Below are 131217 nucleotides of genomic sequence, written 5' to 3' on the forward strand. Positions count from 1 at the left end.
CATGGCCAAGCGTGTTAAGACGTGCGACTCGTAATCTGAGGGTCGCGGGTTCGCATCCCCTTCGCGCCAAACATGCTCGCCCTTTCAGCCGTGAAGGCGTTATAACGTGACGGTCAATCCTACTATTCGTTTGTAGAAGAGTAGCCCAAGAGTTGGCGGTGGGTGGTGATAACTAGCTGCCTTCCCGCTAGCCTTACACTGCTAAATTAGGGGCGGCTAGCACAGATAGCCGTCGAGTAGCTTTGTGCAAAATTCAAAAACAAACAGACAAACATAATAGACTCACCTGGTGGAAAGCGGAGTTTACTCCGAAACATAAGAACCACAGCAACAACTATAAATGTATTTAATCAATTTTTTTCGAGACTACACATTCCGGCATCAGTAGCCTGTAAAAATATACACTGGAGATAATTATATATAAAATGTGTACAAACACAATCTCAAGTAGATATATCTTTACAGATCACGAAGATAGAATTTCCAGATCCGAAACGTTTCATTGAATATGGTAGCAACTGTTATCTAGGTGTGTGTTTGTTTGTTTATTGTTATTTTTTATGAAAGCATCTTGTGACGATGATGACATCAAACTGCCAGGACATCGAACAAACAGGATATCATATTATCAGTGTCCGTGACCAAGTGTAAGCCCAAGAAAGTAAATAATACAAATAATAAATAAGTTACTATTCAGTGTAAAATCCGAATTTTGAACATTCATAAAAATCGTTTGATATCTCATTTAACTCCCTGTTATATATATTTTCTATTAAATTTTGTCTTCAGTTTATATATATATATATATATATATATCCTCTCCTCAGATTTAAAAATCCGAGACCTTTAGTACACCAGTCGAGTGCTCTACCAACTGAGCTGAAAGGCTAGCTAAACCCTTTCCCTAGAATTTGCTAGGTAAGGCAATTTTAACAATTCGTAAAACTTTGCGCACGTGAGGTAAACAGTCTGGCCAAAGACCCCAGGATTTAAATATAGTCGTCACTATTTCTGAATTTATTTTGAACTTCAAACCACATGGAGAACAGTCCGTCAGTAGAATCCATCACAAAGACATCATCCTATTATTCCTTCAGTCGAGTAACGGGATTGGCTCATTTTTATAACGTGCTCACAACTAAAAGTGAGGATCGTTTACAGCGGTATAGTAGCTCAATATTTGGATCTACGAATCCAAGTTTGTCCTCATTCAATATACACAGAATATTCTTGATAAAGGAACGCCTAAAATTAAGATTTTAATTTGTCGTAAAGTAATATTCTATTCTCTCTTTTTTCACTGTCCTTTCTTATTACCTAAAATACATATACAAGAGGGCGTTTAAGAAAAGAAAAAAATATTTAGTAATATACAGAAATATTAAATAAGGTAAGTGGTTAAGATAACTCCAGTTATGAAATTAAAATATGGTACTTTTTGTACACTAATATTTCTTAATTCAATAGATGTATTTCGTTTTATTTCGAATCAAGCATTTTCGAATTATATGATATCATGATATGTATACAATACGTATACACATCACAAGTTTTTTTAAATTTCTGTGTGTGTAAGCTGAAAATATCCTGTTTAGTGTCATTAAGTCGCCGTGAAGAACTGGTAGTATCTGGTTTGATGAAATTTTGAAGAGAAATTCAGGTGGACTTCCCCTCTCCCTTAAAGTTTAAATAAGCAATCGAACAAACCGAATGACTCGAATTTTGGCAACCATTTTCATTTTACTTCCTTAATTCTATAAATGATAACTCACACAGTGATGAAGTTGATAGCAAAATACATGATTCTGTCGGTAAATTAGAATATTTTTAATGTGTACCTCAGCAACAGAAGAACGGTTTGTACGCTACGGACACGATAGTGACAAATTGCAACCCACGCGTCCACTTACAGCATTAATTTAAAACCTGGCATTGCCGGATATCGATATCTTAGATGGCCTTCAATAAACTCAGTCTAGACAAAAACAGAAAATATTCAGTGATGTTTATAGTAAATATTTGATTATGATTAGTAACTTCGTACTTATTTATAAAAACAAAAGAACGGTTGACAAACGACTTGTTAATACACTTTTAGGCCTGGCATGGCCGAGCGCGTTAAGGCATGCGCTCGTAATCTGAGGGTCGCGGGTTCGCATCCGAGTTGCGCTAAACATGCTCGCCCTCCCAGCCGTGGGGGCGTTATAATGTTTCGATCAATCCCACTTTTCGTTGGTAAAAGAGTAGCCCAAGAGTGGGTGGTGATGACTAGCTGCCTTCCCTCTAGTCTTACACTACTAAATTAGGGACGGCTAGCACAGATAGCCCTCAAGTAGCTTTGTACGAATTTCAAAAACAAACAAATAATCCACTTTTTAATCAGTAAAACAGAAAAGGATTTGCTGATTTTACAATTACCACCTTATTGTTCTTTTTTTTTATGTATAAATCTAGACAGTGTTAGATATATAGAATAAATCGATAAATTTTTCGATAATTTAGATCGAAAATTTTACTTTAAAGTTATTTGGTTCGTTGAATTCTTTAAGGCTATTTTTATTAACTCACATCGTTTATTAATTAAAGTAATTGTAAAAAAAATTAGTAATATGTACTTAAAGATTATTTTACATAATTGGCTTAATATACGGTTTTTAAGAGCAGCGTAAATCTCAAAGTGGTCGAACTTTGTGAAATATGACATTCCAGTTAATACCAAATTCATTCAAAAACCAGGCACAAAATGAGGTCTATACTATGTAAAAACTACATTGACAAACACCACACCAACATTATTTATAAAATACAATGTGATAACTGCTACGACTTCTATATTGGAGAAACAAATAGAAAAATGGAAACTAGATTCAAAGAACATAAAAAAAGTCACCTTCACACGTTTTCGAACACTGCAAGTCAAATAAACACAACATAACTATAGAAAACACTCAAATACTAAATAAAGAAACAAACATAAACAAACGCAAAATTAAAGAAGCCTTACTTATACAACAACTTAAACCCAAAATAAACCAATATAAAGGAACGCCTTTATACCTATATTAATATAATAAATAAAATTATATATTCAAACATCTAATACCGCCCTCTACATTTCGACACACAGTTACACAACCCCTTTCAAACATGTGGTCAGCTTCCGGTCAGTTACCTCTTTCTTTGTGAACCTGACGATGACCGAAGAAGGTCGAAACGTTGTTCGCTCTTCTATGTAAAGTGTTTTCTCAGCCCAAACGAGCCGTTTTTGCATATAAATTTCTCAACAAGTGGGTTTCTCGTCATCACTGATTATTTGTGAAATATTATTGAAATTACGGTTGAACAAAACGTCAACAGTAATGTTACCAACTAATGGCTCATTCTAATCATTATAGGTTTTAACTACCGTTGTACTGATTTATGGCGCACTTTTAGTATACAAACTTGCCGTCGATAACTGATTTCAACTCTCTCGTACATAGTTAACTCGCTTTTGATCAAAATTTCTTCAAAATAATTGTGATTATGTTTCAAATCGATTTCGTTACAATCACTTACATTCGAACGTAAATGAAACCACTGTTCCTTCCTTTCTCGAAAAGTGAGTTTAAAAAGGAAGAGTTATTTTTGTATATTGTCAAACACATGTATTTATAGCTGTAAAGGTTATATTTATCACTGATGACTAACCCTAGTTGACAGATTAGTTACAAAAGTTGATGTACTGACGTACGTTTTCACTTCTTTTTCTATCCACTGTAAAGGTCGAAAGAACAGCTTAAATCTAACCCTAACGTATATTTATTTGTGTCTCTACGACGTCACTTCTCACCAAAACTACAGTTTTTCTTTGAAAATAAACCTTTCCTTTTTCTTTTTCTTTTTTACAGGCTTTGATGAAATTATTTAAGAGAAACCATGTTATAAATTAACGGGTGAACTTGTTTTCAAATGTATTAATATACATAAACATAGAGAAAATAAATACATATTGCATATGTCGTTTGTTTTTTTTCAGCAGTCTGGTTTTATACCAGCTTTCATTTCTCTCTGTACAAAAGTTTTAATAAGTGCGTCGACTTGTAAAGTTGTTGAATGTTACTAAATAAATGAAATAGGCCAAGATAAATTCGGCCTGGCATGATGTTGTGGTTAGGGCGCTCGATTTATAAACTTTTGATCATGGGTTCGAATCCCCGTTACCAAACATACTCGCCCTTTCAGCCGTGGCTAATCCCGTTATTCGGTGGTAAAAGGGTAGCCAATGAGTTGGCAGTGTCTGGTGTTGACTAGCTGCCTTTTCTGTAGTCTATCAGTGCTAAATTAGGGGTAGCTAGTGCAGATATCCTTCGAGTAGTTTTGCGCGAAATTCAAAACAAACAAACACACTACACTGCAAAATATAATAAAAAACAATAATACACTTTGAGGATAAAATTCTCCCAGGATGTAGTTAGCACACTTTTTAGACAAATTACTCCTAGGCTATGTTTCACCAGGATATAGTTAACACTTTTTGGAGTTAGTTACAAACCAAATCATGTTGAAGTAGAATTCAGCTTTTTGAGTGAGTCAACAGTGCACAACTAGTCACTACGTAAATGTTAGTACATAAGGTTGGCACTAATGCCAAACAGCCAATGGTGTGTGCGTTCCTCTAACCTATCGCCACAAAACAGTTTGTATTCACTTTTTTCAAGAACAATTGAACTGTTCAAATACATGCAAGCGAAATTCTTATCTCAAACGAATTACGTTTCATTTTTCAATCAAATGCGTGATCTGTACTCATTTGGAGAATGTCCGAGATCAAATCCAATTGTAATTTTAGGGGGAAAAGACACCAATATGAAGAAGTAACGTAATAGTTTGTACAAGGGTCAGTTTTGGTGGTCATTCTGACCTTTATGAACTTTATCGCAGTCATGTAGCAACGATATAGGAATCCAGCCTTAATGCAATATTTATAAGCAGTTCGTCAGAATTTCGTTTTTTGTGTAATAACAACACGGGATCCCAACATGCTCAACTGAAAGAAGATATTGTATGCATATACTCACCAGTATTTATATCTTGTCATAGTTATAACATAGAAAAGTTTTATTGTCTCTTCACTGTTTTAACGTTTGTTTGTTTTTGAATTTCACACAAAGCTACTCGAGGGTTATCTGTGCTAGCCATCCCTAATTTAGTAGTGTAAGACTAGAGGGAAGGCAGCTAGTCACACCACCCACCACCAACTCTTGGGCTACTTTCACACAACGAATAGTGTGATTGACTGTAACATTATAACGCCCCTACGGCTGAAAGGGCGAGCATATTTGGCGCGACAGGGATACGAACCCGCGACCCTCAGATTACGAGTCGCATGCCACTGTTTTAAGCAGAGTATATGAGATAAGATATTATCTGAAAAATATTTTATATGTATAGCGTTTTTAATAATATTTTCCTCATCAAATATCCCCCGCTCATTCAGAGGTAAGTTTGCGGACTTATGACACTAAAAATAGGATTTCGATACCTGTGGTTGGTAGAACATTGACAGCTCATTGTGCAACTTTGTGCTTAACTTCAAAAAATAAACAAACGACTTCTTTTAGCATTTTGCACGGTTTCTGGAAGATCTTATTATTTTACTATTCCTAGGATTCAATAAGCATAAAAAAATGTTGATTTAGTTTGTTTTGAATTTCGCGCAAAGCTACATTATAAAGTCCCCAAAGCTGAAAGGGCAAACATGTTTGGTGTGACGGAGATTCGTTCCTTATGTAGCTGTGACAAACTAGATAATGCTATGAATCGCAAACTCTTGGTCTACTCTTTTAACCAACGAATAATATGATAGACTGTAACTTTATAACACCCCTACAACTTAAATGGCATTCCAACCCGTGACCAAAAATTGCGAGTCAAGCACCCCAGCCATTAGGTCTACACTGTAAGTGATAACTACGTATTTAACTGAAAATGTTAGGGGTAAATACATACTTAAAGTACACATAAAAAATGTTTACTGATATTCCATCGATTAGGGTCAACTGATTAAATTAAAATCTTTAATGCATATATCTAAGACAAATATAAAGTCTATTTTATTTTTCTCATATTCCATTTTAACACAGCAGGTATTAATTTGCTTTCTGCCAATGAGTTTAAGTGTGTTGGAATAAAATAAGGTACCGAATTCCTAAAACAAATTGCCTTTACGCTTACAACTGATCAAAAACAGTTGCAAATATGAAAAACCATAAAGGATTTAGTACTGTAGACTTATAGCTACCTAAACATCAATAAATATTGTGACACTACGATGTTTTTTACAAGGCATCCAATCTTCTCTTTTTCATCGATAGATAAGGTTGAAAGTTATCTAAACACTTCACGTTAGAAGAAAATTCGTCTTATTGTTTCTTTATCTACACTTCAAGAAACGTGTACACAATTGTACTTGTCGCCCTGATGAAGATCAACACACACACTAAAGTATGGAACTTCAAGGCACATTCAGTTGTTAGAATGTGGAAGTTAAATTTTCTCGAGTATCATGTGTAACGTTGGCCTTCCACTTTACACCTCCTATACTGCACTTATTATAAGACGCATGAAAAACAAAACGGGTGCCAAGTTAAATGACCCTAGTATTATCCTTTCATATATCTCACATTTGCGACCTTTGTTCACTATCTTGTGTCACGCTCGATATACCAAATAGCTAGCTTCGCAATGAACAGCTTGAACGTTTTATTTATATATAAAGTAATAACTAACTCTGTCTGTTCGGTGATTTTTTAATTTCATTAATTATGTTACTAAAATATAAAATTAAGGCAATTTATGATAATATATGTTACCTAGTTAATAAATAAATAAGTTGCAGCCATTCTTCAGAAGGACAAACAAATGACGCAGTAATATACGAATGACCATCGTTCCATCCAAGGCCACAACTATATTCTGCACAGAAACAATAAGCATGTTAATAAGGGAAAATCGTCACCTCCTTTGCAGGTACTGCCATCCCTTTGTAATAACGTTTCTGAAGGTACTCTTTGACAGAATAACCAATTTTACCAGCCATTTTACTGCTGTGACAACCAGAACTACAAAAGCCGTCAATGTATTAAAATTTACAGCAAAATATAAAACTTTAAAACGCCAACTGCTTATGCTACGGCAAAGGCCTATCCTCTCTATTTTCTATTATGCACTACTGATGATCAGTTTGAGTGTTACACAGCTAGATAAGATTGACAAAATGCAAACCAACTCTTTAAGGTTGGCCTCAGGATGTATTTCAGCCATATCTCGCAAAGTTTTTAGCAGCATCACAGAGCACCAACAGTGCTTATAAGAAAAATTTTTACTGAGTCCTTGCAGTGTAAAAAATTACAATGCTAAAAACCGGGTTTCGATACCCGTGGTGGGCAGAACACAGATAGCCCATTGAGAAACTTTGTGATTAATTCAAAACAACAACTCTGGTGCTTCCTTCATGTCCTGGTCAAAATTCTGACAGGTGCCCACCTGACATGGTTGAGTTTTGTTTTTAATGTAAAAGTTAGTTTAGAATTTGATCTTAAATAGCCACGAAAGGCAATAATTAACTCAAGGTACCAAAATAGCAGAATAGGAACCTTAAACTCTACTTTCTAGTAAAATTCTAATGTGTGGAATATTTACTTAGGTGTATCCATGTAAATTACTTAGTATGAAATGATAGGTACTTATGCACGATATTAGAGAACACTTGTTAAAATACGACAATCTTGAAACCTACAACGCAGTAGTTTCTCTCTACAGTGGTAATGATGTTACTTATTTTAGGCTGCAGGCGTGAGTTCATGAGAGGGATAAGTTCCGTTTTACCAGTAAAAAAAAAGTAAATTTAAGAGGAATTGGCTGCAACATTCCCCCATCTGTAAGAAAGAGGGTGTGACGGATCTAAATTTGTACTTTAAGAGTACATTAATTGTTTTACTCATCAAAATGCAATTCCACTGGAATGTTTATTGAAAAGCTCAAACGAAATCGAATGCGCTCATTAAGAAGCGAGAAATAAAATGTTTCAATAAAAACAAAAAGATGTTTTGTGTAGAAGGTTAGAACAGAACAAAAAACTCATTGTATAGTTTGAGCTTAACATAACCAACACAAGGTTGGTAGTAAAAGACGTAAGAAAGGAAACAAGAAAAATATGGCCGCCAAAAAGTCCACGCTTGCAGTATTGAAGCTATGTCATCTCTTTCATCGTATTCCTCTAGTATTTGCTGCATTCCTCCATAGTGGGCCCGACATGGACAGGTAGTTAAGGCTTTCGGATGGCAATCTTAGGGTCGCAGGTTCAAGTCCCCGTTACACCAACCATGTTCTCCCTTTCAGACGTGGGAGCATTATAATATGACGATCAATCCCACTATTCGTTGGTAAAAGAATAGCCCAAATGTTAGCAGTGGGTTGTGAACCTGACGATGACCGAAGAAGGTCGAAACGTTGTTCGCTCCACATAAAAAAATTTCTCAACCCAAACCAGCCGTTTTTACATATAGGATAATTCCCGTTCGTGAAATAGGTGGGAAAGCATGATCTCCCTGTCTATTTCAATGACTAACGCCTATGTAATTTTTTTATAATTGTTTTTCAGACTTCCTTCATTAGTGAGACAACTTATAGACGAAGTATCTTACATATAGGTGGAACAGCCGGGACATCTGCCTCAACAAGTGAAAGACCCACTATGAAGAAGTGTAAAATGAATACTTCAGATGTCTAGGGGCTTATAATATCATCTTACATACCTGTTTGTATGATACATAAAATTAACCATTTCGGACTCAAACACAGATCTACTCGATACGTGTGAACAGGGTCAGCAAGCAATGTTACCTGTGAACATGACTAGTTTGCAACATTTGAGAGTGTTTAGTAGTTAACAACTAGAGGTTCCTCATAGCGGCCCCATTCCCACTGTCATATTATACGAAATAATTGATTGGTTTGCTTTGAATTTTGCGCAAAGCTACACGAGGGCTATCTGCACTAGTCATCCCTAACTTAATAGTGTAAGACTACAGGGACGCCAGCTAGTTATCACCACCCACCGCCAACTCTTTTACCAACGAATAGTGGGATTGACCATCACATTATAACGCCCTCACGATTGAAAGGGCGAGCAAGTTTAGTGTAAGGGTGATTCGAACCCACGACCCTCGAATTACGAGTCGAGTGCCTTAACCACCTGGCCATGCGAAACAATTGAAATTATGGGTCTATTTTACTAAAAAGTTAGTGCATTATTTTACTTACGTAACATTTGTATGGTTGAGGTGTGGGAAGACTGTTGGCCTTCACAGGCCTACGTTCGCCACTGATTACATCGGCTAATGAAACCCTTACCAACAGCAGTTGACAAACAGGAATATCTTTGGGGTCCACTACAATATATATATATATATATACATATGTATGTATAAACACAACACTTTTTAAAAAGTCATTTACACTTACTTATTAGCACTGAAACGTCGATAAATTTCTCAAATCGTCTTCTAACTGTAATTTTTAAACGTTTGGTGTGACCACCACCTGGCCATGCGAAACAATTGAAATTATGGGTCTATTTTACTAAAAAGTTAGTGCATTATTTTACTTACGTAACATTTGTATGGTTGAGGTGTGGGAAGACTGTTGGCCTTCACAGGCCTACGTTCGCCACTGATTACATCGGCTAATGAAACCCTTACCAACAGCAGTTGACAAACAGGAATATCTTTGGGGTCCACTACAATATATATATATATATACATATGTATGTATAAACACAACACTTTTTAAAAAGTCATTTACACTTACTTATTAGCACTGAAGCGTCGATAAATTTCTCAAATCACTTAACAACTATAAACGAGATCTTCTAACTGTAATTTTTAAACGTTTGGTGGGAAGGGAATTCGAACACGCAAGCTGCGGGTTGTGAGTTGAGCGCCCCAGATCACATAGCTATGCCAGACCATATAAAAGTAGATTGAGAAATTCCTATTTTATGGAAACATGATATTATGTTTAAGTAATTAAGTTCTGAGTTTTCATTACTAACGAGAAGTTTTGAATGGATGCCCACGAAAAATCTCACATTAGAGGAAATCATTTTTGTTAAGCCTCACAACTGGTTAGATCTGCCATGACCTGAAAGTTAAGGCACTCAACTCGCAATCCGCAAGTTCGAAACCGCGGTACACAAAACATAGTTGTTCTTTTAGCTTCTAGAGCATTATAATGTGACGGTCAATCTCACTATTCTTTGATTAAAGAGTGGGCGGTTGCTGGTATTGACCTTCCCTCTGGTCTATCACTAATAAATTAGGGACAACCAAAACAGGTATCCCTCGTATAGCCATGCGCAAAGTTCAAACAGAACCACAGCTATTTTTCTTCCATTTGTTTTTCTGTTCTTGATAGTTGGTCATATAATTTCTTTGTTATGATCACACCATAACTGACGTGTAAAATACAAAAAAAGAAATAATGTGTATATTTAGATATCATATATTAAAGCATACACTGTTGATAGGGGTGTCATGAGATGTTTTTATAAATGAATATTAAATCCTTCAATTGTTTGTTTGTAGTTAAGCACACCCCTACACAATGGGCTATCTGTGCTCTGCCCACCACGGGTATCGAAACCTGGTTTCTAGTGTTTTACGTTCGCAGACGTTCCACTTTGTCACCGTGATTGAAAAGATTTGGAAACATAATTTTTACCAGTTACAAATATAAAAATATTTGTTTTCTTCCGGAAATATATCAATGGCAATATAAAGATTGAAGGCAAAATCGTAAAATTATTCATGTTCACAAGGTTTAATTATTTAAAAGAACATTTTATTACCTATTTTAGTTGGATTTTGATGTTTTCCTAAAAAAAAAATAAGTAACATATGACTTAAAACATCTGGTTTAATATAAGTGTGTGTATCTTGAACGTCTCGACTCGTAATCCGAGGGTCACGGGTTCGAATCCCTGCCACACTAAACATGCTCGCCCTTTCAGCCGTGTGAGCGTTATATAGTGTCCGTCAATCCCACTATTCGTTGGGAAAAGGGTAGCCCAAGAGTTGTCGGTGAGTGGTGATGACTAGCTACCTTCCCTCTAGTTTTATACTACTAAATTAGGGACGGCTAGCGCAGATAGCCCTCATGTAGCTTTGCGCGAAATTCAAAACAAACCAAACCAATCGTGAAAGTATATGTATAAACATTGTGTGAAAAAGAAATCCCTCAAACGACTAAAGGAATTTGAAAATAAAATGCAATTTTAGAGCTAATGTTTTAACAGTTACGAATGTAACATTCATTTTTTCTCCTAAATATGCCAATGGTAACTGACAATGCATAGATCGATTGTTTAAAAGTGTTATTTGTAACAAATTTCCTAGCGTAACTCCGTACGCATCTTATATTGTGTTTGCAATTACAATTGTCTGGGATTTACTAGCATGCCCCCCGCTAGTGCAGCGGTAAGTCTATGGATTTACAACGTTGAAATCAGGGGTTCGATTCCCCTCGGTGGGCTCAGCAGATAGCCTTATGTGGCTTTGCTAAAAGAAAACACACACACACTTTACTGATATTGTTGACGTCACGTTACTCGAATCTAGAAAGTAGAGAAAAAGTCAAGTGCAGCTCATTAAAATAATTAATTAGAGAAATAAAACGTGAAATTAGTCGGCGTATGAGTGATTAGCCGTAACGGGCGATATTTTAAAGTAAGTTCACAGTCTAATCGAGATAAAGAGAATAATTTGTCCAGTTAAAGGGTTTTCTAAAGTAACTGAGCCTGCCTATGTGAACTTTGATGCAAAAGAGATAATTATATAAAGTGTTAACCCACTGGGTAACGTTAGTGAATTATTCACTGATTTTTATTGTGAGAAAAGAAGATATAGAAAAATAATATGTCTTGTCAATTGAATTCTAAAATAATTGAATCAGCTTACGTGGACTATTGACAAATAAAGAAAATGATTTAGAGTTCTAAATTAAAGTTTGATATTTTATAGTGTAAATACTTTTTCTACACGTGTTTCACTTCTTTTGTGTGTGTGTATATATATATATGTATATTATTTTAAAATAAATGGATTGTGTGCTATCTGTTTATTGTTGACATTTATCGCTAGTAACTCACAAGCACCTACAGTAGAAAAGTACTCAGCCCACTCATATTTAAAAACCTGAAACTTTTTAGTACATGAAATACAGCTTTATATGCTTTGCAATATTTTTGTTTTAGTTTATTACTTTTTTGAAAAGGGTAGAAAAATGACTTTCATCAGAGATGGTTTACTTACATGCGTAAGGTAGCCCGGCATGGCCAGGTAGGTAACGCACTCGACTCGCAATTCGAGGGTCTCGGGTTCGAATCCCCGTCACACCAAACATGCTCGCCCTTTCAGCCGAGGGGGTGTTATAAAGTTACGGTCAATCCTTCTATTCGTTGGTAAAAGAGTAGCCCAAGAGTTGGCGGTGGGTGGTGATGACTAGCTACCTTCCCTCTAGTCTTACACTGTAAAATTAGAGACGACTAGCGCAGATAGTCCTCGTGTAGCTTTGCGCAAATTTCAAAACAAACCAAACCGTTAATACATGCGTAAGGAAAAACACAACGTGAACAAACAGGTGCAAAAAAGGAGTAGGAAAACTAATAAAATAGTTTACCTTTGGTATCATGCCACAGTTAAGGAAAGTCAGTAACAAAATGATATGAAGGTTAAAACAGATGTCATCCAATCCAGGAAATCGTCAAATTAAACATACTGCTTTACTTATTTCTTAACATTTAATGATAGTTGAGAAGGAAAACATATTATATTAATATAAAAAATAAGTTGGCAAACAATGATTTATAAGCATAATAAAGTGAGTTATTTTTGGGGCAACATACTGCCTGTTTAGAAAGGACATTCTTCATATCAATATTCCGTCGATAAATAAAACTTAATCACTTCAGTATGCTTATAAATCGTTGTTTACCACTTATTATAATGATATTTCATATATGCTAAACTACTATAAATTTTAAAATGTGTTTTAAAGAGAATTTAAATTGTTGAAAATAAAATCATATACATTCTTTGACCATGAACAAGCATCTAACATGGGATGTTCTAATGACATTAGTTTGTTTATTTGTTCTTCAAGTATAGAACCACAAAACGTGTCACTATGGCAAACTACCGCGTTAGTACGGTGACAGACTTACCCCATTGGAAACCTCTGGCCCCCAGCAACCTCTTTACCCCCATCTGAGATACCAAGATTTAGTCTCCTAAGACATATATCCTCTCTACACTGTAGATCCCATTGTTGTAAAAGCGTTAATTATTTTTATGTTAGCGGGATAATCATACTGTGTAACTAAAACTAAAATAACATCTTTAATTACATAAGGCCCAGGTAGTTGGAAAAAAACCTCATTCTCAAAGCAGTGCAATAAGGACCTAAAGTAATTTCGGATTTTTAATAATTAAAAACGAATAAGTACGTGTCTTAAAGGTTAAAAAATGGCTATTTCTTTTGTAGTTGATACCACTTGACTAATTCTTCCCTCAACTAACTCTTTGCCCCCTGTACACAAAATCGTATATGTATAAAAAAACTGTAAACGCCGTTTTGGAACAAAAAAAAATCATATACATCTCTCCCCTTCCCTGTATTAACGATAAGACTGTTGGCTTACGACGCTAACAATTTGGCTTCGATACCCATCATGGACGAGCACAGATAACTGATTATGAAGCTCTGCGCTTAACAAAATCAAACCAAATTTATTAACCGCGATACGTAAGAAATAAATTGTGGGTGAACTGCCGTAACTACAAAAGATAATGTCCCCTCCTCACGTAAATATTAGTTAAGCCTCCTACGTACGGCCTAAGCTAGTAGCAAAGGGAAATTTAATATCTGTCACAATTACAGACGTATCACAAATGTGCAGCGTTTCACAAGTGGAGTTAAAATGCTAACTTACAATGTTTTTTTCTGGCATGATAACTTGATTGGACGAAGGCTCCAAAAGTTCTACCAACATTACAGATCACACCACCTGACATTATATTAATTGTGATGAAAAAATCACCGCCCTATTTTGTTATATTTATTATGTTATTCGGTGACATTTGGAAATATTGCATATGCGTCTGTGGACACCCTTGTGTCAGTGTTAATATATACAACAGGATTGTATAGGAAACAGTTATACATGTTTGATAAATAACGTGAAATATAAATAAGACTAAGAAATCCGAAATGTTTATCTAGTTGCATTAGAAACCGTTTTTAAACTATCAAAGCATTCTCAAATGCTTGCTACAAATATTCTGTACATACATTTATCAACAACAGAGACGGAGAGGGACAATCGATGATACTAAGCAAGATGTTGGACCTCATTTACCCCCCAGGATTGACAGAGAGACAAATTATTTATACAACAACAACAACTTTCTATAGCCCGCAGGTATAATAGCTACTTAACTGTTTACATACTAAGAAATGTAATGAGTGGAGATGAAACATCTGTATTGCAGTTTGCATAGAAATTTTTCAATGAAGTGATTAGCGTCGCCCTAAACGGGTAATTGATGGTTTCTGAAGAAGTTAAAATCAATAGTAGCCACCAGACTGGTACAGGAATGTCATCAGTTATGTGAATAATTATCACGTTGGCCAGAGTTCACCGAGATTCGTTGTTACTATGCGCTTGTCAAACGTATCTCTAACCGTATTAATGTAAGTAGCTTATTAATGTTATGTTTTATGTTAACCTTTTGTAAGACTTGAACCCATGTCTTTCTCTCTCTGTTTACTTATAATCAAGTGTCTAGCTGACATAATATTAGCTATTTAGCTTTTTTTCTTTCTTCCGTTTCATTTCACGAGTACGCTAAATCTAAAAACGTATGCGATGTTAATAACCTTATAAACATTACGGTTGTCTCAAAATACTGATGAACAGGCAATGATGACACTATTTAAGCCTAAAGTGTCAGGTCGATGATCCTGTAATACATTTATACTGCCAGTTGAAAGAGGTCTGAATAAGTTATTAGATAATTGCTAATTGACTCTGTATATTATGCATAGCACCGAAGTTATTGAGTTAATACGAGAGCATATCATACGTACGGTTTCGCTTGAATTACGTTTATCACATTCAAGTAAGCACGTTACAAAGAAGTGTTTGAAAGTAAAGCCAACGGCAAACTAACATACATATCTATATAGTATGTGTGTGTATAAAATAATTAAAGTTGTTTGATCATGAACGTGCGGTAAGTAACTTAAGCCTTCTTTTCGCCATTTAAAACAAAACGGGTGAACAATTGTACATAACAATTATGCAAATAAAAGGACTTGAACAGTGATATAATTCTGCTTATTCATCTCATTTTACACAAAAATGTTTGGTATCAAAATACATACTATATTTCCACACAACTAAAAATTGGATTTTCATACCCCTGGTGGGCAAACCATAGATGGTCCATTTTGTAGCTTTGGGCTTAATTCCAAATAAACAAGCTATGATAAAACTATTTGTGTTTTTCCGCGTTTTCTGAATAGACTTAACTTGAGTTCCAAATATCCTATTTTCAAGACATTTTAAGAACTAACAATATGACATTCTTGTTAACCTCATTCATATCTTTTTCAACTTCCTACTATACGATCCGGCCCGGCCAGGTGATTAAGACACTCGACCCGATCGCGGGCTCGAATCCCGGTCACACCAAACATGCTCGCCCTTTCAGCCGTGGAGGGTTATAATGCTACAATCAATCTCACTATTCGTTGGTAAGAGTAGCCTAAGAGTTGGCGGTGGGTGGTGATGACTAGCTGCCTTCCCTCTAGTCTTACACTGCTAAATTAGGGACGGCTAGCGCAGATAGCCCTCGAGTAGCTTTGCGCGAAATTCAAAAACAAACAAGAAACCCTACTATACAAAACCTTTCAAGCACAATCAAAATTTCTTAGATTATAGCTATTAGAAGATAAAACTACTGTAATAAATTAGTCGTAATCACTATCTCAATTCATTTTTATTCAAGTTTTTCGTTTTATTTTGAGTCATTTAATTTGAAATGTAAATGAATGTTCATTCAGTCTGTGCTATACATAATGTTCTCACAGAATCTTATCTCAGTCTCACTGCACAGAAACCCACAGGGATTATATGCTCCAAATTGTTCACGAGCCAAGGTTAAATGTCGAAGAAGACAATTTTCAGTTTTTTGGAGATCCATCGGATGAATGAAAGCAGGATAATTAAAGAAGCTTTGGCAATTTGGTTACAAGTGTCCCAAAATATCGTTAGAAAAACATGGAATTGCCTCCAGAACAAATGATGCAGTTACTCTGATATGTGGATAAGGTACCCTATAATTTACAAAAGAAACAAGCGACTGATTTCTGTCAATTCTGATTCGCTGAAATTGTGAGAGACCAGGTGTAAGTTTGGATCAGATGTTTGCATTGGCAACTAGACGTTGTTTTAGTATTTGGATGACAGATTTCATAAAGCTTACCTGTATTTTTTTTTTTTAGAATTTATGACTGAAAGCAATAAAGAATACTTTATCATATTTCAACCACACCAAGTCTGTCATATCCAGTGCCGACGACGCCTTTCACTCAAAATCAGACACCCAATGAGATGCGTTAAGCTCTCAGTTAGGCTAGCTCTAAAACAAGTCCAACAACAAAGGCGTTTGGGCCTGTATTAGCTTTACAGATGTTCTGCACTTTATCCTGCAGTCAGAGAACAGGGTAAACTAGTTTGAAAAAAACAAAACAAAACGGAATAAGATTGAACCTCGCGTTTAAACAAGAATATGATACACAAATTCCGATATCACAAGTAAAGTCAGCATTAGTCATTAGTGGCAGCAGAATGGCGCCACTACTTCCACACATTACAGATGCTACAATCAACTACCCTTTCTAACTCATGCTGTGGCAAATGGCCTTGACTTTACTCTCATGGATGGCAACTTTCGTTTCCACCATGTTAAACTGGTCAACACATTATTTAAACGGGAGAGAACTGACCAAAAAGGGTAATCTGCATGCTCAACGGATTTTAATCCCATCGAGGGTGTGTGAGATGTCCTTTCGGGAACGCGTCACATCCTGTTAAGTGCAGTCATACTAACTCTATACTCTTATTAATGTTCGCGATGACCATACGCCATTTGGAAACGGAATACTATGAACTGAAAAGAAGTAAACTGGTCTTTACTAAATGTCCATTTACAGCGAAGGTTAAATGGCCAACTATTTACACTTTAGATCACGAGCTGCAGGACTTTCATAAAAATTAAGTGATGCTGGTGATTGGGATTATTTTATGAGATTGTTTTTTTTTTCATTTGTGACAGCAAAGAACATTTTAAATTCCAATTAAAATATTGTAATTTATCTGCAAAATATCGTGATTTTCGGGAAAATGCTGCTAAATCCAATCAGTTTAACATACTTGTTAATCTTACTTTTAATTATTATTAGATTAAGTTTTTATTGTTGCTTTATAAACACAAAGCTACGCCACTGGTTATCCGGTTAACTGTTCACAGCGGGAGATCGAAATCGCCTTTTAAGTCTGTAAACTTGTCGCTGACGCACGGAGAGACCGTTAAGTAACTCTGAGCTATCTCGAATTTTCTCAGAACAACTGACGTAAGATAGTTATAATTTCAATTTCTTTGTCCATGTCAGATAAAATTATTCCAAACTATCTCACCTGTGTTTATTTGTCTTCAAAATACCTCAAATTTTCTGACATATGCCAAAAAAACAACAAAAAACGACGGCAACAAAAAAGAAAAAACAAAGTAAATTATTTGTCAGTTCCTAGACTCAACTAGAATTTTCCCCTTGGCTATGCTAAGCATTAAACAGTCATTACAATGGGTATCATGGCGGTAAGTTCAATTTTACCATTCGCAAATGTTTTGTTTGTTTTTTTAAATAAGCACTATTGCTACAGAGTTGTGATAAATATAAATATGTTTGAAGCCAATAGAGATAGAGATAGGTAAGTTCGTATTGAGAACGTTCTGTTTTGATTTTCAAAGCCGAAAAAAATGTGAGAAAATCCAGTTTTAATAAGGTTTATTCATCAGTATTTCTTTACACTAAACTACACAATCGTAAGTTAAATCTTTTTCTCAATAGACAAATACTAATATTGTTGTAGTAACAGTAAAAAAAATGACATTTTTAGAGTGAAAGATAATGTTTTTATTAGTTGTTTTACCTGACTAGTTCAGTGGCGGATTTAAGGCTGTGTGGGCCCTACATCCCATGTAATTTTACATCAAATAAAATTATCAATGGGCCCTGGGGCTGAGTCCTTTCTAGCCCCTACCTCTATACGCCAATGGACTTGTTTCTGTAGCACAGATATGATCATTAGGACTTGTGTTACCGAGTCAAGTTGGCTGAAAGAACTAAAGAAGGCTATATTCCTTTAATGTGCCGAAGAACGTTTTTGTTCTATAATTTGAACATACTGTTGTATAACGTACCTGATAATAAATAACCGATGATGGTTGTTACCACATGAATAAGTCCTTCCTTTATTTCAGTCACTAAAAATACCGTTTGAAGTGTTTGTGATACATTTTACTCTTAATGGTATGTTTTTTTACTTCTTTTTTATTATAAACTGTTAACTATCACAGGGTATGACAGAGGAGTGAAAAAGGAAAATTTAGTTATGTAGGCTTAATCGTAATACTGTAATGCATGTTGTTTTGCCATAAAATAAATCAAGAACCACTTTGTTTAATATTTTGCAAAAGTACGAGATAAATACTCAAACTACAACCCCCTATGTTTGTTCCACGCTGTAAGCTAGAACTACGTTTTGTGGAGTCAAAACAGAGATTTGAATTGAGTGAATAATGTCTACAGTATTTATTTCTAGTCTTGTTTACTTACTGTTTTCGACAATCCCTATTTGTAGGTTTTTAAATTAGAGTTGTTATTCATCTTCCTTGCTGACTTTCTTAATGCTCAATTATAGGCAAAGGATTACTTCATATGGCAGCTAACTTTATACGTTGTAATGATAATAAACATAGCTAGTAACTAGCTGATACGGTTCATGATGATTTACTATAGCTATTGACTATTTTATCGCATCAGTTTTAGATGTAAAATGTTAATATGCAATTGGAGATTGTCATGGAGATTTGTTTGAGAATATAGCGAGCACTTATAATTTCTGGGTAATTACGTTTTCTGTATATGATGCATAGCAACAGGCGAAGATTACGACACAACCCCCACTAAGTGCATATAAAACTTTATCTGCACAAAATAAGCCTTTACAAATAAAACATACACGTCTAAAATATCACTTTAAATAAACATTTATATCTTTAAAAGTACTAATTTATGATACAGCCATCTAATGTATTATTAATTGATAATGTCTTTCCTTTCACCCTGTACTTAAGTTTTTTTAAAAGAACACCGAGTATGTGTACAAAAGCCAACTTCAAGGGATAGAGATAACATCACATTAGAATTATGATGTTTTCAACTTATAACAAATACAGAAGAAAGACATCTTTTCAATACCCCTACGACTTTTGCAGTACCTTATCTAGTATTCTACAAAAGTTTGTGTACAATATAACAAACTGTTTTTGTTGTAGGCTGGCAAGATAATAATTATAATAATAATATGAATTACAAACGGGTCGATTTGAGCGAATTTTCCTTTGCTTGTGAGTATAACATTCGTGATTTTTGTGTATTTGTGTATGTTTACAGCCTTAGCAGTCAACAGCAAAGGTTTTAAAGTGAAGTTTTAATTGACTCTTTTCCTTTTAAGGTGTTTCTTGCCCGAACTTCTGTTGCGGGTTTTCATTTCAATTCTCCTTGCAATCCATAGTATGAACCACTAAGTGAATCATGATAATTTGAGAAACCGGATATTTGTTAGTTGGTATTGCACGAAGTTGAACCAGTTGTTTCTAATGGTCATCTCTGCATAGCTCCCTCCAGGTTATGGTCATGTGGTCAGTTAGAAATTTAAGTCCCTGAAGATACATGTATTGAAAAGAATGTTGTAAATAATTTTTCCACTGTGAAGCAGACAGTCCTTTGTTATAGACCGTTATTTTAAATACTTGTATGTTTTGTTAAACTTCAATACGTTCTACTAGTAACGAATAAATTTTAATTTTTTTGAATATTTTTGTTTATACTATCTCAAAACTTTAGAGATAGTATAAAGTACACTAACTTTCATACGCCCATGTAAGCACCTTTCCCTTCCGTATTGGATTAAAACAAATTCTCACTCAACAGAAAAACCTGTGTGGTAATAAAAAGGACTGTTTACTTTGTTTGTTTTATTTGTTTTCAAGTGCAAACTACACATTGAGCTACCTGTGATGCACCCACGACGGGTATTGAAATCCGGTTTCAAGCTGTGTAGGAACTTTAGACTGACCGCTGAGGGCCTGGCATGGCCAAGCGCGTAAGGCGTGCGACTCGTAATCGCGGGTTCGAGCCCGCGTCGCGTTAAACATGCTCGCCCTCCCAGCCGTGGGGGCGTTATAATGTTACGGTCAATCCCACTATTCGTTGGTACAAGAGTAGCCCAAGAGTTGGCGGTGGGTGGTGATGACTAGCTGCCTTCCCTCTAGTCTTACACTGCTAAATTAGGGACGGCTAGCACAGATAGCCCTCGAGTAGCTTTGTGCGAAATTCCAAAAAACAAACAAACTGATCGCTGAACTACTTGGGAAGGAACATTTGGTTCATATAAGGACCAACAATTCCATTCAATGCCTGAATAATTTGCTTGCAATCATTCCCACATGAAAGATATATTTTGACACTGTTGTACAATTTTCATAAGTACAACTTGTAAAACTGAAAAGAAATGCTTGTATAATCCTAGTTTTAAAGCGCATGCTCTATATTTAAACATGTAAACCTATCAAAAAGAGAAGTCAAACATCATGGTTGTTATATTTCACAAACCCTTCAGCTCAGAGCTGATACTATCAGAAGATTCAAACTAATCTCTTCCTATGGTGAGACACATCGTATAAAAAAAGAGAAGTTATTCTTGTAGGTTTATCACCCTCTCGCTCTACCTCTTTTTTTCTTAACCCTCCACAGTCTGCGTTAGTAAACGCACGTACCTGATATGAAACAACGTACGCCTGAAATGTCGCACAGAACTTAGGTAAACCGCACCATGTGAAATCTTCGTACACAAACCACAGTTTTCCATCTTCTTTTACGGTTGAGTTTCTTGGCAATGATAATAAAAAAAAATAGTTCAGACCAAAATTAAATAACCAGGATGGTGAAAATAGTAGGGTGAACATAATGATGTTCACTCTCCGAAGAGCTCGCTTCTCGAATTAACTTTAAAATATGTCTTGACGCGAATAACAGGTGTTGTTCTCGTACAAACCCAGTCATCTGCTTGAAAAAGAGACTCATAATGTATAAAGACATTTTTATGACTCTTCTAATGATGTGCAGTGCAGGTTCAGAAGCTTTTCACCTAATAAATGGTAGCATAATGTTACATGTCCTCCCACTTAACACATTCAGGGTTTCTTAGTTGATCACACTTTCAGATGATAAGGTTATGGAATTTTAGAAAATATAACTAAAAATCTTTCATCTTTATATTCAATAGTCACATGACTTGGAATTGCAACTCAATTGAACTGATTTCTTGTTAATTAAACTTGTAAGAGAAAACCCCGAGAGTTGGCATCATTTAAGTAGTAATTCTACCAAGATTTGCAAAGTGAAGCACGCGTGATGTCAGACTCTACACAACCTTTATCTTTGCATAATTAACGAAAACCTCATATCCTGATATAAGAGATGACGTGGTGTAGTTCTCTGGTGTTTGTCTGCTTTTGAATTTTGCATAAAACTACACGAGAGATATCCGTCCCTAATTTAGCAGTGTAAGACTAGAGGGAAGGCAGCTAGTCATCATCACACCCCTCCAACTTTTGAGCTTCTCTTGTACCAGTTGACAGTGGGATTGACAGTAACATTATAACGTTCCCACTACTAAAAAAAGCGAGCGAACATGTTTGGTGTGACGGGGATTTGAACCTGCGACCCTCAAATTGCGAGCCAAGAGCCCTGACCACGTAGCCATACTGAACGGTTCCTGGTGAGTTAACTGTAAATTTACATAGTTATAATGTTAAAATCCAAATTTCGATTTTTCGCAGTAGAAACAGCAGATAACCGAATGTAGCTTCACTTTAGAAAATAAACAAGCAAACAAACAACATAATGTGTTTATCAACAAGGCTAAAGAATACAATTTATGAACAAGCTGATATCAAAACTAATTCAGAACTTCGTTCCAACTATATTCTTGACTAGAATTTTCAAAGGCAAACTTTACTCTGAATTGTAACTATATTTACTTGTTTTACTTTCTATTAGAAACATGTAGATTTAATATGCCATCTTATAAATGTTTTGAGCTGTGTATTCAATAGCGAATGATAGGTCAAAGGTTTGAATACCTCAGTTTTTAATATAGGTAGAATAACTGTATGAAAGTACGAGTTATGAATCACCTGTAAACGAATAGATCAGCAGTCTGAGAGCTTGTCGTGTTTAATTTCTCAGAGTGGGTATAGTGGTAGTCTGAAATTATCATTCATATAGTCATGTTAGATTATTACGTCATGGAGGTTAAAAACTGTAAATGTAAAAACCGTATGAAGTTTTGGCTTCGAAAGCTAACACACGTGACTATATCCTGACGTCAAACACGTGAGCATATCGTGATATCAAATATGTGACTGTATTCTGACGTTAAAAATATAACGTACATGAATTTGGTACAAAATATAGATTATATAGACAGTCTTCAGATAAAAGCAACCTGGATACCTGTCCCTCGCTACTACAGCGAGGATTTATAACGGATTTATAACGCTAAAATCATGGGTTCGATTTCCTTCGGTGGACTCAGCAAATAGGTCTGATGTGGCTTTGCTATAAGAAAACACACACAAATATTCCCCTTTAATTCATAAGAAGCTAAAATAAATGTCTCCTTCACTTTAAGTACTTTTAATTACAAACAGAGAATCTCCCACATTTTAGTCATTGTGAACTACAAAAACAATATCTTATTATTAATTGACATTAATCACTAAAAAAAGGCCAATCTTATTTTTAAATAATTACAAAAGTGTCTCCTTTATTTTGAAATTCTCGAGACGACAGACAAGTTTGTAACCCCAAACAGAGGAAGTTTTATCAATCTAAACATCTGCGTCATGTAATCGCCGAGGGTTGAACAATTATTCTTCGAAGAGGGACAACTTAGTAAAATTTATATCCCTGATTGGGAATCAGTTCAGATATACTTGGATGTCACCGTACAAAGCGGTTGACTGGATGTATGCGTAAGCAGTGTTTTAGTGGTTTGAGAACTTTAATGAATTGCAACTTCGATCGATCCATTTAAGAGGAAGACATTTTGGCTTTATACTGAGGCCTTCCTCTGAAGACTATCTTAGCACAGCAACCAAAACATTGTCCTCTTTTCATTCAACGAGTAGTTGCAGTCCTTAAAGTTTAAAAATATATTATGTCTACCCTGATTAAAGTTCTAGTGAAACAAATGTATTTACAGTTTTATCTGATTTTTATAAAGAAAACACCTGAAAGATAATTGTCACCCTTCAGTGAATACAGTTGTCCTGCCAAAACTGAAAAGAACTAGAAATCTTTCCCGGCGAACATTGCCAAGAATTATTTCAGTGTAGCGTTAGAAAATGTCTCTACTGTCGTTATACCACACTTAGATTGTCCGAAACAATACACATTTAACTTTCACTTATAAACCCTTCAACCCCGTGGCACAGCGGAATGTCTGCGGACTTACAACTCTAAAAAGAGAGTTTTGATATCCGTTGTGGGTATTCGTGCATATGTGTTTTCTTACAGCAAAGTCACATTGGGCTATCTGCTATGTTCACCGATGGGAATCGAACCCCCTGATTTTAGCGTTGCAACTCCAAAGACTTACCGCTGTCCCAGCGGGAAACATCCGTGGTGGGCAGAAAACAAATAGTTCATTGTTGTGCTTTGTGCTTAACTTCAAACAAAAAACAAAATGTTTTCCTTACAAAAAATGTGCTTTATGGAAACTTCTGATCGCAGTGCCTCAATTTAATCGCTTGACCATACCCGACTAACTAATGAACCAACTCAATTGCATAAGACTGATCATGCAATTTTATACAAACTTTATAAACTCATAAAAATACTAACGACAAATAAAATTGTCAAACCAGCTACAAATAGACAAATTACAACGGACCTTCACATGCAAGTAACGATTAGGGAGCATATATATAAATATATACCCAAGAATATCACATAAATCTTATGTCGAAGACTTTGTACATTCGTTAATCAGCTGTGAATATTATCGACTTTGTAAACTTTTTCTCCCTATAAATCCTATTTCTTGACTGCTAAAAATCGCAATTTTTAAAGAAAACATTCTCAGCCTATACAAGAGTGACTTAAGAAATTAGCAATGTTTCAATCGTAAATGAAAATAAGAATTTTTGCGATAGATCTTAGTAATTCAGAAATCGTTCATTATATATGTGTATGTCTGAATCATATTTATGTACACTGTTAGGCTCGAGGGTGAGGGTGGGTGAACTTTGTCCATCCATTATTTTGAAATACCGTTTCTCTTCAGTTATTGCCCGGCATAGCCAAGTGGTTAGGGCGCTTGACACGTAATATAAGGGTCGAGGGTTCGAATCTCTGTCACACCAGACATGTTCGGCCTTTCATCCGTTGGGGTTATAATGTGACGGTCTATCCCACTATTCGTTGGTAATAGTAGCCTAAGAATTGGCGATGGGTGGTGATGACAAGCTGCCTTCCCTGTAGTCTTACACTGCTAAATTAGGGACGGCTATTGTAGATAGCCCGCACGTGGCTTTGCGTGAATTTCAAAAACAAACAAGAACACACAGTTATACTCCTATCCGCACTGTTATTCGTCTTAAAGGTTGCTATTTTACTTCCACGTTAAGTAACCCTACACGGTCCACTCAGTATTTTCTGAAGAAATGTATAACCTTTCACGTGCTCTTTTGTAAAATTATTATACGTAAAAGGATATACAAATATATAAATAGATTGGTGAATATATCTCATATTACGTCACTGATAATGACATATGTTGCCAATTTGGTTCTTGTACGAACAGATCACGTAGTTGTCTAACTGGTCTGCACAAAACGTCGTATGTGTTTACATAAGTATTCAGACACCCACTTACAACTTCATCATATTTCACGCACCTGGTGATTCTCTGGCGTCTGTGAAGTCACAGCTTACGGTTGATATGTTGAAATCAGCCATTAGATCAATATTTTCAGTATCTTCACTGTGAACACCTCATGGTAAGAATAAGATGACCAAGCAAAAATATGTATTAATATAAAATAAGCACATGCCAATGCCCATGATCCATCAGTACTTAACCCGACTTTGGTTTATTTCCATAATGTAGATTTTCAAACATATCAACCTACATTTTCCCTTTCAACTACGTTCCACACTTTTGTGTGGCTATAGCTAGCAAAGTCACAAATCCTTTGTCTAAAGTGTGTTTAAAAAACAAATTATTCATCATAAACGAAGCAAACACAAGTCTGTCATATGTTCAACTAACTGCACGTATAGAGAGCTTCTAATACACTTTCATAGTATTCCATCTCTTGTATTTGTCTCTAAAACATCAGTGGACGAAGTTAATCCCGTAAGTTTCATATACTCCTGAAACCGTTTTTTAATTTCAGATTTTAAAGTTCAGTGAACAAATTCGAATATGTTTGTCATTTGCATAAAAAAAGCGATTAATAAAATTAAAGCATAAAAACGTTAAGATTTATAAAATAACTTACTTTAATGATGTTGTATTTAAACCTTTACACAAATAGTTTATTTGTTTCTTTGAGAATTTTCCGTGGGCTATCTGCTCATAGTACTACCTAATTTTGAACTGTTAGACTAAAGGGAAGGCAGGAACTAAGAATGCCACCTGTCCACTGCTCTGACCAACCAATGGAATCTCGCCATTTTTACTGTGGTGGGACGCAAACTCTGAACCTTTTAATTCACGATCCAGGCACGATAAATATTAGATCATGCCCATGCTCGGCATGGCCAGGAGTTTAAGGCGCTCGACTGTGTGTGTGTCACATCCACGTTTTTAACCACGTTACGAAATTGCTTAGTCGTGTAATAGCTTTTAATTTCGCAATATGAATGGTATTAATAATCCTATAGATAGTTAATTTTTTCTAATAATCATAAAAATTTTATTTGATTTGATTTTATTAAGCTAGTTCGTAAATAATTACAACTTGTTTTTCACAAACAAAACACACACACACACGTGTGTGTAAAGAAGTAATATAGAATGAATAGGTAATAAGAATGAACTTGGATATTTGATCACTTTAATCAATATTTCTACTTTCTGCCTCAAGTTAACTTAGCTGTTTGTACTTCGGTACAGCGATCGACTGACTGAGTTTCATCCACAAAAGGTTACTTCTCTCAGATGATCGTGGAAGAGTCTTTGTGTGTTAATATATAATATTTTTCGTGTCTAATAATACTCGCGTATTTCTTACTTGTCTCTCTATGTATTACTTGCGTATTGGATAACTTACAAGAAAGTGAGAGTACATACTTTTAAATAGAGACACTAAAAGTGGTGTCATTGTCACAAGATGAGTTCGTAGGGCAATTATTGAAACACGAGCGTAGATCACCTTGAGCTAAAGGAATACAAGTACTGATATTCTATCTTAATCAAATCTGAGGAGTACAAAGGTATAGATGTTTCATACAACTGTACCATGAATAAACAACTAACGGAATGACTAGAAAATAAACAAAAATTGGGAATTTCAAAACCTACAAATAAGAATCGTGAAACAATAAAAAAACAAGGTTCGATATACTGTAAACATTATTTACTCAAATTACAAACCACTATTTTGGCTCCAAGCCGTTACTAGAATTACATTTGATGGATTGGTTTAGTTTTGTTTTGAATTTCGCGCAAAGCTACACGAGCGCTATCTGCGCTAGCCGTCCCTTTTTTTGAAGTGTAAGACTAGAAGGAAGGCAACTAGTCATCGCCACCTACCGCCAACTCTTGAGTTACTATTTTACTAACGAATAGTGAGATTGACCGTCACATTATAACGCCCTCACGGCGGAAAGGGCGAGCATGTTTGGTGTGACGGGGATTCGATCCCGCGACCCTCAGATTACGAATCATTTGATGGAGTCAAAATAGGGATTTATAGTTTGAGTAACTAATGTCTATAGTACCTTCTGTCCACTTCTAAGTGGCACAGCAGAATGTCTGTGGACTTACAACTCTGAAATCTGGGCACAGCACAGATAGCTCTTTGTGTAGTTTTGTGCTTGATTGCAAACAAACAATATCTCCGGTATTGTTTGCTTACATTTTGACAGTCCCTGTTTTCAGGTTTTTGAATACCCATTTTTTTATTTATCTGGTTTGCTGGCGTTTTGTGTTTGTTTGTTCAGTTGCACATTGCTAAGTGTAAAGGATAACTCGATATGGTAGCTAACTTTATACACTGTGATGATAATAAACGTAATCAGTAGCTACCAGATACTGATTATGATCATTTATTGTCGCTATTGACCACTTGATCGCATTATTTCGAAACATAAAGCGTTACGCTGCAGCTAGAAATTGTTACGTAGATTTATTTGAAAATAAAATGAACCTTTATAGTTTCTGTTTAAGTAAATTATCAATATATAATGCATAGCAATGGACAAATATATTATTTGACTAAGGAACAATCTCCACCATGTATAAAAGTTTACCAGTAGAAAGAAGCCTATTGAAATGAAATACATGCGTCTAAAACATTGCTAAATAAACCTTCGTGTATTTAAAAGTAATTATTCTACGAATGTGTGCAAAAGAATTAGATATTATGAATATTGATTTATTTTCCTCCTTCTTCATACATAATATAGGAGTTGGCTTCCTAAAAACACCCATTGTATAGTGTACAAATCATTGAGTATTTATATTATAGCCATGTAATGTTTATCTGTTATTGGTTGGTAATTCTTATTTCGCCTTGTATTTAAGCTCTTTAAAGAAACAACAAATAGTTGTACAAAAGCCAACTTCAAGAGGTAATGATAATGGTGTCCACACTAGAATTATGATATTTTCAGCTTATGTCAAATACAAAAGAAAGACATATTTTCAATATCCCTACCTTATCTAGTATTCTACAAAAGGTTTGTGTACAATATAACAAACTGTTTTTGTTGTAGGGTGGCAAGATAATAATTATAATAATAATAAGAATTATAAACAGGTCGTTTTGACCGAATTTTCCTTTGTTTGTAAGTCTAACATGCATGATTTTAGTGTATTTTCATATGTATACAGCCTTAGTAGTTAATAGTAAAGGTTTTAGAGTGAAGTTTTAATTGAATCTTTTCATTTTAAGTAAGTTTTTCTCACTTCCTTGCAATCCCCTTATGAATTACCATCGTGGTTCATGATAAATGTTTTGTGAGCGAATTTAATTTGTCAGTATGGTACTCTGTTTACACTGTTAGTACGGAAGTACTACAGACTTGTGTTACTTTGAAGTCACCAAAACGGATCAAGTTCAGGTCTATTTACAAAAGTAATTATAATTTGTTGATTTTAAGTGTTTTTCATGTCCAAAGTAAACCTGTGAATCACCACTAGAATTCAAGCAAAACTTCACAGAGAAATATATATATATTTATAGATGTTGTACACAGAATTATTTGTTTGTTTTTTAATTTCGAGCTAAGCTACATAAGGGCTATCTGCGCTAGCCGTCCCTGATTTAGCAATGTAAGGCTAGTTGGAAGAAGTTAGTCATCACAGCCCACTGCTAACTCTTGGGCTACCTTTATTGCAACGAAATAGTGGGATTGACTGCACATTATAACGCACCCACGGCTGAAAGAGCGAGCATGTTTGGTGTGAGAGAGATTCGAACCCGTGACACTCGGATTAGGAGTTGAGCGCCCAAACCACCTGATCATGCCGGGCCTACGGGATAATTGACTTTGAATATAGTTGATATGACAAGAGTCTACTGCAACTAAAACCTGATGCATAGTATTTTCATTCCTAAGGTTGATAATATTCTACATAAACAAAGAGTATTTCATTTTAAACAGTTTTATAAGTTGAAAGAGAGAAATAAAATAAGTTAAATTACTAAATGGAAAACCCATGGAGTTCACTCTGTGAATTATACATATCAATTGTTTTCACCCCTAAGATTTAAAAAGTCCTTCATTAGGTTTCGGTTTCATGATAGGTGACGCTATTCATATAAGTTTTTGTTCTAATAAATCTGTTCGAATGTTCCCATCTGTTAGATCTACCTATAGGACAAATTTAAACAAGTTTTGTCATAGTTAAAGCATAGGAGCAGAACATACATGTATACATATATAGATAGATCGTTATATTTAGCTGGTTAATAATTTATGTAAACTAAATTGCCAGTGAACCGAATTTTGGAATGTCATTGAAATTGTAACAAAGTTATAAATTCTGAGAATGATTGGCAATAGGTTATACATGATAAATAAAGGAAGAATTGTAAGGTTTGTAAGCAAAGGGGAATAGAATAAGTCCACACGTAAAATTAAAACAATTAAGATTTAATGGCGTTTTATAATTTCCTAGAAAAACATTATAAATACGCTTCTTTGGTTTAAGGCTTGTTTTTGTTTGTTGTTTTTCAGACTAATACACTCTATACCAAATGCACTGTGTTGTTCATGCTCTAATTTCTACTTGACCTTTAACTCCAGCTGCCCTTTGTCTTGAGTCAACTCTTATAAAGTACAACAAGCGCACTAACTACAGTTGAAAGACACATATACGAATGTCAGTTTGTTCGAAAATTTAAATAATATATATAGAAAAGATAATAAGAAAATTGTTGTTTGAATTAAGCACTAAGCTACACAATGAGCTGTGCCCATTAGGGTATCTAAACCCGGTTTTTAGCGTTATATAGTCCGTAGACATACCGCCGAGCCACTGGAGGGCTAATTATGAAATAAATACATGTAGTCACAGTTCTTTACAATAATTAAAAGAAACATGAAACACAAAATGAAATATGAGGATATTTACAAAATATCTGTTAACTAAATGCTGAAACCTTCTTTTCAGTATTTTATGCAACACTTGACTACAGGGTCGAGTCGCAGTCTCCAAGGCTCAAGTTGGTCAGGTGGATAGTAAGAGTGCAAGAGAAAACCGATGTTTCATTTTTATCTCTTTAAATTAGCCTTATTAAAATTAATTAAATTCGAAAATTTTAATTCTATAACACATTTTTTTTTATAAATACATATACGTATATATATTTATACATATATCATTTTTATATAATTTCATCTCGAGACGGCAATAGAGTAGAAAATCTTCCCACAACACAAAACGTTACCAAATAAGCCAAAGCTACAGCTAATGACAACTGAAGTTTTACTTGGTAGCAATTGAATACAGAGAAGTAACTCTGATTCCAACTGGAATGTGGACCAAATTACTGCAAAACAAATTTATTGGTACTGAAAACATAAAAAGATACTTACCAAAGGAAAAAAGCAAACAGAACTTGGTGCTAAAGTAAGCTAACTTTACTGTAATGGTCACTTGGTTTTCAAGGGAAAAAAATTATAATGCAGAATCGCCTTAATGTTAATGATGTGCACCTCGAAAAACGATAAAGGGGGTATATATTTTTACTTTGAGAACAACTGAAGCATGTTTGAAAATATAATGAAAGGAATCGTGACGTTTTAGCTACTGTTCCTTGTTTCTGGGTGTCATCAGGCTATACTAGACGAGCAGTCTTAAACAAAGACCACTTGTAGTGCTTAAGTAGACGTGCTTTATGCAGAAAAAATATCCCATAAAACTACGCCAACTTCAGGATGATTAACACAACAATTCAAGTAGATGGCCAAAACTGATTATGTTTTTAATATAACATGAGAATCATTGTAATATAGTTTGTTTGTTGTTTTCCAGTTACAAATAATCTCAAGAAAAACGAGATAAGAAAGAGTACCAGAACATTCCTTGTAGTTCACCAACAGAATCATCCATGATGATTTGTTTCTCTGTTTGTTTTGAATTTCGCGCAAAAATATACGAGGGCTATTCGTGCTAGCCGTCCCTAGTTTAGCAATGCAAGACAAGAGGGAAGGCAGCTAGTTATCACTACCCACCGCCAACTCTTGGACTATTCTTTTATCAACGAATAGTGGGATCGACCGTGACATTATACGTCCTCGCGGCTGAAGGGGCGAGCATATTTTGTGTGACGGGGATTCGAACTCGCCACCTTCATATTACGGGTTAAGAGCTTTAAACCATTTGACCATGGCGGATTAAAAAATCCTATCTGTGCTCTGCCCACCACGAGTATCGAAACTCGATTTCTAGCATTAGAAGTCCGTAGGCATACCACTGTGCTACTAGGGACTCTCAAGGTTGAAGTCGTACTATATTTAGACTGTGAAATACGCTCAACACCTTAGGACAAACGATAAAATATACGTTGGAAAATAATGCCTGGTATATATTGTTAGTTTTTCTAGTATTTAAAAAAAAATATTCGGGTTATCAAAGCCTCACAATAGACTAGCTGCGCTGTCTCAACAGCTAGAATCGAACCTCGAATTCTAGCTTTATAAGCCCTGAAGCTTACCATTTAATCAATATAATATATATATATATAAAATGGAGCTATGAATAACTTCTCGAAAACCCTAGAAAACTCTTTTAGAAATATAAATCAAGTGATATAACTAGGAAATCTAAAAGAAAAAAAAATCAGATAAAAATGAAGTTCATGAGTAATCGTGAATCGGGAGAAGAAACAAAGCCAATAATAAAACTAATGAAACTAAACTAACATCAACCAAACAAAGACAAGAAGACACTTTCAATTTACTTCCTAATGCTTTTGATTTAATTTTGGAGCAGTTGTCTCGTCACTGAATTTTTAACTAGAATAGAAAACCACTTATTTTGAAATACTGACTGCAAACACCTTTTCCCATTTTTGAAGAACTTACTAATCGAAAAAAACAAGTCTTCATGTATATAAAATTAGACTGCCAATTTTTTAACATCCATATAAAAACCAGTGACATAAGTTTCAGACTACTAAAGAAACTGTGACTATGTATGTTAGAAAGTCTCAACACAATAGGTTGTAACTACAGTAAAAACTTGTGCCAGAGGGGGAACCTTCGGGTTTACAACACTAAAATCAATGGTTCGATTCCCCTCAGTGGACTCAGCAGATAGCCCGATGTAGTTTTGCTATAAGAAAACACATACACTTTTTGAAGGTAAGGAAGAATATTATCCCAGTACAAGCACTGACAGAAAATAGATAAAACTAAGCACATAAATGGCCAGATGGTTAAGACACCCAACTCGTAATCTGAAGGTCTTGGATTCGAATCCCCGTTACCTCAAACGTGCTCACCCTTTAAGACATGGGGGTTTCAATGTTACGGTCAATTCCACTATTTGTTGGTAAAAGAGTAGCCCAAGAGTTGGCGGTGGGTCGTGATAACTAATTGCCTTCCCTCTACTCATACACAACAAAATTAGGGACGGCTAGCGCAGAGAGCCCTCGTGTAGCTTTGCGAGAAATTCAAAACAAACCAAGCTCAGCACCTAAATATCACAAATGGAAAATTGTCATAAACTTATTTACAGGGAAAAAAGTTTGAATTCTTTATCTCCACATTTTTAATGAGTTCTTCGTTGTTCCCTTTTAATGCAATTTTTTTGGCAAAACATACAGACTTAAGATCTTTCTGTTGTACAACTGCAGGCACAGTTGGGTTGATTTCGTTTATATCAGGGTTGTTTTTTTGTTTGTTTCAACTTGGATCATAAATCTCAGTTCATCTTGAGCTATCTGGTCATTTGGTTCTATAAAACGAATGACTGCAGTGTTATAATTGTGGTCTTTTAGTCAATTTAGTATAAAAGATTGTAACTGCTATGTTACAACGTGGCAAAATACAGATTTTGACGATTCGTATGAAAATTCTTCATCTAAATTGAAACCGGAAGAAAAAGATATAATAAAGAGCAAGATCAACAATACCAATATTATTTATTGTACTTTAGCAAAATATAACCTAGTTTATCATAAATCTGTCAAATGAATATTCATCTTTTACTTCACAAGTAGGCTTACCTGCAAGTAACTATCGCCGCGTGATTTGCCGTTTAGTGTTTGGTTTGGTTCCGAGATTATCAACGCCTTGAGAGATTATCACCTCAGTGAACACGAAACCACAGTCAGAAGAGTACTCAAATCACACAATCCAGTAATAGGAACAGCGATAGCGGGGGGTTTAGAAGAACTTATAACCCGCACAGATTTTATGTTTTAAGTTAAGACTCAAAATAAGCACCTATTTGTTATTTTAAGGAATTAATCAGCTACTAAAAATTGTTTTTCTGTTGGTTGAAGTAGTGTTTATAGTACATGATATGTGCTAGGCCTAATTCTGTCCCTTGAAATTCACAGCTGTATATACATATATAGCCAATAAGAGTTTTAAATATAGTTTATAGACGTCGCTGGTTGTGACTCTTATGGTGGGAAACTGTTCACAAAAGTACAACCAACAATACTAATATTCTCCTCAAGAATGGATGAATGACAATAAGTAATCATATCAACTAATATTTTCTCTCCCATACTGAGATATTCAATGTTTCTATCTGCCAGTTGGCAACCACGTTTACAGAAGTGCACGTTCATTTCCCTCCATGCTTTTGTTTTGCTGTTGTTTTATTGTACGTGTGGGTAAAGAACTTTCTCTGAGTCATAATTGTCCTGACCTGGGGGTCTTTCTGTAAATAATATTTATCTCTTTTTTTTTAATATTTATGTCTTACTATCTCACTAGGATATTTGTCCAGCACAAATAAAGTAGTACTCCCTGCAGGTTTGTTTATAAGTTAAGTATATAGATATAAATGTGAGTTGCGTATACCATTACCATTAATCTTTGTTACTTTTTGTTATAGGCAAATAAGTCATGGTTTCTGATAGTATTAATTCTCGAGTTGCTAAAGAGAGAAAAAATAAAACAACCAAGTAATTGTGTATCAATAAACTGTAATGAACTTTGTTTGAAACATTCCTATTAATCATACACAATCAGTCAAACTAGAGTACAATTGCAAACAGTACTCTACTTAAGTGTATAAAACAGTTATAAACACTTTTATTTGATGTAAACATATCCTAGCACGAGGGGCATCAATATCATTTGAACCATTTCATTCTTTTGTGCAGTGTAGCAGTAATTTTGTACATGACTTCCAAGCCTACAAAGTAATAACAGTCGATGATCTATAAGTCTAAATATTATAGATACAGATTTGACATTATCTGAATATAGTTTTATCTCTATCTCTCTTTTTCTTTCTTATCTTTTTGTAATTTCTCTTTCAACTGCATAAGCTACTAGAGCGTGTAGAATCATTGCTTTTATCTATTCTACATTTCAAAATTTGCGAACTACGGCTACATCAGTATGCATGAACCAGTTAACCTTACTTTACTGTTCATTCTACCTTATGACGACAGAAAAGCACGTGAATACTGAAACATAAAATGATAGATTCCTTCCCCACTGTTAGTAGTTATAATTTATATTTGTATGACTAAATTCATCATCTCACTATGATAAATTTTTAGCCTTTCGATTTAAGGAAGATACGTTAGGTATACAGTAATTATGTAGTCTCAGTGGAAAAGGCACAAAATGCCAACAATTTTGATCTGTTTCTATTTGAATAAAGTGGTTATCAGTAAAATAATAAAATTAATGTTTCTTAACTTCAAAAAATCAAAAAAGGTAAACAAGTGTTTCATGTGTACACGCATACAAAACCGTGCTAAAACTGTCAAGTTATACAATAAAAAAGTACAGGAGACGCAAAAATGCTTCACTTTTGGAACGCTCGAAATGTAATTGAATCGCCAGGCTTCATTAATAACAACGTACCAACAAGTTTTGTTTTAGCCACCAATCTGGAGTTATTGACTGACCTTTAAGAAACCTGTTCATAAACTCTTTCTCCTTTTTAATGTCCTTGTAGATTTGGTTCATCTATTACCATCAAATCACCACGTGGCAGAGATGATACGGCGAAACTTCAAGTAGCGTCATTCAAACGCAAGACTAATGCCCTGTTTGGTCGACGCATAACCACAGGAAGCCCATTTAGTTAACTCTGATATTAATTGGGTGTTTTTAGACCCTAAACAAATAGTTGAAGCTTTGTTTCCTTGCAAAAGTACATTAAACGTTGGACTCCATCGGCGTCCAGGATTGCGGAGGTGGCTAAAAGTACTCTATTATCATTTGCCAAGCTGGCACAGAGATCGGTTAGAGCTGTAATTGGTAGTTTTCTAAACCTATGATGTAGGAAACCCAACAAAGCTTCACAACACCGAGACTCTTACAGAATTAAAAAAAAATCTCTCATTTCAATCTGAGTGGAAACATGATACTATTGGGCATGAAGATGTCACAATCACAAAGGTGACATAAATGTCGTACAATGTATATAGTCGAAAAGAAATTTCATGCCAAAGTAAATTGAAGCAGAAATAAATTGCCTCACTTAATAACGAATGTGTGATAGCTTTGGACTTGATGATATCATTTCTCATAATAAAGCAAAATGATTGACGCGTGCTGAAAAGAAAAAGCCAACATCTTTTCTTCCATCCCACACAATCGAAAGCATGTCCTCCATCTTATAAGAAAGTAAAATTATTGAATGAAACATCGTTGCATTATAGCGACCTCACATATTTTCATTTAGTTAAGATCACAGTGCAGGAAACAAAGGGATATTAGAACGTGGTGAATAAAATGGTTTTCTTCAAAAATAATGAGCATAGATTTGGTACACTCATTGCCCAAGGGCCTGTTAATTCAAGATTGATTTAATTTGACTGGTATACTGTACGATAATAAGAGCCATTACTTACACTTGGCAAGGACTACTAATGAGCATTTGATTTGACTTAAGAGTTTTTAGTCATTAGATCTGCCAAAACAACACTGATTTAATGAAAACCACGTGCCTCGGAACCAGTTGAAGAAAGTAGTACCAGTATCGATGATTCAAATAAATTATACATTAGCCTTGAAGTCTCTGATTCAGAAGATGAAGATTGGGTCTTCCTGAAAGTAACCGACAAGGAGGAAGACTAACGAAGATACAAAAAACTTGGCATACATTTCACAGAATGTAGGAGCTATCAACCAAATATAGCTGGGATAGAGCACAGAAGAAGAGTGGGAATTAGGATGGCATTATTATTAGAAACTAAGTGTGAGTTGCAAGTTTTGCTTTCCAAGCTAAAACATCAAATAGTTTTTTGTTATTTTTTTCCTAAGAACTGGCAAACGAGTTCATGCTCATGATGTGCTCATGTTCTACTGTTCTGCATTCAGCAAAAACAAAATTAACATAAAAAATACGCATCTTTTTCATATCTTCTTCTTTATGACTAAACACAAAGCTACACAGTAGATTATCCTCAGACTCACCGCTGTGCCTTTAGGGTGTCAGCAAGAAAGCAAAAAAACATCGACATACTACAATATATATATATTTAAATATATGGTGTAATACGTTATTATTATTACATATTTGAATTATATGTGTATATATTTATTATACCTGCCCAATAAATAGAATGCATTACTTGAGATTCAGAACATTTGGTATACGTATGTATAGTTGTAGGAAATTTATTTATCCATCCATTTTTGTATGTTTGTGACATTACACAGTTCTGCCTTGATATAAAATATATTTTTTCTGTACTTAAACACTTCCAGTTTATCTCTATTTAACAATATTCACATCAGCATGTTTCCCAAAGAGGCATCCTCCTTGGTAGACACCACAGATAGCCCGAAATGGCTTTGCTATAAAAAAAACATACAAACATCCTCATAAAAAACTACCAGGAAAGCATTATTTTGCCGTATTTTGTGGTAATCCGAGAATCGCGGTTTCAATTCCCCGTCGTACTAAACATGCTCGCTCTTTCAGCCGTGGAAGCGTTATAATATGATGGTCAATCCAACTATTCGTTGGTAAAAGAGTAACACAAGAGTTGGCGGTGGATGGTGATGACTAGCTGCCTTCCTTCTAGTCTTACACTGCTAAATTAGAGACGGCTAGCGCTGATAGCCCTCGTGTAGCTTTGCGTGAAATTCAAAACAAACCAAACTGTACTTTTGTGATATCATTGAATTTTCATCCACCAGTGGAGTTCCAGTACTTTCATTTTATGCTGATACACTAAGATAAGTTAATCGTTCGTTTTCTCTTCAGGATTAATGCATCAATTTTATATTGGTAGAATGCGCTAGCATCCAGAGTTGGGCATTTCTACTTTATCATGATAACTACAATAATATGAGGTTTTCGGTGAAACTGACGTTTTAACAATGTGTACCTGTTAAAATTTCTGCACTCCTTCCCGACTTCATTATGAATGTCTCTACTCTAATTATAATCTAAGTTGCCAGCATTTCGACCCTAATAAACATCACGATCGCAAATCAGAATAAACAGACTGAGACCAGTCTTTTTTATGTTCTTAAATTATGGAACGAAAGATGGTATTGCAAGTCTGATATACAGAATATCCAAAACTCGTCACTTCATGAGAAGCATCAGGAGGTTCATGCTACCAAAACATCAAATCACCCCCCAAAATAAGCAAGCCTATACATAAATTTTGTTGAATATGCACGTCATTTATTTGTCAAAGTTAATTTGTTGTTATTATTTTTATATTTTATTATAGTCCTCTTGATTTTTTAATGTATTTGTTTCTATGACAAAGTTACTGGCTCTGCTAGTACTGCGGTAATTCTCTTGATTTACAACGCTAAAATCATGGGGTCGATTCCCTTCGGTTGGCTAAGCAGGTAGCTTTATGTGACTTTGCTGTAAGAAAGCACACACACACACATGACAAAGTTACTAAGGTCTTAAAAAAGTGTTAAACGTGAAATTATCAGGTCATCCCTTAAGTAATGTCCGATTTTAGGTTTAGAGAAAGAATATCAAACACTTTTAATGTTATTTAATCAATAATGTATGTTCCATTATTATTAATTACTTCCTGCCGACGATTCACAACTTTCTGAATGCCACTTCAATAAAATTCTTGTGGTTTGAAGGAAAAGAATGTAGAGAGGGTAGTTTTGATATCTTCATGTGTTCCAAGATCTTTTCCATTAAGATAGTTACCAAATTTCGGATCAGATGGGGCAAGGTCTGGAGAATGGGGAGGGGTGTGAAAGTTCTACCCAGTCTTGCTCTTCAATCTTTGCAGATGCGATCCTTGCTGTATGGGGTCGTGCATTATGCTGGTGTAAAACAACACCTTTACGATTGATCAAAGCAGGCCTTTTTTCTTTCAATGCAACATTCAAGCGCTCTAACTGTTGGCAATAGAAATATAATGTAATCGTTACATTGAGTGACAGTAACTCAAAAAAAGTGGATCACACCAACAATATCCCAATAATATCTTAACAAGAGGCCCGGCATGGCCAGGTGGTTAAGGCACTCAACTCGTAATCCAAAGGTCGCGGGTTCGAATCCCCATCACACCAAACATACTCGCCCTTTCAGCCGTAGGGGTGTTATAATATTTCGGTCATCGTGCTGTTTGTTGGTAAAAGAGTAGCCCAAGAGTTGGCGGTGGATGGCAATGACTAGCTGCCTTCCCTCTAGTCGTACACTGCTAAATTAGGGGCAGATAGCCCTCGTGTAGCTTTGCGCGATATTAAAAAACAAAACAAAATCTTAAGATTTTCGTCAGGTGGAGGTCCATTTCTGGCTGTGCTATAGCCAGCTTACCTGTACTGAGCCATTATCTGCGATGCTTAACGTTTTTATAAAAAATTTTCCATTTTTTCATCTCCAGTCACTAACCTGTCCAAAAAAGGGCGAGTTCGTTCACGAGAATGCAAAGTGCAAATGTTTACTCTTGTTCTTAGGTTGGCTTCTGTCAAATCATGGGGTACACATTTTCCAAGTTTTGACGTCTTTCCAAGCTGTTGCAAATGACAGTGAACTGTTGAATTAAATTTCTGTGCTAATTCTTGAACTGTTACAGCACAGTCTTCATCAAGTGCAGCCAGCAGCACTGCCTAATTATTTGATATAATCAGCTTCTATATAAATTAGTCTAACGTTCGAAAAATGCCTTCATCTGCAACCTAGAGCTTAAGAAGATATGGGAAAGTTTGATCATTGTTTGGGATTACTATAGGATCTCTCATTGTATTCACTCTAAGTCATCAATTTTTGAGTTATCCAATAGCTTTACTTTTTTGTCAATTCTAGGTATGTCAAACAATCATTTTCCTTATCTTATGACCATAAATTACTGATAAGGCATGTAAATTAAATGTTATTAAATTTTGGAAGATAGCTTGGAAGTTCTTAGAGATGAAAATTCTCAAATAAAGCTGTCAACATCTGTCTCTCGATTTTCAAAAGAGCTCTCATTATCTGTACCAACTTGAATTATTGGTAACTGACCATTGAATTATGTCTCGTATATCCATCTAAGCTCATCTTATACATTGATACTTGAAATTATCTCCAAGTTCAAACTGTCAAATAATTCTAAATTGTTTTTTCGTTATGCAATTACAAAATAATTAGAATTTCCATATTCTTCTATCTTTTCAAACATTATAATTACCATAATCTATTTCCTCATTAAAGGAATTTACTAATTTGATTGGTTAACAAACCATAAGTTTATTTGTCACAAGCTCTCCAATGGCACAATGCTAGCTATGTCTGCGGATTCACATCGTTAGAAACCGTATTTCGATACACAATGGGATATCTGTTCTCTGGAAACTACGGGTATCGAAACACGGTTTCTAACATCAAGCAATAAAAAATTGTTACACTAACTTTCATCATTTTTTAGTGAAATATAAAACTTTTGTCTGTCTCCCAGCAGTACCTGAAGGCGTTTATTGGTCCTTATCCAAAAATAGGATTGTTTTTTCCACCCGAAATAATATTATTTGTTAATTTACTAAACACGTCTTGCATTCTATTAAAGCTATAAGAACTGTCGTTGTATATATATGTGTGTGTGTGTGTTGCTGTATGTCACGTAACGTCACGTTTGATTTCTTGAAATAGAAGTCATAAAAGCTAAAATGAATTTATCCAACTAGAATAATTCGATTATTGTCCTCTCATTATGATATTAGTGGCAGGGATGTAAGGGAACTGATGTAAGAGTCCGTGAAACATTATAAGTGTAGTGAGTGTTGGAATCACCTAATCTGGAGTCAAGTGCAACAAATGTTTAATGAAAGTAAATAATCTCTTTAAATCGTTTATGAACTAAGTTATTTTCCGTTATATCACTGATGTTTTAAATGTTTCAACCAACGCAGATTCTAAATCAAGAAATCAACGAATATTTTTCTAGTTTTGTTGTCTTTACATTTCATTTTATATTTTCAGTGCATATAGAAACAACAATATTAGGTTATACTTATGTTGCTAAGCAACATAACATAAAAACTATTGTTGATACATTATATTTACAAAACGAACTGGCTTTTTTTCTATACATCACATAAGCTGCAGCCACCTGATCTGAACTTCGGAAACCACCTTCGACATTTTCTTTCACTGAGAGGTTCTAAGATAACAGTTGTTCAAACTCGCAAACAAAAAGACGTGATGAACCAGAGAGACAAATACGTCTTGTGTGCCAACAAAACCAATTTACTTTTTGTAGCTCTGTTCGGAAATATAAAAAAGTGACAGACACCAACTTACATATAACTCAGTTAGAGGTAAGCTTATGGACTTATAGTGCTAAAATTCTGGGTTCGATCTTCATGATAGGCAGAGCACCAGTGGCCCATTGTACAACTTTGCGTTAAAGCAAACAAACAAACATACACAGTTTTCTGTCAGACATTCCCTTTAACCATCATATAATCGATAAACCTGAAACATTTTAGTACATGTAAATTATGTGACCGCTAACAGTTATTATTACTTCTTTCTTTCAATGTGTTCATTCAATAAGTAAAGTTATTCTGAATACATTTTCATAACAGCGTACTCCTTTTTTCCAGTTACAAAATCCTGCTTAACAGCCGTTTTGACGTAATCTATCAAAAACTAGTTTGACCCCATTTTATGAGCTCAGATGTTATACAAATTTTGCATCAACATTGTGTCTTAAAGAACTGTTACTTAACCCACGTGAAACACTAACTTAGAAATACTTTTAACTCGGTTAATGAACAAAAATAATCACATGCTTTTATGGAATTAAATCAATACTCATATACAGAATTAAAAATGGCTGAAACGGCGCAGACGTGCGGTAAAAAATAAAAAAAAATCTTTATTTAGAAAGTCATGGTGCTGAGGTGCTATTTTCTTCTAAATTAATCGTCATTTCTTTTTAACCTCAATTTATTTATTTAGATAAGTTAGAATTAAAACAAAGTAAAAATAACGTAGTTTACACGTATTAAGCACCTCCCATTTTGGTTCCGTATACAGTAAAATGCTTAAAAGTTCTATAGTTGTAGTCAACGTGCCTCCTACTTAAACTTTTCCTATTTAGGCTACTTTTGTTGCAGACCTACTTTGAACACATGTCAGGGATTTTATTACGTACTCTTTTTATTTTAATGAACTACTGTAGATATTTTAACATTATTACTTATTACCGTTTCAAAATATGAAAATACACTATTAGCTTATGTTTTGATTTCAAGAACTTTTTTACAAAAAGTAGTATAGTATTAAACAATACATATGTATATATACAATGAAAATTTGTTAATTTTCTAATTTTATTTAATTTTTCATTAAGTAAATCTTTTAGATAGGTATGAGACATCATTTTTTTTGAGTAACTTTGTGAATGTATAAAACGAATTTCGGATTTTCTCGCATAGAGCTTACTATTAACAAAAGCGTTAAAACATGTAAATAGTGAACAACTCTTCTTAATGGACTCTTCCATTCGTTGCGCCTGCGCATCTTGTCTAAGGTACGTAAGATTGTAATGGTATCCTTGAAAGGACGCTAAGCTGTCGAGTCGAAGAGAGAAGTTGTGAAATTGTCTGTGGTTTTATTTCAGAGAAGTTTAAAATTTTCTTGTCTTAGGGTTAGTGTGCACTTGTTAAAAAATGGGTGAATATTCCAATAATAATACTCAGAACATAGCGGATTATTTAGCACAGTTATTTAAAGATAAAACCAAACTTGCTGCGTTCCCTAATGTGTTTGTTCATCTAGAAAGGCTTCTTGATGAAGGTAAGTTTTTTAAACTGTTTAGAAACTGCGCTGAGAAGTAATACTGATACAGTAATAAGATCGAGTTAGTTAGGGTTGGCGTGGCACAGTTGCCGGTTGTGTGAGAGTTTTGCTGGCAGTTGCATTGGTTAAGGAAGTGATAAGACGGCATATAAATTATAACTTCTAACAATTACTCTTGCCTTAATCTTTTAGTTTTGCTATCAGTATCGCAAGTGTAATATTACTGCTTTTAATATTAATTATTGTCAAAATGGGCTTTGGAAGAATTAGTACAAAGGATGAAAAAACGAATTTCAAAATGTCAAGTGCTTTATAACGGATAATAATTAGCTTTTCAAATTATCAAAGTCGCCATAGTTTGTGTGATTTTAATAGTTCGAATACTTTACTATTATTCTGTTAGAAAACGTTCGAATTTCTGGGTCTTTTAAAATTTACTTAAGTTGAAATGTTAAGAAATAATATGCAATGTAAGACTTCTGAAGTAAAATTTTAAAAATCGTAATAATTATGTATACTGAGTCAATAAAGGTGAAAGACTAGTTTAGCTTTTGTAAAAACAAAAGCTCTATTAATTATTATTGCATGTTAATTCTTTATTGATAATGAATAGTTAAGCAAAATTTTATATAACTTGACGTAAGAATGAGTATAATGTTAACGTACTAATGGTCAGGTTATTATACTGGCAAATTCACAACAGTCTAACCAATAACTTAACTAGGTTAGAATGAATAATTTTACTTTTTAGTGTTAGAAATATTGTCAAACAATAATAATTGTATTTATAATTTCTATTATGCTTGTTAAAGTGTCTGAAGGTCTTTTTTTAAATCTATTTTATAAGGTTATTTTCAAATTCAAGTTTGAGAAATGTAACCTCTTTTTTCAAATTTGTATTATAACATTAATTATATTTTACCACATTCAAACTCTTGTCTAAATCTTGTCTTTTAGATGTTGAAATTATTTTTCTGTTCATACTAAAATTTTCAAAATTCAATACATTTGTTTAGAGGGTGTAAGGTATGGATTTCTTACACACACACACACACACACACACACACACAGTTAATATCTCATAAAACAGTATTTTATGCCAATCAGTTGTGGCTCTTGTATGTTTCCTCTTTCATAATTTTTTCTTACTATCCTCTTCCTTATCTCTCTCACATTGGTGTCAAGAACTATGCTAAGACTGCTTCTGATATTTCATCAGCTGAAGGATATGATACAGCAGAGTTGAATGATCAGATAAATTTGCTAAATGATGAATCATTGAGCTTTTTAATTAATTACATTTGATTCATCAATTATTAAATAATAGTAATGGTTGAGCCAAAAGCAATTAGACTGAACAATTTTGAATTATTGGAAAATAATATTGACAAATTATTAGTACAGTACCTCAATTAGTAGAATATTGGGAGTAATTGGAAACACTGATTTTGATTGGTTAATATTTTTGTGATAACTGTTTGCATTTGACTGGCTCAAAGAATGTATGTCATACATAACCTCTTACAGTTTTACATTTAAAATTGAACTAAATTAACTTTGTTATAAATGTTAATAAACATGGCATTAAACTGTAGTTTATAATTTTTTATATCATTTGTTTTAATTCTTAATTTCAAAAAGAAATAAAAGAAGCTTTGAAGTGCATTTTTCTGTCATTTGACATGTCTGAGCTCTGAAATCTTCACTTCAGACTTTTCTTTGTTCTGAGATAGTCTGTTGCAGATTCCAACCAATTAGATTTAAAGTGTAATTATAAGAAAATCAAACTAAAATGTCAACCTTGTACCTTTTATGTTCTGAAATAAAACATTTGTCAAACCCATCAGACAATTCTACCCTCTCTCTCCTATAGCTTTTAAGATTGTTTGCAAATTGACTCTACATGACTAAGGAACATGGTTATAACAAATAGAAAGAACAATTATATATATATATATATCAAACTTATAATCAGTCTTTGAAATTAGCAGGAAAGGGTTGTCATTTGATTAAATTTTTTCATGTGGTCATGGCTTTAAAGCTCTGAACAGCTAATGAAACTTTAACATATTTATAACTTCCTTGTAAGACCAGCTAAATTATAGTTGTTTTGACATTCTTAGTGTCTGATGTATTTTTGTTCTAAACTGTGTATTTGAAAACTACTTGTTTTCTTTGGATACCCAAATTTATAGTCAATAAAACTTGTGGGGAGAACATCAGATATTTTTGAGTGCATACAGCTCAAACGTACAGTAAGTACAAGAAATCCTTTTTTATGTTAATTGTTTGTTGATTGTATATTTTTAAAATAAAATAACTGATATGTAAAACAAAAACAGACTTAACCTAATAAAAGTTCAGTGAAATGGCTAAAGTTACATGAGCAATGTTGGAAGCATGACTTCTATGTCTCTATATTAGCCTTGATCAAATGGCTGATGGGCTCCTGATTTTCTACACAAGGATTACTATTTCAAGGATACAAAGTACAACAATAAACACCATAAAATTAAAACAAATGTGAAAAGGTTAAGTCAAAAGTATTAAGTAATTTTCAACTTTATGGTTTCTTGATTTCTCTACAGTTGGTATTAGGGTGAAAAAACACACTTAGTTTTACCAATAAAAATACTAAGAAGCTGTAGAAATTATGCAAATAAAATACAAATGAGGGATACCTAGCATGAAAAATCATCCTTCATTCAGATTCACTCAGTAAAGTTTTCAAAAATTCAGAGAAATCTTTAACAGGAATACTTTTTATAAGATATTTGTGTGTTGTAAACTCTGAGTTATAGTATGTATAGTTTCAAAATTCTTAGTTTTGTCAAGTCAACAAACTTCATTTTTATGGCTTAACCACCATAATTGTAATTTTGAATATTCTCTTATTGTACTCTGTTCTAATTAGTGTAAACAATGATCTTATAGGTAATTGAATTAATTGCTCAAGTCTAATGCACAATAGCTATTTTCCCTTTTGTGAACATCTTGAGTTTCCACTTGTGGGTAGAGGGCATAAAAGATTTCCATTTAGCATATTCTGTGGTCTAAGTTAAAACAGACATGTTAGTCACAGTAGTTGCAGAAATGGCACGTTTTCCAGTATGTTAATGGAGAGAAATTAATATAGATTACACCACAAGGATAAAATCCACATGTTTGGAATTAAACAAAACTTTTTATTTTAAAATTAACTTGTTTGTTATGATATATGAAATTGGCCATGAAAAGAAAAGGTCTGTTGCTTTTGTTCAAGTTGCTTAATGATCTGATCCTGCCCTTCATAGTATGGATTAGACAGATTCTCTGTTTTGTGGGTTGGAATGATAAATTGCAGGTTTTGCTTTTGGATGCTATCTTTTGTTCTCTCTTGATGACTCAGCCTTTTTCTGCTTTCTCTTGTTTGTTTTGTATAGTGAGAAATTCTTGCCTGGCATCAGACAAAATAGTTGCCTGTTTCTTTCAACTGATTGTATCAATGAATGAATTTTGAGTTTTGTATCCAGAATGTCTGTATCAAGAATACTAGTTTTGATCTTCCTGGGAGAGAAACTGTAAATAACTACTTATTCAACTTAGCTGATTGCAGCACCTTTTTGATGGTTTGACAAAACCTATCTAACCACACAGTGTATTAAATGTTGATGGAAGTTATTATTAGTATAGTTGGAATTTATTCATTTTTAATAAACTTAATTTCTTTGTGCAGATATGGTAAATTTCTAAAGTTCTCTTATGGACAGCTGCATTGTGTGATATAGTGATAACCTCATTCTTCAATATTTTCTGTTCCACTAAAATGTTTTGTAGTCATTTGATGACCATAACGCTAATAGCAGTTTGAAATTGGTCCGTATCATAATTCACAACTTATCAAGATTCATTTCTGTAGGTGAAATACTAAAACTATTTTTAAAGGAGTTACTATGAAAATTATTCCTCACTTCAAATCAATTATCACAAACACATGTAATTAATTAGTATTGTGATCTTCTGCTGGACTTTCAGTTTTAGAAAGTTTTTACTAGCTGGTTTTAGAGGTTTGGAAAAAAATTATAAGAACAGAAAGATATTAATCTAGGTGATTTATTCAACAATGTTTTAAACCTAAACCTTTCATTAGGTGTATTTAACTACTTTCTTAAATGTTTGCAGATGAAACAGCCTACAAATTAAGTCTTATGCAAAGGATATTCTTTATTAGTGCAAAAAGGACATAGCATAAATAGCATTACAGACAGGCAAGTTCTCACTTTGGTCAAGTAACATTTATGTTGAATTGGAAATTTTCTTGAAGTAGAAAGTAATGAAATACTTTATTTTTTACTTTAAAAATGAGCTTAGTCCTCATTCAATTCAGTAGATGTCCTGAAACAATCTGAATCCAGTATGTTTACTTTGTTAGTTTTGAACACTTGTGTAACCACTGAGCATGTGGAGCAAGGGTATTTTAAGTGTTACATCATACAGTTAAAATGTCATGTACTGAGTTGATAAGTATCTGCAGCTTATTTTATATCATTTTGGTGAATAGGAAGCTCTCAAACAAATGGACTAGTCATAATGATCAGATGTTATTATAAATGTAAACCATTTATCTTTTTTAGAAGCTCTAAAAGCGTGCAGTAATGACTAATGTGAAAGTTTGTGAATAAGTTTAATTTTTACTTATGTTTAGACTTCAGCATTTAAAAATGTAGTAGCATGCTAAATTGGCCTTACTAAAATTCAAGCAATAAATAATTTTAGCAGATTAACTGACATTAAGCTACACATATTCGAGCTCGTGCAGAATAATAGTACTTTCAGAAGTTGCAAGAATAATTTACTTCAGTAAACTACAATGTAAAAGTTTTTTTTTTTTTTATGCATTAGAATCCTAACTCTGGAAAAAAGAAAGATGAAACAATACTAGACACCATTGATAGTGTTTATAATATGATTAAGCCATGCTTTTATTTATATTAAATGATTAAAAATAAATGCTTATTGGCATGAGATGGCCATTATATTCAACGTATTTCTCAGAACTAGAGTATGGTAGAGAAATAACCTACAGCAAGTGACAAGCATGGCCCTCCAAGGCTATCTCTGAACGTTTACCTTTGAGAAAAGTAAATTTAAACCCATTGTTTATTTCTTAGGGAATCTTCAGTTTCACTCTTAAAATCCAGTAAAGTACCAGCTTTCATCTTCCATTGCTACCAGCAGAAGATCATTCCATAAAAAAAGGAACCACCTCATTAGTTAAAAAAAAAAAAGTGTAATCTCTTTTCAAATCTTCTCATTTTCTTTTGTGTTACCTTTAGAATATGGTAGAGAAATCAGATGCCTCTATTTTACTGGTTTACCAAATAAACTGATAACCTTTAATAACATCACCTGTTACCCTGAAGAGAAAATAAGAGATTGAATCTCCTCTGTACTTAGAAGAAAAAAAATTCTTCCAGTCATGCTCAAAATCATCAGATAATTCAGTTTGAGCCAGAATCACTATCATCTTTTTAACAAATTCAATTGCCTCTTGAAGTTTGAAAGCACGAATGATTTGATGTTACTTTGGATCCATTTTCTAATAAAAAAAATTAAACAGTTTTAAACTACAAATATTTCTAATGCTTTGAAGAGCAATGTACACCATGGTAAGTATGAATCATCATGTCAGCAGATTACACTGTCTATTGATTTTTTCCCACTGGATTCACATTTCTAATGAATTCAAATCGCATCATGTGATTGATTACCACTATATGGTGATGGGGGTACCTAAAGGGTTAATCCCTAAAATCATTCTAGTAGCCTCTGAACCATTTTAAAATTGAATCTGTATTCCAGATGCTGTTATTCCACTAGAGGCACTGCTAGTGATTCTTTTATAGTTAGCAGCTACAGAATTTTGACACCTTTACTACCAGCAACAGAGCATTGTGTTATTGGCCTGAGTTACCTGTTACTATGCCAAGAACCTTGTCTGTAACCATACTATTAAATGGATTCAAACCTATAATAAACCTAATTGAAATTATGATAACCTGAATGCATTTCCTTGCACTCACTGTTATTATAGGCTAGTTTTCCAAATATTGTATGCACCTTTTACAAGCTGGTGAAGAGCAATTACACTTGTCATAAGACATTAGTGTTGGGTGTATTACATTTTAAATGTTTAAAATGTAATAAGCTTAAGACTAATGCTGTATGGAAAGTACCACAAAAGCTCAGCACAGGTAAAAATACCAAAGATTTTAATGTCATCAAGAAACTTTACTAATGTCTCTATTGGTAATTTTGTGCAATATTATCTGTATATTCTGGTGTTGTTAAAAAGTTTACCATTGTACTATTTTGTATCAGTATTGTGAACTGTCATTCTCAATATTTTTGTTTAAGCTAGCTTAGAGTACTTGCTAAGGAAGCAAAAACTATATAAAATACAATATTAGATAATGTTTTATTGTTTCTTTTGTTATTAAACTCTAATGACCTCACTGGAGGTTAATTCCGTACCCTGCTTTGTGGAAAGTAATAACTGACTCATTTAACTGATTAAGTATTTGGCTTTAAATTCAATATGAAAAATCTCTAGAAGTAGGTATGTGTTTAATTTCATTTTTTTACATGTTTCCATATAGAAATCCTAAACAGAATAAGTCTATGTACATAGTTTTCAGTTACCATAAATAAAATTATGGTAATCAAGCTGGCCAACTGAGTGATAGATGGTAAAACACATAAATAACAGGTCATTTTTATACTAAGATGGCATGGGACTTTTTTCCTTTAATTCTTATGCATTATGCAAATTTGCCACTTAGGATTGTTGTGATATATTCATTTATGATGATTATCAACTAAAAATGTCCATCTTTGAAATGTTAGGTTGTATGCAAAATAGCAGGTGAGAATAGAACTTACTTGAAGTTCTGTATTGTTATGCAAATTTCAAGTCATCAATGAAAGATAATCATTTTTCCAATTTATTTTTATTAACTTTTACTGGCTCTGGATAAAATACGTGGCCCACCACCATCTCTGCTCATCAAGGGCATGTAGTTGTTCTCTTTGTCATTCACTGATAATAATTCAAGTTAGTCTGTATAAATAACTTATTAAATGAAGTGTTGCACAAAATCAACATTCATGCTTCTTAGACTAAGTTGATAGTAAGTATTCTTGTTTGTGTTTTTTATTGTAATTTTGACTCCTGCTCAGCATCAAATTGGCATGTTTAAAGAATATATTAAGCTTTTATTTGTTGTTGCACTAATGAAAAGAAAAATGAATTAGTGTAAGTGCTCTTTATTTGTTCATTTGCTGCTGATGTACAGATATTGTTCATGTAACAAAGTATTTGAATGCTCTGATATATACAGGAATTTATGCACATGCAAACAGTTGTTAATGAACGGGAATTGACCAAAATGAGTTAAATCTTAGGTAATTTAATTCCTCATTTCTGTATTTTAATTCAACCTTGTATCACAAGCAAATAAGTAATTGCAGAAAATTGCAAATATAAAACATTCTGACCATATTGTGTAAATCCTCTTGCAGATTAGGAGTATGTGAACACAATTCCTTTCCTTTGTAACCCATTTAATTTCAGTCTCTTGACTATCATTTTTATCAGTTGCAACAGATTCTAGTTCCTCCTTTATCTAAAAAGCCACTTCATCCCCTATTTTAAGAAGTATGTTAAATAACTGGTAATCTCAGAATTTCTACTATCATTGTTCTCTTAATCTAAGTTTCATAATTAAAAATTAGTCTTTCATTTCATTAAGAGCACTGAACTCATCTATTTTGTCCTTATGCTCCTAACATTGTAGTAATAGCAATCAAGATGATTGAATTTAAGATTTTGATTTTTAACTGACTTGTATCTTTAAAACTATTTGCAATTTCCAGTCTCCTTACCCTAGGCATCCTATCAGTTTACTTCTATGTTTCCTCACCATTTTGCATGTTTAGTTAACTTTTCTAGTACAAGTGAGTGGATTCCACCTAGCCCTTATATTTGTAAGTAACCATAAAGTGTTATACTGTTGCTTTAAAATTAGCATGTATCTTGACACAGATAATCAGTAAACTTAGGCATTTGTAAACAAAATATCACATTTTTAAATTATTTGTTCATACATCTTTTTTATTTTCAGATACTGACTTGATCATGTGATGCAATTTTGGTTTTATGATTATAGTTTAATGCATAAGAAAATAGTGAAGTTTCATATATGAAATCTCCATAACCTTATAAAAACCCTGAGATAATTATGAAATTTGTATTTTTAGGAAAAACTGTTTTCTCTTTTTTTCTCTATTGTATCCTTATACAATAAAGATAATTATTGAGATAATTATGAAATTTGTATTTTTAGGAAAAACTGTTGTTGTTTTTTTTCTCTCGTATCTTTATAGGTTCAGTTATACTGAACTGGTGATTGCACATGCACAAAAGTAATTAGATACAAATTAAGCTTTTTTCATTCTAGAATTACTACTACAAATCATAATGCAAAACCATGCTAGATTTAGTCTAAATAACATAAATCTCTACAATTTATTAAAAAAAAATTATTAACCTTTCAATAAGGTCTGACTAATGTCGCAGAAGATAAATGATGCAGCACACTTACTCTCACGTACTGTATCCAGTAATGTAAGATTGGCCTTTACAAAGTGACCTGTCATGTCTGTTATACTGGATTAATATTTTGCAAAATACAATTACATCTTGGTTACAACACTATATATATACATTATTATATTTACAAACAAGTTCTTATTTTTTGCTTCATAAAATATAAAACAGTAAATACAGAAGTATATAAAACAATTATTTCATGTATTTATGGACTTTGTACTTGTTTACTGTTTGCTATAATTTTCTAAGCCTTATCAAATCTTGTGCCTGGAGAATGTAAAACAAAATGTTTTATATATGCATTTTGAAATAAATAAATCATGAACTATCATATAAATACCAGAAACTTCCACTATATTTTATAAAGCACAGTAACTAAGCTGTATTTTGGGTCTAAAAAATGATTTATCAAGCTCAGTAATGTCTAACCTTACCACTTGTGGTTTGCCATGAAAAGAAAGGATTTCCCATATGAATACTTTGCAAAGGTTCAGAGAAACAAGTTGGAGACATTTTGAGTTTTCTATGGGTTATTCTCATGTCAGAGAGAAATAGTCGTTCAAAAGTTTCCAAAATTGGAAAGATGTGTGGGAAACCACTTTGTTTGATTCACTAAATGTGGAGAAATCTCATCAAAAATTAAAAGATAAAGTTATTTCTTATTCTAACTTGTCAGTACTGATAATTTGAGTTCCTAGTTTATGACAAACTATAAACATCTGTATTTGGACATTGTAAATATCTAATCTGAAACAATGCTGTTTAACATACCACTTGACTCGCTCACAAAAATTGATATTTAGATATTTTTTTATTTCTTTTTAATAAATTTATAATGTATAACACCAAGATTGAATTATATTCTGCTGTTTTATACCAACTTATTATACATTCATAAAATAATAGTTCAATAAAATTTGAATGCAAGTCTAAAAACATGATGGCATGGCATTTGACAACTGTAGAAGACCCATCAGAACATCTTGGTATAGTTAAACTTTTAATAGCTAAAGAGCTCTTCCAAAGAATTTTGTTACTGCATGTAGCTTGCTTAGTTGTAGTCTACTTCTCTAGTGTACAGTTGATTTTTCATTCAAACTCCTCCACAGGTGGTCCAACTGGACCATCTGTTATGCTAAACATATTTGTTAATCTTTCTGAAGTGGTTTAGAATGGTTTATTTACCAAATAGCCTTGAATCATGCTAATTCATTCTACTCCTGCATCTAGCATTAGGGAGATCCCCAAAAAGAGCCAAGCATTGATTTCTGTACTTAAACATATGAGTGAGTACTTTTCAATCAAATATTAAGATTTGTTATTTCCTGCATTATTTTTACAAGCATTATAAAATGCTTATTAGCACTGGCATCTACTGTAAACTCTCAACATGATCTGCAATGTCTTGTATCGAGTATCTGGTAAACAATTTCTAGTCCCATCCTCTACTTCCCACTAAAAAAAAACAAAATCCTTGTCAGTGCATTTAATGAGTCACCCTCCAGTTATGTGAACTTGTTGGTCATAAATTGCAAGCAGCCAAAAGTTTGTATCTATACCTAATATGAAACATGAGCCCTTTTAGAACAGTTCAGTGTCACTTTATTGGTTGTAAGCAGATGAATGTGAATGTGTTGTGACAACAGATCATTTGTGTGTACTGTTTCATGTGAGACATTCAGTTGGTAGTTTTTATAATAAATTATCTTTAAGCCTAAGGCTGAAATGACATAAAATAGCATCAGAAGATACTCGTATTTGAATTTTGTCTAGTGTGTAAGCGTATGTAATCGTATCTAGTGATTCTTGTGACATTTGCACACATTTTCCAAAATTTATTTCTACATTTGTCAAAGGAATTAAAAATCTGTTTGGTTAGTCAGCTAACCACTTTGCCAATGTATGTCCAACCTTTTTAACAAGTTTTCGAACTTGAATCAAATCTTTTGTTCTTTTAAGGTGTAAAAGAAATACCAATAAAAATTTAAACAAGTACCTGCAGAAGTGTTAAAATTATTTTCCGTTACATAAAGCACCTGCTTACCAACAAATTGGAAGTAAGATACATTGAATACTTTGAATTTTTTTAATAATCTTAAGTTTCTACTTTTGAATGGAATTTGAACTTCACATCTGCTAAATTAATCTCTTTATTGTAATGATAATGTTTACTCCCTATGCAAAACATTTCTTCTGATTTTATTATCTCATAATTTGGTGGTTTTTGCTATTTATGTTAAAAACCACTAAATCAGGTTTAAGATTTCTTAATGGAATCCTAGGAGGGAATCACTCCTCTTGTACAAATGAAAACAGTTTATCCTTTGTGTTGAACTTTGCTATATATATATATATAATTTGCTATAAACAAAAACAAGCCCAAACAAAAAAAAAAAAAAAAAAATGCACTAATTGAAAGGATCCCTGGGTTACAGGCTGTAATATGATATAAAATGTACCCTAGGTTTGGAGGTAGCTGAAAGTAGGACCAACATTACAGTAGGGATACACCATCTATCAGTCGTAACCTTCATTTGCCAGTGTCACGTGAATATTAAATAATCAAAAAATTGAGAGCAGCATTGTTTTCCTCTCTTTGGGCTTGTTTTTGTTTATATGAAGTGTGTGTGTGTGTGTATTTCTTTTTTAGTGAAATTAAATACATTTGAATGAAGTAAAGTAAACAAAATCATGAGGAAGGACTGCATTAGAAACAGCAGAACCCAACCTGATTAATTGTTATAACCATAATTTTTAAGCCAAAATTAAACAATACACTGCATTTTATATATATATGTTTAACTTGTACAAGAGGATATATTCATTCCCAGTTGTTAAATAATCAAAACGGCAAGTACTAACAATGCTGTAATAAAATTGATGTATGTGTACTTGTTTAGCAAGAGAACAAGTGATATTCAGATCTTTGGGTTCCATAGTGTATGTACCAGATGTAATTTCCCTCACCTTACAAATGCTACCTGATTGAAACCCACTTGAAATAAATTCATGACAAAGCTGTTGTATCTGATTTTACTAAACACCAAGCAGAAACAGGATAAATATTTCATTTATAAGCATCATTTGTCATCTAATAACATTTCACTTTTCTCTCCAAAAATAAGGTGATCAGTAGATGAATTCTAGTTCTTAAAATTCAATTTTGAGTAATATTGATATGTGTTAATGAAGGTAAAGAACTAGATGTTTGTTATTATGTAAGTAGAATATCTTTTTCTGTGTCTGAAAAAATTTCTTTATTTTCAGATGTAGATATAAAGATCTGTTAAAACTGGCACTGACTTTTTATTGCTTAAGTATAAGCACATGATAGGAGAAACCTGCTCTGCTGCAGTTCAGTATCAATGTGAAAAGATATTATTTCCAGGTCATTGATTACACTAATCTGAGGATCTGGTTACTTTTATAGAAGAGCAGTATAATATATAAGGGATTATATGAGTAATTTTGTCCATTTATCTGGAGATATGAGAACATAGATAATACAAATCTTTATATCAAAATTTCTGCTTTTGAAATTGCACCTTGTAGGTTGTGAACAATTTTTTAAATCATTTATTTGAAATGATTGTCTATGCTCAAGTAATTAAGGAACCCACTATGCTAATTAATTTCTGCTTGATATAGATGAACCAACATTTTAGTTTTTCTAAAACATCTTGCTTGTAAAATTTAACAAAGTGAGTTCTTTCTTTGTACATAATAGCTGTAGTTCAAAGAAGTCCATAAGATAATTGACTACAAATACCAGCTACAAACAGGTAGTTAATAGTTGACTTCTGTCGTTACGTAGTGTAGTGTTTAACAGAAGTTTCATCTAATATTAAACCCAAACTATCATTCCTTAACTTCATAGTTAATACTGCTATTTACCTGCACTTGATTGATTTTCCTTATTTTGAAAATTTGGTTTTTATTGTTCCTTTTCTTCCACCAGAATTTACTATACTAGTACACATTTCTCTGGTATTTCAGAGCTGAGAGGATAATATAATACAAACAAAACTAACAAATCATTTGTATATGGCCAAATCAGACAACTTGCAGGTAGAAGGGTGTATTAAATATGTTTGAATAGTTTTTTTTGGTTTGTGTTTATGAATGAATAGTATACCATATGGTATGCTGTTTGTAGACTAAAAACAATGTATAATAGTCTTATTTTATCTACAAAATTGTTATATATGCACATAAGTTATTTTAATTTAAGTTTTTAGTTTTAATCAGTCATTGTTTCCCTGATTATGTATTGGCTGTATATGCTGTATATGTATAAATATGGATATTTATTTCTATTCATTTAGTGTGAAGCAGATTATAATTAACCCTAGTTTTGTCAAACTACTGATTTTTTTAAAAGAATTTTTAAATGCCCTGACTGTTAAGTCTCCTTTGACATAAGGTGTGTGTGTCTATATATAATACTTACATGTTTATTTCCATGCAGCTAATGTACACACACTTTTACAAAAAGTTTGTTACATTTTGTTTCTACATGATAAAAAAAAAAAAAACTCCATTGGACAAGAGAAACATTGCTGTAATGTCAATCTGTGAAGTATTCCTAGCTTAAATTTCACAGTTTAGGTTCTATGTAAATACAGCATAGCTTTGTTAATTACAAGTGGCCTGTTAAGGCTACAGGCATACATTTTTTGATGCTGCATGTACAAGTGATCTGTATTGTACATCACTTTTGAGTACCAAAATACGTTTCTTCAAGAATTGTGGAACTTTTGAATTTTGTAGCATGCAAAACCATTTTCTCTAAAGCAAAGAAGTGATCAGTTAGTAAATAGCCTCTACAAACAAATTTTTGTTTTAGAAATAGAAAACTATAATATAAATAGCTCATCTATGATGAATCATAACAGTACCATTAATCAGTTATAACTGCTAGAGATAAAGGCTTAATTTTTGGTTTATCTGCATTATTTATATTCAAATCAATTTATTCAACATATTTAGTGACAGTCTTGAAGTTAACACATTTCATATATTTTAACAACTTTTTCTCAGTTTCTAAAAATCTGTTGGTCAAATTTTTCTTCTCAGTGGTTTATGGTGTTAGTTTCTAGTGGCCATGAAATTATATACTGGATTAGAGACAAGCAATGGCAAGTTTTAAACATGGCTAAAACTTTATGTTGAGTTTACGAGGAAATGAATAAAGGAAACAAGGCAAATTTGTAAAAGACTTGCCAGGTTGTAAATGTTTTTGGTTTACCAAAATATCCTGCTAGATTGAAAAATAATTGTAAAGGTGACTTCACATGATAGATGAATAATTATATGGTAACTAGATTCCTATCATGTTTGAAAATAATACTGTTACAATGGGATTGAAATAATTACTAGTAGAATACAAGAACAATAAAGTTTTCCTGTGTCGGTCACTTTCCCACAATTATCCAGTCACTGATACTATCTGTAATTTAGCAATGGTATTTTGAATAAATGCATTTTTGTGTAGGAAAGGCATTGTTAAAACTACTGACATACCCAACAGAGCCTATATCTTCATTGATCTGTATAGTAAATCACTATATGCAACACTTAAATACACATGGTGATCTTAATCTATAAAATGTGTAACACTTCCATATAAAATGTTTCAGATAGCTTTGTTTCATTCACGTACATGTTAAGTCTTTCGTCACCTGTAAAACAAGCATGCTCCATAAAGGTGTTTTTGAGTTGCTAACAAAGGTGTTAAGTTTGAGGCTCTCATTATACAGTTATGCCTGATACTGGTTGCATGACATAAAATTTCCTACATGTTACTCACACAAAGAGACATTTGTTGGATAAGGTGGAAAGTTTTAAGAAAACCTGTTTTCAATTACTTAATGTAGTATAACATGCCTGTTTAACGGTATGCAGCCTGAGTTGCTATATATCTATTTACGCACGCACGCACGCACAGTGTACTGTCTTGTTAGTGTTGTAGATTGAAGTAAAATCCATCATGATCAATACATTTAACTTGATTATTGTCATTGCAAAATATTTTCCACAAATAACTTGAACAAAAGTAATGGTGGCAGTGTACATCTCATAATACATCTCACACACACACACACACACACACACACACACACACACACACACACACACACGCACATGCACACTTGTACTTTACTGTAATTGGATAACAATATATAGTTAACATCACTCTTATTTTCTTTTCTATCCTTTAAGCACACATAATTGGATTTTTTAATGTGTTGCTTCTCGGTACTTGTTGGTAGTAAACTCTTCTTTCTATAATTCATCTTTAATTTTTATCCCCTTTCAGATTGAAATGATAAATACTTTGAAAATATAGTCATACAGGTTTACTGTATTACATGTTCACAATGTTTTAATTTTTTGTTTGAAAAGATAATTTTGTCAATCAGATGGAACAAGTCATTTTCAGACATTTCTTTCTTAAGCTAGATAAACATGTACTTTTGCTGAATGGTTTTGCATCCAGCTATGGCTTCTGTACATAAATCCTACATTTTTATATTCTTAAGAATTATAAGATTATGAACAGATAAGTAAAGGAGAAAATAAAGTGACAGTTTTTAAAACATCTGTTTTTGCATTTTAATTGTAATATTTACAAATGGACGTACAAAAGTGTTGCACACGGAATTTCACACATGCACTTATAAACGTATGCATACTGTATGTATTAATTTGTTACGAGCAGTTAAGTAACCCATTTCTCAGATTTCTTATTGAAATTCTATAGGTTATTACTATCTGAAGTAAAAGTAAAATGGTTAGTTTCTTTTGTGAATCACTTAAATTTCTGATTATTTGGCATTATTTTAGTGGTTAATTATAACTAGCTTTTGACATCTTCAATTAAAAATTATAAATTGTCTTGTGTGGATTTTATTCATAGTTCCAGTTTTTAAGTTTACTTTTGTTCAAAGGTAATTTGTTCGTGATGCTACACATTAGTTTTGAATGGATGGAAATTGCATGTTTTTGTTATGAGTTGTTAGGTGTGTATTCACTCTAACTCTACAAACATAATCCTATGAACTGTAAAGATATATAGATAGTTAGTGTCTGCTGTATAAAATATAAACTTTTATTTTCATGAAAGGAAAATTGGCAATAAACTTGCAAACACAAGTTTAGGATTTGTAACATTAATAATGTTTGCCAAAACATTTTCATGCTCTTACATCTAACAAGTTTTATATAAAAGTCTACTTAAACAACAAACCAAAATGAAGGAAATGGTCAATGTTAGTATATCATTGACTCTTTACTGTAACCTGTGAGCTCCCATTTGTCTACTCGTGATATCTCGATAAAGTTGAAGCTCTGTATTTTAACTACATAAAATGTTTAAAAATGCAAGTTTTGAGAGAAGTTGAACATTGTTTCTTACAATAATTTTATTTTTACTTTACATTTTTTACTGGCTTTTTCTAATGCATTTGACACTTCATTCATCCATCCATCTGTATGTATGTCTAGAAATTTATCAAAATCAGCAAATGTTATTTTAATCTGTTTATTCTTATCTGGATAAATACAACTTGGCATGAAGTGTGTGTTAACAGCAGCCAGCAGTAGGTAAAAAGTTTTTGAAGGATATGTATTTAAATGATTTATATATGCATAAACATGAGTTTTCGATGTGTTGTTGGCAAAGTCCTACTACCTGATTAGACCTAAATAATACTGTTTTTTAGCAGTTTATTTCAGATGTCAGGCTTCTAAACTGTTACAACTGTTTTCATACATGGGAAGCCATTGTTAATGAGACAAAAAATCTTTCCTGTGTGTGATTGTAAATGTTCAACAAACATTAAATCTCCTGACAGCTAGTGTTTGTTTTTTGTAAAGTTGTAAGTTATTTCTTTAATGTTACTTTCATTAATAACATTGATTAGAATCTTTAGTGTAGTTTTATTATTATTATTATTATTAATTTAGTTATTGAGAAAGCTTTATTAGCTTGTTGTATAGACTTTGAATATCCTAAATTCCTTAAGCTGGCTAAACTTTGATATAATTCTGTTAACAGTGAGAGTGCCCAACTTATGAAACAATACATTCTAAATGTTATAAGCAAAAATGTAAAAGTATATATGATTAGTTATACTTATGACAAGTTACAACATTATGCTTTATTGTATAATCTAAAGATAGCATTTGTTTTTTATAAATATATCAATAAATTATTTTATCTTACACTGTTTATAGAAATATCCAAAGTCAGAAGCTCCTTACTTCAGAGGAATGGAGCCAAAAAAGAGCCATTGGTGTTGCCTCATCCAGAAGGAGAGCCCATCACTCTTCAAGAAAAAGTCTTTGTTCCAGTTAAAGACTACCCAGATGTGAGTACATTCATATAAATATTATTTGAGTAAATTATGCCCAATAATTAAATTCCAAAGTATAAATTGAGGTATAACAAAACTAGTACTTAAAGTATTTGTTATAACCTACGAGCAAATTTTGATACCTATTTTCCCAATTTGAAAAGATGGTTACCAGATATTAATATTCTCAGCTTGTTTGTGAAATATGAGTGTTATAGGTATGCATTTGATTTGTTATTTATAAAGGTTAATTGCCATATAATTTCTCATACATGTTAGTGTTTTTATTACTATTGCTTGTTGACAAGGTGACAATTCCAGTAGTTGCACCTACAAGTATTTACCTCTCATGGATACAAGTTGCCTTGCAGGAAGTAGAAGACAGCTTCTATGTTACCATTAGCTTTCAAGCTGCATTCTGTCTGGTATTTTTCTTTGATACCTTACCACACTTAGTTTTCCAGCAACATTGTTCCTTCTAAATGTCAGTGAAGAACTTCCATGGTTGCCATTTTCTCCTTTCTAGTACACAGAAGATTAATCTCTTGCTAGTAGGGTTCTGCCATATTTGCTGTACATGTTTATCTTGCAAGTTTGTTGTCTTCCTCATTTTGTTTTACCTGTGTGTAGCCTGACATGTGCATCCAAGTTTTACCATGCAGTTGCTTTGCTTTCTGCTGATAATCTTATGATCAACCATTCTGAATCTTATGAGGTACACATTGCAAATCAATCACAAATATGTTCATGACACTTTGTTTTTGGTTCACTTACTATCCATTTGTCTTTGATATTCTGTTTTAAATTTCATGCTAGAGAATGTTTATATTAGCAAACCTCCAGTTATTTATGTATGATATTTAAGAGTATTATATTGTATTGCTTTTTACTTACTGTTAGCACCAACATAAGTGATCAACTTTTTCAGTTACTGAGTACAACATTTGTTTTTATGGTGGTAATATTACATAAGAGATAGCTTTGTAAACTGAAATTTAAAAGTTTTCTATATTTAGAAGAAAAAGTTTTAACAATTTATGCTTGTTTAGTTAACACAGGGTCCTTTCCTCAACTAAAGATGTAGTTTTGAGTAGTAGTCCATAGAATGAGAAATTCTGTTAAATATTTCCTGGAGGTGTGACATACCGTTGGAAAGTCTGAAACTTGCTTTATCTAACAATGCAATCTGTATGATGGTAAAATATTTCAGTCAGGAGTTAAGGGCAGTCAAACACAAGGTAGAGGAGTGGCTGTAATATTACTAACAGTGGTCTCTCTCTCTCTCTCTCTCTCTCTCTCTCACACACACACACACACACACACACACACACACACACACACACACACACACACACACACACACGCACGCACGCACACACACTAATTATCTGTGTTTTTTATATTTACTTAACTGATCCAACCTTTCTTCATTGTATGTTTGAAGTTAAACACTTTTGTTCTTTAGTAAACTCTTGTGATTACTTTCTTGTTAGGACTAAACCTGTTTTTAAATGCCATCAAAGCAACTAAGCTAAGAGTTGAACACTAGAACGTTGCATATGCAGGTAATCAAGTGATTAATAATGATTGATAGTATGCCAAAGAATAGCAGTTCCAGTCAATCATTGGGACTTTAAGCAGTCTGTTGGACCTTAGTCTGAAAAAATAGATGGAAGAATACATGAAGGTTTATGTAGCAAACTCATTGCTATGCAACAAAAATCAGTCATTAAGTATGGGGTTTCTACTGCTGAAGTGGCCAGGCATACCTCAATCAATTTTCAGATCTGTAAATTTTAAATTATCGTACCTTGTCCTGCATTGCATCTTTTTTCAGTTTCACTAAAACTGAATAAATTCTGGAGTTTTTACATCTGTATTTTATATTGTCATCAATATGCTTGTTTTTATTTGAAATAGGGGTTTAAATATTTGTTAATAAACTGCTCTTTCTGAAAATTAACATTTTAAATTTCTAAGAAAACTTTCTTTACTACTGTTTGAGAACATTCAAGGACAGATGTTGCTTCAGGTTGATTTTAAAAAAATATTGTTACAGTAAACTTAGAACATGCTTATTTTTTGTGTTGTGTGTCTTTTGAATTCTGTGATAATGTTTTACATACAATTGCTATATACTTTAAAATATATTTTCGTTTTTATAAATTGTAGTCATTCAATATGTATCCATTCAAAATTATTAGCATTCTTATTTGCTTTTTCAAAAATATCATTTAGATAATTTTTCCTTTTGGGGAAAATTAAATATTAGTGAAATCACAAGAAATAGAATGAGTTAATTATCAGTTAGCCCTATATGTAATTTTAATCAGCTTTAATTTATGAACTGGTTTTGGTTTACTAAGAGTTTTTGTGCAGGAATATGGGCTCAAACAAGTTATATTTATATTTCTAATCTGGTAATATTTATAATCATGTTACTTAGTGCAAAAGCATAACCATAAATTGAGTGTATAATTTTGAAGGAGGAACCAGTTTGTTTTGGCACTTGCTCTTTTAAACATTTAGCTAGAATATGGTGCCAAAACCCAACGTTAATGAGTAATACCTCTATATTTAAGTAATTATTTAAAGCATTATCTGTGGTTTGAAGTGTAAGGTATGCTAACGAAATGTTTCACAACAGGTAGTCTTTCAAATACTCAATATGATGTTTTCAATTTGCTGCTGGTACTTTAACCAGAGGACTCCATTAAAGAAACCTCGGTAATTTTGAACTAAAGTAAACAAGTACGTTAGAATGCAAATAATTCAGAATGTTCATGGTAATTCAATGTTTGTGTATAACAGGCAACTACAGCAAACAAATATAAGAATCAATTTAACAGTAAAACTTGAAACATGCGCAGCAAATTTCACCACTTAGCGTTTTTATAACCCAATCACATTATACTATGGAATACCGAAATGTTGTACAGTTCTCGTGATTTTTCTTAAACGGTCTGAACCTTTACATTAGTTTTTCTTTTCTTCAAAAAATTCATTCTTAAATGATCAAATTCGTGAACACTACAGCGAATGAAGTGAGACTGAATTTGCTAGTGAGCATGAAGCAGTTTCATTGTTAGTGTATTGTTTGCGCTGTCTCTTCGTGATTGGTTAGAAGGAAGCTAAAAATGAAAACGTGAGTGTTGGTTTCGGCAAGAGTAGCGCTACCGAAATATTCGTTTTAACTAGTGAGAGTCGGAGTAGACTATCGTGTATGCCTGAGAATTCTATTTTGGACCGCGACTGTTTCCCACATCAGACCATTTCCTTCAGCTGTTTTAAAAGCCTTATATAAGCAGTTTTGTTCATTGACTCCAGATGTGACAGAAAGGCAAAACGTATGACGTATAAAATATCCTCCTTCTTACGCCGGAAATAGTAGTGTATTTATTTTGAGACTGAGCTGTAATATATAGGCCGCTTGAGGTATGACCAGTACCAAAATGTCACTACTTCTTTACTCAGATGCACAAATTAGATGAACAGAGAAACTTGCATTCTCAAATTAAACAAATATGTTACCGTGCAAAGACGTAAGCTACAAACGTAATACCTCGTGAAAAAAGTGCGCGTGTTTGGTAATATCCCTAAAAGTGAGTCTTACGTTTTGAGATTGTATGAACTGATGAAATTAAGTTGGTACATTGTATCGGTTAGAGTTGTGGTGCAACAGTACGTCATTTTGAGCTTATTTTACGTTTCGACTTACCAAAACGGGTTTACCTATAATGTTATATTTTTGCAGAACAACAAACTGCAATTTAAGTTTTTACTTAAAATATTTCTAATCAAACTTATGGACACTTGTTTCTATTACCTCCAGTAAACCTTAGTATTAAAAATGTTTAACTTCGGTTCTTGTACGTTAAGAGTGGTTTCAGTAAAATGTGTAGACCATACTGCTACGGTGTCGGTTGGAAATTTAAATGTTACGCTCCAACAGCAATAATAATATGCATTAAGTAAATTGTTGCAAAGTGATTTTTTTGCAGTGTTTTACTGCGTAGGGTGAGTGGCTGTTTCCATTTGTCCTGTTGCTGTCAAACGATAAATTTAATATTCTTTTTTATTTAAAAGCAGCATAAATGTGCTTTACGTCGTTATTTAGTTTGACTTTATATCGAGTGTCTTCATTTGCGAAGCCTAAACTACTTGTGTTAATTATTAACAATTGCTTGAAATATAATTCACTATGATTGAAGATGAAGGAAGTTATTTTATTGGGTCTTCTGATAGGTCAATAGTAAGTTGTAACCCAAAAATCCGAGGCTCAATTCCCGCAAAGTATGAAGTGCAGATAAACAATTACGCAGCTTTGTACTTTGGAAAACTATCATTACTTGGCTGGTACGTTCACCATCAAAATTCGTTAAAATTGTAGCATAGTAAACTAATTACTGCGTAATGAAAATGAAAAATAGTGTATTCGTGCGTTTTATTTTTTGACGTTCACGTGTGTATGTGGGTGTATACTAGAAAATCTGGAACAAGATGCCCGCTGTGAAAGATAGTCGGAAATCTAGATCGAGTTCGTGTAGTAAGCGAAATAATAGTATAAAAGTAATTCTTAATGTTTAAATTTTAGAAATGTAAAATAACTAAACGTCGTATGTTTCCTTTTCCTGTCAGTAGACATGATTAGTTCTGAAAACGACGAAATAATGTACGTGAATCAGCGGTAGGCTTACAAACTCACAATGCTAAAATCCTAACCCCGACTCCTTGCGGTGTATACAGCAGTTAACCCAACGTACTTTGCACTAAAAACAAAAAATTTAGATTGAATAATGTTAAAACGTTACGTGCTGTGGGGTTTTAAACGTCATCTACCATTCTTATTTCATTTTATGGGTATTAATTAATACAAAAACTAAGAAAAACTCTCGGGTTGGTATTTCAGATTTTCGAGTACTCATGCGCTCCAGTTTGTGTACATATGAAATAAATATGCGTTATGTATATATGGTTATAGGGTTTTGTGTGCACCCTGAAGTTTGTGTTGCAGGATTTCTTTCAACAAATAAACTGGTTGATAAAAGCGTAAACTTGTTTGTCTGGTCGCTAGAACGTTTTATGTGTTCAAATTTCGACTTTGAAAGGTCTTTTGTTTTTATTGCTTTGACTGACGGGCAGGATCAAATACTTTAAGTTGGAAAGCATATCTTTGGCAACATTTATTATATTTAATAAAACTCTTAGCTAGGGGTGATCAGTTTATCGTGTTTTGTCCGAGCATTTCTTAATGTTATAATTTTGTTATTTCAATTTGGATAAAAAAAACTTGTATGTCGTTGAGTAACAAGTTTGTAGCAAGGTTACATTTAGAACGTTTTCTTCTTATTTTCTGTAATGGTGAGGATCGTAAACATGACTCCATGTAACAGTCTTAATATTCCTGAATGTTATTGATTAGATGTTAAATAAGACACGAAGCTTATGTCGAATAAGTTTTAAGTTCGAAATCTGCTGTTACACGTTAAGAATAAATATGTAATTGAATGCACCTGATGGAATGTATAACAATGTTCATTCGTTTACTTCGAGTCGGGCACTTTATTTTACACTAAACATGCTTCAGAAACCATGTTTTCATCGGGTTCACTTCCTTGATACCTCGAAATGTGTATAAAGTTGTGTGACGCTCATTGTATAAAAATGTCGTAACGCAGCATGGTTAGGTAGGGCAGTTGTCCTTGAATGTTAATCAGCTGACCTAACAGTGTAGCCATGGGGCCATTTTGACGGTGTTATTACTATAGTTAGACATACGGGTCACTGCAAATTATGTAAGAACTGCAGGGGCTGTAAAGAATGTTAATTAAATGAAAACTATGTGTTAACCCTAATTCTCATTAGAATACTTGTATTTAGAAAAACAGGAAGAGGACACTAGTTTCTCCAAAATAAACTTTTATAATTTATTCTATTTACTTTGGATTTTCACTGTTTATATAGTGATCTTATGTTTCTGTTACTTTGTAATGCTTGATTTTGGTCTACCAAATAATTTTGATACTCGGTAAACTATGCATTACGTAAAAACTAACACAGAAAGATAGTGTTTTAGGTATATGAATACTACCATCCTTTTGGTTCCCACAAATACATCACTCCTTTTACTTTTAAGAGTGCCACATCACTCTTATGTAACCTGTAATCTGTAAACATCAGCATAAGTTTGTGGCTGCAATATTTTATTTTTTTATGAATATACAGTTTTCATATTGCCTGAATTTTGAGTAATTTCTCAGACAAACAATATTTCTGGCAGTTTAAAAGAAGTTTCAAATAAAGAACAAAGATAGTTGGTGGCTATCACTTGTCTTTAGGATTAACAAGAGACCATACAGACCCTCAAGTCTGTCCCTTGTTTTTCAGAAAATTATGGTTCTCCTCTTAAACTCTTAAGTTATTGCAGTGATTTGTACATCTACGGATGGCAATTTATCCCATGAGATAATCACCTAATCAGGAAATTAAAACTATCTTTATTGGCAGCTAGCTTGTCATTTTACAAACTTAAACTTTGTGTTGTTTCAACTTTTCAAATTGCAGCAAGAAAGAATTGGAGACTTTTATCCTGTTGATTCATCATATAATCTTTTAAACTTCAATATCTTTTATCTTAAAAAAAAAAAATTAACCTATTCTTGTAAGTTAATCCTTCTGATTTGTGTGTGTGTATATAGATATAGATCTACCTTCTTTGAACTGTAATTGGTATGTTTATTCAATACACCTTAAAATTGTATTGGCAATGGCATTACTACTAGTAACAGAGCATTGCCTCAGTGACTTAAGTAACATGTTTACTACCATTTCTCAGTCGCACTATTTATCAGGTTGTTTTCAATATTAATTGTATAACCCAAAGTATAATAACTGAAATCCATTATCTTGTACTTACAAAAATTAAAGGTCATTTCCCAAGTTACTTTAGAGCATCTTAATACAGGTAGACATACCTAAAAGTTTAATATTAACAGCAAACTTTACTAGTGTATCATTAGTTAATACCATTAATATGAACAATATAAAATAGGGAGCCTCCTATAGCAACAAATGTCCAGTTTGATTGGACCTTAGTAATAATAACTCTTAGTCTTCTCTCGACCAGCCTTTATTCCAATTACTCATTTTTACCTAATCCTCTAAGTATGATTTTGTCACATAATATGCTATAGTGCCTTACCATAACTTGAGAGAAGTATGGTTGTCCTCTAACTCTTAGACTCGTTTGGAGTTATGAAATATGGTTTATCTCAAGAATTTTGGATGTTGAGATATTTTTCTTTTAAAATACTTTAGTTTCATAGCTGTAGTGCTGGCTGGCTAAATATAAATCAGTTAGTGGGGGTGACCACTAGTGGTATTCATGGAATTTCTACAGTTTTCTTTTTTATGGGGGGGTATACATATACAGTCCATGTTCTTTCAGAAATTACAGGCATAATGAGGACAATAATGTAAATATTGCATTAAAAATTGTTAAAACATTTTTGTACAATTGCATTTCATTTTAACTCCCATCAGTCATTTAAGTTTTTTTGCACATTGTTTATAAATGCTTTTAAGATAACACTTTAATGTTGAATGAGATGTTTTTGCTTTTTATATAACTCAGTTGTTATTTAAAATAAAAACTCTAGTGTGTAATAAAATATTATATAAAGTTTAATGCACACAAGTAATTTTTACGTACTTCTAAACTATGTATGTTACCATTAGCGTACTTCAGAATAGAAATTTCTTAAACCTATCACTGCAATGTTCAGACCATCTTCTGATCTTGTCAAAAGCTTTTAAAAATCATCTATGTAAAATATAGTTTCCTTAAAGGTGATTTGTTAGTTAGGTAAAAATCTATTGTCTTTTACATTACCATTTTGCACTCAGTGTTGCAAAGTTTTTTGTTTTTTTTTATTGTCAGACATTTCTCCTTTAAGTGAGACTGCTGTCCCATAATTTTCAGATAAACTTATTTCCATAGATGTATAAGTAACTAGCTTTTGAATGTCCTGACATGGGCCTACTGTCTATTGACATACAAAGTGTCTGATGCAAGTAAATTATTGCAGAAATATTGGTACTTAAACAAAAGCTGTTGTATTACACATACACATGCTTCCACCATTGCCGTTACATGTAGTAACTCCTCTAAAACACAGGAGTTATGTTACAATATATGTTAACACAGTTTTTGTGGCACAAATTTTCTACTTTGGTAAGTATGATACATAATTACTGTTCCACACAACATATTCTTAATATACTTCATTCATATGGATTACCTGTAAAATAAAAAGGTGTGCAGTTAAATAAAAACCTGTAGCTATGGTGCATAATTAGTGAATTATAGACATTTGTACTATTAAATGTTTTAAACCTTAATGTAATAATGTTTCAAACTTTGAAGGTCTAAATCTACCCTTCATTATGGCACTATATAACTAATACATTCTTTCAGTTTTTAGTTTTACTTGTAGAATGAACAAAGGCGAGTGCTTAGCCAGAATTTAAACAGAAAAAACTAAACTACTAATTGGATGTAAAACTTGTGCATAAGTTTCACTTTCCTCTTTCATGGCCTAGTTTGATGACCAAAGTAGATAACAAGACCATTAAAGTACTAAAAACTAACCCTTTTTTTTTATTTGGAATATATGTCAACCAGTTATCTTGATTCACATTTTTGTTGTCTTTAATGAAACCTATCAACTAATTGATCACAAAACAAAATTCAATAATGATTAAGCTTCTTTCATCCAATCTTGAATTTGACTTTGAGTCCCTTGCTTATACATATGTATAGAGAATATTGACTTAAAAATAATTTCAGTTCTGGAAGAGAGAGTTTTTTTGCATTTATTCATGTAATTCTCTTCATCAAACACATTCTAGATTAAAATTTAAACTGCACCCGTTTGTTTTAAATTCCCCTCGGTGTGGATTCCTGTACGTGGTGAGGGGACCTCCCAGGGAAGGTTCTGTTCTATCTGGTTACCTTCTCTGGAATCTAAACATCCACCCACGTGTTTGCCGTGCGTGGCGACCCGTGAAGGGGAGGAGAGGATCCTGGTGGTTGAGGGGTCCAACTCAATACACCACTTTGGCCTCAAATTCCTGTAGACGGGCGGCCTTTGGGTGGCCCCCCTTGGGTCATTCGGCTGGTCCACTTGGGCTAGAGTCAACCAAGTACCAGTGTTGGAAGTTCTCAACGGGTGTTGTGGACATTGTGCCTGATGCTGGTGTTTGGGTATAGTACTCACAAAACCCTGGCATTGCTGCAGTGTCATTGTTTGACATTGTAGTGCATCCCCTTGTAGGGTTCCATGGTGGGTGGGATCAGTGGGCATTGAAATATTCCTTTTTTAATTATGTATCCTCCAAATAAAAACTTAAATAAAATAGTGAAAAAAACAGTCCCATAGGTAAACGACCACATCTTGAAGATTCTGAGCAGCAATCTTCAACATCTGTAACACCTGTTGTACCTCATTTTCTTATACTACATTCTCTTTCAGACAAACCTTAAGGGCAAATGTCCCCTTTTTTTTTATTCAAAAGGGACTAGAGGGACTTGCTGGCTCTCCAAAATCAGTAAAGAAACTTCGATCTGGTGACATATTGGTTGAAACATCCACATCCCAACACAGTGAACTCCTCTTGAATTCAAAGGCAATTGGGGATATACCTATTGAGGTTACACCCCATGCTACCTTGAATTCTTCACGAGGAGTTATTGTTGAAAGGGATTTGAAGAACATTCCCGGAGTCGGAGATTCTCGCTGGTCTCTCCACTCAAGGAGTTTCTGCAGTGAGGCGTATCTCCACTCGCAAAGATGGAGTTACACTGCCAACAAATACCCTCGTTTTAACATTTACTTCACCACATCAAGGCAGGTTATCTCATTTGCAGGGTTCGGCCATACATACCAAACCCTCTTCGATGTTTCCAATGTCAGAGATTCGGCCACTCTGGATCTGGCAGGAGAATGTTTTTTCTGATGCCTGGTGCCAGGCTATTATTTTACCTTTCTCTAAGCCAGGAAAAGATCCCAAGATTCCTTCAAACTACCGTCCAATTGCTCTGACGAGCTGTCTCTGTTAAACATTAGAAAGGATGGTTAATGCTCGTCTTGTTTGGTTCCTTGAATCAAACAACCTCCTCTCGCCCACCCAGTGTGAGTTCCACAGCACTCCACCACAGACCACCTAATTCGTCTTGAAACATCTATCAGAGAAGCCTTTCTCAACTGCCAACATCTTGTATCAATATTCTTTGACATAGAGAAGGCTTACGACACAACATGGAGGTATGGCATTTTGCGAGACCTCCATACATATGGGTTACGTGGCCATCTACCCATGTTTATTAAAAATTTTTTAATGGACAGGAGATTCCAAGTTTGTGTGGGTTCGACACTTTCCCATTCTTTTGTTCAGGATCTTGGAGTCCGTTGCGAATGGGCTGTATGTCGACGACTTTCACATCTCATGTCAGTCGTCAAACATGAGATATATTGAGTGGCAACTACAAACCGCCCTCAATTGTGTATGGAAGTGGACTCTGGCGAACGGCTTTAATTTCTCTCTCTCCAAAACTGTATGCATGCACTTTTGCCGTAGATGGGGTATTCACCCTGATCCTGAACTTCATATCGGTGAAGTTTTGCTGCCAGTGGTCCCAGAGACCAAGTTCTTGGGGCTTATCTTTGACCATAAGCTGACCTTTATACCACACTTAAAGCAGCTTCAGGTCAAATGCACAAGAGCACTGAACATCCTCCGTGTTCTCTCTTCTACCAGTTGGGGGGCAGATCGCTGTTCAATGTTAAAGGTATATCGTGCTCTTATTAGATCGAAACTCAATTATAGATCAATGGTCTATGGCTCTGCCAGACCCTCGGCCTTAAAGATGCTGGACCCCATTCATCACCAAGGACTTCCGACTCTACACTGGGGCTTTCCGTACCTCTCCAGTTCAAAGTATATACATTGAATCTCATGAACCTTCTCTACACCTTCGCCGTTTGCAACTATCTTTACAATATACTTTGAAACTTCATTCCTTACCAAAGCATCCCACCTGGAAATGTTTTCCTTCCTCGGTGGGCAGTACTTTTTCAGAACAGACGATCTGTCATTGCTCCATTTGGCCTTCGCATCCGGGCGCAATTGGATGAATTGGTTCTGTCCTTGGATAACATTGCAGATTCCACAGGTCGGTCCATTCCACCATGGCTTATTACAGCCCCCAAATGTGACCTTTCTTTCAGTCATTTGAAAAAGGCAGATACTCCGGATTGGAAGTACCGTCTTTTATTCAATGAATATCTTTCAAACAATCATTCAGTTCCCATTTATACAGATGGTTCCAAATCGGGTAATTCAGTGGGCTCTGCTATGGTTTGCTATGGGTCAGTAGTTGCGCGCAGAATCCCTTCTACAGCTTCTGTGTTCACTGCTGAACTGTATGCTATATCTCTTGCCCTGGATCATATTGCAGCTGAGCAGTACTCCAACTGCACTATTTATACTGATTCGCTTAGTTCTATACTTGCCTTGGTATCACTACACGTTAGCTCACATCCTATTCTCGCTGATATTCTTAACCGACTGGCCCATTTCTCATTAGCAACTACTTCAATCCAGTTTTTCTGGATATCAGGCCATGTTGGTATTCGTGGGAACGAGCTTGCAGACATGGCAGCTAACTATGTCTGCTTCAGCACCATCACTCCTATGCCTATTCCGTACATGGACTATGGTGTTGTCTTCAAGGCTCGGCTCCATGCCAGTTGGCAGTCCACTTGGAGTGAGCAACGTGACAACAAACTTTTTCAAATCAAACCCAAAATTGGACTTTGGCCATCTAGCTTCCGTAAAGTTCGGAAGGAGGAAGTTGTTCTCACTAGGCTACGCATTGGTCACAGTTTTTTAACTCATCATTTTCTTTTATTTGGAACTGATGCACCAATGTGTAGTTTGTGTAACACTCAAATCACTATCAGCCACGTTTTACTTTCTTGCCATCGTTACAATTCTCAACGACGGCAATATTTTAAACATATTTTTCCCAGGGTCAGTCTGTAACATTGGACAGAATTATTGGTGATGGTGACTCTGTCCACCTTGATAATGTTTTTAATTTTTTAATGGCCATTAATCTTTTTAATCTCATTTAAGTGTTGCATATTTATTCATTACACCTTTTTAATTGTGGTTCCTTTTTTACAGTTTTAATCTCTCTCCTTCAATTTGACATTGGACAATGGCTAGAACATTAAATAGCTCGACACCAGGACTGGAAAGGCCAACTTCAGGTGACTAATGCTCCTGTTTGAACTACTTGTTAGTCGTCCTGGCGAGTTGTTATTATACTTTTGCTGCATATCATTTCACACTTTTACTACTTTACTTTTTAGTACTGGCCATATTAACTCATAACCCGGAACCAGGACTGGAAAGACCAACTTCAGGTGACTGACGGTGGTTTTTATACTTACCTGTTAGTCTTCCTGGCAGGTTATGATCATTACCATTCTGCTACAGGTAGTTCTTTACAACTTTGAAGACTGGATGTCACCATTGGTTTTTACACCATTTTCTGTTTTAATTGCTGTTTTGTTTTTACCTTCATTTACTTTTACAAATTTTACTCCATTTACTTGACTTTATCTTTTTACTGGACATTTGGCTACTCATTGTTACAATTTTGCTATGTATCTTTTAAAACTTCTATTCTTTTACATTTTGATACTGGTTGCTATGACACATAACCCGGAACCAGGACTGGAAAGACCAACTTCAGGTGATTGACGGTGGTTCTTGAACTTACCTGTTAGTCTTCCTGGCGAGTTATGATCATTACCTTTTTGCTAGAGTAAATACCTTACAACTTATACTCTGCCTTCTATCTTAACATTGTAGACTAGGTGTCAACATTGGTTTTATACATTTTGTTTTACCTTCATTTCCATTTATGTCTATTACTACATTTATTTATTTTTTACATTTTTACCGAATGTCTGGTGCAGATAGCCTCGCTGCTTTGTGCTATAAAACACTAAATCAATCAATCAATCAATCATTGTTTTAAATTAGTTAAATAGTAACTCCATGATTGTAACATTGAGGACATGTACACATATTCCATTACTAAGGAATTTGTTCCATTGGCCAGCTCAGCCTTGTATTAACTAAGTATCAACCAGTAATTGTTCTTTTATTCTAGTCATGCAGTGCTTACCTATAAGGCTGTTAGTAAATACATAGTGCTTGCTGTTTAAAGTATAACTTTTGGTGTGTATAGTGATAGATGTCAAACTGCCTGCTAGATATCTGAACAAGATTACTGTGCGATCACATAGGATCAACACTTAACTAGCTGGAAAAGAAATTGGATTCTATTTAATAAAAGTATTGGTATGGTTCATTTTAATCAGTTACTTGTTCTAGAAAGTATGCTGTAGTAAAGTTGGTGTTAAACTTGTAACTTACTGAACAGTGAAACACTTTGTAAATCAGTATTTTTGTAACAAGTTGATTTGACAGCCACTCCAGGGAAAGCTATTTCTGTTGAGCATTCCTTTGACCTTTATAGAGTAGTATGTTATGTTTTAGAGAAGCTGGCACTGTAGTGTTTTTTGTTGTTTTTTTATCATACATGCATCATTTATATGTTGTGTCAAGTCATCATTGCTCAACTTAGTTGTCTATCTGGTTGCATAAACACATTAGCATATTTGACCAACAAATCTCTAGGCTACTTTTAGTGTGGTAGGTTTAAATAGTTTTATAGTCCTCAACTGACCACTTTTGAGTAGTTAGTAGCCAAAAACTTGTAGTGTGATAAACCCAACTGTATCATTGTATGTAGTGCTGATTATTTCAACTTCACATACCAAACCTATAGCCATTCCAGTGTAGAGCGAGATAACAATTGCCTATAATTACAAAATAACACCAAACTTCATTTCTGATGTTACCTGATTTCTAGACAGGAAATGGTTTATTTCATATGTAGCTTCTATAATTGTTACATAGTACTGACACATGAGTGTAAGACTTTGGAACATCAACTGTATATACATAAAGTACTCTTATTCCCTCTTCTACCTACACTAGGGCATTTTACTGGACCTGAGTTTTGTCTGACCAATGTCAGAACTCTAGTAGAATGTCACTTTACATTGTGTTGCCCAAGCAACATAGAATGATAATTTGCACAGTAATTTCATACTGAGGATGCCAATGCTAAATCTGAAGTTGGAGCAAAGTCCCTTCATTTCAGAGTGGCATCTTTTACCTCTCGAACAATTAGTCTTGCTATTTTCAGAACAGTTAATATCCACTAGCCATGGTGATTGTCTCATTTGAAAGGCTTGATATATAATAAAGCCTTTTGAAGAGTGCTTGGTTCACTCTTATAGTGATTGTAATAAAGAAGTAAATTATGTCATAGCTGTGTTTTTTTTTTTGTTTTTTTTTTTTAATGGGTAGGTTTGACAACTTGCATTAGTGCCTTTGCCACAAACAAATGAAAGTCTGAGTTAGAAGATTCTATTTTGTTCATCACTTTGAATCTGTCAAGCTAGGCTGGATGATGAGAGCAGACTTAAAAAGAAACTTTTATCACAAAAGATGGGTTATTCCAATTTCTTGATACCATTAGGTCTGTGTGAATATGCCTGCAACTTTAGTAGGCTGAGTTTTACAATGAAGATACTTAGCTTACATCAATAGTGTTGTGTTGTTGGTTTATTCGTTCAAGTCTGTGGCTGAGAACATGAGAATGATATAACAAGAGATAAATAAAGTAGGCTTGAAATTCAAATCTAGAAAGTACTTGCTTGTGGGAGGAGAAATGGAGTTTCTTGGTCACATTATAGGGAGAGATTGGATACTGTAGACCCATCTAAGACGGCCATGATGAGAGCTTGGCCTTATCTTGTAATTAAGCAAGACACATCCATAATTTATTTGCTTATTTTTTCTTTGTAATATTAGTTGTGGACAACTCTTTCCAGATAACAAAACCATGTTGCCCTAAAGGAGAAACATTTTTGAATGAAGCAAGGAATGTGACCAGACATTCCAGTTGCCAAAGCTTTAGTGGATGCTTCAATATTGACATATCCCTGAAAGCACTTAATCTGACAGTTTACCTTGATGCCAACAGTTACTTCTCACTTGATATAGATGGGACTGATTGATCATTAAATGTCTAAAATAATCATTAGGACAAGTGACCAATGAATGAAAGAGTGATGCAGTCTCTACTTTCTGAGCTGTCATTGTGTCATGTCTGATTTTAAGAGAATCACTTCTATGATCCAGCTGAGTGATAACTCTTCAGAGTATACTGTACTTGCTAGATTCTCACTTGCGTATCTGGTAAGTATGAAGATTCCATGGTCAGTGAGGGAATTGTGTTCTTCCAAGTATATATTGAGATATAGATGTGAAAGCACTAATCAATCTTGACAATGACTTTTTACAAAAAGAAAAAAAGTCAGTGTGGCCAAATGTTACTAGTGATTATTTATTGATACCTGAAATGAAAAATTAGTTTGACTGCTACCTGACTATATCACTTAGTGAAATACTGTTTTAGAAAGTAACCTGAGGTTATTAAAGTAGTTCATTTGGCAGCCTCTGTAGAAAATGTTATATAATTTACATTAAACTGAAAAGCATTACATGTATCTAGAAATATAAATATGTATCTTGAAGTATAAGTGACAGACATAAAAGCAGATGTGACTGATTCTTGTATTTTCAGACCTTTTAAATGTTTCTGTGGTAATGAACATTGTGGATCAAGCATATCCTAAACAGTCTGTTAGTGTAGTGAGCACCAATATACTTTGAAAACATCAATTTTGTTTGGATTTAAGGCAGTATTATTGAAATACATTTATAATATGAGCAAGAAAATATTATACATTATAATTACAGTTTAGCTCTGCAGGCTCAGTGAACACAAGAATTTGGACAAACTTCACTTACTCTGAGCTTTAAGTATCATATGCATGTTATGTTTCTACTGAAATTTCCAAAACTAAAGAAAATTGTGTGATATACTATGTTTGCTTGAAATGTTCAGGATGCTGCAAGTATGTTTAAAATTTAACCTCTAATATTATAACAGTATAACTTAATGTTTCTACTGTATAGTTAATAGTAAATTGTTTAAAAACATTAGTAGAGAAGATAGTGAATTATACCTTTCTTCACAAGTTAGGTGCAGAATCAGTCTCTTTATTATGTGTGATCTCGTGTAAAATTTTTTTTTTGTGGATTGATATTTAAACAAGTGACATGATGCATTATATTACTTTTACTTCCATACTACGTTGTTAAGTAACTTAAGTGCTGGTAAAGCCAAATTAAGTTCAATCTCCATTTTCTTCATTTAAAATCATGTAGGATTTAGTTAAGTGAAATAAATCATTATGCAGTGTACAGAAACTTAAAAAATTAGGTCCACACGAATATATAAAAGTTGAACTCCAGAGCGTTACGAAATAAATTTGTAAACATATGTTTATGCTCTATCAGTTATTGCCTACAATGGTTTACAAAAGAAAGCCAGTAGTAGCATGGTATTACCAAATATTAAAACTCCAGAGGATTGTTTAAGAAAAACAAGAAAAATGAGGAGTGTTTCATTAAATCTTGTTCCTTAGGGGGCTTTTGTCTCAGTCTTAAATGTGTTCAAACAAATATCACTCTGGTACACTTCTCATAGGAAGCCACATGAAACTTGAACCTCCAAACATTTATTAAAAAAGGTACAAACACAGTACTTTGATAAAGGTAATTTCCATTTTTTTTTCTTTAAGTTTCATAAAGTCTTGTATTGATGTTTGAAACTCACTTTGTTGTGTTTCTTAAGCATTTTTAATATGGTATCTGTATAATAAACTCAAGTAACTAAGTGTAACTGCAGCTGTACTGAACTGCACAGATATTTTTACTGTCTATGTTCGACTGGACTGTATTAATAAGAACATTTTGATGTCATATTTGTAGTACATTCTACAATTTCATTTGAGAACAGGTAAGCTTGAATCTTGCTAAACTTTATTTTGTGCTTTAGAAACAACTTTAACTGTGGTACTTTAGATTGGAAACTCAATTTTTATGGAAAGTTTTATCTGTTTCACTGTACCTGTACTTTGCAGTATAACTTTGTTGGACGTATCCTTGGTCCTAAAGGACTGACAACCAAGATGTTGGAGCAAGAAACTGGGTGTAGAATAATGGTGAGAGGCAAAGGGTCTATGCGGGATAAAAAGAAGGTGTGTATTTAAGTTGTTTAATTTTAAATGTTAGAACTTTTGTGTGAACGATTTTAGTTTGTCACATAGTAATTTATTAGAAAGTTATACTAGCTATATTGTACTGTCCCATTGGTGTCCTTATCCAAGGAATTAAACATACTAGTCCTTTTTAAAAATATACTTATACTCTCTCCATCCCACAAAGAACTCAGTGTAGCCTATTACTATATCCATAGGTCTTTTTTAGTTAAAATCTTCCAAATTCATCAACATAATTCCATTGGCAGCTTATTTTTGTCAGGGATATGGCATACACTGTTTTATAATGTAGTTCATATATATTCCCTGATGTAGTTTACAGTTTCTAACATTGTGTTTATATAAATAACATGCTATTGCAAAAAAAATTAAGTTTATTTTGATACTTCAAAGTTTATTTTTAGAATGAAACAATCCTGGTAGTATAAAACTAAATATTTTGTAATGTTTTCACCATTTTCAGTGCCAAAGTAGTGTTAGCATGTTAGCTATGTATCTAAAATAGTTTTTGCAGCAAAGTAGAAGTATCTGAATGGAATTTTTTAAAATGCAAATATTTGTACTGTACATGTAAGTATCTTTGTCACCTAACAGAACTTTTTTTTTCTCATTTTGAAGTATATTTTTTCACTAAAACATGGCTCATGAAACTTTCTAGTTATAGTTGGGCTTAATATTCATATATAAATTACTTTTGGCAAGCCTGTAGCTAATAAATTAATTACTAATTGTTGGTTATTAAAATCTTAAATGTAATTTGTAAAATATTAACCCTACATGTATGATGGAGGGAGGGATCAAAATGTGTCAACTTTTATCAATGTATATCAATAAACTTGGCATCAACAAAATTATTTAAATTTTAAATTCTGACTTCACTTTTCTGTAGAATGTGATGTTTTTCACTTAAAATTGCACAATTTAGATTTTCTTTCTACTTCTATGTTGACTGAGTTTGACAACAATTACACACACTTATAGATATTAAGTCAAAATGTAGATGTAGCTTTTGTTTACTGATATAAGTAATATTCAAACCCACAGGCAAATGCCCATTCTAACTTGTGTGTTTCAATAATTGCTAATAATTCTCTAACATTTGATACTGGATTATTTGCAACCAATAGAAAGATCATATTTGCTTTTCAGGATCCATTACAAGGCTAGTTCACTTAGATGCCAATTTAGGAAATTAACTTTGTGATATTTGACTCGAATGACTAACATAATATATTACCCTATTTATAGCTTAGTTGCAAAATTAGTTAAATTGCCCCAATATTAGGATATACTGTTTTTTTGCAAGTGATTTTGTTTGAAATTGTAATTTGAAATGTATATTTTTAAACCCCCAACATCATTACAAAAAGTAGGCTTAAGTGCTTCTCTGTCAGTGACAAAAGAACCAAACTCCAGGTATAAAAACTTAATATAAAAGTAACTGAAATTGGAAATTTAGAAAATAAAAAATTAGGTAAGAAAAATAACTTTTGTGAAAAAATTTTATACATTTGCACAGTATTATGTGATTAATTTGGTTGTGAGGTACTTGTAACTCACCTGTATCCTAACATGGTAAAACACTCAACCCTTAACTAACACTAATATTTTTCAATCCAGCGTTTTTTCAACAGAACCACTAGGGTTTGTCATGCAACAGCTCTCATTCTTACCAATTCTTATGATGTATATCTGTTTAAATGATAAATACTTTCATGACTTCATTTTTTTAGTTTTATTTGAATTACATAACTAAAACTTTAATTTTGATTTATTTTTCCAAACTTTTAACAGTGGCTTAGTTCATGTCAGTAGTTCTAGTTACATTTCAAGTTCTGAATATATGGGACTAAACAAAATCTAAAGTTATGATTGATTTTTGGTATTTAAAGTAAAATCATCAACTCATTACATTTTATTTTATATGAATCTAGATTTGTATGGTAACTTTAGCTTCACAACTCATTTGTATGATCAACATGGTTTTTATCACTTATTAAATTCCATTGTCTTATCTTTAAAAATCTTATAAAATGCAAAACTGTCTGGTACCAGCAAAGGACTTCTAATATGAAGCCTGAAAATCCATTGCACATTAAGTAGACATGCTTTTATGTATTTAAGTTACTATGAGAAGTTTGATATACAACGATAGTCATTAGATTGATTCTATACATGTAGCAGCTTGACATGGCCAGGTGGTTAAGGCACAACTCATAATCTAAAGGTTGGAGGTTCAAATCCCCGTCACACCAAAATATGCTCACCATTTCAGCCATGGGAGCATTATAAAGTGACAGTCAATCCCACTATTTCTTGGTAAATGTAGCCCAAGAGTTGGCAGTGGTTGGTGATGACTAGCTGCCTTTCCTCTCATCTTACACTGTTAAATTAGGGATGGCTAGCACAGCTAGCCCTTGTAAAGCTTTGTGCGAAATTCTAACCAAACCAAACTGTATGTACATGTAGTAGTCCCACTTGATTTATTTATTTATCTTCCTTTCGTTTTTTAACTTGCTTTCTTCTTATTGAGACCCCATGGCCAGGTGGTTAAGGCACTACTCATAATCTGAGGGTCACGGGTTCAAATTCCCTTCACACCAAACATGCTTGCCTTTTCATCCATGGGGACATTATAATTTGATGGTCAATCCTAGTATTCGTTGGTAAAAGAGTAGCCCAAGAGTTGGTGGTGGGTGGTGATGACTAGCTGCCTTTCTTCTAGTCTCACACTGCTAAATTAGGGACAGCTAGTGCAGATAGTCCTTGGGTAGCTTTGTGTGAAATTTAGAAACAATCTTCTTATTGAAGACACAAAAATTGAATTTGTTTAACTGAAGTGATCTACTTTCTTTTACTACTGATTTACTACTGAAGTAAATAGTATGATTTCAGTTGAGATGGTACTTGGTACTTTAGTAATTTTACTCTAAAGACCAGCTATACTGTGTAAATGCTATAAACATACAAAATTTAGGTAAAATAAAATTTCTGAAAGAAGGAACTGCACCAAAATGTCACATTAGTTTAATAGTTGTTGAATATAATTCAATGGAAATGATCAGTAATAATACTTCACTAATTTGACAAAGTATTTTAATGTTATTAACTGTATTAACCCATTTAGTTGTTTTCTTTCACCCTCTGCCTTCAGGAGGACTAACAGTCCAGTAAGTAAGTAGAATGTGTTATTTTACTTTTGAAACTTAAGTCAACCATAGTAAAAGATGGATATTTATTTTTCTATAATTTCTGATGGTTAATTATTTTAGTCATGGAAACTGTGGTTTTGATTTTTCTTTCCAGACTTGATGTGATTTTATATGAATTATAAAACTAAGAGTGACTGTCTGAGGGGTGAAAAGTGAGAATTTTAGCCTAAATAAAAGATCTTGGCTGTCCAGGAACAGGAACTTGACATGTACAAGATCATTAAAAATTAACCATCCTATTATAGTGATAATTTAGATATTTTAAATATTATACTGATGTAATGCTGCTTCAAACAAGTTGAAATAGGTTTGAATAGGCAAAAGATTTATACAGTTGGTACACTGTTAAATTTAAATTAGAAATGAATGTTTACTCAAAGATGCATTTAACCCTCTGGATGCTCTAGTTGGATTTATCCAACTTCACATTCACAGCCATTTGGTATAACAAGCAGATGTATCTCTTGGTGCCACAAACCTTTCCTCAGAGTATGACAATTGGGAGACTCGCATGTCCATGAATTTCCCATCTTGGTGCTGCACATGTACATCACCAAGCAAAAGTGCAACTAGTTGATTTTGTTATTCAAAAAGGACTAGAAAAAAAAATCTTAAGTTTCATTTTTATAGTGGATAATTAACACTTTTTTCAAGAATCCATCTGTAATTTAATTATGCACTCAACGAGCTAATTTCATCATATTATGTAAACTGATGCTAGGGTTAAGATACCTGAAACATGGTAGAAGGGTTTTCAGTACTCTGTTGAAAACTACTACTTGAGAAATGGTATATTGTGCACTGAGTATGTGATTAGGAGGGGGAAACCAGTCAATTATAAAACAAATGAAGTTTCTGATATCTTAGCTATAACAAAGCATAATCACTTGAACTGTAATGTCAGTTCCTCCACCATTCATTTTGTGGTAAATTCATATATGTTGATGCATCATGTTTTCAGTAGTTCAAAAATGTTGTTCAATAAACATACTCATTAATGAATATTTGTATTGTTTGATCTTTCATTTAGATATGGAGTGTAATCACCATAAACAGCAAACACAATGTTGCATTATAGATTATAATATTTTGAGTAATTTAAGAATATGTAATGCATTTTCAGGCTGTAGTGTTTAGGTTGAAGCTCCTTCTTTTGAAGGAATTGACTAGTTAGTGTGGTTGGAACAAGCATTATCATCCATCATGCTTAAATTGGAGCTAATTACACAGCAGCACAAAGGGTCATAATCTGTAGTTTTTATAACATGATTCATTATTCTGAATAATAGAAGTCTGTCCCAACTAATGATTATCCCTGCTTACATCATACTTTTATCTCACTGCTGCATATGTTTTGTTTTTCTGAAAATATGTTAATTCTGGTTTCAAGCTTTCTTTAAAGAAGTATATATTTGCTACAAGTTGAAGTGCACCTCACCTGAACAACAACAAAAAAACTATTCTTTTTGGTCTAGTGGATGTATAAAAAAAATACACCATTGTAAGTGAGCTGTTTTATGCTTTACTTTGAGTGAAACTCTGTATCTCATTGTCTATATAGTAAATGGGCCAGACTTTTAAAGTCTGTTTTTAACCTAAGTGTACCCTAACATTGTTCAGTTGCAGCTGTAAGCATTTTTAATTTCAAGATTTCTAGTGGTCATGATGAGCTATCGGTTGTGTTGTTGATAACATCTTGTCTTCGGGTGTCCAAGTAAATGTCACATTGATTTGGAAATAGTTTCTTTTTATTAAAAATAAGACTTGTATTCAAATTATCAGTGTACTGTGGTTCACAAATAGTTTTGATCACTTTACATTTTGTAATACGCTTTCTGTAACTTAGTCTGATCAATCATTTGCATTTCAGGGTACATGACTGATAATTCCTTGCTACATTCACAAACTGGTAAATTGTACGGATGATTAACATTATTGTACAACAGTTTTTTTTGCATTGTTACAGCTATAGTTTGTTCATTTATTTCCAATGTGTGTGCATGCATGCACATTTATTGATTATACTCAAATTCTTCAGACATTGAGAAAATGTGTAATAATAGTCACTTCCAAGCTTTAAAGATCATAGATAATAAATGGTTGTCTTTTTCTTTTCTATAATTCATTTTATCTTCTCAGCGAGAAACAGATTTAATCTGTATTAGTTAGGTTTTAACTATCTGAATATTTAAGTGATTTAAGTACCAAATTGATATTTTACTGACCAGTAGTCAGTCATTGATATTTGAATGCTCAAAAAGTCAAATTAAACTGAATGCCAGTATATGCACACAAGCTGATACAATATTTAAAATAATTTTCTGAGCTTGAATATTTTATGATTTGAACAGGAAGAGCAATACAAAGGAAAGCCTAACTATGAGCATCTTGCTGAAGAACTTCATGTTCTTATACAAGTTGAAGACACCCCAAACCGTGCCACTTTAAAAATGGAACATGCTGTAAAGGAAGTAAAGAAACTTTTGGTTCCAGTGGTTGGTGTCTCATTTCTTTTACGGTTTTATTTTTGAATTACTTTAGAATACAAAAACTAAAATTTATTTATATTTAAAATAGAAGATCAATTTATCTAATAAATTAGAAGACAGTTTTATTTTTTGTGGGAACATTCTTTAAAAGTTATTAGCTCTTTTTAAAATTGTTATCAAATGTGTGAAGAATTTTTTAAAATTTATTTGACAGTAAAGTGTTGTATGAAAAAAACATGTTAATTCCCATTGAATTTACTAAAAAGTTCATATATTTCAAGATAATTCACTTTTATGTTTGTTGTTAATTGGGCTTTTAAAATATTTCAATGAATGTTTTTAGACTGAAGGAGAGGATGAACTGAAGAAGAGACAACTGATGGAGCTGGCCATCATCAGAGGCACATACAGGGAAAGTGGAACAAAACTTAACAGTAAAGTTCATTCAACTTTTTATATTATGAATTTTTTGTTTTTATTAATTCTGTTATTTGAGCATTATACATAGTGTTCTTTCTGAAGTAGCATCTATTAAAAATAACTAATTTTGAAGTTTTTATACCAGTATGGACTTGTTTAGAGCATTACTTTAATATAGGGTTTCTGGTATGCAGCTACTGTTGACTGCTTCGTAGAGGGAAATTGCACGTCATATTTTTGTGCAATGAACATTGCAGAAATTATCTTCCTTTCTGTATTTCAGGACTCACAATAGCCCCAAAATTTCTTGTGTTGTTCAATACATTAAACATATTCTAACTTTTAACCCTTGATGTGGATTCCTGTATGTGGTGGGGGGACCTCCCAGGGAAGGTTCTGTTCTTTCAGTTTACCCCCTCTGGGATCTAAACATCCACTCACGTGTTTGTCATGCGTGGCAACCTGTGAAGGGGAGGAGAGAGGATCATGGTGGTTGAGGGGTCCAACCATCATGCATCACTTTGACCTTGAATTCCTGTAAACAGGTAGCCTTGGGGTGGCCTCCCCTTTGGGGTGGGTTCAGTTGGCTGGTCCACTTAAGCTTGAGTCAACCAAGTACCAGTGTTGGATGTTCTCAGTGGGTGTTGTGGACATTATATCTGATGTTGGTGTTTGGGTATAGTACTCACAAAACCCTGGCATTGCTGCATTCCATGGTGGGTGGGATCAGTGGGCATTGAAATATTCCTTTTTTAATTATGTATCCTTCAAATAAAAACTTAAATAAAATAGTGAAAAAAAGTCCCATAGGTAAACGACCACATATTGAAGATTCTGAGCAGCAATCTTCAACATCTGTAACACCTGTACCTCATTTTCTTATACTACATTCTCTTTCAGACAAACCTTAAGGGCAAATGTCTCCCTTTTTAATTCAGAAAGGACTAGAGGGACTTGCTGGCTCTCAAATCAGTAAAGAAGCTTCAGTCTGGTGACATATTGGTAGAAACATCCATATGAACACAGTGAACTCTTGCATTCAAAGGTGATTGGGGATATATCTATTGAGGTTACACATCATGCTAATTTGAATTCATCACAAGGAGTTATTGTTGAGAGGGATTTGAAAGAACATCCCATAGTTGGAGATTCTCACTAGTTTCTCCACTAAATAAATGGTTTTCAATAAAGACAGTAAAGAAAAATGATGTGGTCATAAACAGAAGAGTTTTCCACCAAATTCACTTACACAGATAAAAATGGCCACCTTTTATACAGTGGAACTGTTGAGGTTTACATTCTAATCTGGATGACGTTAAAGCACTGATTGCTTTCTATCATCCTGTATGTCTTTTCTTACAGGAAACATTTTTAAAACCTGCTGATACAGTCACTATTTGGCAGCTGGCATTTGACTTGGAGTGAGTAATGTGAAAACAAGCTTTTCCAAATAAAACCCTATATTAGACTTTGGCCATCTTGCTTCCGTAAGGATCGGAAAGAGGAGGTTGTTCTAACTAGACTATGCATTGGTCACAGTTTTTTAATTCATCATTTTCTTTTATCTGGAACTAATGCACCAATGTGTAATCTGTGTAACACCGGGTTACTATAAGCCACATTTTATATTCTTGCCATCGTTATGACTCTCAACAGTGGTACCCTTTTAACCATCTTCCGACCCAAGGTTTGTTCATAATGTCAGTGTTATTGGTGATGGTGACACTGTCTACATTGGAAATGTTTTTAGTTTTTTAAAGGCCATTAATATTTTTAATGCTATTTAAGTTTTTTAATTTATACATTAGACCTTTTTAATGTGATTCCCTTTTAAGAATCACAGTCCATCTAGTTTGATTTGAAGTTAGAAAATGATCATGTCAAAATACTCAGCCAGGACTGGAAAGGCCAACTTCAGGTGAGTACCACTGCTATTCGAACTTCTGTTCCTGTTAGTCATCCTGGCAAGTTATTAAAATTTTTATAGAAGTCTTTTAAAACTTTTATTGCTTGCCATTTTCAAAAAGTGCATAACATCAAGTAACTCAGAACCAGGACTGGAAAAGCCAACTTGAGGTGACTGACAGTTTTCGTACTTACCTGTTAGTCTTCATGGCGAGTTATAATAATTACAATTATATTACAGAAAGTCCTTTACAACTTGTTACTGTAGTTTTTCTCTTGACATTGTAGACTAATGTAAACATTGGTTTTATACTATTTATTTTTTTCTAAACTTTGTTTTATTTTAATTTCCTTTTATGAATTTTGCAAAATTTACTTTAATTTTAACTTCTTACCAGATGTTAGGTGCAGATAGCTTAGTTGCTTTGTGCTGTAAAATACCAGATCAACCAACCAACCAACTAACTCTTTTACCTAGTAAACATGACATTTCATGGATTTTCTCATGTAATATGCAACAGGTTTCAGGATGGTGTTGATCTTGCAAATTAAGTATTAGTGTAATACATTTGCATTTCATGCAGTTGTTCATCAAGTATACTTGAAAGCTCTATCATATGTTTATTTAATGTATTTTAACACATTTCAGTATGTTATTGTTAAAGTAAACAGATTTAAATGGGTAATGTATTACACATAACATATTTAGTGCAGTTATTCAAGTTCATGTGGAAAATTTTAGGCAGTTGTGTATTTAGTACATTTAACATTCAAGGTGTTGTATATCTGGAACACTTGACAAATTTAAGGGGTTGTTCTTGTAATGCACTTCACACCTTCCATATCATTGTTTACTTGGTTGACAGATTTCATGGTGCATATTGCTTCCTTCCTGACTTGTAGTTTGTGGTTATTCGATGTAAGAAATTAAATACTTTTATTCACAAAATGTCAGTAATTATTATATATCAAGGAATGCTAAATGTAAAAACAAGATTTTGTTATTTTTGATATCAAAATGCATAGCTTGGGTAGTAGAGCTGTACTTTAAAGTGGGCACAGTAATTAGATTTATGAAGGTAATTTAATTTACACACACATGCATGGAACTTCATTTTGTTGCTTAATCTCCAGCTATTTAAGTAGGAGTGGAAACTTTACCCAATTTTTTTAAGTGTCAATTTTTATATTTTGATCTAAAAATACTAATATTAAATCTTTCATATTTTTAATTATTGCACTTCTATTTGATGTAAAGAGATCGTTTCTCCATGGTGGACAGAATTCAGATAGCCTATTATTTAACTTTATACTAAGAATAAAACAAAAAAATAACCTGGTGTGATAACTTTGTTTCAGGACCAGAGACTCCACGGTTAATGACCCCACAAATGACTTTGGGAAACCATCTCCGTATGCCGACCCCACTTGGAGCACCTTTGATCCTTTCTCCTCGGCTTTCAGTACCAACATCTAATTCTCTGATCAATGGAAGCGTACCTCCACCATTAATCAATCCTGCAGATGCAGGTCTAATCTACTCTCCATACACAGATTATCAATATGCCACACTTGCATCACCACTGTTGGCAGAGTATCCAGGGCTTGACCCTTCCACTGCTGGTGGGTTTTTTGGTCGATAAGGCTTGTATTTGGTGTAATTCATTCCTGTGGTTGATTATGTTATTTCTTGTTTGTTTGTTTTTATAAAATTGTAAAATGCAATGACATCATAAAGACTAGTTACTCACCTTAAGCAGCAGATTATACTTTGATGGTAATAGTCCTGCTTTCTGAGTCTAAACAATTGTTATTTTTTGTTGTTGCTGTAATGTTAAAAAGACATTATTCTTTTTTTAAAGAAATGTTTAAGTTAACCTCTTGATTTGATATTTTTATTTCTGTATTTGTGAACTATAGGTGACAGTTTTCATTGCCTTTTTAAGTGAATGTTTTTATTTTGCATGAGGGTTGGGTGTGACCTAATTATTAAATGAGCTGAACTATTGGTCCAAGGGTCATGGTTTGTATCATTGTCTCCAAAAAAAACAACAAAAAAAAACTCACTCTGCACTCTAGGGTCCATGGGTGCATAAGAGTAATGGTTAAATCCCACTATACGATTAAAGTAGCCACAAAGTTGGCAGTGGGTGCTGTTGACTAGCTGACTTCTGTCTAGTCTATCAATTAAATTAGAAAAAGACTAGTGCAGATATCTATTTTATTGTTTTGTGAAGTATGGAAAAAAAATTGCATGATTTTCTTTACTTGTTGTTAGCTCATTTCTTTTATATTTATATCAAGATTGGCTTTGCTTGCTTGAAATTTGGAGGAAAAAATGGGTATTTATTTGTTTTTATTATTAGGTTAAATAGTGTATATTATTTTTGAATTTTTTTATATTTTATATTTCAAGTTATTAAAATTCATAAGAGACTGATTTGAACAATTGTTATTTGCTTGTATATAATGTATAACAAAATTATATGGTTTTCGAAACATCTTTGTATGACAGTGAAAAGTTGCTATAGAAGAAAAAAGAACTAGCAGAAATTTCAATTTAGTAATGTCTCATGAGATGAGTCTAAGGAAAGTAATGTTGTGTAGTTTTTCATTATTCTTAAAAACTCATTACAGAAAGAATAGAATTTTGTATTTTATTAGAGTTATATATAATCACCCATGTTCTTTTGACAATTTTGGTTATTCTCAGGGATAAAAATCATTACATTTCAGATGCAGATAGTAAATAGCAGTCAGTCATAGTCATAAATAATCTTATTAGACTTGGATGTAAGTTTTCAATTCTTTGTTGCCTGCTTGTTCTAGCAACTGTAATGCAGGGATTAGGAATGCTGAACATGCATAGTTATCAAGGAAATCAAGGCACATTGGGTAAGCATAAGTGTACTGTATAACAAACCATGCTGAATATTTGTTTAGGAACTACATGTATATGCCTAAAACTGTTGGGCTATTTCATACATTTTATAAATTTCAAGGATTGTTCTCTCACCCAGCTAGTGTCTTTATTGTTTTTTCTTTCAACGACAGTTGCTCTTTTATAAGATGTTAAGGGCTCATGTATTAACCACTTCTTAATTTGTTGATGTGCTAGAGGTTTTAAATTCTTGCATTGGTGATGAGGAATTTGATGGTAGGCTTGTTTAAAAGTCTTGATTTGGCTTATTTCATTGTTGGTGGTAATGGGTGATATTATCCAAGCTTGTACAAGCCAGAGAACTTAAAAATATGAGAGTGAATAGGCATTTTAACTTTTGTTTCATCAAGCTTTCATATTTGTTTGTGAAAGAATAAGTCCTCGATACAGTGCTGGCATACACAGTAGGTTTAGGTAGCTCTCTCTTGACATATTGACAATTATGTGTTTCAGGGTTGTTTTTAAAAACAGTCAAGACTTCAGCATCTACTTCAAGTGATGTGTGATGAGAATTGTTCTTGCCTACTGTATGGCTTGCATTATGTCTAGGGCTATGAAACTTTATTTTTTATACATATGAAATGTTTACAAGATTTGTTTCAATGTGCATAATAATATTTTCATATGTGAGGCTTGCCATGGCCTGGAAGTTAAGGAACTCATTTTGGTATGTTTGTTTTGGGATCAAAACCTGTTGTTGAACATGCTTGCTCTTTCTACATATCAATCCCATTATTGATAAAGAGGTAGCTTAAGAGTTTGCAATGGATGATATTGACTAGTGCTTTCTATCTAGTTTGTCATATCTAAATTATGAACAATTAGCACACACTTTCGGTAGTTTTATGTGAAATTAAAGTGTGAATCAACACTTTTCTTGTTTTATTTATTTGAAGAACTTAATCTTGATGATGCCCAATTATTTGTTTTTAAGGTTTATATATTAATTTGAGTAATAGTGTTATGGAAAATGTTTAAAGTTAAATTCAGTTCACAGAAGATTTTAAACAATGGAGAAGTTCTTCCATTTTAATAATGTTAATTACTGTAAAGTGATTTGGATTGCAAAGATGCAATTTCAACTGAAAATGTTATTCAGCTAGATAAAACTTTGTTAGATAATGAAGATTCCTCCCAGTGATATTAGCTTACAAATGGATAAAATTGTAATTGGTGTGTTAATACAACAATTTTATCAGTATAACTTTATTAGAGAATTATAAAAGATTGTGCATATAGATGTTAACTGAAATACTTTGGTATCAATTATAAGTTTAAGGGAATAAATTGTGGCTATTGTGATGTGGAAAGTGCACAGGTAACTTGATTTTGTTTTAACATTCTGTGCAAGTTTAATGAGTGTTTATTGTCTGTTAAGCCTGTTGTTTTGGGTTAGGGGTCAAAAATATCTGCAAAGGTTAATCTGCATGTGTAGCATAAAAGAGAATGAACTCTAAGTTTAAATATGTGAAGAAAAAACTACTCCCCCCCCCTTCCTCTCTTTGTATCATTAAGTAATACATATTGCAATAAGGTGCATATGCAACATATTGTAGTGCAAAATACAAGTTTATGTAATTAGTCTGTGCTATGTGTGACTTTTAATGTGGTCATTTCAATTTATCTTATAACCATGAAATTATAAATGCCATAACTAAATGTACTGAGCTTGTTCTTATGAAGCTTGCAAGTTATTAGTAAACATTACAAGTCTAATACACAAAAATATATTTTTAATAAATTGTTTACTTAAATTTGGGAATGCAAGGTGATCTTAATATTAGGAATAAAAAACATTATCTTATGTTCATATTTAATTTGCATAACATTATGTAGAACTTTCTGAATACAAAATTTTTCAGTAAAACTATTTCCTGTTTTATCTATCTTAACCTTAACTCTGTAGTGAAGTGAGCAGAATGATAAAATGAAAGTTGAAAAATATGAAATAACTCTAAATTATCCTTTATTTCAATAGTCACTGCATATTGCAACAGACATATACTGTTCATCCTTACTGCCAAAGCTAATACTTTTCTGGATATATCTGGTTTTATTGCTTAACTTGGACCCTCAGATTACACTGAAAATTATGATGTAGAATCATAATTAAATTGTTAATATTTTCACTTAGGTGTTTTTACCTAACCTAATAAGTTTATTTTTTTTACATTTTAATTGTTTTTATAACAAGTAAAAAATACAAAGTAAAAAAAACATATCATACTTGCATCTAGATTTCTCCCTCCATTGGAAGACAAAGCACTATAAACCTACATTTTTGTAACAGTGTTGGTGTTTCAATACTTTATTTTTACTGTGCAGTTTAAAATATAAAATTCTTTCACATAAAAAAAAAACGTCTTTTAAAGTATTGACTTCTAAACCAAGCTATATAAATAGATTATAAAAATTCCATTAGCTGGTCGAACCAAACAAGATGAAACCAAGGCAACAATGAAACTGAACTAGCCTCAAAAGAAATTTAGTAAAGAAAAATACATTCTTTCTATTGGTTATGACAAAAAGTTAGTGTTAAATGTCAGAATTAATGACACATTTTGAGAAACAGGATGTGATAAGAAGGCTTTGGCATGCAAGTATGACTTTCTCATTTGTCTTGGTAAATCAAGAAACTTGGATGCTGTTAAGTTACTCAATGATTAACAATATTTATACTAAAAATGTGTAATATGTGCCAAACCCAGAAGATCATACAGGGATAGTCAAAATTTAAAATGTAATGCGATAGAGGAGTGAAAATTGAGAATTTGCATATAGTTTTTTGAAATTGAAATTTGTATATTATTAAAATATAAATTACACACTATTTTAATACTAAGTTTATTGATAATAAAGCTGTTTATTAAATTTTGAATGTAACTGTTAAATTGTAACATGCTCATTTTGACCCTAGTCTAAAGCATAGGGTTAAATTAAAATTAGCCTGACTTGTAAGGATGTGGCCACTGATGGCTATTGTTGGAGTGTATTGGTATAAATATTCAGCTTACAGTAACAACAGGAAGAGTTATGTAAGGTTTTAGAGTAACACCTGCTCTTCTGTTAAAACTATTATTAAATAGGTGTATCAATAATAAACTTTGCTGATTTCTCAGGTTTATTTTGGTTTTAGTTGAGGTCTGAGTGTGGCACAGAAGTTTTGTTTTGTTTCTAGTTAATACTGTAGGAAGTTTAACTTGGAAAAAACTCTCCTGTCTAAAAAGCTAATAAACTTAGCAAGCTATGTAATAGTCATTCTCTGGATGCAAGCACATTTTAACTGTTAGTATAGGTTACTGACATGATTTATCAATATTTCTATTTATACTTGTGTGTGTGTGTGTGTGTGTGTGTGTGTGTGTACACGCATATATGTATATATGCACAAACAGTTAGAAGTGGGAGTGTTTGTTTATTAAAGTTAAAAAGCCAATAAAACTATACTTTGTTTTGCTAGTACTAGACTCTTACATAATTCCAATTTATATAATGGATTGAGGGCATTTCTATATATATAAAGCTTTTTTCGTGACAATTCGTGCTCAAAAGGTCACAATTATGCTTATTATTGCCAATCAACATGAGTATACATGAATGTGTGGATCAGTTTTTGTAAACATAGAAATGTCTAGATTATTTATCAATGTTATATATTTGTGGTTTGGGTTTTGGGGCCAATAGATCTTTAAGCTTAAGAAGAAAAATGTGATTGTAGTGCCTATCAGTATCATAAATATTGTATTATTCACTGTTTGTACATCTTTATCAAATTATTAGTTCTATAATGTGGAAATATGATCATTCTTTCAATAATTTTATTCATAGCAATTGGTTATGAACCTGGGGTGACATATAAGTTTGTTTATTTGTCAACAGATGAACTTGTCTTAAGAATTATGTAATTTTTTGTTTATTGTAGTAAAAAATCAACGATAGTTTGAATGGTTGTGAATACGTTTTCATCAAGAGCGAGGGGTTGAGACTGCAACTCGTTAGTGTTAGCAGTTATGTAATAATTCAACATGGATCTTGTTATATTAGTTCACACTTAGTTCAGAGACTAGGAACTAATTTTTATTGACAAATGAAAATTTAAACAAGCAGTAATTCTCTGAGAAAGGTAGAATGAAGTGTTAACTGTAACATTGCAAAACATTAAAGCTCAAAATAGTTAATGGAAAATTGACAGTGATTAAACAGTTAAGAACTGCAGTATTGAGTCTTATCAGCTCTCATAGGTGCAGCAGTGGTGCTTACAGTTTGTATGGGAAAGATTGTGTGTATTTCTTTTGTTTATTCATGCACTTTTGTAGTTACTGCTCCTTTTTAAAAATATGAAAATGTATAGTTTGAGTGTAGGAGCAACAAAAACATTTGTTATGTAATTTAGATTTTTACTTTGTTACAGTGCACAAAAGCATGTTTTATGAAAATGCTTCTTCATTTTATGGGTCTTAAGATTGTTATAAGAGTTTATTTGGTTATTATATACATAGATTCAGTTTTATCTGTATTTAATTTTTTTTTGTATTTGGGGAAAGTTCTAAAACACTGTATTAAGTTTATAGACTTTATATACTTGTGTTTTGCCATATTTTATAGGAGCTTATATACTTGCCAGCTTACAAAATGAAATCATGCAGATTAAAATGTGCAAGAATCAGTAAGTGTAAAAAATGTAATGAATGCTCATAACCGGTGTAACTGTACATTTGCTTTAAAAGTGAGTTCTAGTTACTTAGTTTCTTAGTCTAAAATTCACAGTAGTAAAAGCTACATAAGAATTGTTTGAAATATAGGCAGTAGTATATTAATAGTGAAATTATTTGTAGAATGTCATTGCCCAACACTGTTTCACGCTCTTGTAAATATGCATATTTGTTTATTTAAAAAAGTTACTCCAAGAATGACAGTTATGCAGTTCTATCAATCACGAGTGTCATTTGATAGTTTTATATTGCACAATAAGTTGATGGGTTTTATTTTTGATTTCATATTGTGCAGTCACTTGATGAGGTTGAGTTCATCCTTTTAAGAAAGGCAGTTAGTTAATTTATCTGAGCTGAACAAAAACAGTAACTAGCCAAAATATGATTTAATTCAAGTTGTTTTTTAAGGATAGTGAAATTAGTAGGTAAAAGATAATTTGTCAAAAAAATGTATAATTTAAAATAGCCATTTCTGGCATATATGGTGTAGGAGTTTCTAAATATCTTTAGAAGTGCATATATGAAGTCAAACTTTGAATTGTAAATTAGAAAATATCACATTGTGACAAACAAACTATATAGCTACCATTACAATGGAATAACCTCCACACCTTTTGAATTCTGATTTTGTAGACAAAATTTTGAGAGTATTGTAAAGTGGTTTGTAAACATAATTTATTTACTACTGGTAAAAAGTGACAGATGTCCCTTGCCGGGACAGTGGTAAGTCTTCTGATTTACAATGCTAAAATCAGGGGTTCAATTCTTCTCAGTGGACACAGCAGATAGCCCAATGTGGCTCTGCTATAAGAAAAACACGTACAGTTACACATTGATTTAGAAATGTTTTTTTAGTTTATTAATCGTAGCAGTGTACTTCTTGTTCCCCTATTCATTCCAAGATTTGGTTTGCACATCTAAATTGATTTTCTTCTCTTCTCTTGTGGAACTTCTTTCTTTCTTTTTCCATCTCCCACTCTCTTTGTTGAGGATATTGTACTTCATTTTCATGCTTGTGACCAGGAGCTAAACATGTCTCTGGTCAACAGTTGTAACATTTCATATTCATAGGAGTCTTTTTAATCCCCATGTAGATAAAACTTAAGTTCCTGCTAAACCTGCTTACTCCCATTGCTTTTTGATAACATAGGATATTTTAAGGCCCTAATTCCATAGAGACTGATCTGAATCTGACCACTTTCTTACACACGTACACTCGACTTCACATTCTGACAGTGAAAGATTATAATATTCAAATATCGCCTCACACCTTGCTTGCTAGCAAATCAAATTTTAGTATTTGAATATTCAAAAATTTTAGTTTTTTACTGTTCTCTACAGCATGGCAGAAACACGTATTTGTAGGTCTTAAATACGTTCTTTACTTAAAGTATAACTCTGAAAGTAATGATACTTAGGCTTGTGTACAACTGTAGTGTACAATGAATAGTAGGATTGTGCACAAATCAGTAAAATGAAAATTAAAGTTTGAGCTGTACAGTAAGTTGGGATTTTAACTATCAGCTGTTGATGATATGCAGTTGTGGCTAAACAGTATTTGGGAAATTACTGAAGTTTCAAGGAAGGTGAAACATGCAAGTTGTATTTTACATTAAAGATAGATTTAGTAAGTAGCAATTTAGTACCATTAGTAATTTTGGTTACAGAAATTAGGATTATAGTAATCAGTAGCTTAAATTATACATGGATCATTATAAAAGGTTGTAGTATTTTTGATGAGAATTTTGGTCATTCAAAACAAGTAATAGTGTGGATTAGGTGTTTATCAGTAATGCTACCAATAACAGTTGATGTAAACTTGAGATAGTTGCTACATATAGTAGTTTGAATCACTTTTTTATAATATTAGAACTAGTAGTAAATTAATGGTGTATAAAAGTAAAGAATATATTTGGTAGTGTATTAAAGTAGACCAAATTAATAATTGTACCTAGTGATTTTAGCTAAATATCAGTTTCATTGTGAAACATAACTTGTATGTGGATAAAGATCATAATTAGTAGTAATTAGGATTTTTTGAAAAATCGGGGGTAAGTTCTGGTAGTAACTTGTGTCAGGTAACGGTCAGTTTTCCAAATGTTGCACTCCACACAATGTCTAAATATACCATTCATTTGTAAGTTTAAAATTTTGTTATCAATGAAAGCATTGAATTTCAACATTGTTGGTGATAACTTCATTATTGGCATATTTGGAAACGGTTAAGAAAAACTACTTTGGAACCACCCAAGATTTTATTTGTATAGAGGATGAATCTTTTTTACTTTAATGAAAGTTAATTTTCTCTAGCTTTTCTTAAATTTTTAATGTTTGCTAGCTATCAAATGGTGGTACCCTACTCCTTGCTAATTTTGTTACGAAAATAAATTTCTTAAGATCTGTCTTGTGTCAGTTTCAGACTATTTACATTGATATGTAGTGATATTGCTTATTAATTCTTGAAGAAACTTTTGTAGGTAATATACTGAGGAAGAGTGTATTTAGTCTGTTTGTATGTCCAAACTTAAACATATTATACATGTTGTTTACAACTTTGTTTTAAATCTCTTCTTTCTATTTGCATTAATGTTCTAAAACATTCTATCATTTTCACTTGTTCCTTCCTAACAAAATGTTTTATTAGAGTAATTGAAATTCCAAACTGTTCTTTGACTTCAAATGCTAATGTAGACTTTGCACTCATGCAGTGTAATCCACAATAAATAACTGAGACTGTATTTAAAAAAAAAAAAGAATAATTTGAAAGTCAATACATTGAACTTGCAATGTGTTGAAGACTGGTTTGGAATAATCCAAATGGTAGCAAGTGTAAGCCAGTGAATTCACATAGTGCAGTTCAGCTTATCCTTGTAAGACCAAAGAAAAAACAATAATTGCTGTGATTAAAATTATTGAATAATTATAAAAGTAATTACTAACAGTATCCACTTTGAGATATTTTGTGAATTTGAAAAAGGAAAGGTGTATGTTAACACTTGACATTTTTTTTCCTTGAAACTATATCTTGTTCTATGTGTGCTTTATAAAATCTGATGCTGTATTTAATTATAAAAATAACACTTGCTGATCTATGTTTCATAATCCATTTTTGACTTAAATACAGACTTCTGCTCTTTAACAAAGGTGAATCCAGAATACCAGTAACAAGAAAAACATTCATTATCCAATAACTTTTCCCTGTATGCGTAATAGGTGCAGTGGCAAAGCAGCGAAGACTTTTGGGGGTAAGAGATCACCCGTATACACGAACTGGATCTCTGTCATAGATTTTGTCCAAGGTTGGTTAGAAATTTGTTTGTTGTTTTGTGATAACCTCAAATTGTTATCAACAAGCAATATTATTTTTCACAAACATTAATATTAAATCATGATTTACAATGTTACATTCTTTTGATATCTTGTCAAAGATGAATATTTTAAGCAAAGCATTACACAACTAAGTACACCACATGATGAAGACAGTAATTATTTTTATCCTAAGATTGTTCAGAAGACACTGCTTCAGAGCTAGAAATAACTTAAAGTACCTTCTGTATTGTTTTGTACAAACTCTAAGCAGTTTTGTTGAAGGGTCTCAGTTGTGGCTTTTAAAGCTTGAAGTTAATGGTTTGAAAAGACAACAAAAAATGCCGACTTTGCTAATAAAGATTGCAGTTTATGTATTTCATCACTGACCAAATAGTTTTGTAAGATACATTTTACAAGAGTGGATGTATTATAAAATAAAATAGGTTGGAGAAGAAACGATGGTTGATAGAAAAACAAATGGAACAGACAGACTGGAAATTTGTTAAAGGTAGATAATAGAAGATGAGGGTCAGTTTGGTTTTGGAAGTCATTTGAAACCAAAAGCAGAAGTTGTTAGGAGGAGAGGAAAAGACTGGTGGATGAGAACAAGTTGAGTATTAAATATGGTTGGAACAGCAAGATTTTGGAAGATTGAGGTAGATGAAATAAAAGTTGATAAAGAGAATTCAAATGTGTAATAAACAAAGGGAAGAGAAGATGAGTGAAAGATATGAGAAGAGAGAAAAGATTCAGATTAGAACAAAATGTCTCAAAAGAGGAGGAGGACAGACCTGTACATAACTTGAATATAAGTGTAAAGTTGAACAAATGAAGTGCCAAAGAAAAATGGAGAAAGAATTGTTTATACATGTTTCACAATAAACAAAGATATCAGATAGAAGATTAAGCAATAGACAGGGTTACAGATGTACAGTTAGAGGTACAATTGTAAAAAAAACTAGTGTAAAAATTGGTAAAGAATAAAGGAAAATAACAAATTTGTACAGGATGGACACAGCAGTTAAGAGCAGGTTTGAGGCAAAAGAAAAAGATTCAAACCTTTTATAATTTGACTAACCTAATATCATTCATGTATAACACTGCTGTTACTAACTAATATACATTTTGTGAACTAATCTTCTTGATGATGTCACATTTGTTGTACTTTGTACAAAAATGGCACTGTGAATTGTTGCAACATGATCATCAAAGCAAAATATTGACTCAAAAATGGAGGGGGTAGTTTGGGCCTAAACTTCATTATTTTATTAATTTTAGTGTTGCGTACACTTGTCGAGAAAAGGTTACTTCATCAGATAACAGGAAAGTATAAGGCCTGCAGGAATGAAAGAGTTTTAATACAAGTTTTATATACTTAGTTCTTCTTGGTGTTATTGACGTTTTTGACAAAAACTACCATACCATTTCAACAAGACATTCTTGTATACACTCAGGTTCATGTACAACTATCATAGTAGCATGTATTTGTAGTATTTGGTATATCAGTGTCTACTGTGTAAGAGCAAAATAAACAAGAATATTTTCATATCGCACTGACCAAAAAATGTTAAATTAAAACTCAAAGCTTTTGTAACCAAGTATCCCATTATTACAGCTCATTTGTCGTCTCGAGAATTAAATACTTAATACTAATAAAACAGTGTTAATTTAGTAAAATGTTGCAAAGTCAAACTAATGAATAAATTATATACACCTAAAAATCTTGGTACAGAGCCAAACTAGAAATTAAAACCTTGTGTTAATGCTTGTGAAGTAACTTGGAAATAATTAGTTACAGGTAGAAATAGACTGGAAAATTTAGTAGTTTAAGCATGGCCTTTTTAGCAGTTATTGTGTGTCATATATAAACTGTGTATAACATAGCAGAGGAAATCATAACAATATTTGAAAACATTAAAAAGTTAATCTTTCTACTCAACAAAATACCTCTGATAACTTTCTTTTTCTAAATGTGACTCTGGATCAAGTTGATCATAATGTAGATTTATGACCATAACTACTACCGCTATTGTAATTAAAACCATTTTATTAATATGTGTGGTGGAGCAGAAAAAGACAAAACTTAAAACTGTGCAAAAGAATCACAATTAACTCTTCAATTCATTCCAACTAACATGATCTTTTATTTTTTTTTTCTCTTTGAATCTTGTTAACCCAGCTTCACCACACCACCACTCCATGATTTGATCGCCAAGACTAACCCTCCCTCATCTGATGCTTTCAAACAAGGCACACAAGCTGCCAGCCAATCCACAAGCCAGTTTAGCACGGTCAGTGCACCTTATCTTCTTTGACTTGATTGTCAAGATTAGCCACTAACCAACTTCCAGTACTTGGTGTGCTTAGCCAGCTAGGAAAACTCCTTCAGGTGGCTCTTCCAGGGTGGTAACGTGTAGTTTTTGTTTCATGTTTGTGTTACAAGTACATGTTCTAATTTCAGATGACTCTAGATTAGTACTTTTATTCTAACTGCTTCCACAACTCATCTTTAAAATCTAAGATTACATTAACAGCATTTGCTTTTTTTTTCATGCACTAACTGTCATATTACTTGGGTCATAAGAAATAAGGTAAATATATAGTTTTAGCTTGGACTATTGTTTGCAGATATTTTACCAAGGGCTATTAGGAATCAATGCGAGACTTACAGAATGAAACTTTCACCAAAACAAATTTAGGTTTTTGTGTAATATTGGCTAAATTGCATATTTGTACTTAAAATGTAAATATTGGTAGAATTGGTATGATTAACATGTTTTTAACTAAGTTCAAAATACATTATTTAATCTTTCTCGCCTTGCATTTTTAGTTTTATAAATAAAAACAGTTTCCAAAATTTAAAATCCTTGGTGAAATTCTTGCATTAAATATCTTAGTTTAAAGTACCTGACTTGTAGAAATTGTATTTGTTAATAAGTGAATCTGGTTTGTTTTTTTAAGTTTGTGGTATTTTATGGTATTTTTTTTAAATAGTGAAATTGTTTCAAAAACTTCATAAAATTTTCTACAAAAAATCAGTGCAGCAAAATATAAAAGAAAGAGTTCTTCAAAGTTATTCTATAAGCTGAAAAATTAAGTTGTTTTTTTTCTGTGAATTGTCCAGCAGAAGCCTTTTTATAAGCTCAGACCGACATCACAGAAATAGTTTCGATAACCATGAGGAAGCCTCTTATCAGATGTATGTAATAGGGGAAGGGGAATTATTTTATCATTCCAACTTTCTGAAGATATATAAACAGATATGAGTTAGATTCAGCATTGAATGATTAAAATTAATTCAAGTTGGTGATAAAACTACAAAGTTTTTGAATATTCAATAATATATTGAAAGTGGACTGAGGTGAAAGCCTTTGTCCCCTAGTAACCAGTGGTGTGGAGAAGTATCCCCTTTTGGTTTAGAATGTGGCAGCTTCTAGCACAACTGTTATTGTAAGTTTTGTGGAATGGCTTTCATACTTTAAACATTTGTTTGATAGAGTGGAATTTTTTATTTTGTGTATAGTTTCCATCTTCTTTTTTTTGTTGTTGATTACCAGATGAAATTCACATCTAAGGGTCCTCCTTCAGTTGTAATGTTATATTTATTCTCCAGGTAACAATGATTATATGTACAAATTTCAGTTCACGACTACTGAGAATAATAGAATTTATAGAGGCAGAAGTAACTGTGTTAGTGAAATATCTTGATCGCTTTTATACTTAAAACACTCAAGTCTTAACATTTAACTGCTAGTTGGCAAAACTCATGGGTCACAATGAGGAAGTAACATTTTTGTTGCATATTACAAATGACGTTACTGGATAAATTTTTCACCACATTACCTCTCGGTGGATCAGTTGTAAATCATTTTTCTGGACATTTGATTTCCTTTTGCTAAAAACAGCAGTTGCATAAGATTACTTAAAATACACACAGAAAATGTTTTGAGCATAACTAAAAAGGAATCTTTCAAAACAATTTGTACTTAAGTGTGTAATTCCTTTTAGATATTGTTATTCTGTTAGTAGTTTTCAACTAAGAACATGCAAAAATTAAGGATTTTAAATCCTTTTAATAACTTCACTAAATGTGTGTGTTGTGGTATCAAGATAAATATTACCAGTTTGAAATAGGCCATATTACTTGGATTCAGTGGTATGTTGTGATTTGTCAAAGTATACATCAATTACAATATTGCTTCTTGCTTCTTTACATTTTGGGAAAACCTTACTTGCTTAGAACTTTCAACTGACCAAAAATTTGCACAACACTTTCTTTACAAGCAATAAACATGTTTATTAGCATGAAGTATAGCTGACTAAAATTACTGTGATGTTAAATTCAACTTTCACAGTATGGCATGGGATTTATTAGCACTGTGGATAGTGCGCAATTTGGTTTATTGAAACTGTTTTACAATTGAAAGTAACTGCTTTTCTGACATGTTTTTGTTCATAATTAGTATGTACTTCAAATAATAGATCACTTTACTAGTACAATTACAATTCCAGACAGTATGCCAAATAAAAATTAAGAATGACTTAGAACTTTGCCTGCCTATCCAGTTTGTTTTTGCATTTAAGATAATGTTAGAAAGCCTCCAGTTTATTGACAAAAAGATTAAAGACACAATTAACAAAATATTAGAATAATCAGTAAAAAACAACTTTAAGTATGACTGCTGAATCTTGATTGTCTTGTGTAATTCTAGTTGTATAGCAACATTTAAACTATAATGACCATAAAATAAGTTTGCAACAATTGGGGGGGGGAAAAACATACTGGATTAGTAATAATATTTTTCCATCATTAAAAGCTATGTAATGGAAAGTTAGTTTATTAGGAATAGTATCAGTTTATGGATACATGCTTGAAGTTCATAATAAGGCTAGCATGATTTCATATATGAGTTTATAGTTACAATATTCACTAGTATGGAACATATTTTACTGCCAGAGGAAAAAAATAGAAAGCACAATTATTTTTCTCGCTTGCACATGTTATTCCTAATGCATCAAAATAGACAATTTTTAAAGAAAATGTTCATATGTCACTGACCTTTCTTGCATTTCATTATTACACTTGAGTACAAACATTTTCTTTCAAAAATAATTTTTAGTTTTCCACATGAGAGAAGTAAAGAATACTTTTTACTATTGTTTTGAAGGTTACATTTTGAAGAATCTCTCTCACTTTGTTGTTTACCTGTGTGTTTAGCATTTGGTTTTGACAGTTATTATCCTTAAGAGTGAATTGTTTTTTGTGGCTGAGGTTGTACATTTTTGTTAGAACTTTGTACTAGAATCTCTCTTCCCTTCCTGTGCCATGATGTGGTTTTGTTAGAACTGTTTAAGGCTGTTAAGTGTTCATTGTGCCAAACTTTATGATATAAGTTATAGCAACAGCAATACATATGAAGTTTTAAAAATAATATTGTATTCACATCATAACCTAGAGGTTATTAAGATGTGTGCATGTACTTGTTTTTACTATATAGCTCACACATAAAGGTACACAAGTGTACTAGTATATAAAGAATTTTACTAAAGTTGTTTTAGTTTTCTTGATTGTATTTCTTTGTAATAAAGTTAAGTATTGCACTTCTTAGAAGTGTAAACAAAACAACTGTTTGTGAAAATGTGTTAAACAAGTATGGATTTTCCTTAATAGAAGTGGTACACTTGTGTTTGTAATTTTTCTTAATATATAGTCTAATTCATGCACTGTTACAATAATATGAACATAAGATTGCCACAATTATTTGATTATTAAAAGGTTCACAACTGCTAACTAAGTTACATGTTGGTGAATTTTTTCATAGTGAAACTTCTTTTAAATAATGCACTAAACCTTACCCAGCATTTAAAACTAAAATGGTTATACTTAAGTATGCTGTGAGTTATAAAAATTATTTTCTTTAACATTTTTTATTTGGAATTTACAAGAAATGTGGTGTTTTAAATTATCTGTGTGTAATACTCGAGAATTGTTGTAACATCTTTTTGTTACTCTGTTTAGACATTTGGATGTTTTTATAGTTAGAATGTGGTAGGAGTCTCAAAATACAGATGAAATGTGTATATAAATTTATACAACAGTTATTTATTTGTAATAGTTCTCAATTTATTAGCAAAATATAGAAATTCAAATTTCTTTTGCATAAAGATCTGATTAAAATCAGATGACTGGTTTTACATACTAAAACTTTTTTTCTTAATTTTCTTTCTGTTGTGGGGACACTGAATGTCAACTTTTTACACATTGTAAAATTGGGAAGAGTAAGGTTTAGTTTTATTTGTCCAATGTAACTGATGCAGCAACTTGTGTGAATTTCATAGCCATTCATTAGTACTGGTTGAACATCAGAATTTAGTTATTTTGAAAAATATTTGTAACAGGTTGTTACCTAACAGAGATATCTCAGTGGTGTTAATAGAAGAAGTGCTATGTTAGTACAGTTGCAAGTTTTACAAAATGTTGAGACTTAAGTGCCTTCTAATGTTTTGACTTAACTGTTTTTCAAGAATGTATTTTTACTTGTTTTTCATGTAACATTCTCTTTTTCTGTAAAGATCAAAATACCTCTAGTTTTGTAGCTGTTCAAGTTTATAAGTTGTGGGTATTTGTAACCACAACTTTCTTGTACTTAAACATTTATTTGCTGCAATAAAATCTGTTGTACACTTGAGTTGGGAGCAGTGTCCATGATTTTTCAACTTCAGTAAATGTAGCTTATAAATGTTGACGATCCTGAATATTTAATGAAACTTTTAAAAAATTAGGAGTCATGCTTTCTAATATACTAATTTAATGTTGTTAGTCTAAAAATATTCTTCAGCCTTTATTTGAGATGCAACTTGTTCACCAAAATGAATTGGAATATAAAGGAAAAAATAAGTGATGTGTTTGAAAAGTAATGAACAAAAATATGAACTTGTACAGAACTTTATAAAAACAAAATGACAACGTGATATTAAGATAAAACTAGGTTTCAGAAGTTTTATCTTAATACTATAAAACTCATGGCACTTCTGATATAATGCCTCAACACTGTATGGTATGGAAGAGTCAAGTAGAATTGGATAGAATCAGCTGTCTAGATGTGGAAAATGTTTGAACTTTTGTTAGACAAATGGACATAAAACTCCCCAGTTACCTGAAATTTTAGGATTCTTGGCTATGAAGCTCGTCAGCTATTTAACAGTGTTCCTAAAATATAATCTAATTTTAATTTCTGTTCATTTCATTAAATATTTTAAGTTCAAAACCATATTGATTTTATTTTGTGGGGCTGTTTAATATATAATAATCTTTGTTGTGAACTTAAAACTTCCTGTATGAAACTAACAGTGCAGTAAACTTGAGAAATGATGCAAAACAAATACTCAAGTTTATTGAGAAAAATGGGAAGAAAATAGTTGCCTATTAAAATAGTTACCAATCTTTTCAGGTGCAAAAGACTTTTTACTAAAGTAAATTAATAATTTATAAACAAATTTACAAAGGCTTTTAAGATCAATAACCTACAATTATTTATGAGGAGAGAGGTTGACAGATCATTACAGTATTACATTGGAAAAATTTTATGAGTATTATGTTTAATTTTTAACTGTTGTCATATTCCATGTAATTTTCTTAACTCATTTAATGTTTCATATATTAAACTTATGCATTGTTATAGAATACTAAACACACTTTTATCTAATACTACCCAAGACAGATTTAATTATCTATTTAATCAATTGATTCAATAGGTTGGTGACAGAGTTGTATTTACCAAAACTGATGTAAATAATACATGGATTCATCTTTGTTACTGTATATTAAAATGTAATAAGTAAATTTGTGCATGTTGTACCTGTAAGGTAAGCATAACTTCAAATATTATTAGCCAGAGTTCATCTCAGATGGCTTGTATGGGTATTAACAATTTTACCAAAATAAAATTGAACAATGTTTCGACCTTCTTAGGTCATCTTCAAGTTAACAAAGAGAGAATTTGTACCTTACTGTTTCCAAGCACAGGTCTTAGGGATGAGATTGTAAATGGGTACAGGATTGTAGGGAGCATTGCAGTTGGATGTCAGGTTATTAATTAGTATAGGTATAAAGGTGTTCCTTTATATTGGTGTAATTTTGGTATTAGTTGCTGTACAAGTAGGACTTTGATTTTGCATGTTTCCTAACTTTGTATCTGGGTGTTTTCTATGGTTGTGTTGTGTTTGATTTGCAGTGCATAAAAACGTGTTTTTGTGTGTTTTTTTGAATCTGTTTTACGCTTTTTTTTGCTTATTTCTCCAATATAGAAGTCATGGCAGTTGGTGCATTGTATTTTATAAATTATGTTGCTGTTGTGTTTGTCAGTGAAGTTTTTACATAGTATGGACTATAGTTTTGTACCTGTTTTTTGACTAAATTTGGTGTTTACTGGAATGTTGTTTTATTTGGAGATTTTCTTCCAAATGTTGGTTATTTTTTCACTGATGTTGGGAACATGTGGTATGCAGCAGTATAAGGTTTTGTAGTTTGTTGTATCTTGTGATTTATTGTTGGTCTAGGGGTGTGCATATAATTGTTTCTACGTTTTTTGGAGGAAATTTGTTATTGTTGAAGTGTTTTATTTTGTTGATTTCAGTGTTATTTTTATCAGGTGAGCATAGTTTTGTGGCTGTGTTTATTTAGTTTCTTAATATGTTGAGTGTTTGTTTTGTTTCATGTGAGTCCTAGGGAATGTATAATCCAGTGTGGGAGATTTTTCTGTGGATTTCTGTTTTGAATTGTGTATCATTTATCATGATCTTAAGGTGGAGAAATGCTCTTTGGTTAGTTTTGTCCTGTTCACAGGTGAATTTAATGTTAGGGTGTATTGAGTAAACATGATTGTAAAAACTAAGTGTGTATTCTGTAGACGTGAATCCAGCGATTGTATTGTCAACATACCTGTACCAGTATAGTGTAAGGCTGAATTGACTGCTTGAATCTCCTGAGATACATTTTTACTTCAAGTGGGTTTCTCATCATCACATTAGCAAGAGTATTTACTCTGTATGTGCAGAAGTAGCTTTATATACAAAACGTTTTCAGAAGAAAATAATTTAAATACACCATCAAAGATAACAAGTAATCGATGTTTCTTGTTCCCAGATTGATAAAAGTCAAATAGCTTTTTTTTAAACAAATATTTTGATGAGTGTATATTTTTTAAAACTTTTTTTTCTGGCATAGCAAATGCAAACTAAACCCGGTATGCTAAAATTGACTTCAATCTCGAAGAAAACCAAGCAGCAGTTCAAAATTAGAAAATTGAATTGTCAGTTTCAAAACATATTTTTTTTTAAATCTTCAGAACTACACAAAGTTTATTCATTAAAATTTTTCAAGCAACAAAAAGATTGATTTACCATCTCAGTGAAATATAATGTGTATTAAATGTACAAAACTGAAATTGTCACTTTTACATACATTAAAAAATATTTCTACATACTGAACTTAGTAGTTAAAGATCAAAACATAAAGGTATTAAAATTTACCTATATATTTAAATTTAAATTTCAGCATTTAATTGAAAAATAAAGTTTTGAAATTTTTTTCAAGAAGGTGAAACATGTAATATGTTACATAAATCACTTTTTTTTATGATTGAGTTTAAGAGATGCCCTTTTCTTAAGCACAAGTTCTTTACAGAAGATAAATGAAAAAGTTTTGAAGCAATGAAAAAGGGAATTACTCTTAGGTCTTGGATTTCAGTACTTTTTGTCAATACATTCATACCAAGAAGCTCTTGAAATAAATACTAAAAGATTTTTTTTTTTTTATTAAAGGTTAGTTAAAATTAGGTTTACCTACATCAGATCCAATATTTATAATGACAGACATTTTTTCTTTGTAATACTAGTTGTATTTTTCCAAATATTTCTTCAGTTTGATAGAAAAAAAGACATTAATTGAGCATGCTTCGAATCATTGTAAAAATCAGTATGTTTGTCTTTAATAAGAACAATCGGAAAAGAGGAAGTATTAGTATTCATTTTACATATATGTAAAGTCAAGTGAATAATTGTTAAGATTAGACTGAAGTAAATGCTACAGATAATACATTTTATTTATAAACCTTACCCGAGTAGTTTTAATACAAATGCATAATTTGATTAAAAAATAATACAGTAAAACTATATTAAAAACCAAAAAACTTTCAGATATAGGTGCTATTTTAATTGTTACTCAACACTGAATGTAAACCTTTACAAATAATTTTATGTAACAGAGGGAAGGATTTTTTATGGTGATGCAGATATTTTCCCATTTAACCCTAGAGTAGAAATAATGTCAAAGAAAGAGAAAGTTACATTTTGGAAGTTTATGAACATCTTTAATAGTACTAATAACCAGGCATAAGATTTTTGATCTAGTATTAAAAACAATTGTTAGAGGTTCCATAACATTTTTTTAATGATAATGTTGATAACAAAACTTCCATAGATTGTAGGATGATGTTCAAGTCATAATTATCATTTTCAATTCACAAGTATGTTAATTCTTTAGATTTAGGGAACTTTGGTAACTCAATACCTTCATCATTCATTAATATAATTAATATGTAGTTGTTTTTATCATGAGTAGAATTTTCAAGTTTGTTATAAAATTTAAGATATGCAAAAAGCAAGTTATTAAAAATGCTTCCTTCATTTATTAACACAAAAATAGTTATAAGCATTTCAAGTAATGGGGCAGAAAATCTTCTATACTTTATTTTACTAAAAGTTATAATTCACAAATTGATTTCCTCCAGCAGCAGGCTGAAATCTGTTTCAGCTTAAGATTATTTAAATATATGGTCACTAATATATTTTTGCAGTACTTTTATTTTAAGAGAAAGTACTAGAGTATTTATTAATTTCACTACTTTGACTTTCAACCTATCTTAACTGTATTGTTCTTAGGCCTTTTATTATAATTATTTTCACTGTTTATCTCTGCAATTTTCTTGCAAGCTTTGATGGTCTTTCACTGTAGTATTTAGCACAGTACAACTTAAGTTCTTCATATTTTCAGTATTTTTTAAAGAATAAATTAATCTAAGTTGGGTGAGTTTTTTTTTATGGAATTCTATTACAATTATTTAAATATAGAAATTCCAATAAGAGAAGGTATTTCTGGCTTCAGTCTTCATCTCTATTATTTTGCCTTACCTCACATTTGTGACTGCTACTATTCTTTCTAGTAGTTTTTAAAGTCAATATAAACCACATGTTAGTAGAGCTAAACTTAATAAACTTCTTAATTTAATCTTTTAGGTACATAATTTCTGTTGCCAAGTGCTCCAAAATAAGCAAAGTTTACAAGAAGTTCCTTAAATCTTACGTAAATCAGCTCTTGTTTGTCTTTAACCATTTTACTTTTACATAGTTGGAATCATGCTTCTACTCAAAACTAAAATTTTGTTTGAATCCACCCAAAATATAAGATATTTTTTTCTGTTACTGTGTATGTCAACAAAGCAATACTTTCTAGGGAACACTGAAGGGAAAAAAAATTAAATTATTTTACCATAATTTAATTCTGAATTGAATAAGAATAAACAGAATTATATTAACTTTTTAACACCTCTTCATATAATAGTACAAATTTACTGCATAAGGAGTTAACATTTCTACAAACTTGTCACTAAGATAGTGATTGTAATTTTTAAATTATCACAAAACTAAAACACTGCAGGATATCCTTTAAACTTTCTTTGTAGAACAAGTTTTTAACATATTCAACTTAAAACATTAAGATCCATATGAGTTGTTAATGGTTCAAAAACCAATCCAATGAATTTATAAAAGGATGCATGTATGAAGTATAAACTAATCTTAACTCTTTCTAATCAAAGATCAAGTACTTTGTGTATATATGATGGAAAAGAAACTGTGAAAAAGTTTAGAAGAATGCAACCCTAAATTACATCTAAATGTGTTTCATAAAACAACAACACTTCTTTAAATAATTTACTTCCATGTAAAAATGTACAAAAGCTTTATTGACAGTAGTAGTGTACCTCATCGAAATGTGAAATAAATATTGGAGAATCATTTTTAGCACATTTATGGTTCAGCAACAATGGCAAATATTTTTTTACACAAGTTAGCATTTGAACTTCCTGTGACATGTAAAATACTTTTAACTTGTCATAAGATTTGCAAAGATAAATTGTAAAGCTTTGGAGTTATATATAAATGCTCCTTCATATAACAATTTAAGCACTATAAATGCAGCTTCATTCAGAACGTCATCCAACCTATTATTATTACACCAGAGGATAGCTGGCTTGGCTGGCAATTCCACATTGGTTGCTCTTGTTCCTTCTCATCTTCACATAACCTTCATCACCCCAAGTTGTGTTCCAGCTATAATAACAGTAATTAACTATAGTGAACTGTTTAGATAGAATGGGCTACTTGTTCAGAAATCACATATCCCGTTTAATCTCGCTTTACCTTGATATATTAACGATACTTTAAACTACATTTTCAATTAAGTTGTAAGTCTCATAACTGACATTTTCATATACTCCAATAAAATAAAATACAAATCAGCTGCATGCATTAAAGATAAAGTTAGATTGATTTACTACCCAAAGGCTATCTCCATATAGCCAACTCTAATGTTGAGCTGATAGACTAGAACACTAACCAGAGTTTCTTGTACTACTATCATAATGACCAAAAAAGTGTAATTTTAACATCACTTTCCGAACACACCGACTACTAAATTGAACTATCATGGTGAATAAACAAAGGTTTGGTAAATGAAAATCACATTCGAATATACCCAGTAAAATGCTAGTTGAAACTTTAACAATTGTAAAAAAAATATTGCTATATTTTATTTCCAATATTTCTAGTTGTTTTAACTTAGTATTATTACAACTTATAGCTAACTCACCTGTTTTTAACAAGCCAGTACTGAAGGCCTTGTTCATTTTCACCATAGCCCACCACCAAAACTCCATGATCTAGTTCCTCACTGCTACATTCTGGTTCATCATACACTCCTGATTAAAAGATATACATAAACAGAATAAATAAGGCTTCCTAAAAATTATATTCAAGTTTTCAAGAGCTGCTTAATTGTGTATAGTATTTTGTTCCAATTAAAATACTGCGTGTAAATCTGATATTCACATTTACTGGTTGTTGATTAATTAAACCATAATTTTGGTCCTTTAGTAAGTAGTTGAAGTACAAGTAATGTCAGCACTTGTTTACATTATACATCTTTTGAAAACCATAAGCCTTACTGTTTCACTTTTTGCGAAAAACTGACAAAGATCAAATATCAAGTGTTATTTGAAAATCAGTTCTGCAATCTAAAATTAGGCAGTGTGTTAACACGCCAAATGGTGTCTTAAACCGATGTTTTCTAATTTAAAACAAACTTTGCAACTCTGTCCGGTCTGTAGCAGTCACAGAAAATAATTCAACACAAATGCAAAAAGTTCCAAAAAGGAAAATTAAACTGTCTACTAAACCCTTTCACGACAAGCTTGATTTGATATACACAAGTTTGTCAACATATTTGAATGCATTAAGTATCTGCACTATAACTTTCGATACAGTAAGTGTGTCTTCACAAAATTTGATAGACTTTTAGTAAAGATTATAAGTATTTTTGTATACAAAAAATTAGAATTTTAATGAATTATTTTTACTAAAAATTTGTTTCATTGCTAATCCGAGTTTAAAGTGATTTCATATTACAATTAAAAAAAAACTATTCTTCATCCCAAAAGTTCATATTTGTGTTATCTCTGAAACCTCCCTAATACATTTCAAACGTTTGTTTTCAGTAAGACTTATTTGTTATGCTCTAACTATGTGAAGTCTGTCCTTTGACCAACCTCATAGCCATCATAAAAAAAAAATTATGCTTTTTCCATGCTAGAACGACAATATATTATTACCACAAAATACAAATGTTTAGTCTAAGTAGCTTAAGTCTCATAATGCTAAATATTTACTATTTTTTTATTATATTGACCTTCCAGTTATGCCTAACTAATGTTACATGACTTTCACTGATGCAGTGCACGTGCACCTGAGTTGTAGTATCCAACAGTATAAAACTGACCCGTTCTTTGCTGTGTTTTATCGGACTAGTGTTTTGGAATATACAGTCACATTTCAATTATTATAGGTTATATATGTATACAAGAGTATTACTATTTAGAAATAAATTATTAAATTTATTTTTCTTAAAATACAGAACAATAAATCAAGAAGTAAAGCAAGCTACTATCATTTCTGCTACAACCTCTGAACTCAATGGCTGCTGGACATAGGTTGCTAAACCTTTTAAAAAATTGCACATGGAAAGTATCCAAACAAAAAATTTAGGTTATATATATACACACACACACAGTTGAATAACCAAAAAATCAAATAACTATACTTATACTATAGTGTTCCACTATGATTTATTAAATTTAGTAACTAATATGTATTTAGATTTTTAAAAAAATATGAAACTTTGAGCAGACTAAAAAAAAAACAATCTACATTCTTAAAATATTGTTTCAAAAGAATGTGGTAGCCTTTTCACAGGCTTAAATGACTGAGGAAATTACTAGGGCAACATTCTAAGCTGTTGATTGGTTATTCACATGTCATGTGTTAAAGTAAGTGTACATAAGGAACAAATTACTTTCAAAAATGGAAAGAGGTGAATGAGGTCACTGTGTTTGATTCAGTACCTAAGCCATATGTCAGCAAACTAAAAAGATATGAAGTTCCTGTGTTTGATTCAGTACCTAAGCCATATGTCAGCAAACTAAAAAGATATAAAGTTCCTGTTTTATATTCTAGGTTGTTGATATCAGTGATTTGAGTTCCTAATTTGTACGAAACTAGAGATTTAGTACTTAGACATTACAAACATCTAATTTTAAACAGTACTACATTCATCACATCACATGACTCACCAAAATTCATATTTAGGTGTCCTTTTAACATTAAGAAATTTACTAATATATATTAAAGTTTAAATTAAAATCTACAGTTTGATTCCAAACTTATTGACATAAATCCATAAAATAGTAGATCAATAAACTTTTGAATGTAATTCAACAAACTAGATAACATGGCCTTAGACCCATGACCCATAGCAAAACAGTTAATTAAAGCTGGAAACTCAAGTGTCATATCAGCAATATTTGTAGCCCTGCTCTTATCTACTTACACTTCTTCCTTCTGAAATAGTATAAAGATTATTAACCTGAAATAAAAACTTTGTTATAACCTTTTTTATTTTCACATTTTGTTCAATGTGCAAATAATTATACCTAACACTGAATGTCATGTTCATATTAATTTCATTTGCCTTACAAAATAAATACCATAGATCGATGTTAACCAATTTAATTATATCTGGTATTCTTGCTAATTACAAAATACAAACCTGAGGAATAAAACTGAAATGATTCATGACTAGCATCAATCGCAACAGAAACAGGTCCCACAGTGGCTACAGCTTCTTGAAGCTTCATCTCATCTCCATGTGGCAAATCCACAAAACCAGTAACTGTAGCTCCCACAGTCTTTTTATGAAACCTGCACCTATCATCCTAAAATACGTTGCATTAAAGCATTAACTTGTTGACTGTGTTGAAATGTTTAAATTTAAAAAAAGAAAGAGACAGAGAGAAGAAAAAAAACTACAGGGTACTCTGTAATTGTATGAGAACTAAAGGTAGATTCAAGTGAAAAATATAAGTCCTTTACAACGAAACTAATATCACTAGAATCATGGGATAACTTCAGGAAGGACTAATGTTGACATTTTACATAAAGGGTTCAAGACAGCTTGGTATGAGCAGAGAAATAAAAATACTGAAAACAATAGATTGGAAGAAACTAGAATTGCTATGAATGATAAAGAGAAAAAAAACAACTTTTCACTGTGACTAAACAGCATTCCTTTGAAAAATTCTGTATATTTAAGAATGTACATATATTTTTAAAACAGACTAGTAAGAACAGAAAATCATGCCAATATATCAATTATATAGATTTCAAACAGATATTACTGTAGAAAAAGATACTATGATGTTTAAATTTTTAAATGAAAACAAATTAAAGAGAAAAAAAGGAACAGAATAATAAGATAGCAAGTTATGGATTTAAGATACATATTACTACGATTGCAATAACATTGAAGTTTTGTAATTTAAAAATTCATTTGCAGTAACTTTGTTAATAAATATTTTGACAAATATTAGATTTACACACATGCATGCCTGTAAAAAATTGTTTTAATAATGTTAGTCAAGCCATCATGTTCGTAAATCTAGATGTCCAAAATGTATTGCTGAAGTGTGTACGAGCTGTAATAGTCCCAAGGAATGAATTAACTATCCTTAAACACCTAAAAACATTATTTTTAGAAACTAACCTCAGCCTCATAGGGATAGGACTTCTCTGTGTCAATACCATGATTATCCTTGATATACTGAAATGCTTGATCCATTAGTCCACCATTGCAGCCTTCATTACCATACTTAGTTGAACAGTCAATCAGGTTTTGCTCACTTAGAGACACCAACTGACCAGTCTTATGGTAGTGCTGCCCTTCTAATGCTCCAGTCTTTGCAGACAATAAAAAGCAATTAAAAGTGTTTGATAAGTTTAAAAATATAAAAGCAAGAACAGAAAATAAAGTTTACTTAAGACCAAGACTGAACTTATTAGATGTTTTATGTAGTTCTTACAAAAGCCTGGGAACTCTTGTCAGAAATTCAAAACTTTTCTAACTTGATTATACTTTAACAACTTGTTCCACATCTTTGATCTAGCATACCTACAAGTGTGTTGAGATTATTGCCAATTTGTAAGATTTAAAACAATGCAACAATACATATGCATAGTAATAACATACTAGCACAAATTTTTTCCTTTCAATTAGTCAAATTTTGAATGTATTGTAATCGGCTATAATTTTTTGTCTTTCACTTGAATCCACAATTAGAAGCAGTTTTACATAAATACGTTATTAATATATATGTTTATTACACTGTTAAAAATAGGATACCTTATTCATAAGAGATACATACATTTGGGAATGATTTTTACTAATCCAATAGACCCTGTTTGACCAGTCCAAATTCTTATGTGATATAAAAAGTCATACAATCTCAAAAGCATTGTTGCTGCAAAGCAGGAGCTTTGAAAGGCATAGTCTCTCCAAGTAAACTATCCCTCACAGGAAATTATTCTTACCAACTCAAAAATATTATAAAGTATATAAGGAAAGAGGGTGTTGTGTTTTAGTGAGGAAGAGTTAATTTACTTAAAGAGTTCAAACTGTGTAACTCCCAAACACCAACATTGTAGCCTATTTAAACAAAAAATATAACATGAAACTTGTACTGTTAGGTCATTGAAATGAAGATTAAGGGGAAACATTAAAAAAAAAATAACATAAAAAATTATGTAATGATCAAAGAGAAAATACAATCTAAAAACTTGCATTATACAGGAACCTGAAAACCAGTTTATCTGATGTTTGATATTCCTATGTAATCACAATTGTACAGTATATATATGCAATTTAACTTTAATGGGTATCAAAAATATACTTCAATTTTAAGAAAACTGCAATCTGTTAAAATAAAATCATAAAACGTTATGTTGAAAACAAAGGATAACTTACAGCACTGAATGACCAACAAGACCCACACTGTCCTTGGTCCTTGACAGGAGTCACATAACCATGCTTTCTCCAATCAACCTCTTTGGGTAATACCACATTACTAGGACTAAGATAGGTGGTTGTATTTCTATATAGGACAGCTTGGAGGTCACGATAATTCCGTTTCAAGCCATTCATAATTTTAACAAACTCACTATGAAGCTATGAGATGTATATACAATCAACTAATATTAGTAACTGGCTCAGAGTTAAAATTTTTTTTTAAATTATTCTGTCATAAAAAAATTGGTTTTAACATTTTAAAAAACAAATGAGAACATGGTTGTTAAATAATATTCCAGTTTCTTCAACTCAAGCCATTAATGTATTTAGTGATCTGATTCAAAACAGTTACAAGAATTAAACTTTGAGATATTTTAGCAATTGAAATATAAATCATAAAGTTTTTATTGCATTGATGTAAACTGTCCAAAATAGTGAAGCAAATAAGCTTCTTAGGCCTAAGTGATTAAAATCAGTAGTTCTCGTTTTTTCTTTACATCTCTATTTCATAGTAGCTTTCCTTTTGTTCTCCTATTACCAATATTATAAGTATATTTTAATATTCTACTATGTTTAATCTGATTCAAGGTTATAGAAGTACAAACATTAAAAAAGCTAAAACTAGTAAGTTCTCTGCAACTTCAGCTATGAGGCCTGAAAAAGATGCGAAAAAGAATTATATATATTTCCCTCATATGCACTGCAATACTAGTAAATGACTTTTAATAAAATTACTCAAAACCAAACAATGTTTTAGATGTTAACTGTATTAGAATTAGCACAGAATTTCTAACTTATATATATGCTTCAGACAATGAGGTTTAGGGAGTCAGTAGGTAACACTGACACTTGATATTACATAAAACAAAAGTGTATAATTTTCTTATCATTTCTACACAAAGATTGCATTAAACAACATACATACACACACTTTACATAATTATCAATATTTACAGTCATACTTTCACTAGTACATTAACTTCATTTGCTCTTGCTTTTAGTCACACTTTAAAAGTCCATTAACTTTACTGCTTTTGCATTTAGCATGAAAGATGAGAATCTTTCATTTTCACACACTTTTTTTTTAATCTACTTGTGTAAATATAGTATGATTTGGGAACACTGTTGGTAGTAGTAGTATCATGAAAACTGGAAAAACAATGACTTACTTTCCACACAAGAGTAATTTCACAAATGAAATACTTAATATAGTATTAATATATGCAAGTAAAAACATTAGAGAAAACAGATTTGAAAAGGATTTGTATATTGTACACTGAGTTAAAGGAAACCTTCCTCAACCAATTATTTAATATGAAAATGCATTTACTGATTACTATGTTGTATTTCAAGTTAAGAAAAAAGTAATACATGAAAATAAAACAGTGAAACAGCTTCATTTAATAATATATATATACTACTGGCAAATTAAGTTCAAAAACATGTTAAGGAAATTAACAGAAAAATATTTAGCAATTTCTTACATTAAATGTTTTGAGATACACCTTTCATATGTAACTAAACATATTCTTTTATTGGCATTGCAGAAAAAAAATGAAGTTTAGCAGATGTGTGATAGAATAAAAGGAAAAAATTAAACATGAAAAAAAGGATTTATATAGCAGTAGTGCATGAAATACACATTACACCCATACACTTCTAGACATTCACAACCAGGAGTTAAAAAGTTGGCTTTTAAAATCACAGCTGACAGTTATTCCAAAACATCTTATGATGTACAAAAACAGCTAGCTTTAAGCTAACATGCAACATCTTACAGCTCAATATGTCAAGACAGCATGTTTGAGTGAAATCTTAATAATGGTAGATTCATTTCTGTCCTACTGAAATGGTTAAAAAAACATGTAGTTGAGAAATCACCACTGTTTTACAATTCAGAAAATACATGAAATCTATAAACAGTATAATATATCCATTTTGATTAGTTCATATAGTGATCTTTCATGCTAAGAACATTAGCACAAAACACATCTTGAAAGTTCAATATTATGATGTATCATGATTTCAGGTACAAGTTATTTCAGTCAACAGAATAAAGTTTTTAAAAATTATAAACAACAGATATACTATATTGTAGTTCTTCAATGCAAAAATAAACCTGAAAATATTGAAAGCTCTTAATTTGAAAAAGGTTTACACACACACACACACTCATCTGCACACATGTACATTTTTGTACACTCTCCAAGTCAGTAGCCTCCATCCACTTGACTACAGAACTTTAGAAAGTACAAAAAAAGCTTTTTTTCTTTTTTATTTGATGTTTTCTAATTACCACAGCTATATATACATACAGAGAGACATGTACTTCCATTTCTCACCCAAACAGAGGCCTATTCACCTAATTTTGGGATGCATTCAATATACTGGGCATGTGGAATTCCTAGCATGTACTAAAAAAAATTTTGATTGCTATATATATTAGAGCTATATTTCTGTATTACATATTAATTAACTTTGTACGGCAAGACATTACAAGAGCAGTCCTGCTATTTATTCCTTATTTACATGTTGTAAAAAAAGTTTTACTTCAATTTCTTACTTAAACAAGTCTGTATTGCCAAAAATGGTTTTGTAAAATATATTTGGCATGCTATAAACAGCTATTTATAAAGAAATAAAACTATTCAATTGTAAAACCAGCTAAAATAATTCCAGGATTTAATTAACCTGTTACCTGGTAACAAGAGCATTCAACTACAGAACTGTTATATGTGTTAATTTATTACCTGTACATTACAATGTGTAATAGAGGGTTAAAAGAGATCAAAGTCCACTATTTCAATTATCATCTCAATTTCTATTCATTACATAGTATAACCGTCTAATTCTTTGTACTTCTAAGCTAAAATCATTGTTCTTTTATCATAATACTCACCAAATCTCCATATTTGTTCATTTTCAAACTATATGTATATAACCCTTCGACAAACTTCTGGTTGTGATAAGAAATTTTTCGTTTGTTTTCCATGTAAATCTTCAAACGAAACTGTTCCTCAGTTTCATCATTGTACTGCTTACCTAAAGTTTGATAAAAATTCTTTAACATTAACTACATCAGTTATAAATTCATATAAATTTACTCTTCAATATGGAAAGGAGATTCTGCAGTTTAAGACTACACAGAACTATTTTAAGAATGAATTTAAATCCTAATGATCATTCTCAATGATGAAACAGTTTTGAAATGTATACTTCCTTCTTTGGATTGTGTCAAATTTTCAGTGGTTAAATACAAAGCAATTTGTGTAAAACTAAGGCTAATTAGAAGTATGTCATGTTAAAAACTTTAACCTTTACAAAAATCAACTGTAGCTTTAATCAAATTACCTTTCTCTATCCATTAGTAATTATGTTTCTCACTATACAGAAAATTCTTAATGATAGTTCAACTTCAATATTTCCCATATGATTATTATTCATAGTGACATATGTATTTACATTTTACAGATGTGGTTAATACAAAGTTTACATAAAATAATAGTAGTTTTACTTTGAACTAATTTCTTATTTGCATATTCTACTTCTAGTTAATCTATTATTTGAATATTCTCTCTCAAAGAAAAACTGAATATTGAAAAACAAGAGGAGACTTGAATCAGGTGTTTAAAAACCACTGGTGGATTCAAACATCTGTCTATAGAAAGTCCAAGTGGTGTAATTAAAAAGTTGGAGAATACAAACTTTAACATTACAGGTAATAAGTTTAAGATTTGGAAACCTATGTTAAGTCCAGATTTGTTGATGAATAAAATTTTTCTGCTTAAAAAATGCTAGCTCAAGTTCAACACCATGAACTGAATGAAGTAGTGGTTGGTTGGTTGGTGTTTAATAGCAGAAAGTGATGAAGCTATCTGTGCCAAACAAACAATAAAGAGCAAACCATCAATTTGAACAAATAGGAATTGTTTCACTTCTTGTTTGAAGCAAAATAATTCCCTGCAAAATGTAAAAAAAAAAAATCAAAACAATAATAAAAACATAAAAACAAATATATAGTCAAAAGTAAAGAAGGTAAAAACAGTATGTGCTAAAATATGGAGTTTGTAACTTATGTGTGTAAAACCTAAAGTCAATGGTAAATTCTGAATGTAAACATGTCAAAAATAGTGCAGCTGCTAATGGTTGTAACAGCAGTAAAATGGAGCTATTATGACTTGAGTGTCACAAAAGCTACTATTAATTGTAATTATATTAAACATAAATGACAATTTGAAAAAAACAAATGGTATTAGTTAAATTTCAAACTTTTCAATGTTTGCATACCAATCTTGCTTTAGAACTATATCATTAGGATTCAGTATTTGCTACATTACACATAACATGGCAAAATATAACTTTTAATTTGTGCAAGTCATGCTTTGAAATGAGTTGTTAAAATAACATTTATGCAAGGTTTTATGCAAACAATACATGTGTCAAATAGTTTACTATTTACAATCAAAGCAAGATACTGGTCACAATTCTTAGGAACTTAAACATTTTATTAAATGTTTTTCACAAGTTAATTTATTCATATTTTTTTCTCAAACTGGTAAGTAATACAAAATTAAAATTGAGTTACTATACTGCATAAACCTTTACAAAAGGACAGTATTTTTCTTCTAATTCACCTTTCCAATTCTAGTTTGATAAAATTCAAAATGTTTGTTTAAAGTTAATAACAATTTAATGTGTATACAACAGCACCTAACATTTGAAAATACTCTGAAGGATTTTAAACTTTTTTGTATAATTACACAATTATTCTCCACATAATCCTAAAAAGTAATCAAATAATTCAACCCAAAGTAAATATTTTCAAAATTTGTCAGTACAAAATTGTGACATTATATATGTATATAGGTACATAAAACTAAATATAATGAAAATGTACATTTGTAACATTTTATATACAAATAGGTTTCTAAAACTGATTAAACACCTATTCCATGAAAAAAAAAAAAACATAAGGAAGTATGTATCCAATTTCCTCTTGATTTGAATTGGTCTCTTAGTTACAAAACTGGTGTCTTTTATATACATCCACAGTTGTCTATTAAAAAAATAGTCCTTTGCATTACATTTATTCAAAAAGAAAAACCACAACTAATGCTTTCAATCTGGTAATGCACAGGCACTTAAGTATAGTATACAAAACATGCCAACTTAACAAAACTAGAAACCTATTTCTACTTACCATGATGAATCTTAAAGGATTTCCATTCTTCCATAACAACATCTTTATAGCTGACTGTTCCCACAGTAACAGCAGCTAGCAACATACAGAGCAAAACCTTTAACATGGTTTATCTGAACACAAAGAAGAAAGAAAATTACATTCTTCATCACACATTGTAGTTAACTGTTAACAGCAAGATAAGTGATGTGCATATAAATTAATTGCATTTATTAAAAACTTGATACTATCATAATTCCAACCTGTATCAAACATTCTATCATATACAAGTATAGTTAAAATGGATAGTTAAATATTGTATATCTTGTTCATTTATCTGAAATGCAATATAATACTACCTGGCTAATTTTAAAAACTAATATAAAAATGGAATTTGTTATTTAAAAACATTAAACACATGAACTTTGTTTTGTTTTTAAACTTAAATTGAGGCAATTTCAAGACAGAACACTTCCAAATATGTACCTGTAATTATCAGCATTTCTTTTGAGTAGAACAAGTTGTTTTTACACTCCCATTACATTTTCAATTCCACTATTTTTATTATTTATGTGGAGAAATTGCATAATAAATACTTGCTTCACACCTCTGTATTAAAGAAGGAAAAAACATTTTGGGGAACTTGTATCTAATTCTTTGTGCTTGAGAGCTATTTGAATGATAAATGGAGCTTTGCTGGGAAAACTCTTATATGTTTGCCAAAAAAACTACTACAACACATTCAACTGATGCATAACATTTTCATTTTTACTAATCTTAAGAGATATTTGTAATTCAGTAGTGTTTAACTCATTTTAGAAACAAAAGTTTAATCTTTCTTTTAGGTCTAGTTAATAAATCTGTTTGAACTCCTCTACTTTTAACTCTTGGAAAAACCCATTCTCAGTTTATAGTGAAAAATATGCTTCACAGATATTACTCAAGTTTGTGATCTAAAATTTTGCTCTGTGTATAAGTAAAGAGAACAAAAACCACTTCTAAGACAATGATACTTTAAAATGAGACCCAGTGTCAGTTTTTCAGTACTTATTAGAACATGCCAAAGGAAACACAATTGCTTACAGAAACATACCTGAATAAACCAAAGCCCCAAATCTGTATTTGCTGAATACATGTGGTTATTAGTTACTATAAAGAAATAAGAAGTGCTAATAAAAATATCAAGTGAGTTAAACCTTAAGTTCAACTGCAAAGTTTTTTTACTCATCTCCTCCAGTTGTTGATAAAGCAAAAGCTCAAAGTAATGTGTTGGTTTTAATCAGCTTTTTATTTGTTGTTGTTTCTTTTTTGGTAACACTGAAACTTCAAATCTGCACACTTTTCTGATATCACAGAGTTTTCTAGGTCTCCTGAATTAAACTTTAAAATAAAGTTATTTCTAATAAGTTAGGCTTGATTTTACTGGAAGTGTCTGATGTTTCCCACATTCTTACTTCCTACGTAATACATGTATAATAAATGTATTACACAAGCAATACATTTTTGGTTTGATCAAATCTTTTTCCTATTTTTGGAATTATAAATTCAATTGAGAGTTAATTACCTCCATGTAATTTAAAATCAACCTAGCAACTATTTAGTATACTAGTCTAATAGCAGTACACTGGTTCAATAAAGAAAACTTCTAATTGTCAATAACATTAACAACAGCATGTTTTCCATTAGCCACTTTTTACGCTTAAATATGTATATTTGGAATTTTATTTACCATGCAAATTATCGACTTTAAAATGTTAATTTGAAAAATTTGAATTTCATTCATAAAATAAAGCAAATGTAGTTACCAAATTTTGCTTTTAATATAATCAATAAATTGTTTGTCAAAATTTGGTTTTAATATAATCATGATAGCCTATGGAAATGACTTTCTACATACACAAAACTAAATGTTTAGTCTCTGCATGGAAACTTTCAGTTACATGTGATGTATGCAGTTAATTTAATGGGGTTTAAGGAAAGGTTTAATAAATATCTATATTATATGGACTGGCTTTGAAAGTTTTTATCTTTAGTGGATAGAACAGATTAGGTCTCATACTGTCCTCTAGTTAACATACATTTAAAACTAATAAAAGAAAATCTAAAAGTTTCTGTAACTTTATTAAGTTGCTATCCTGAATATTTTTGGGTATGATCAGTAGTAAATAAAAACTGTCAATCTATAAATCTTCCTGGCGCGTTCGTTGTTGTTTTTTATAAAAAAAATTGTCCGGTTACTAAGATATTTTTTATATAAAAATAATTTCCAATTTGCTTTCTTACCTTACTACTTATACACCACTTTTACAAATCCGGAAACAAATGCATGCATTTCCGCAAGTGTATTGAGCGCTACCTATGGAATGATCAGCTATTTTCAGAATTCATTAGTATACATAATCACATGATGTGCTATGTGCAACTGGTAATTAGCAAATACACGTTCAGGTTTTTATAAAATATTTAGCAAATAACAAATTGTTAACTATTCAATTTTACCAATATGCCAGTTTTATTCAGTTCATTCGTATTCTAAAACGCAATGCTATTCTAAGAACTTCTAAGTGAAAGATCTTAGGAAGAACGTATAGCGACCACACCATATCTGTTAGATTTATTCCCATTTCGTCTACTCCTATTTGCCCCCCGCTAGCACAGCGATATGTCTACAGATTTATGAAGCTAAAATCAGTGGTTCGATTCCCCTCGGTGGGCTTAGCAGATAGTCTAATGTGGCTGTGCTATAAGAAAAACACAAACAAACACACTATTCCAGTTTAATCTGTTGCCAACGTAAGTAAACGAACTTGAATGTTAATACCTGCTCTATTATATTCCTTAGTCAGTAATTTAATCGAAATGTATTATGTTTCGTGAATCAACTATTTGTATTGACACATTTGTGTATCAAATTAATTGTTTTCACACCTAAATAAGTGTTTTGTGGCACTATTTAATTGCAATGTTCAAAACTCGAAAAAAAATAGCATACAAGGTAAGGAACAAGGGGCTTAGTAAAAGCTTTTGTAGATACTAACGATTTTAAGCTCTGCAGCTTGAGTTTATGCAACAATAATTTCTGAACCTATGTAGAAATAGTGGTTGATCAGCGGTCTTTTCATTTAATTGATGGTAAACAATACTCGAATTTATCGAAAGTCGACTCTCGCCAATTCAACTCAATATTATTCATTTCAATCCTTACCTAAACCGTTATTTGTTAAAAGTCTGCATGTGTGTCTTTCCGTTTGTAACTGGCGAAACTGTAGTCCTATTTTCAGTAAAGCTATCTTATACCTTGAGAGACTCTGGGGATGATGTAGAAGGGTCGAGGTTCAGATTTGAACACTCCCCCTGTATCATCCTCTGAGGTCTTCTGTGTCTTCTCCGTGTATTGAACGGGTATGTCAGCTTGTAAATTAATACCGATCAAGCTCAATAAACATACGTCTAGCTTTACTTTTCAGTTACAGAAACGGCAGCTTCAAGAACGATAGTTCAAGAATAAAAATAGATTTATTTCTGCAATCGTCTGTTCCAGGTTTCATTTAAAAAATAAACATAAACATTCAAGTTTGCATTCGAGCGCTTATATGCACTAAACACAGGTATGAGCAGAATTTTTTAACCCTGAGCTGTACTTTTGAATCACCTTGACTCAAATATATGAGTTATTCCAGTTTCACCCCTGAGCAAAGAAGATCTACTTTACGAATACTACGGTTATTGAATTTTTGTACTTCTAGTGTCAGTTTATAGATCAAACTGGAATAACTCATATATAGACGGTTGGTTGGTTTGGTGTTTTGTGGCACAAAGCAACCAGGCTATCTGCGCCTAACATCCGGTAAAAAGTTAAAATTAAAGTACAATTATTAAAATTCATAAAAGGTAAAACGAGGCAAAGTTTAATTTTTGAATTAAAAACATAAATATAATTAAATCCAATTTTTACATCTAGTCTACAGCGGTAAGAGAAAAACAACAATAATACAAGAATGTAAAGGACTTTCTGTAGCATAATTGTAATTATTATAACTCGCCAGGAAGACCAACAGGTAAGTTCAAGAAACACCGTTAGTCACCTGAAGTTGGCCTTTCCAATCCTGGTTTCGAGTTAGTTCACGTTATGGCCAACTATAAAAAGTAAAGTAAAACAAGTTTTAAAAGACTTGTAACACAATTTTAATTATTATAACTCATCAGGATGACTAACGGGTAGTTCAAACAGCAGCGTCACTCACCTGAAGTTGGCCTTTCCAGTTCTAGTTTCCAGTTATTTAACATAACAGACATTTTCCAATTTCAAATCAAACTAGATGTACTTTGCTTCTTAAAATGAAATCACATTGAAAAAGGTCTGATGTGTAAATTAAAAACTTAAGTAGCATAAAAAATTAAAGGTCTTTAAAAAACTAAAAGCATTTATAAGGTGGACACTGTTACCATCGCTGATAACACTGTCAAACGTTACAGATAAACCTTGGGACAGAACATCTTTAAAATGGTGCTGTCGTTGAGTGTCATAACGACGGCAAGACAGTAAAATGTGGCTTATTGTGACCTGAGTGTTACACAGACAACATATTGTTAAATCAGTCCCAGATAAAAGAAAACGATGAGTTAAAAAACTGCGACCAATGCGTAGTCTAGTTAGAACAACTTTCTCTTTCCGATTCTTACGGAAGCAAGACAGCTAAACTCAAATTGAGAGTTTTATTTGAAAAAGCTTGTTTTCACGTTTTTTACTCCACATCGACTGCCGGCTGGCACGGAGCCGAGCCTTGAATACAGGACCATAGTCCAGGTATGGAGCAGGCACAGCAGTGATAGTGCCAGAGCAGACAGATTTAGTTGCAATGTCGCCGAGCTCCTTTCCGCGAATACCAATGTGGCCCAGTATCCAGAAAAACTGGTTAGAAGTAGATGTTAAAGAAAAATGGGCCATTCGGTTTTGAATATCGGCGAGAACAGGGTGTAAACTAACGTAAAGCGATTCCAGGGTAAGTAGAGAACTAAGCAAGTCAGTATAAATAGTAGAATTTGAGTACTGCTTAGTTTCTATGTGATCCAAGGCAAGATACATAGTGTACAGTTCAGCAGTGAACAAAGAAGCTATAGAGGGGATTCTAAGTGCAACCGCCGAATTACACCAAACCGTGGCAGAGCCCACACAGTTACCAGATTTCGAGCCATCTCTATAAATAGGAATGGAAGGATAGTTCGAAAGATGTTCAGCAAATAACAGACAGTATTTCCAATCGGGAGTGTCTGCTTTTTTCAGGTGACTTAAAGATATGTCATATTTGGGGACTGTAGGAAGCCATGGTGGGATGGGCTGACCAGTGGATACAGCAATGTTATCCAAGGACAGACCCAATTCATTGAACTGCTCCTGGATATGAAGGCCAAAAGGAGCAATGGCAGATCATCTGTTTTGACAAAGCATGGCCCATCGATGAAGGAAAACACAACCCCAGGTGAGAAGCTTTGGTAAGAAACGAAGTTTTGAAGCATATAGTAAAGACTGTTGCAAACGGCAGAGGCGCAAAGAAAGTCCATAAGACTCTGTGTATAAGCTCTGAACTGGGGAAGTGCAGAAAGCCCGGTAAAGACCCAAAGTTCCTGATGATAAACAGGGTCCAGCATCTTTAAGGGCGAGATTCTGGCAAAGCCATAGACCAGTGATTCAGAGTCGAGTTTCAATCAAATAATAGCACGATACATCTTTAGTAAAGAACATCGATTCACTCCCCAAGTGGTGGAAGAGAGGACATGGAAGATGTTCAGTGCTCTTGTACATTTGACCCGTAGCTGCATGATGTGTGGTATAAAGGTCAGCTTACGGTCAAAGATAAGCCCCAAGAACTTTGTCTCAGGGACCACAGGCAGCACAACTTCACCAATACGGAGTTCATGATCAGGGTGAATACCCCGTTGGTGACAAAACTGCATGCAAATGGTTTTAAAGTGAGAGAAGTTAGAGCCGTTTGATGGAGTTCACTTCAGTAAGCGATTGAGGGCAGTTTGTAACTGCCGCTCAATATACCTCATGTTCGATGACTGATATGAGATGTGAAAGTCGTCGACATAGAGCCCGTTTGCAACAGTAAGAGATAGCTGTTCAGTGATGGCATTGATCTTTATACTGAAAAGTGTGACACTCAAGACACAGCCCTGAGGGACTCCAAGCTCCTGTAGAAAAGAACGAGAAAGTATCAAACTCACACGAGCTTGGACTCGCCTGTTCATTAAAAGTTTTTCATAAAATGGGCAAAGCAAATGGCCACGTAACCCATAGAAATGGAGGTCTCGCAAAATGCCATACCTCCATGTTGTATCATAAGCCTTCTCAGTGTTAAATAATATTGATACAAGATGTTGTCGTTTAAGAAAATCTTTTCTGATTGACGTTTCAAGTCGAATCAAGTGGTCCATAGTAGAGTGCTGTCGTTGGAACCCACATTGAGTGAGCGAGAGGATGTTGTTTAATTCAAGGAACCAAACAAGACGAGCATTAACCATCCTCTCTGAGGTCTTACAGAAACAGCTCGTCAAAGCAATTGGACGGTAGTTTGAAGGAATCTTGGGATCCTTCCCAGACTTAGAGAAGGATAGGACAGTAGTCTGACGCCAGGCATCAGGAAGAACATTCTCCTGCCAGATCCAGTTAAAAAGAATCAGAAGAATGTGAAGAGAAGCAGGAAATAGATGGCAAAGCATTTCATAGTGTACATCATCAAGTCCAACACATGTACTGCCAGACCGATGAAGGGCCAGTTTGAGTTCCAACAGTTTAAAAGGATGATTATAGTCATGGAGACAATCAGCTCGAAAGGAAAGAGGTGACTACTCTGCCCGAGTCTTGATGGCAAAGAAGGTGGAGGAAGAATCAGAAGTGCTAAGTACCTGCCAAAAGCTTTCACCTAGAGTATAGGCAATACTCCGGGTATCAGCTACTTCCTGGCCATCAGAGAGCAAGATCGAGAGGGGGAGAGAATTATATTGTCCACTGATCTTTCGAATCTTGTTCCATATGACTTTGGAACTGATGGTAGAAAATATGCTGGTTGTGAACTTGATCCAAGAGTCCTTCTGGCTTTGACATCTTACCAACTGAGCATGTGCACAGGCCTGCTGGAAAGCGATGCAGTGCGAGAGTGTGGGATACCTACGAAAAGTATTTCACGCCAATTTCTGAACCTTCCTTGCCATGTAACAGGTAGGATTCCACCAAGGACCAGAATATCGTGGTAAACGTGTCGTCAAGGTTTTGGGAATACATTGAGCAGCTGCTTGTATAATACAGTCAGTTACTGCTTTTACACGGTCCTCTATGGATGGCTTACAGACGATGGCAGGATTAAGTTTTGCAAGAGCAGTGAAAGAGGACCAGTTTGCTTGATCCATCGTCCACCGGGACCCGCGGGTCGGGTGGCATCGACCACGGCCAGTCCCTTTCAAAATTATAGAAAAATAATCACTGTCTCGTGGGTTATTGTTAACCCTTCATGAAAAGTGGGAGAATAGTAATGGGTGCGACATGAGAGATAAATAGCAGTAAAGAACAGACTAGATGTATGAAAATAAGTATAAAAACCACTATTGAAAATAAAAAGGTCGTGATCAGAGAGCATACACTCTATAAAGCAACCCCTCCCATCAATATCAGCGCTTCCCCAGAAGGGATGATGACCATTAAAGTCTCCCAGGATTAAAATGAGGGATGGCAACTGTTCAATGAAAGCATCAAGGTATGATTGATCATAGGTTTCTCTATGCAACAAGTAGAGAGAATAAACAGTGATGGTATGACCCAAGAAAACATGGATGGCTGCGACCTCCAAAGGTGTATCGAGTGGCAAAGATAGGGTGGGCACATGCTGATCAACCAACAGTGCTACCCCATCATGCACTCGTCCATTACAAGCCTGTCATTTCTGTACAAAGAAAACTGCCGAAAGATGGCTGTTTCGGTAGGTTTCAGAAATGTTTCCTGTAAGGAAAGACATACAAGATGACAGGAAGCAATCAGTGCTTTAATGTCATCTAGATTAGAAAGTAAACCTCGAAAGTTCCATTGTATCAAGATGGCCATTTTTATTTATATGTAGGCGAATTGGGTGGAGAGCCCTTCTGTTTACGACTACATCCTTTTCTTTATTGTCTTTATTCAAGGGAGGTCTATCGACCTCCTGGATCCTGTCCTGGGTCGACTGGGCATGTCTTTGTTGTTAGAAGAGGACTCCAGCGACTTAAGACGTAAACGAATGATCGTTTTGCACTTTGGGGTGCAAATGTATTCAAGGAAATGCTCGTACCAGGAACCTAAGAAAGTGGATCTTGGAGTTTGCAGAAATGTATGTTAGGGACAGAGATTGGTGTTGAAGTTCATTCATCAATTTTTTTAACCAGGGAGGTCAAAAGACTATTCATTTGGTTTGAGAACGATTCTTTTGGAGTGCAGCAGCATACGTCTGAGATGAAGTGGTGGACAGCACTTTTTCAGCCTCGGGGTGAGCATCGTTTTGAATCCTTTTCAAACGCTGCACCTCTTTTTCTTCCAACCATTTAGGGCAAGAACGAAAGTAGAATGGGTAACATCCATTGCAATTGACGCAATGAGGGTCCGTTTCACACTTAAAGGCATCGTGGTCCTTGTCACCACAGGGAGCACACGTCAAGGAACCACGACATGATGTCTCCGAGTGACGGAACCTCTGACACTGGAAACATCTGAGAGGGTTTGGAATGTATGACCATACCTTGCAATTAAGATAACCTGCCTTGATGGTGGCAGATGGACGTGGTGATGTAAATGTCAGAATGAGAACATTGATCGGTATCATAATTCCATCTTTGCGAGTGGAGATATGCCTCACTGCAAAAACTCTTTGAGTGGAGAAACCAGCGAGAATCTCTGACTCGGGGATGTTCTTCAACTTCCTCTCAACAGTACTTCCTCGTGATTAGTTCAAAGTAGCATGAGGCATAACCTCAATTAGGGTATATCCCTAATCGCCTTTGAATGCAAGAAGAGTTCACTGTGTTGAAATGTGGATGTTTCCATCAATATGTCACCAGATCGAAGCTTCTTTACTGACTTTCGAGAGTCAGCAAGTCCCTTCAGTCCCTTCTGAATGAAAAAGGAAGACATGTGCCCTAATCTTTTGTCTGAACGAGAATGTAGTATAAGAAAATGAGGTACAGGTGTTACAGATGTTGAAGATTGCTGCTCAGAATCTTCAAGACGTGGTCGTTTACCTATGGACTGTTTTTTCACTATTTTATTTAAGCTTTTATTTGTAGGATCCATAATAAAAAAAAGGAATATTTCGATGCCCACTGACCCCACCCACCATGGACCCTACAAGAGGACGCAATACAATGTCAAACCATGACACTGCAGCAATGCCAGGGTTTTGTGAGTACTATACCCAAATACCAACATCAGATACAATGTCCACAACACCTGCTGAGAACATCCAACACTGGTATTTGGTTGACTCCAGCTCAAGTGGACCAGCCGACTGAAACTAGGGAGGCCATCCCAAAGCTGTCCATCTACAGGAAGTCAAGGCTAAAGTGGTATGTTAGGGTTTGACCCCTCAACCACCAGGATCCTCTCCTTCCCTTCACGGGTCACCATGCACGGCAAACACGTGGGTGGATGTTTAGATCCCAGAGGAGGTAAACTGAAAGAACAGAACCTTCTTTGGGAGGTCTCTCCACCACGTCTAGAAATCCATACCAAGGGGCTTATATATAGTAATGTAGAATTTGACGTTTTAATTTCACTGCATACTTTATAACTTCATTGTGATGATTAAAAGATCAGTTATAAAATCATTACACAAGAACTAGATTTTATCGTGACAGTATTTATCAGGTAACATACTTCGTTCATATGAAATACTTTAGTCATTTTAGTGATTTTGTGGCAGTAGGCTTAATTATTAGTTAATGCCAACGAAACGTCCTCCATTTTTATCAACTGGCTCAATTAAGTCCAAACACTAGTTTATTTACCGCCAAAGTCTTATTTTTGGTGACCCAGAATTGCCTCTTCTTCACTCTTTCATTCTGTTTTGTTGTCAGATGTAAAATAACATTTATGAAACATCATTAGCACTTGCTTAATCTCTAAGCTAACTATACTGTGTAAACTTCATTGTAAGGCTGTATAATTTTATCATGACTAGATCACGTAACATGATTTATTGTCTTACGGAAGAGGAATATAAAATATACTTTAATGTGAAAAAAGGGGTTTATTTTTTTTTACTGTTGTACAGTAAGTACACATTCATAAAGGTCGCTGATAGAGCAGTTTTTCACTCTGATAGACGGTATCACTTTGTAACATGAAAATGTGTTACTCATTCAACCAGTGACGTACGTATAGTCAAAGGTAGACCCGAAAGGCCAGTCAAACTTCACTATCAAAGGGAGTGACAAACATTTTTTTTCTTTTTAACTGAATAGCAATTACACTGTTATGTTGAATTAATTATATCAGTCAACCTGAATCATAACTGTAATCAGAGGAAAACAAATGTAGAGGGCCTTGTTTGTTTGTTTTTGAATTTCGCACAAAGCTACTCGAGAGCTATCTGTGCTAGCCGTCCCTAATTTAGCAGTGTAAGACTAGAGGGAAGGCAGCTAGTCATCACCACCCACCGCCAACTCTTTGGCTACTCTTTTACCAACGAATAGTGGGATTGACCGTCACATTGTAACACCCCCACGGCTGAAAGGGCGAGCATGTTTGGCGCAAGTGGGATGCGAACCCGCGACCCTCAGATTACGAGTCGCACGCCTTAACACGCTTGGCCATGCCGGGCCCTGAGGGCCTTGTTATTTTTCTGCTGTGGCAGTGGTATACAAATAACCTTACTGGTACCAAATTTGAACACAGTATGTTTTTGTGTTTTGTTTTTCGTTAATTTCACCCAAAGCTACACGATGGCTATCTGCGCTAGCCGTTCCTAATTTAACAGTGTAAAACTAGAGAGAAGGCAGCTAGTCATCACCACCCACCACCAATTCTTGGGCTACTCTTTTACCAACGAATAGTGGGATTGATCGTAACGTTCTAACGCCCCCACGGCTGAAAGGGCGAGCATATTTGGCGCGACCGGGATGCGAACCCGCGATCCTTGGATAACGAGTTGAACGCCTTAACCCACCTGGCCATGCCAGCATGTTTGGTGCGAGCGGGATTCGAACCCGCGATCCTCGGATTACGAGTCGAACGCCTTAACCCACCTGGCCATGCCTGATCATACGGTACAGGTAACAGTTATAAACTTCTTGAGTAAATGTTTTCCAAACACTTTTATGCGACGTACTAGGATACAACATGTTATACACGATGTATGTATATGCACTGCAATGTTAAAGTTTTTGTCTGTGTGTGTGTATATTACCTAGTAACTGGAAGTAAATTCTAGTTTCATCCAAATATCGGTTACTTTTGAATGTTGACTTAAACCCGTCACTTAAATATCTGACAAATAAATTGTGTGGCATTAATTAATGAGAGATAGAACCGAAACTCTGAACTATAGACCTTGTACTTTATGCGTATTTCAGACAGTAGCAGTTAAATATAATATATATATATATACATACTATCTTAGAAATGGGCGGCATATAGCCAAAATAGTCTGTTGTGAAATTTTTATGCTATTTTAAATCTTTACAGTAGAGTATAGGAGTAGCTATGTGAAAATATTTATTTGTTGTTCTTGTTTGCTGTTAAGCACAAGACTGCACAAAGGGATATCTGTACTTTGTCCACCACAGGATATCCGGTTTCTAGCAGTGTGAGTCCACAGTATGAGTATGTTTTCTCGTTTTGGTTTTTGGAAACCAGTGATTGAATGACATTCTTATGATCAAATGAGAAAGTTTGAGAATTATTATTATTTTATATACTCATCTGAAAGCTAGTTTTCACCAAATATATATAGTATTAACCATATTTTACTTACTTCTGCGTAAACAACATGTAGCTAAAGTGAGGCTGAAAGGGTACAACTAAGTTATACAGAAGATGCTTCTTTTTTAATTTCGTGCAAAGATATACGAGAGCTATCTGTAGTAAATGTCCCTAACTTAACAGTATAAGACTATGGAGAGAGTAGCTACAATGTAGTCATCTCCAGCGACCTTCAACTCTTGGGCTACTCTTTTACCAATGAATAGTGGAATTCATTGACATATTATAACGCCTCCACGGGTGAAATGGCGTGCATGTTTGATGTGGTGGAAATTCAGACCCACGACCCTGAGATGGGAAGTCGAGCGCCCTAACCATCTGGCCGTGCCGGGCCTATATAGAAGAAC

General features: G+C 32.9%; 2 protein-coding genes across 3 annotated transcripts; one reads left to right on the forward strand and one right to left on the reverse strand.

Annotated features, from left to right (window-relative positions):
• The first annotated feature begins 42341 nt into the window (after positions 1–42341).
• Positions 42342–102645, forward strand: LOC143223533 (protein held out wings-like). Of its 2 annotated transcripts, XM_076451614.1 has the most exons (9): positions 42342–42619; positions 59511–59644; positions 76831–76947; positions 82532–82675; positions 83013–83103; positions 86354–86617; positions 87824–87889; positions 95861–95946; positions 98136–102645. In XM_076451614.1, the coding sequence occupies exons 1-8, from the start codon at positions 42493–42495 to the stop codon at positions 95932–95934; spliced, it is 1017 nt and encodes a 338-aa protein (XP_076307729.1). In that variant the 5' UTR covers positions 42342–42492; the 3' UTR covers positions 95935–95946; positions 98136–102645. The 2 variants fall into 2 exon arrangements, with proteins under 2 accessions (XP_076307729.1, XP_076307730.1); XM_076451615.1 differs by lacking the exon at positions 87824–87889 and having other exon boundaries at positions 42345–42619.
• A 3272-nt stretch (positions 102646–105917) lies between these two features.
• On the reverse strand, positions 105918–121458 carry LOC143223534 (procathepsin L-like). The gene is made up of 8 exons (XM_076451616.1): positions 121150–121458; positions 118888–119000; positions 116587–116729; positions 113646–113846; positions 112389–112580; positions 111396–111561; positions 108885–108993; positions 105918–108346 (listed from the first exon to the last, which is right to left on the reverse strand). The coding sequence occupies exons 2-8, from the start codon at positions 118991–118993 to the stop codon at positions 108247–108249; spliced, it is 1017 nt and encodes a 338-aa protein (XP_076307731.1). The 5' UTR covers positions 118994–119000; positions 121150–121458; the 3' UTR covers positions 105918–108246.
• Between the last annotated feature and the right edge of the window lie 9759 nt (positions 121459–131217).

Source organism: Tachypleus tridentatus, chromosome 8 (assembly GCF_004210375.1).
Source record: "Tachypleus tridentatus isolate NWPU-2018 chromosome 8, ASM421037v1, whole genome shotgun sequence".
Taxonomy (NCBI): domain Eukaryota; kingdom Metazoa; phylum Arthropoda; class Merostomata; order Xiphosura; family Limulidae; genus Tachypleus; species Tachypleus tridentatus.

What these genes read in the sequence shown, in the direction of transcription:
- LOC143223533 (XM_076451614.1), top strand. Translation starts at nt 42,493, where the DNA reads ATGGGTGAATATTCCAATAATAATACTCAGAACATAGCGGATTATTTA. An exon ending in CTATGCGGGATAAAAAGAAG is followed by an intron (nt 76,948 to 82,531) that starts GTGTGTATTTAA and finishes TGATTTGAACAG; the next exon opens with GAAGAGCAATACAAAGGAAA. An exon ending in GCTTGACCCTTCCACTGCTG is followed by an intron (nt 86,618 to 87,823) that starts GTGGGTTTTTTG and finishes TGCTTGTTCTAG; the next exon opens with CAACTGTAATGCAGGGATTA.
- LOC143223534 (XM_076451616.1), bottom strand. Translation starts at nt 118,993, where the DNA reads ATGTTAAAGGTTTTGCTCTGTATGTTGCTAGCTGCTGTTACTGTGGGA. An exon ending in ATCCTTTAAGATTCATCATG is followed by an intron (nt 116,730 to 118,887) that starts GTAAGTAGAAAT and finishes ATCAAACTTTAG; the next exon opens with GTAAGCAGTACAATGATGAA. An exon ending in ATTTCAGTTTTATTCCTCAG is followed by an intron (nt 108,994 to 111,395) that starts GTTTGTATTTTG and finishes TCTTTTAATCAG; the next exon opens with GAGTGTATGATGAACCAGAA.